Source organism: Chrysemys picta, chromosome 14, assembly GCF_011386835.1.
Source record: "Chrysemys picta bellii isolate R12L10 chromosome 14, ASM1138683v2, whole genome shotgun sequence".
Taxonomy (NCBI): Eukaryota; Metazoa; Chordata; order Testudines; family Emydidae; genus Chrysemys; species Chrysemys picta.
Window position 1 is genome coordinate 1,049,537 of NC_088804.1, and position 121,896 is coordinate 1,171,432.

The 121,896-nt window shown below is 50.0% G+C and overlaps 2 protein-coding genes across 2 annotated transcripts; both read left to right on the forward strand.

Annotated features, from left to right (window-relative positions):
• Positions 1-13,305: 13,305 nt before the first annotated feature.
• LOC135975680 (uncharacterized) lies at positions 13,306-15,464 on the forward strand. The gene is made up of 2 exons (XM_065567628.1): positions 13,306-13,977; positions 14,868-15,464. Exons 1-2 carry the CDS (start codon positions 13,440-13,442, stop codon positions 15,368-15,370), a joined length of 1,041 nt encoding a protein of 346 aa, XP_065423700.1. The 5' UTR covers positions 13,306-13,439; the 3' UTR covers positions 15,371-15,464.
• Positions 15,465-60,626: 45,162 nt separating this feature from the next.
• On the forward strand, positions 60,627-121,610 carry FA2H (fatty acid 2-hydroxylase). The gene is made up of 7 exons (XM_005313504.4): positions 60,627-60,999; positions 91,794-91,886; positions 101,391-101,533; positions 102,643-102,749; positions 108,071-108,243; positions 109,372-109,624; positions 118,046-121,610. Exons 1-7 carry the CDS (start codon positions 60,727-60,729, stop codon positions 118,123-118,125), a joined length of 1,122 nt encoding a protein of 373 aa, XP_005313561.1. The 5' UTR covers positions 60,627-60,726; the 3' UTR covers positions 118,126-121,610.
• Positions 121,611-121,896: the final 286 nt, after the last annotated feature.

The window sequence follows — 121,896 nt, forward strand, 5'->3', positions numbered from 1 at the left end:
TGCTTTTTACAGGTATGGGCTGTAAAGTAACACGCTGGTGGGGCTGTCCTGTCACCATCCCCAGCATGTATAACAGCTTATTCCACAAATCAAATATGTTCCACATCTTTAAAGGGTTTACCACTAGTGTGAATTCTTTTGTTTTATCCCATAGGTGAATTAGCAAAAGACACAAGGTTAACAGCAAATCTACAGTGGACAGGCTTCGTTCACTCAATTTGACTTGTTTAGCACCCATTGCATTTTCCCAGTTCTCTGTGCCCTCTGGTAGACCCTCTGATGCAGATTCCTCTGCCTCTTTGGGGAAGACTTCTAGTTCGGGCATGTGCTTGGGTCTTTGGCCAGGAAAGGGTGTACTACAACCATACTTGTCCTCGGCCCCTACCTCTGGAGTTTCTCTGGGCTGGGCCCCACTCCCTTGTGAAGTTCCTCCCATGAAGAGATTTCCCCCCCCCTGTCTTGGAGAGAGAGTTTTATCTCTTGCAAGTGTAGCAAGAACAGCAGCTTTCCCTGGAGTGCTCTGGACCCCTTTGGGCACCCCACTTTCTGTTTCCAATGGGTCAGCTGGATAGACCCCCTCATCCTGGAGACCTGACCCCCAGGTTTCCCTTAAAACCTGATCCACAGGAGAGGGGGCTGGCATTTCGAATGCAGACTTTTCACCCTCCTCCTGGGAAAGCCCCTCCCCACAAAAGGTGAGTGGACTCTCTGGCCCCCCCTGACCTTCCATCTGGGCTTCCCTCTTTGATCTCCCCTCTGGGTCCGACACTCTTGTGTCCCCTGAAAGGGAAGGTGATCCTGCTCCAGCTGTGGACTCACAGCTACCAGCTACCACAGACCTCTCGCTGGCCAGCAAAATCCCTCCCCTTCCACTCGGGTTGGGCTGGCACTCAGCTATAGAGTCCTTGGGGCCTGTTCCCACCACAGCGGTCCCCAGGACCCCAACTTCCACCTTTGGGACACACGCCTCTGTGCACCCCAGGGCAGGCCCAGCCCCCTGCTGACCTGCAACTTCCTGGCAGTCAGCAGCTGTGGTGGCCTCCTTGCTACAAGGTGGTACATCCCCCTCCCCAGGGGAGATGATTACGGGACAGGAGCTGGCTTCATCCAGCTCCTCCCTCTGGAACTTCCCTTGAGCCCCAGGGCTACAGGAACTGGCCACAACCAGCCCTGCCCCCGAAGCTGCATCCTTTACTGCTGCAGAGGAACCTAAGAGACACTCTCCTATTCCCCCAGCAGTCCGTGTGACTTCACCCCCCCCTCTGGGGCTTTTAGCACAAGATTCCTTCTCACTGCTAACCAACCCTGGGACAGATTCTGCCACACTAAAGAAATCATTCCCCAGTAGAAACGGTGCAAAATTGTTTGCCACCGTTGCAACAGTCAGCTCAGCCTGCAAATCCCGAGTTTGCATGTGTACTTTAGCTAAAGGTGCAAGGACTTTGTAACCCCCTACCAGCTCTAATTCTGCCATTTTACCTGGCAACAGATCCTTCTCCTGGATTAGGTCCCTCCTGACCACAGAAATCTCAGCACCCGTGTCCCTTAATCCAAGAAGCATCTGACCATTCAATTTAACAGCATGCATATGCTCATTGCTGGGTTGTGTGGAAGCAAGCTTTACAAACCCTGTGTGGAAAGAGGCCACAGCCTGGCTCTGAGAAGCCGCAGCTTCACTCAGTAAGGGACACTTATTCCTCAGGTGCGCAGTGGACTTACAATGATAGCACCTCTTGGGCTCCTCTGCTTGCACAGGAAATTTGGGTCGAGTACCAGGGGAATGGGGAGGTGACCGCCCAGCCTCTTTTTTCCCAGACCCAGGGGTAAAACGGTGATTCTGCTTTCCCCCAACCTTATACCCTTCTGCCAGTGGTTTGTGTTTGATTGCAGCTTGGGCTTGTTCATAAGAGTCAGCATACTCAGCTAATTCACCCACTGCATTTACCTTTTTGTCCCACAAATACTGTTTTACCTCATCACTGCACATATTCAGGAAATGTTCCTGAGTAACTAGATCACACATCCCTTCAAAGCTGGTAATGCCTCTCCCCCGCACCCATTTATCTACCAAATCTCTCATTTCATTGGCATAAGCCACATTACTTAATCCAGATCCCCTCTTAAGGCTCCTGAATTTAACCCTGTAGGTTTCAGGTGTAACCTGAAACTGTTTCAAAACCAGTTCTTTAAATTTACCATGGTTTGAAGCATCATCAATAGGCATCTTATTGAATATGTCCAGAGCTCTGCCAGTCAATTTTGCTATCAATGTGGTCATCTTCTGATCTTCAGGGATGGCATGGAGGGTGCACAGTCTCTCAAAGGTGATGAAATATTCGGCAATATCGCTGGACTCATCATACTGTGGACATAGCCGCTCCCATTTATGGATTTTCGGGGAAGTGGAGCCAGCAGGGGGAGGGTTTCGTCTCTTTGACTCCATAACAGCCAGTTCATGCTTCCGGGCCTCCCTCTGGGCCTACATAGCCCTCTCGTGGGCAGCTGCCTCTGCCTCCGCCCTCGCTGCCTCTCTCGCTGCCTCTGCCTCCACTCTCGCTGCCTCTGCCTCCACTCTCGCTGCCTCTGCCTCCATAGCTCTCTTATGGGCAGCCTCTTCCCTTGCATGTTCTGCCTCCATGGCACTAATTTCTAATTGTCTTAGTTCCAGCCGTCTCTTATGTTCACTTTCTCTCTCTTTTGCTTCCAACCTGGCCAGCTTTAGTTTAATAGCAGCGTCACTGGTACTCATTGTCCTGCTTTCTCGTGCTGGGCTACAACCACTCTGCAGTTCACTGGAATTGAGATCACTGGTACTCATTGTCCTGCTTTCTTGTGCTGGGCCACAACCCCTCTGCAGTTCACTGAAACTGAGATGCACTCAGCTCAGGGGATTCTTAGTTAATAGAGAGTTTCCTTTTCTGTCCCTACTTCCCTTGCCCGAAATAAGCAAACAGAAAATAACAAACCAGTAACCACTTTGTCTGTTCTCCAGCCACCACACTTAAAACTCACTTAAAATCACTACCAGTATCTCAAAGCAATCAACTATGCACAGATCCTGCCGACTACGCCACTGTGACGGGTTGGATCACAGAAACCCCCTTGGGAGCTGCCACCCGATGTGCAAAGACTACCCCTGCTCCTGTTTTCCCTGCCAGCTCAGGACTCCAGCACCCTGTCTTGCTGAGCCAGACACTCCTGTTTGGCTCCACACACAGATCCAGGGTCTGAATCTCCTGTCCCAAAGCTGCAAGTTTACCCGAAAACAGCTCGCAGTAGTGCGCTTGTCTTTAGCACTCAGATGCCCAACTCCCAATGGGGTCTAAACCCAGATAAATCCGTTTTGCCCTGTATAAAGCTTATGCAGGGCAAACTCATAAATTGTTCGCCCTCTATAACACTGATAGAGAGATATGCACAGTTGTTTGCTCCCCCAGGTATTAATACATACTCTGAGTGAATTACTAAATAAAAAGTGATTTTATTAAATACAGACAGTAGGATTTAAGTGGTTCAAAGTAGTAACAGACAGAACAAAGTAAGTCACCAAGCAAAATAAAATAAAATGCGCAAATCTATGCCTAATCAAACTGAATACAGATAATTTCCTCACCAGTTCCAGAGTGCTCCCTTTTACAGGCTAATCTCCTTTTAGCCTGGGTCCAGCAATCACTCACCCCCCCTGCAGTTACTGTCCTTTGTTTCAGTCTCCTTCAAGTATCCTGGGGGGGGTGGAGAGGCTCCTTCTTTAGCTAGCTGAAGACAAAATGGAGGGGTCTCCCACAGGTTTAAGTAGACTCTCTCTTGTGGGTGGAGACCTCCCTCCTCTGCAAAGCCCAGCTCCAAGATGGAGTTTTGGAGTCACCTGGGCAAGTCACATGCCCCTGCATGACTCAGTCTTTGCATTGTCCACATGGCATCTTGCATGTCTCCAGGAAGACTTCTCATGTGGATTGGAGCATTCCAAGATGCATTGTTCCCTAAGTGTCTCCTGATCAGGTACTTAACCTGGCAAATTCCTTCCTAAAGAAGCTGACCAAATGCCTCACAAAGCTTACTTAGAAATCAGGCAAGCATACAGCCCATATTCTTAAGCTTGAGTAGAAAATGATATATACGTACAAATAGGATGAATAGATATAGTAGATCACAACCCTTACGGAGATATGTTACATGGCACAGGCAGCATAAAACATATTCCAGTTATGTCATACATACATTTATAAGCACCCCCTCCCCATAAAGCCTTATGGGGTACACTGTCACAACCATTAATGTTGATTTTTAACAAATCTCGGTACACGGGTAAAGTTCCAGAGGACTATAGATCAGTTAGCCTGACATTGGTCCTTGATAAAATTATGGGAAGGTTGATATGGGATGCAATCAGCATAGGAAAAGATGGTAGCATAATTAATGCCAATCAACATGGTTTACGGAAAACGGGTCTTTTCAAGCAAACTTGATTTTTTTAAAAATGAGATTACACATTTGATTGATATCATAGATGCCGACTCCGTGGGTGCTCCGGGGATAGAGCACCCATGGGGAAAAAATGGTGGGTGCTGAGCAACCACCGTCAGCCCTCCATCAGCTTCCCCCAGCATCTTCCGCCCTCCGCAATCAGCTGTTTTGTGGCATGCAGGCAGGAGGCTGGGAGGGAGTGGGGAGGAGGGAGGACGCGACATGCTCAGGGGAGGGGGCGGAACTGGACGGGAAGGGGTGGGAGTGGAGCGGAGGTGGGCAGAGGCGGGGCAGGGTGAGGCCTTGGGGAAGGGGTGGAGTGGGGGCGGGGTCTGGGGCAGAGCCGGGAGTTGAGGACTTTGTGAGTCCACACTAACGGGGCAAGGGTCGACATTGGAAGCGGTGCACTGTGGGCAGCTATCCCACAGTTCCTGCAGTCCCCGCTGCATCCGGGAGGCTTTGAAAGCTAGGTTCCTCAGTGAGCAGGGTAACCTGTGACTATTACGTTTGTTTAAAGAGAAGCTAACTTGCCCCCGTTTCTTTACCCAGTTAATGTTGACTATCCTCTCCAGTTACATACCCCGTTCCCCCCGTTCCCCCCATTCCAACACATGTTTAAAAATAAAATAAATGGAACTTTGTTAATGAACACCATTTTCTTTATTACGGATTTTGCGGTAAAGTGTTGAAACTGGGATGCAGACTGTGGTGGGGAGCGGGTGTAGTGATGGAAAGGATGCTTCTAAACTCGAGGAATGACAGGCTCCTGCTCCTAGAGAGGTCCACAGGACCCTCTGTTACTTCTGGTACTTGAGCAGTCTACAGGGGTGGAGTGACAGTTTTCACGGCCCCTGCTGCCCCTCCTTCTTGGGACTTTGGGTGAGGAGGGTATGGGAGTTTGTGGCGGGGGAGGGCGGTTAGAGATAGACTGCTGCGGGGCTCTGTCCTCCTGCCTCCAGTCCTGCAGAACATCCACAAGGCGCCGGAGCGTGTCCATTTGCTCCCTCATTAGTCCAAGCAGCGTTTGAGTCGCCTGCTGGTCTTCCTGCCGCCACTTCTCCTCCCGTTCGCTGTGTGCTCGCTGGTATTGCGACATGTTCTCCCTCCACTGGGTCTGCTGGGCTGCCTCGGCTCAGGAGCAGCTGTGGGATGGGGAAAAGGGAGTGAATTTCTCACAAAGATACATTTTTGTGAACAATGAACATAGTCTTTCTCTGTGAACAAGACCATGCACAGCACCTATCACATGCGCACTCAGGACAAGGTCGAATTTTCGGCCTTCGCATTCAGTGCCTGGGGTCTTGGAGTACAGATCACACAAGCGGGGCAGGACAGCGGAATTAAGGTAGCACGCTGACTTGGTAAGCCGTAGACTTTTGGCTGCTTAAAACTTAAATTATAGCAGTGCCCTCCTTTCACGTTCAAAGCAATGCTCCTAGCATTGGCCAGTTCCTGCTGCCGGCAATCCGGCCAGCATGAACTCTGCCCCTGTCCCACCCCCTCGCGGCTGTCCCTGGGAAAGATCCCTGAATGCTGCCCCTCTCCCACCTCCACCGCATGGCTGTAAACCGCCGGTTACAGTTATGTAAAGGAACAGGCAAGCAGTCCCAATACTAACATTCCCCTAATTCAAAGCAGGTCACCATGAGCGACATCACTCTGATGAGGATTTCTGACACAGAGAAAGACCGCATGCTGCGTGAAAGCCAGCAAAAACCAGGGCCGTATGCCGCCATGCTCTGCGAGGCAATGATCCCAGAGTACTTGATGATAGCCTGGTGCGGAAAAGTTTCCTACCATGGAGGACGCAATAAGGCCGCTCTCCCCAGGAACCTCATGCAAAGGCTTTCCAATTATCTCCAGGAGAGCTTCCTAGAGATGTCCCATGAGGATTTCAGCTCTATCCCCGGACATATAGACCTTATTTTCCAGTAGCTGCACCGGAAAGGACTAAAAAGTAGAGTGCCTAGGGCAAACTAATCATGATAAACCGGACATTGTTAGATTCTTTTGCAGTAGTTGCACTGCCAAGCACTAAAACGTTAAGCGCCTAGGGGAAACTAATCATGAAAAACCCATTGTTAATATTCCTGTTCTGTTCAAAATAAATGTTTACATGTTTAAAACACTTACCGACTGATCCTTCCCCTGATTCAGGGTCCGGATTAACGCCTGGGGAGGGTTGGTAGGGGATCTCCGTGAGGGTGATGAAGAGATCCTGGCTGTTGGGGAAATCAGCGTTGTAAGTGCTGTCGACTGCCTCGTCCTCCTCATCTCCTTCCTCGTCTTCCCCGTCCGCTAACATCTCCGAGGAAGCGGCCGTCGACAATATCCCATCCTCAGAGTCCACGGTCAGTGGTGGCGGCCGCACCTAGAATGGAATGCAATGCCTCGTAGAAACGGCATGTCTGGGGCTGGGATCCGGAGCGTCCGTTTGACTCTTTGGTCTTCTGGTACCCTTGTCTCAGCTCCTTGATTTTCACGCGGCACTGCGTTGCATCCCAACTGTATCCTCTCTCTGTCTTGGCTTTTGAGATCTTCTCGTAGATCTTCGCATTCTGTTTCTTGGAGCGCAGCTCCAAAAGCACGGACTCATCGCCCCACACAGCGATCAGATCCAAGACTTCCCGATCAGTCCATGCTGGGGCCCTCTTTCTATTCTGCGATTGCATGGTCACCTCTGCTGGAGAGCTCTGCATCGTTGCCAGTGCTGCTGAGCTCGCCACGATGTCCAAACAGGAAATGAGATTCAAACTGCCCAGACAGGAAAAGGAATTCAAATTTTCCCAGGGCTTTTCCTGTGTGGCTGGTCAGAGCATCCAAACTCGGTCTGCTGTCCAGAGCGTCAACAGAGTGGTGCACTGTGGGATAGCTCCCGGAGCTATTAGCGTCGAATTCCATCCACACCTACCCTAATTCGACGTGGCCATGTCGAATTTAGCGCTACTCCCCTCGTCGGGGAGGAGTACAGAAATCGAATTAAAGAGACCTCTATGTCAAACTAAATAGCTTCGTTGTGTGGACGGGTGCAGGGTTAATTCGATTTAACGCTGCTAAATTCGACATAACCTCCTAGTGTAGACCAGGCCTTACTCGCTTTGATGAACCCTTTGCATGTGAACGGTCTATTTGACTTATTCATGTGAGCCAGGCTTTCCCAATCCAGGCCTATCGGAGAGTCTGCTGCAATACGTGGGGTCTAGTGCCCCAATTGTGATGGTTCATAAAATGTCACAATAACCTGTGAACTATGAATGGTGTCCAAAGGGGTATGAACAAGAGACAGCCTGAATTAGTCCACACAAAAAGGTCTCCTGATACCACCCATGGAATGCGTTAAGGTTGTGACTGGTGAGCAAGAGGAGAGGGGAACTGGAAATTAATGGGCCAAAATTTGTATGTCAGAAATTAGGGCTAACTGGTTGACAGTGTAATGAGGCAATGGACTATTGTGCCCATCATCCCTTCATGGGGTCCTTAAGCAGAGACCTTGGGGGATCACCATGCCAGGCTGGAGGGCAGGTGGGCTGGAAGAAGCAAGTTTTACCATCATAGCTATCACCCTCAACATCTGCTGGACCCTGGGATCCACAGTCGCACCATATCCGGGCATCTGACTCACCCGCACCAGGGAACGGCTCTTGCTGCCTTTTCTCTGAGCAGCCACCTCCCCTCTTGTGTTGCCGTTTTTGTTCGGGACCTGTTGAGCCCTCCCCCTCACCTGGTTTCGGATCGAGCCGTCCTGGGCCACGACCAGCTGTGTAGCCACAGAAGTGCCATGCTGCCAATAGACACACTGTACTGACCAGTTCATCCATTGTCCACCATCCCGGCCTATGGAATTTCCTCTCCCCAGTTGCTAACTTGTAAGAGTTTGGGTGGCTACACAGTAAAATTAAGCAACATGCAGGTGTCATTCAGCATCTTCCCATTTACCCAGCTGTTTGATCTATCTACCGCAGCGTCGGCACGCACTCATTATGTGCTACTCAAGCTAGGGGTGAGCTGTTTCTCAGCTTGAGGCACATTTTAATTCCCTTTAGTCATACTCCCACCATTACTACATTCCCTTAATAATCACGGTGTGTAGCTGGGGAAGGGGAAGGGCCTCACGCAAGCTGGAACATAGGAACACTGGGGTTGCCAGACGGGATCAGACCCATGATCCGTCTAGCCCAGTAAGCTGTCTCTGACAGTGGCAAGAGCCAGATGCTTCATAGGAAGGTTCAAAACAAAGAAACAAAAACCTTGCAGTAGCAGATGTGGGATAATTCCCCCTCCCACCCCCCAAAGGCAATAAATACATTAAAAAATGAATTATACTAAGAGATTGGCTTGAGCCCTGAAGTCTGAGGTTTTAACTTCTCAGACTCTGTAGCATTATTTATGATAACTCTGGATAGTCCTATCATCCATATAAACATCAAATCCCTCTTTAAATGTTGCTAAATTCTTGGCCTCAATGACATCATGTGGCCATGAGTTCCACAGTGAAATTGTGCATAGTATGAAGAAGTAATCCCTTTGATCAGTTTTGAATTGGCAGGAAAGGTGTTATTTCCAACTCAGGGGATCCTTCCCACTCATTGCTTAATGTATCATTAGAGACCATCAGAGGAATAATAGCCCTGAAATCACCTCTGGCTAATGGATTATCCCAAATATACAATGAACATGGCTGCTGGGATAGACTGACAACATCCTGAATAAAGTTTTAATGAATTAAGTTAAACTTTATTGAATTAGTTTTAATACCTTTGGGGTCCTGTGACAGAGCATTGGGAACCAACAGCTGAGCCAGCCTCTAATAATTTAAAACACCAATTAATTCCCATCCACCACCCACCCCAGTTGGACCTGACTATGCCTAATTAGTGAATTAGAATGGGCTGGGGAGAAGTAAAGCACTAATTAGCCCACTAATGCAGAGGATAGAAGGCAGCACAGGAAGGACGTGCTGGGTGAAGAGACAGGCTAGCAGAGCCAGAAGGATCTCTGGGTGGAGAGATCTTGTCCCCGTCTCCTCAGCAGAAGGCGGAGGAGGAACTGGGGCTCTGAATGCTGTGGTGCTTGGATCAGGAAGGGGGGAGCCATGTAAATGAACTACATGGTGGTGTTTAACAACTGAGGGCTCTGAACAGTCTGTGTGGACTGAGCAGAAGGCAGGCACTAGACCCTGCCCTGTCGCACATGGGGCTTGTCCAGGGTCAGCCTTTATCTGTGCAGACAAAGGACATCAGGAAGAAGCCAGCGAAGGTTACATGGCCTGGACCACGGAGGAGACTTCTTCCCTCTCCTTGGCAGAGGCTGAGGAGGAACTGGGGCTGTGAATGCTGCGGTGTTTGGAGCAGTGAGGTGGGGGAAAGAGCCATGTAAATGAACTCCATGGTGGTATTTCACAACTGGAGGCTTGTGACCAGAAGACAGGAGCAGGGCCTTGTCCTGTCCCAGGCCCATTGTATTAAAGATGTGTTTGTATATGTGCTTTTGTGATGCTGTGTGAATGTACCTTCCCCGGGAGACTGGTGAATATTATCTCTGGCACAGGGAATGCCAAATGGTTTGGGGAGCAATGCTTGAAGTGAGTTACCTAGGAAGTACCTGAGGGGATGGGGAATGCAAATGATCTGCTTTGAATCCACCCTATTGAAGCTACGCCCTGGGAGGAAAACTCAGTGTCTACTAAACTACCTGCTCTTAGCCCACAGGAAAAATTGGAAAGAGTCCAACAAAAATGATTAGGGGTCTGGAGCATATGACTTATGAGGAGAGGCTGAGAGAACTGGGATTGTTTAGTCTCCAGAAGAGAAGAATGAGGGGGGATTTGATAGCAGCCTTCAACTACCTGAAGGGGGGTTCCAAAGAGGATGGAGCTCGGCTGTTCTCAGTGGTGGCAGATGACAGAACAAGGAGCAATGGTCTCAAGTTGCGGTGGGGGAAGTCCAGGTTGGATATCAGGAAAAACTATTTCACTAGGAGGGTGGTGAAACACTGGAATGCGTTACCTAGGGAGGTGGTGGAGTCTCCTTCCTTGGAGGTTTTTAAGGCCCGGCTTGACAAAGCCCTGGCTGGGATGATTTAGCTGGGAATTGGTCCTGCTTTGAGCAGGGGGTTGGACTAGATGACCTCTTGAGGTCCCTTCCAACTCTGATATTCTATGATTCTATGATTCACACTACAGACCACTGAACTGTATACAGCACAGACTATGCATGTTACGAACGTGCTAGTTCTGAGCTGAGGCTGGGATGGACTTGGGACCACAAACAGAAATCCTTTGGGGGCGGGGGGTGAAGTATTGCTCCTGCCATGGTTGGCGGATTCCCTGGTGAGCTTATTAGCTTGTGTGTAGGGTCTCCATTGTTTTTAATGTGTTTCCTCTGTGGTGGAATCCAATAGGCTTGCTTGAAGAGAGCTGTGTAGTAACTGAAAACTGTTGACAATCACTCTGCTATCAGTCTCTCAGCAGGAAGCAATCAGGTTCTGCTTGGGTAATAACACAGTGAAGGCTGGGAGCTGTACAGCCCAGGAATAACCCGCTCAGAAAGGATTGAGATGCAGGTCTCCATCAGAGGAAAGGAGCTGGAATCCTGTAGCTGCGTGCCCTTGTTGGACCACTGAGGGCAAATACGGGTGCAGTTTCCGTGAACTTTGGCAGTTGCCACCTCCTGTTCAAAATAAATGCAGAGAAGTCATTCTAATCAGATGACAGAAACAAGAGCAGTAGCCCCCACAAGCACATGGAGAAGCTGAATTATGTGGCGGTGGTGTTTCACGTGCAGGGGCTGGACGTTGGATTGGTGGAACTGTGTGTATGCAGCAGAGAGTGACAGAGCACAAGCTATAACCAGGGGTCATCCGATGAAATTAACAGGCAGAAGGTTTTACACAAACACAAGGAAGTGTTTCTTCACACTGCGCACAATCAACTGGTGGAACTCATTGCCAGGGGATGCTGTGAAGGCCAAAAGTATGACTGCATTAAAAAATGAATTAGCTAAGTTCCTGGAGGATAGGTCCCTCGGTGGCTATTAGCCACGATGGTCAGGGACACCCCCACATGCTCTGGATGTCCCTAAACCTCTGGCTGCCAGAAGCTGGGACTGGACGACAGGGGCCGGATCACTCAATAATTGCCCTCTTCTGTTCATTCTCGCTGAAGCATCTGACACAGGCCGCTGTCGGAAGACAGGATACTGGGTTAGATGGACCATTGGTCTGACCCAGAATGGCTGTTCAAGCAGCACAGGGAAGGAGAAGGAAAGCCAAACACAAGCTGACTGACTAAACCTGGTGCCGTGAGCAAGAAAGCTGCCTCCTGTGTTCAGAGAAGCAAGACTTTCTATAAGTTCTTTGAAAATAAACAAGATGGCATGAAAGGAAATAGAGTCCATTGTCAAGTTCTACTCACAACTGGAATATCCCATACGGCCTCTAACTTTGACTAGCCACTGGGGTCAAAATGGGGAAAATTGGTGTTGAGAAGTGGGATCCAGTTTCCAAATAGAGACATGGTTAAACGGGAACACCAGCTCACAAAGGTGGAACAGATAATGGAGGTGCTTGCAGAAATCAAAGATGGCCACAAGGAATTGAAACAAGACCTAAAGGCATTAAAACAAAATCTGAAACGATAGCTAGAGGCTTCACACGAGGAGCTAAAGCAGCGTCTGGCAGTTTCCCAGAATGGGGTGAGGGCTGACTTGCAGGCTGAGGTGAAATCTCTGTTGGAGCAACAACTGCAAAGTCTGCAGATAGGGTGGGCAGCCCCGCTGCAGCACTCCCAGGCAGGCATGGCAAGACAGAAAGAGGTGACCGGCCACCTGACTGCCATAAGCTAGAAGATATTCACTGAAATGGGGGAGACCAAACAAGCTCTGGCCAGTCTGAAACTGGCCAACAGAGATGAGCTGCAGCAAAGGCTTACAGAGCTAAAAAAACAGCTCCAGAAGGAAATCAAAGGGTCACTGACCACACTGGGAGGCAGAAGCCTGGATGAGGAATTGAGCCACACAGAGGACTTGAGGGAAAAACCCATAAAAAGCTTAATTGGATCAATTTAACATTATGGTTCAAATGAATGGCGGGGAACATGGGCAGACAGAGTTACTAGCACCCAGCATGGGTGGCCCAGCTGTGATGGTGCTGCAGAACCTTCCTCTGAGAAAAGAGGCTGACTTATCCATAGAATCATAGAATATCAGGATTGGAAGGGAGCTCAGGAGGTCATCTAGTCCACCCCCTGCTCAAAGCAGGACCAATCCCCATCTAACTCATCCCAGCCAGGGCTTTGTCAAGCCAGGCCTTAAAAACCTCTAAGGAAGAAGATTCCACCACCTCCCTAGGTAACCCATTCCAGTGCTTCACCACCCTCCTAGTGAAATAGAGTTTCCTAATATCCAACCTAAACCTCCCCCACTGCAACTTGAGACCATTGCTCCTTGTTCTGTCATCTGCCACCACTGAGAACAGCCGAGCTCCATCCTCTTTGGAATCTCCCTTCAGGTAGTTGAAGGCTGCTATCAAATCCCGCCTCACTCTTCCCTTCTGCAGACTAAACAAGCCCAGTTCCCTCAGCATCTCCTGCTAAGGCCTGGTCTACACTATGAGTTTAGGTCGACTTTAGCAGCGTTAAATCGAATTAAGCCTGGACACGTTCACACGATGAAGCCCTTTCTTTTGACTTAAAGGGCCCTTTAAACCGGTTTCTTTACACCACCTTCGACGAGGGGATTAGCGATAAAATCGGCCTTAGCGGGTCGGAATTGGGGTAGTGTGGATGGAATTCGACGTTATTGGCCTCTGGGAGCTATCCCACAGTGCTTCATTGTGACCGCTCTGGACAGCACTCTCAACTCAGATGCACTGACCAAGTAGATAGGAAAAGCCCCGCGAACTTTTGAATTTCATTTCCTGTTTGCCCAGCGTGGAGAGCACAGGTGACCACGCAACGCTCATTAGCACAGGTAACCGTGATGGAGTCCCAGGATCACAACAGAGCTCCAGCATGGACCGAACGGGAGGTACGGGATCTGCTCGCCATATGGGGAGATGAATCAGTGCTAGCTGAACTCCGTAGCAGTAAAAGAAATGGCAAAGTATTAGAAAAGGTCTCCAAGGCCATGAAGGACAGAGGCCATAACAGGGACACGCAGCAGTGCTGCATGAAAATTAAGGAGCTACGGCAAGCCTACCACAAAGCCAGAGAAGCAAACGGAAGGTCCGGGGCAGAGCCGCAAACTTGCCGCTTCTACGCGGAGCTGCATGCCATTCTAGGGGGTGCAGCCACCACTACCCCAACCGTGTGCTATGACTCCCTCACTGGAGAAACACACAGGGAAGAGGGTTCGGGGAACGAGGAAGATGAGGATGGAGGTAATGTAGGTAGCTCACAGCAGCAAGGAAGCGGAGAAATCGGTTTTCCCAACAGCCAGGATATGTTTGTCACCCTGGACCTGGAACCAGTAACCCCCAAACTCACCCAAGACCCTGAGGGCACACAGGGGACCTCTGGTGAGTGTACCTTTGTAAATATTACACATGGTTTAAAAGCAAGCGTGTTTAATGATTAATGATTACTTTGCCCTGGCAATTGCGGCCAGTACAGCTACTGGAAAAGTCTGTTAATGTGTATGGGGATGGAGCGGAAATCCTCCACGGACATCTCCAGAAAGCTCTCCTTCATGTACTCCCAAAGCCTTTGCAAAAGGTTTCTGGGGAGGGCTGCCTTATCCCGTCCGCCATGGTAGGACACTTTACCACGCCAGGCCAGTAGCACGTAGTCTGGAATCATTGCATAACAAAGCATTGTAGCGTATGGTCCCGGTGTTTGCTGGCATGCAAACAACATCCATTCCTTATCGCTCTTTGTTATTCTCAGGAGAGTGATATCATTCACGGTCACCTGGTTGAAATGGGGTGATTTTATTAAGGGGACATTCAGAGGTGCCTGTTCCTGCTCTTCTGAACAGAAATGTTCCCCGCTGTTAGCCACGCGGCGGGGGGAGGGGTGAAGTGATCATCCCAGAGAATTGGGTGTGTGGGGGGAAGGGGGTTTAGTTGGGTTTGTGCTGCATGTTAAGCCAGAAACCGCAGCCCCTCCTTTTACACTGAAAACCCATTTTAAATGGCCAACCCAATTAATCCTGGATATGGGAAATGAGGGCGCTGCTGTTTGAAACCATTCCCACATGTTAAGAAGGTTAAAAAAGCCAAAAGACTGTGGCTTACCATGGCTGCCTGCAAGCCGAAATCTGTTGCCTGGCATTGCGTGAGTGATCTCTCACACCAAACCGGCAGGCCCTCACTATAAGAGGAAAAATGCAACCTTGTAACGAAAGAGTGTACCCATTGTTCTCTAAAATGTGTCTTTTTTTAACCACCTCTCCCTTCTCCTCCACCAGCTGCAAATGTTTCTCCTTCACAGAGGCTAGTGAACATTAGAAAGAGAAAACGGAGGACGCGGGACAATATGTTCACGGAGCTCCAGATGTCCTCCCACGCTGATAGAGCACAGCAGAATGCGTGGAGGCAGTCAATGTCAGACATGAGAAAAGCACAATATGAACGAGAGGAGAGGTGGTGGGCTGAATCGCGGGATGAACAGAGCAAGTTGCGGGCTGAAGATGATAGGTGGCGTCAGCTTGCAGACAGAAAGCAAGAGTCGATGCTCCGTCTGCTGGAGCATCAAACTGATATGCTCGAGCGTATGGTTGAGCTGCAGGAAAGGCAGCAGGAGCAGAGACCGCCGCTACAGCCCCTGTGTAACCAACAGCCCTCCTCCCCAAGTTCCATAGCCTCCTCACCCAGACGCCCAAGAACACGGTGGGGGGGCCTCCGGACACCCAGTCATTCCACCCCACATGATTGCCCAAGCATCAGAAGGCTGGCCTTCAATAAGAGTTAAAGTTTTAAAATGCAGTGTGTCCTTTTCCTTCCCTCCTCCCCCACCCATCCCAGGCTACCTTGGCAATTATCCCCTAGTTGTGTGAGGAATTAATAAAGAATGCATGAATGTGAAATAACAATGACTTTATTGCCTCTGCAAGCGGTGCTTGAAGTGGGGAGGGGAGGGTGGGGTGGTTGGTTTACAGGGAAGTAGAGTGAATGGGGTGGGGGGGGTGGAGGGTTCATCAAGGAGAAACAAACAGAAGTTTCACACCGTAGCCTGGCCAGTCACAAAACTCGTTTTCAAAGCTTCTCTGATGCGCACCATGCCCTGCTGTGCTCCTCTAACCGCCCTGGTGTCTGGCTGCGCATAATCATCAGCCAGGCAATTTGTCTCAACCTCCCACCCCGCCATAAATGTCTCCCCCTTACTCTCACAGATATTGTGGAGCGCACAGCAAGCTGCAATAACAATGGGGATATTATTTTCGCTGAGGTCTGAGCGAGTCAGTAAGCTGCGCCAGCGCGCTTTTAAACGTCCAAATGCACATTCCACCACCATTCGGCACTTGCTCAGCCTATAGTTGAACAGGTCCTGACTCCTGTCCAGGCTGCCTGTGTACGGCTTCATGAGCCATGGCATTAAGGGGTAGGCTGGGTCCCCAAGGATCACGATAGGCATTTCAACATTCCCAACGGTTACTTTCTGGTCCGGGAAGAAAGTCCCTTCCTCCAGCTTTCGAAACAGAGCAGAGTGCCTGAAGACGCAAGCATCATGTACCTTTCCTGGCCGTCCCACGTTGATGTTGGTGAAACGTCCCTTCTGATCCACCAGGGCTTGCAGCAGCATTGAAAAGTACCCCTTGCGGTTTATGTACTCGGTGGCTTGGTGCTCCGGTGCCAAGATAGGGATATGGGTTCCGTCTATGGCCCCACCACAGTTTGGGAATCCCATTTCAGCAAAACCATCCACTATTGCCTGCACGTTGCCCAGAGTCACTACCCTTGATATCACCAGGTCTTTCATTGCCCTGGCAACTTGGATCACAGCAGCCCCCACAGTAGATTTGCCCACTCCAAATTGATTTCCGACTGACCGGCGTTGCAAGCTTCCACAGGGCTATCGCCACTCGCTTTTCAACTGTGAGGGCTGCTCTCATCCTGGTATTCTGGCGTTTCAGGGCAGGGGAAAGCAAGTCACAAAGATCCATGAAAGTGCCCTTATGCATGCAAAAGTTTCGCAGCCACTGGGAATCGTCCCACACCTGCAGCATGATGCGGTCCCACCAGTCTGTGCTTGTTTCCCGTGCCCAGAATCGGCGTTCCACGGCATGAACCTGCCCCAGTAACACCATGATTTCCACAGTGCTGGGGCCTGTGCCTTGTGAGAGGTCTATGTCCATGTCAATTTCCTCATCACTCTCGTCGCCGCGCTGCAATTGCCTCCTCGGCTGGTCCGGGTTTCACCGTGGCATGTCCTGGCTCTGCATATACTCCAGGACAATGTGCGTGGTGTTCATAGTGCTCATAATTGCCGCGGTGATCTGAGCGGGCTCTATGATCCCAGTGCTAGGTATGGCGCCTGGTCTGAAAAAAGGCGCGAAACTAGTATCTGACGGACCAGGGGAAGGAGGGAGGGTAGGAGGGAGGGAGGGCCGAGTGACGACATGGCGTACAGGTACAGGGAATTAAAATCAAGAAAGGTGGCTGTGCATCAGGGAGAAACACAAACAACTGTCACACAGAATGGTCCCCCCAAAGATTAAACTCAAAACCCTGGGTTTAGCAGGCCGTTGATTTCATGGAGGGAGGGGAAGCAAATGAATACAGAAAAATCTATTTTTTACATCTTAAGCTGGCAGCCGACGGTGCAGCATGACTGATAGCCACTGCAGTACGACGACGATGGATACCAGTCGTAATATACCATCTTCTACCAAAAGGCAAGGGGCTGCTGCTGTGTAGCAATGCAGCCCCATGTCTGCCAGCCCCACGTCTGCCAGCACCCAGATCGCCCTCGACCTCTTCTGTGTGCTTAGCAGATAATATTGGGCGATTGGCAGAAAATAGCATACTACGACTGATAGCCATCATCATCGAGACAGTAGCATGTCTGCCCAGGTGCCCATGATTGACAGCCACTGCAGTACGACGACGACGGTTACCAGTTGTAATATACCATTTTCTACCAAAAGGCAAGGGGCTGGTGCCATGCAGCCCTACGGCTGCCAGCCCCATGGCTACCAGTCATGCTGCACCGTCTACCGCCAAAAGGCAGTTAGCTGCTGCTGCTGTGTAGCAATGCAGTACCACGTCTGCCGGCACCCAGATGACATATGGTGACGGTGAGCTGATCTGAGCAGGCTCCATGCTTGCCGTGGTATGTTGTCTGCACAGGTAACCCAGGTAAAAAGGCATGAATCTATTGTCTGCCAGTGCTCTGACGGAGGGGGAGGGGCCTGATGACATGTACCCAGAACCCCCCGCGACACTGTTTTGCATCATTCAGGCATTGGGATTTCAACCCAGAATTCCAATGGGCGGCGGAGACTGCGGGAACTGTGGGATAGCTACCCATAGTGCTATGCTCCGGAAGTCGACGCTAGCCTCGGTACTGTGGACGCGGACCGCCAACTAGAGCACTTAGAGCATTTTATGTGGGGACACACACAATTGGCTGTATACAACCGATTTCTATAAAACCGGCTTCTATAAATTCGACCTAATTTTGTAGTGTAGACATACCCTAAGTCATGTGCCCCAGCCCCCTGATCATTTTTGTTGCCCTCCACTGGACTCTCTCCAATTTGTCCGCATCCTTTCTGTAGTGCTGGGCCCAAAACTGGACACAGTACTCCAGATGTGGCCTCACCAGTGCCAAATAGAGGGGAATGATCACTTCCCTCAATCTGCTGGCAATGCTCCTACTAATGCAGCCCAATATGCCGTTAGCCTTCTCGGCAACAAGGGCACACTGCTGACTCATATCCAGCTTCTCGTCCACTGTAATCCCCAGGTATATCTAGACCTGGTATATCTGGTTTGGAATTAGCCCTCAGTCTGAGCTGGCCTGGGCACAACCAAGAGCTAAAAGGAGAAGAAAAGAAGAAACCTTGTGATGGGTTGGACTCCTTGGGGGAGCCACCTAATGTGCTGAGATACCACTGAGTCTACCTGTTCTGCCATCATGGGCCCCCTTTAACTTGTCTTGCTGAGCCAGGCTCTTAAAACCCCTTCTAACACACACAGAGGCAGAGCCACACCCAGCTGCAGATCAGCTCCGGGAAGACTCAGTTTAAGGGACTTGCTCCAGCACTCAGCTGTCCACCTCGCTTGGAGTGCAGACCCAAAGAGATATTATGAAATTCACCCCCTCCCTCAATGTAGAGAGAGCTGTGAACACTTCTTATCCTCCCCCACCCCCCAGTTATAAATTACAGAAACTGGATTTAATAATGAACAAAACAAATGTTATTAACTATAAAAGGCAAATTTTAAGTGGTAAAAGGGGTAACAAACAGAACAAAGCAAATTACTAAGAAAATGAAATCAAACATGCAAACTAAGCTGGTTTTACTAAAGAAATTGGTTACAAATAGTATTTCTCACCCTAGATATTGTTGCAGACAGTTAGCACAACGTCTGGGGTTCAGAGATCCAGTTATATTCCTTTTCAGACTAGACTCCTGTCTCAGGCTGGACTCCCCCCTTGCCTTCAGTTTTTCTTCTTGGGCAGACAGGCCATGGAGAGGAGGAGGAGACCTGTTTGCTTCCTCCCCACCCTTAAATAGGATTTACATAAAGCGGGAATCCTTTGTTTCCCAAACTTGACACACACATCCTTCCCCCTTCCCTTACAGTGGAAAGTTACAAGAAGTTCCAGGTCATGTTTTAGTATCAGGTGACAAGACCACCTGACTCTGTAGGATCACAGCTTCCATGGGTCAGTGGCTGTATGGAGCATCCCCAGGAAGGCCAAGCTTTTCATAGCTCTTGCTGATGGGCCATCCGCCCTGTCTGTCTTTTTCACTGTTATACCTGAAGTGTTAGCAGTGGGCACCACCCAAAGTAGCATAGTTGAAATACAGATACATAGTAAATATTCCTAACTGCAGATACAGACATGATACATGCATACAAATTAGATAATCATATCCAGTAAATCATAACCTTTGCAATGATACCTCACATGAACCATCTGGCATAAAGTACATCTCAGTTATGTCATATTCATATCATAAGCATATTTTCATAAGGAATATGGAATGTAATGTCACAAACCCCACCAGAACTGGCTGCAGAAGACCTGTGAAGACTTGAGTTCCTGGCATATTCAGACTTTCCAGGATAAACTGGGGATGAAACAGTTTGTAGATGATCAGCTGGGACTTGGACTTGCAGGTCAAGATCAATGAAAGGACTCCAGAGACACTCAAAAGCTGTGGAATTTGTCCCTGAATTTGAATCTTTTCCTACAGCAGTGCACCAGAAGAGAGTCTATTTAAGCCCCTGGAAACCCCTCCATTTTGTCTTCAGCTGGCTCAAGAGATAGCCTCTCTGCCCCCAAAGGATAGGAACCATGGGGGTGTGGGTGAGTGCTAGACCCAGACTAGAAGGAGGCTAGTCTGTAAAAGAGGCTTATTGGAACATCTCAGAGGGTGAGATTTTTATCTGTATTGAGTTTCTTACTGTATTAGGCATAGGCCTGCATGTTTTATTTTATTTTGCTTGGTAATTCACTTTGTTCTGTCTGTTATTACTCAGAACCACTTAAATCTTACTTTCTGTATATAATAAAATCACTTTTTACTTATTAATTAACCCAGAGTATGTATTAATACCTGTTGGGGGCAACAGCTGTGCATATCTCTCTATCAGTGTTATAGAGGACTGTAACAAGGTGCTGGCTAGGAGATCCAAGCCAGGCCCCTGTTAGCCCAGCTCCACTTAAAAGGGGGATTAGTTAGGACTGGCCGGGGAGGCAACGCCCTAATCACCTGAGGGGATGCACCTGCGGGCCTGAGTGGCCCGCCTGCTATATAAAGCTGGCTGGGAGGAAGCAGAGGGGGGAGATAGGAAAGGGAGGAGCGCGGAGCGCTAGATCCCTGCTGGCAGGAGATGCTAGCGGTCTGCAAGATATGTAAATAGTAGGTGGTGGGGATAGGCACAAACAATAAAAGAGCACTGGTGCATGTACTTTGGAGTGGTTTCCCACTGAGTTTGTGGTGGGGCCGGGAGAAGGCACCGCTACAAGGACGAACCATTTATGAGTTTATCCTACATAAGCTTTATACAGGTTAAAATGGATTTATTTGGGGGTCTGGACCACATTGGGAGTTGGGCATCTGAGTGTTGAAGACAGGAACACTTCTTAAGCTGTTTTTAGTTAAGCCTGCAGGGTTCAGGGGACGTGGTTCAGACCTGGGTCTGGGTTTGCAGCAGGCTAGTGTGTCTGGCTCAGACCAAGCAGCGTTCTGAAGTCCCAAGCTGGCAGGGGAAACAGGCTCAGGGGTAGTCTCTCAGCCAGGGCCGGCTCTAGGATTTTTGCCGCCTCAAGCAAAAACAATTTTGGCCGCCCCTCTCCCCCCCCTGTTTTTTTCTTACCCCCCTGGCCCTGCCTCAACTCCGCCCCTTCCCTCAACTCCGCCCTGCCTCCTCCCCCCAGGCTTTCAAGCCTGAGAGGGAGAGAGAGAAGCAGTGCGTGCGCTGCGGTCACTCGGGGTCTCCCCCTCCCTCCCAGGCTCTCAAACCCGGGAGGGAGGGGGAGATCCCGAGCGGCCGCGGCACGCGAAACAGCTGATTCACGTGCCGCTGCTCGCCCCCCCCTCCCAGGCTCTCAAACCCGGGAGGGAGGGGAAGATCCCGAGCGGCCGCGGCACGCAAAACAGCTGATTCACGCGCCGCTGCTCGCCCCCCCCCCCAGGCTCTCAAATCCGGGAGGGAGGGGGAGATCCCGAGCGGCCGTAGTGTGCAAATCAGCTGTTTCGCGTGCCGCGGCCACTCGGGATCTCCCCCTCCCTCCCGGGTTTGAGAGCCTGGGAGGGAGGGGGAGCAGCGGTGCGCGAGCAGCAGCAGTGGAGGTGAGTTAGGGCGGCCGGGGCACATTTTTAGGGGCGGCATGGCCCGCGCCAGAATGCCGCCCCTAAAAATGTGCCGCCCCAAGCACCAGCTTGTTTTGCTGGTGCCTAGAGCAGGCCCTGCTCTCAGCACATCAGGGGGCAGTTCCCAAGGGTTTTCTGTGATCCAACCCATCACAGAAGGTTCATTTGAAGGCTTTTTGTTGCCAAACCACTGCATAGGCTGGGTGAGAAAGGGAAGCCATTTCAGTGCTCAGCAGAGGGTGATGGAGCATTTTCAAAGTTGTAAAGGCTCTTGTATCCGCTCCTGTCTTGGCCTCCCCAGGGTTCAAAACCCCGCTCGTATTGGACACACATTCTCGTGCTTGTGGTCTGGGGGCAGTATTGACCCAAGAACACGAGGGACTTGAGAGGCTGGTGGCTTATAATAGCAAAAGTGGAAGATCTCCTGAGATAAACTAGTGCAGCACCCGAAAGGCAGTGGTGCAATCAATAGAACACTTTCATCACTATTTGTATGGGAGGAAGTTTATGGTCAGGACAGATGAGACCAGGCTTCCCGTAATGGCCCTTTAGATTTAGGAATCCCGAGAGACCACTCAACTGGTGTTTGGGGAAACAACAGTGCTATGCTTTCAGTCACACACTGGCCCAGCCATACGCATGGCAATGCTGATGTCAGACGGCCTTGTTGGGGAGCTAATTGCAAACACTGCCATAAGCAGGAGAGCAAGGAATTAATTGCTGGAGGAAAAGGTGTGCGTCTCTCCCTCTAATTCACAGAATGGTCCTGTTTCATCCAGTGGATGAAGACCTCCCAAAGCAGATCCAGTGGGAAAGCTTGGACTTTCAAGATGAAATCATGTATAGGAGCTGCGGGAAACCAGTGGGTGATGGGCACCACCTTCCTGTACTGGATACCGTGGAAAAGGAGTGTCTGAGGTTGTGCTGTGATCTTAAAACTGCTGGATATTTTACAGTTGCAAAAACCTTAGCCAAGCAAAGGGAGAATTTCTGCTGGATTACAATGCAGGCAGGATGTAAAAAGCTGCTGCAGAAAATGGGATGCTTGTGTTGCAAAGAAGGATCGCCCTAAAACTGGGAGAGCTCCTTTGCAGCAGCGTGGTGTGAGGGCACCAGGGGAGTGCATTGCTATTGGTGTTCCTGGGCCCTTGCCTGAGACAGAGACTGCTGGGAGCTATGGACTACTTCACAAAATAGCCTCAAGCTTATCAAGAGGGTGAGACAGTAGCAGGGGGTCTCAGGGAATGAATTTGTCACCAGATCTGGGGTCCCAGGGGAGTTATACCCAGATCAAGGGAGAAACTTTGATTTCAAAGTGATTCAACAGGTTTGTGAGATGTTAGGGATCCATAAAACTCACAGCACACTCAGTTTGATGGGACTGTGGCAAGGTTCCATGGGACTCGGGTTCGGCAGGCTAGCTTTGCAGAACAGCACCAGAGGGACTGGGACCAGTATCTCCTATTTCTCTTGATGGCTATTAGGACAGCAGTAGTCCATGAGAGCACAAAGTGTACCACAGCACTCTTCATGTCTGGGCATGAGCTAATGACCCCAGCAAACCTCTTGTACGGAGTTCCTGGAGAGAGAAAAATTTGGACTATGTGGAAACCCAGCAATCCAAAACTGAAAAAGTTTCCACATTTATTTGGGAAAATTTTGAGGATAGCCTCTGACGAAATGAAAAGACTCTGTGGGCTAAGGATATGTGGAGAAACTTTTAAAAGAGGGGGAGTTTGCTCTGGTTTCACAATCCTAGGAGAAAGGCTAGGAGCCCTAAACTGGATAAACCTTTAAACTGGATAAACTGACCTGAATAAATGAAGTGGTGTACAGGGTACAACTGGGTTACAGAAGTAAACCCAGTTATCCACATGGACCCTCTGAGGAGGCACTGGGGACAGGATTCCAGCTTTGCGGTCCCTGGAGATAGACTGCTGCTGTGGAAGCTGAGGCTGGAAAAGTTGTGACGGAAGTGAACTGCAAGCCCAGAGCGCCCACATGGCTAAGAGAAGATGTGCTTAAATGACCGGAGAGGAGAATGGTGGGGGGGGGAGGGAGGGAGTCAGCAGTGGTCCTGGAGGCCTAGGGCAGATGGGAAGAGATAATGTGCCAGAGAGACCAGGCAGACAGTGCTGCAGCATACCCCGATAAAGGGAAGCTGAAAGCGCACACGTCCAGTGGATTGGGACCCCATACTGCAGCCCGAGGAGTGTCCAGCAGAGGGAGTTTCACCAGGACGGTGTGTGAGACACTTCATTTTACAGGTAGGGAAACTGAGGCACGGTTTAAGCTGAGGATGCACTTGATTGGGGTGAGAAGTCCTGTGCCATCACAGGAGGGACAGACCCCCTTTGCCCTCAGCAGTTCGGCCTCGCCAAAGAGCCTATGAATGTGACCTGCTGATTTTGATTCCTGGAACCAGAGCTACCAACCTAGCAGCTTTCTCAGTAGAGCTGGGCAGGCTCCTTAGTGTAACACAGGGCTTGGGTAGTCAGGGCTAGCTCGGTGATTCTGGCAGCGCAGAGACAGTGAAGTGCTCAGCCTGTGGGACCAGGAATGCTCTGGGGGATGCAAGGAGCAGCACTGGCCCGGTGTGGGTGCAGTGATGTCCTTGCCGCTCTGCAGAGGGCTGGAGCACGGGACAGCCATCGGGAGCTCTGCTGGGGGTGTTTGGCTGATCCAAAGCGGCTCTTGTTCAGCGTGTCCATGTAAAGGTTTGAGCCGTTCTGCACGTGGCTGTTTTACTATTGACATCACCGGAGTAAATTCTAAGCATGCCCTTGCTCTGCCCCGCAGCAGTTACCCCACGTACCCTGGCTGTGGCTGAGTTCTGCTTTCCCCCCCGTTTTGATTGGATCCAAACTCGGATGGGCTGGGTTCTTTCTCCTCTTCTTCTCTCCCGCATTTCATTTTCTCCCCCACACTTCATTATTTCCCCTCTCCTTTTCCTCTTCACCCATCGCTCTCATTCAATCCTCCTGACACCCAACACGCCCCCAACCTATTTCCCAGCACTCCAACTTCCCACCACTATCAATGCTCTCTGGTCCCTCCCGTGTCCCTGCCTTCCCCCCACACCATTTCCATTGCCCTCTACTTCCCCCATTGCGCTGTCCCTCCCACAGTGGGGTTCATCTCAGCCCCTTCCTTCAGGTTCCCCTCTACAGTGTGGGGGAGATGCTAAGACAGAGCTCCTTCTTTATGAACAGGCTGGGCCTGTAGGACAGGGACGGTAGTGGTTGCTGGGCACTGTACACAAGCAGGAAAATGCCTCCCCAAATCTCTTGCTCGAACTACACATTGAACCAAGATTTCGCAGCCCCCACATTGATCCCAGAGACTCTCCCTTTCCTATGGTTTGCACACTGCAGATATCCCTACACTGCACTCAGGAGGTCTGACTGCAGCTTGTGTCGACGTGCCCAAGCCTGCTAGGATCTCCAGGAGCAATAGCTGTCAAGCTGCAGCAGCATGGGTGGCACATGTGCTACCTCAACCCAGGACCCTGGGTATATATATGAGTGCCCCCCCACTGCCAGGATTTCCCATCTATGGTTACTGAGCTAGCTTGGAAACCTAGCTCAAGAATGTCTGCACAAGCTGCAGTCACTCCTCTGGACTGCAAGATAGACGTACCCATAGGAGCTTGCACTGGCTGACAAATGGCAGGCAGGTGGGAAACTCCTCAAGGCTTGGGAGTTAACCTTCAAACTGCTTTTCTCCTTCTCCTTTTAGTGGTGCTACAGTCACCAAACTTCTGTCCGTGGCTGAGAGTCCCAGAAGCGAGTGGAGAAAGCACCCAGCATGTTTGAATTTGGATCTGATCAGCCAAAGTGTGTGTGTGTGTGTGTGTGTGTGTGTGTGTGTGTGTGTGTGTGTGTGTGTGTGTGTGTGTGTGTGTGTGTGTGTGTGTGTGAGAAAAGCAGAGTTCAGCCACGGCCAGGGTATGCATCAATGAGGGGTAACTGCTGTGGGACAGAGTAATCAACTTTACTCATCGGCCCGGCCCCTGTGGGCATCCTTCTTGAATTGTGCACACCATAACTGGACACAGGATTCCAGCAGTGGTTGCATCAGTGTCAAATACAGAGGTAAAATAACCTCTCTGCTCCTCCTTGAGATTCCCCTGTTTAGCCATCCCAGGATCATATTAGGTCTGCTTAGCCACAGCATTGCACTGGGAGCTCATGTTCAGCTGATGTTGTACTTAAAGTACTGCACAGGATCTTTTCAGGGGGAATAAGGCAAAACGCCACATTTATTAGTAATACATGTATTCCTTAACACTGTATCATATGCATATAATATATTACACTTACACTCACACATACACACACAAACACACTCCGTCTTGTTGTTACCAATTAGTTGCTCACCTTAACTTCACTGGCCAGGTGAGTTAGATGGGGGAGGGGGTGGAGCCGGGCTTCTGCCGATCCGGATCGATGCTCCCATGTTGACAAGACGAGACCCGGGGTCCTCTCAAGACACCTTACATTTATAGCAGCTTTTCTTTTATGCAAATTTATACCAGATTCAAACTCTGTGTCTGTGTCCATTGGTCCTTTGTGCTGCTTTCTTTTGAGTGTTGTCCCAATGCTGCAAAGAGGGTGTTTCCAAAAAAGGTGCTTGCTTCTAACCCCCGAGGCCCTCAGTATGTCTGCTTGTCTTTAATGAGCCCACTTGACACATTTTATTGTCCTTGGGTCTGGCTCCCAGCCCCTCTCCAACAGTTGAGGCTGTCTGGAGGTGCTGCCTTCCATGCCTTGCTCATCCACACCTCATTCTTTCAACAGGGCAATTGATTAAGAGTGGGGGGGGGGGAGAGCTCTTGTTCTACTGCTAGCAAAAAAAAATTTTTCTTTTCTTTTCTTTTATCCTTAGGGGCTATAATATTATACCAAGGGCAATGCAAAGTTTCTAAATGAGGCTTTGATACAAAGTCCCATGGAAACAGAGGTCACACGTGGGTAGACCCACCACAAGGTTATATGAAGAGGCACAATGTAAAGTCATATGAAAATTATCAGAGATTTATCTACATTGTCCCCCTTTTGACCTCTCAAGAACAATTCTTGAGTGGTCACCATATAAATCTTTTGTATTTGTTGCAAACAAACCAAACAATTATAACCAGGTGAATACAACTAAAACCATTACAATTGACTAAACACCAGATATAACATAAACACAAATGCAAACAATTATAATTATAATAATTGGAAATACAACAAAACCATTACCATTACAATAATTGGGTACATTGACAAACAAAATGAGGCCCAAGTTTGATGCTGCAATAGCCATCAAACAATAAAAGTTACTGAGGTCAGGACCTTCTTAAGCACACACAACAAATAAGATTTTGTAGGAGTACCACAGTTGTTATGCAAGGTTAAGCTGATTTGGACTTAAACTAACATTCAGTTGCTAAAATGTTGTAGAATTCCCTATTTTTAACAGTTGTTCTCAGAGGTTTCTGTGGACCTGAAAGATGGGGCCATACAATTATGGGCCAAGGTCTTACAGGTTATGGGGGCCCAAGAACTACCCTTCAGGGCTTGGGGAAATAGAACCAGAGTGCATAGAGGAAAGTGTGGAATTAACAATACAAGCAAATGTAACTAACAATACAAATGTATTAATAACAAAGATTAACAACAAAATTACTATTAGAGAACCTAACAAAAAATAAACCTGATGCACTGGGAACCAAAGTTTTTTTTTGAACAAAAGAGGTGATTGATAAATTGGATGGACATGGGGGAAGTAGAGAGAGGAAAAGACATTTGCCCTGTCTAGTGTAGTATCCCCTCTTTTTCTGGACCCAATGCTAGCACAGGCCACCACTAGAGACAGACACAGAACATGCAACACAGAACACTGAACACAGACTTTGTCATGACACTATAACCATGGTATTTTATAACTCTTCAGCTGGTACCAGCTCTCCTGATGTTCAGGGTCAGAGCCTGAAAGATAGAAGCTTGGAAACAAATTAGCACAGTGCTTTCACCCTGGCAGAACCTGCTTGGTCTCTGCCACAGTGTGTTTGGTACTTGGGGCTGCACAAATGCTAATTAAGTGGTGCATTTCTTGTGAGTGTAAATCCTCCCTTTCTCTCAGTAAAAGGGCGTTAACACTCCATTTAGAAAAAAAAAATTTGTTTTAAAATCTCCAGCCATTTTGCCATGGCCTGGAGATCTGAGGCAGAAGCAGGCACTGTTGTTAACTGTTTCAATGGCATTTTGGCCCTGGGAGGAGGAATTTACCCAAATATTTCAAATATCCCCCTTCCCAATCTCCAGAGGGGTCCCAAAGGTTTGCCCCCTTCTGGGGTCTTAAATGTTTCTTCTCCTGATGTTACTGCTGCTGTAAGATTTGAGAGTGCTGTTTTAACTCTCTGTACCCAACCTGTTTTTCAGTTTCTCTATCTGTTGCTTGCCTGGGCCCGATCCTGCTTTTTCCAATAAACAGTTTTTTTCCATGGGCACAAGCCTTGTTCCACTACCAATTTAGCAAGGAGGGTGGGCTTTCCAACTAGCCCCCACCCTTCCTGGTCCCATTCCTTAAACTTTTTCTGCAAAATTGTGAAATTACCACAATATTACTTACAAAAAACAAAACAAACAAACAAACATAAACCACACTACACTGCCCAAACTCCTATATCCTTCAGAGTTTGGTTTAACAGAATAAGATCTGTATCTTATGTTTTTAACCCACTGTGGGCCAGAGGGAGAGACGCTAAGCCTCCCTCTGTATTACTCGGTCTGCTACCACCGAGGGTTCATACACCAATTATACAAATCCTTCCCCGGATCAGAGTGAGAAACACTAAGTTCTCCTCTTTAGCTCAGTCTTGCTACGGCTGAGGGTGTATGTACCTCTATAACACAATTTAAACCTAAACTCCTATATCCTTCAGAGTTTGGTTAATCCTTCCCCGGATCAGAGTGAGAAACACTAAGTTCTCCTCTTTAGCTCAGTTATGAACACAATTTAAACCTAAACTCCTATATCCTTCAGAGTTTGGTTAATTAACTGAAAGTTTACACTCTTTTTCCTCTAGTGCCAGGCTTGCTAAAGCTGGTGGTGTGCACACCAGTTTTATTATAACTGTGGATTCTATGCTTGCTCCCCCTTTCGCATTCTCCACCAAAATGTTGTACTTAAAGTACTGCACAGGATCTTTTCAGGGGGAATAAGGCAAAACGCCACATTTATTAGTAATACATGTATTCCTTAACACTGTATCATATGCATATAATATATTACACTTACACTCACACACACACACAAACACACTCCGTCTTGTTGTTACCAATTAGTTGCTCCGGAAGTAGAGAGAGGAAAAGACATTTGCCCTGTCTAGTGTAGTATCCCCTCTTTTTCTAGACCCAATGCTAGCACAGGACACCACTAGAGACAGACACAGAACATGCAACACAGAACACTGAACACAGACTTTGTGATGACACTATAACCATGATAAATCTCTGATAATTTTCATATGACTTTACATTGTGCCTCTTCATATAACCTTGTGGTGGGTCTACCCACGTGTGACCTCTGTTTTCATAGGACTTTGTATCAAAGCCTCATTTAGAAACTTTGCATTGCCCTTGGTATAATATTATAGCCCCTAAGGATAAAATAAAATAAAAGATTTTTTTTTTTTGCTAGCAGTAGAACAAGAGCTCTCCCCCCACACTCTTAATCAATTGCCCTGTTGAATGAATGAGGTGTGGATGAGCAAGGCATGGAAGGCAGCACCTCCAGACAGCCTTAACTGTTGGAGAGGGGCTGGGAGCCAGACCCAAGGACAATAAAATGTGTCAAGTGGGCTCATTAAAGACAAGCAGACATACTGAGGGCCTCTGGGGTTAGAAGCAAGCACCTTCTTTTGGAAACACCCTCTTTGCAGCATTGGGACAACACTCAAAAGAAAGCAGCACAAAGGACCAATGGACACAGACACAGAGTTTGAATCTGGTATAAATTTGCATAAAAGAAAAGCTGCTATAAATGTAAGGTGTCTTGAGAGGACCCCGGGTCTCGTCTTGTCAACATGGGAGCATCGATCCGGATCGGCAGAAGCCCGGCTCCACCCCCTCCCCCATCTAACTCGCCTGGCCAGTGAAGTTAAGGGGAGCAACTAATTGGTAACAACAAGACGGAGTGTGTTTGTGTGTGTGTGTGAGTGTAAGTGTAATATATTATATGCATATGATACAGTGTTAAGGAATACATGTATTACTAATAAATGTGGCGTTTTGCCTTATTCCCCCTGAAAAGATCCTGTGCAGTACTTTAAGTACAACACTGATTACCCACCATGACCCCCAAATCTTTTCAGAGTCACTGCTTCCCAGGGTAGAGTTGTAAGTATGGCCTGCCTTATGGTCTCTCAAGACCCAGAGTAGCCCCCCTAACCATTGGATTGTCCTCCCTCTCTAGCAAACATCAGTCGAGACCACATTCTGGACTTAAGGGCTGCATGAAGGAAGGCCCAAAGTCACAAGAGGGCAAAAGAGACAAAGGAAGCCATCAGCAGAGAAGCTTGTGAGACAGAGCAGGAAGGGATGAGGCAAGAGAGACACCAAGGCAGAGTCATATCCAAACTTGATGGATGGACTAGCTTGAACTTGACATGGCAGCTAGGTGGAACGGGGAAGCAGGAGAGAAAGATTAGCTGACAAGATGTTTGAAGTTGAAAAGTTCAGTCATCTTTGATTGCACAAAAATGTCACAAGATTTCCCCCACCCTTCCCTTTCCACAGACTCTCTCATCTCACAAACCACTGTAGGAATTTTCCTCACACCCCCATGCATGTGCCCCTTTGGGCTGAGACCAGGCTTGGAAACGTCAGCCCAAAAGAAGGCTGTTTGGGAAAGCTATGAGGCAATGCAAAGTAAGGGCTTAGAATAAGAAACTGTTTTGCAACCTGTTTGAAAACAGGAAACTGCTATAATTTAGACCTCTACAAATCCTACACTAGTTGAGCCACCTGCCTGATTGAACAGTCTTGACCGTGTTCTCTAAAGGCCCAGTGGGGACATGGGTCACTCCATTTGGGGCTGGGAGAACTCATGTGGCCTGATTTTGAACTCATGGGCTCTAGATTCCATCAGCACTCAGAACATTCTAGAGGTTTGAGTTCCCTTTGGTTTCGTCAATGTCTGGAGAGGCCAAGGAGCAGGCTGGGCCCTGTGGAGTGGTGTGTGACCCAGGCTGCAGTTCCTGTTGATGGGAAGGAATGGGCACCTCAGCTAGGAGAGCTGTGTTGGAATCCAACTGTTCTACCTCTCTAGACCCAACTGTTGGCAGTTCCAAGCCTCTTCCCTACACCTCAGTGCATGGAAATGGTGAGATGGGCCTATGAGAGCACTTCATCCTCAATTAGTCCCTCAGGGGTCCATGAAAGATAAGTGCGAAGAACTTCTCTCAGGAAGGAAAAGTCAAATGCACAATTATAAAATGGGGAATAACTGGCTAGGTGGGAATGCTGCTGGAAAGGACCTGGCCGGTATAGTGGATTACAAACTGAAGGAGTCAGCAGTGTGATGCAGTTGTGAAATAATGCTAATATCGTTCTGGGCTGTATTAACAGGAGTTACACATCAGGAGTTTCTGATGGTTTCACAGGAGTTAATACGCAAGACACAGGAGGTAACTGTCCTGCTCTACTTGGCGTTGGTGAGGCCTCAGCTGGAGTCCAGTTCTGGGCACCGCACTTCAGGAACAATGTGGACAAATTGGAGAGTCCAGAATAGAGCAACAAAAATGAGAAAAGGTTTAGAAAACCTGACCTGTGAGGAAAGGGTAAAAATCTGGGCCATGTTTAGTCTTGACAAAAGAAGACTGAGGGGGGATCTGCTAACAGTCTTCAAACATCTTGAGGGCTGTTATAAAAAGGACAAGGATCAATTTTTCTCCATGTCCACTGAAGTTAGGACAAAAAGTGATGGGCTTATTCTGCAGCCAGGAGATGTAGGTAAGATATTAGAAAACCTTTCGAACTCTCAGGGCAGTTCAGCTCTGGAACAGGCTTCCAATGGAGGCTGTGGAATCCCTGTCACTGGAGGTTTAAGAACAGGTTGGACCAACCCCTGTCAAGGCTGGTCTAGGTTTAACGGTCCTGCCTAAGCACAGGGAGTGGACTGGATGACTTCTCAAGGTCCCTTCCACCTGACATTTCCATGATTCTAGGATGACACTCCTTGTCTTGGCTCACCGAGTCTTTATCAGCTTGCCTATACATGTCACACTCGTTAGGGAAGAAATCAGATTTCAGACAGTGAGTCACTGGAACTGATCTTCATAGTACATGAGAAAGGTGTGGGCTTTGCCTTGGGACAGGGCTTCAAAACATATTTAATGCTCAGAGGTTGGGTGTAGTCTTGAGCCCTGAAGCATTCGCTAGCCAAGTTTTTAGAGCAAAAGTCCAGAAATTCAGGGCCGTAGAACCACCCCACTGCTGGCCCTTAGGCACTACTTCCTTGGTCTTATTTAATAGAGCTAAGGAGCCCCCAGCTAATGGTGTCTTGGGGAGCAGTGAGAGGAAAGGGAGAGAGCTCTGTGGCAGGTGTTGCAGACCAGCTCTCCATGTGCTGATGTCTTTTTTTGTTTCACATCCGGAATCCTCACTGGAGGCTATTTGAATAGAAGGACTGGTGCACCCTCGCCTGAAGTACTACAGCTGGGAAAGGCGCTGACACTCCAGTGTGATGCAGCAGAGATAGGATTGGGTATAGCTCTTTTGCAGGAGCGGACACTGATGCCAGCAGAGACTGCATAGGGATAGGCCCAAACAGAAGAAGAGTTTCTGATGGTGGTATTAGGAGTGGGGTGATCCCATCAATACATCTATGGCCATTCAGTGATAGTGCAGTCAGACAATCATGGCCAAGCCCCTTCTTAGTGGTCCAAAGAGACAGCAGCGCATGTTGATGTACCTTTGGTGCTACCGGGTAGATATCAGACATTGTCCAGGACAATCACTGGTGTTGGCTGACCCCTCAAGCAGGCCTATAGATCCACCATCAGCGAGCTGGGGGAAAGGGGTCAGGACATAGTGCAGCATGTCAATGGATTCAATCTCCCAGTTTCAGCAGTGAAGCTGATAGAAATCAAAGAGGCTCTTGAAAAGGCCATCCAACTACAGGCAGGCCAGAGAGCAATCTCGGCAGTGTGGCCAGAAGACACTAGCCAAGTACTGGGAGGAGCAGAACCGTATTTTCAAATTTTAAGATGAGCTGCGTGTGCAGGATGGACTCATTTCCAGGACTGGGAGTTGTTGTCCCCACGTTACATAAGGATGTCCTGCGAAACGTAAGTCTCATGCCTCAGCAATGACCCCTGTCAAGAGCATGTTTACTGGCCAGCAAGGAATAAGCAACTCTGGTCCTTGATAGCAGGGTGTGACACCTGCAGCTCCAGTGATAACTGTCAGCAGAAAGAGCGAGAACAGCTGGGTGAGGCAATATCTTTTATTGGCCCTTCTGTTGGTGAAAGAGACCAGCTTTGGTGGTCCTGAAGAGCTCCTTAAGCCTAGGAAAGGTAATCAAAGGCCTTGGCTACACTGGCGCTGTACAGCGCTGCAACTTGCTGCGCTCAGGGGCGTGAAAACACCCCCCCCGAGCGCAGTGAGTGCAGCGCTGTAAAGTGCCAGTGTAATCAGCGCCTGCAGCACTGCACGCTCACTCGCAGCACTGCAAGCTATTCCCCTCGGACTCCTCCGAGAGAGCTCTCGCAGCGCTGGCAGCGTGACTACACTTGCGCTTCACAGCGCTGCCGCTGGTGATTTCTGTATGGGAAGCTGGACTTGGCCGAAAACAGCATCCCCGCGGTTATATCCGCGTGCTGTGCCCTCCATAATATTTGTGAAGGGAAGGGTGAAAGCTTCACTCAGGCATGGACCTCTGAGGTTCAACACCTGGAGGCTGAATTTGCACAGCCAGAGAGCAGGGCTATTACAGGGGCCCAGCGCGGGGCTGCAAGGATTAGGGATGTCTTGAGGGAGCAATTTGAGGCTGAAAACCAGCAGTGATATCTGGTGCCCTGCACGGGAGTGAAGTGCAGTAGTTCCAATCTTTAGGAATTAGTGTTTGCTAAGCAGACTTGCAGTGCCTGTTTATTTCCTGGGCTAAGGAGACTTTTACTTTATGCAATAATAAAGAATGTTTTCAAAGCCAAAAAATCCATTTATTGAAAAGAAACAAGGGGGTGGAGTGGGGAACGGTACAATCACAGATTCGCGTATGTCCTGTCTGGTGTGCTGCGCACTGAGTGCTGCACTTCAGGATAGCTATACTGCATGGTGTTGGGGGTTGAGGGCAGAGGGTAAGGGTCGTGGTTTTCAGGGCTGGGTGGTGAAGATATTGGTGTTGGAGGCAGCGGGTGGCGTAAAGAACACGGAAGTTGGGGAAAGTGGGTTGGAGGTGACAGTGGGGCACAACAGAGAGTTTTGGGACAAGGGCTGTGGGGGGGGTGGCGTTTGCGTTTGTGGTACTGCTCCTCTTTCTGCATGGCTATGAGCTCCTGGATAGCGTCTGCGTGGTGCTCCAGGATGCTTATGAGCTGATCCGTGCTTTGCTGCCGGTGCTCAGTGCTTTGCCGCCGGTGCGCTGCATTTTCCTGGCGGATCCTGCTTTCTCTCTCCCTCCAGTTCTGTGCTTTTTCATTCTCTTTAATAGATTGCCGCATCACTTCTTGCAGCATGTCTTCTTTGCTTTTTCGCGGTCCCTTCCTGAGTCTTTGCAGTCTCTGAGCAGGCAATAAGAGGGACGGCTGAGGTCTCAAGGTTGATGCAGCTGTATAGGCAAAATGCAACATTTAACAGAGGCAGCATTGTTTATACCAGACAGAGTAATGATCCCCCCACTCCCCCACACTTAAGGAGTAGAAAACACACAGAGTCTACACAATAGCATAATTTTCCAGTCCGAAACAGAGCACACATATCCCATGGGAGCCTCAAAATGGTGAGTAAGGGGGACTGATTGTTTCAGGGCTGCACTGTCCTCTGGGTTTCTGTGCCTTGGGGAGAGCCAACAGCTTCAGGGGGCACCTACACTGAACACTCTCCCAACATTTTCCACAGGAGTTCGTCCTGGATGATATCTCGCTGCTGAGGGTGACCTGGGAAGCAAGGGAGGGTCTTCTACTGCAATGCAGCTTCCGCCCTGGCCCATATGCAGCTTGCCTGTGTGCAGCAATGGTCCCCCCGCCCCTCGTGGCACAGAGGCGCAGACACGTTAGCCTGGCTGGGACAAGGACCACAGTGGCTCTCCCGATAAACCTGCGCAAGCGCATTGCACACATTCTGGATGAGACATTCAAGGAGATTACCGAGGCTGATTACCGCGATGTGATAAACCACATCAATGCACTATTCCGCATCTAGGCATGCATGCCTAACCTTCCTCTCCCAAAGAGTCCCCACCGAAAAAATTCCTTCCCGAAAAAAAACCCACTTACTGGGAACCTGCTCTTCTGTTTGTCCTCCACCAAATACCGGCTGCTGCGACTGGTTACCTTCCTCCTGGCTCGAGAAGAGCTCCTGGCTGCATGGCTCCAGGGATTCCGGGGTGTCTCCATCCGGCCCACCACCCTCACTCCCGTTTTCCTCCTCCTCCTTCTCTTCCTCCCCACACCCCCCCGGCTCTGAAGTGTCCTTGGTGGTGCTCGGAGTGGAGGTGGGGTTAACCCCAAGTATCGCATCCAGTTCTTTGTAGAATCGGCAGGTCGCGGGGGAAGCACCCGAGCGGCCGTTTGCGTCGCGGGCTTTGCGGTAGGCACTCCGCAGCTCCTTCACTTTAATCCTGCACTGCAGGGCGTCCCGGTCATGGCCCCTTTCCATCATGTCCTTTGATACCTTCCCGAAGGTATCGTAATTCCTACGGCTGAAGCGCAGCTGGGACTGGACAGCTTCCTCCCCCCCAAACACTGATGCGGTCCAGCAACTCGCCATTGCTCCATGCTGGGGCTCGCTTGGCGCGTGGCAGCATAGTCACCTGGAAAGATTCGCTGATAGCACTCCACGCCACGCCGGGCTGAGCAAACAGGAAGGGGATTTTTAAAATTCCCAGGGAATGTAAAGGGTGGGTCACATGGTTGGTTACCTGAGGGCAAGGCAATAGAGTTTGAACTGATGACCAGAGTGGCTAGAACAGGCATTGTGGGATACTGCTGAATAATTCTGGAGGCCATTCACAGCGCATTGGGCGGCCACACTGGCGCCGCAGCGGCAGCGCAATACTCGCTATTCCTCTTGGGGAGGTGGAGTACATGCAGCGCTGCAACCATGGAGATACAGCGCTGCAAATGCCTTGCCAGTGTGGACGGGGAGTGAGTTACAGTGCTGGGGGCGGCTTTACAGCGCTGTAACTCGCAAGTTTAGCCAAGGCCAGAGGGCTTGTGTTACAGCGCTGTACTGGGCAGCTGTGCCCCGTAGCACTCATTGAAGACACTGCCTACACTGATGGGGGAGGTACTCCACTCCCTGAGAGGTGGTAGCTATGTCGACAGAGAAGCCCTCCCTTTGACATAGCACTGGCTACACCACAGCTGAGGTGAGTATAACGGGGTCCCTCAGGGGGGTGGATTTCCACCCCTCTGAGCAACGTAGCTATACCCCCATACGTTTAAGTGTAGCCCAAACCAGCTCATTGTAATGAGACATCAAACCAGCATCTCTACTGAGTCCATGATTTTTGGTGTCTAGGAAGTTATGAATTAAAGCTCCCAGGCTCATCTCTCGAAGGTGTAATGCAGGTTCCCTTTGAGGTCAAACAGAGTGATTGTTCAGTGAAAGTTGGTCAGCCACAGGCGAGAGGGTGTTTTTGTTTGTTATCGTCGACAGCTCTGCTCCTCTGGCCCAGTCGAACTCTCTGCACTGAGAGTAAAGCTTGGCTGGGCTGAGAGAGAACTTTCATGAGGGTTTGGTCCCAGACTGTGGAACGAACTCCCTGGAGAACTAAGAGCCATCCCAGACCTCCCCACCATCCACTCCAAGTGCAAGGCACATCTGTTTGACCTGGCCTTCGCTAGCATAAATAACGATCACAACAAGACACTCCACTTCACATGTTTCTTCCCTGGGGAGAGGATGGGAGAACAAACAACATGTGGCAGACATGGAGTCCTGTTGGTGAATGGGTTACTGGCAGGCTCTCAGATATTGCAGTGATGAGCGTGATATAGTTGGGAGCAAGGGAGAGATTGTGGAGATATTGCCATATTGCCCTACCAAGTCTTGTAACATACTGGGATACAACTCCAGCATGCAGCTGTGGGGATGGGAATAGAATGGGGGGGATGGAATGCAAGAACAAAGTAGCTGGCATAGCCCACTTGCTTCCTTGGTCCTTTATACAATTGGCAAGAAAATACCTTTTTGATTAGACCAATGGACTTTTCAGAGCCGTTCCCTCCATCCAGCAGCAAGTGGTACGTTCTGCCATGCTGTTTGAGTGGGACAGCAGAACTACATATGCCGCTGGTATCTTAAAGGAAGGAGCGTTATAAGAGTCTCACTTGTGGGAGCTGAATAAACACATCAAAGCACAGGCCAGTGGTGACTGGCGTGTGGCGACGGGAGCAGGGCAGGGATGACCGGAAGCACCTTGTCATGGGCTGGCGCTCAGACGGCTGCTGCTGGATGGTCAGTTTTGCATTTGGACAGAGGCAGGATTACAACTTGGCAGCTGCAACCGTGACTGAGCAGCCCTTTTTAGGATCCACTCTGCTCACCCCGCATGAGGAGGTGCTGGGACAGGGAGTCTGGGGGGCTGTGGCCCCATCACTTTTAAAAGTGGGAAGAGGTGGTGTGGGGGCGGGATCTTGGGTGAATGGGCAGCATGAGGGCAGGAGCTCGGCGGAGGAAGGAGTGGCACGGGGGGCAGGGTGGGGCCACTGTTCCAGTGCTAGTGGCCCCCATGGATTTTTAGGTAGCTTCTACTTCTCCTGGAGAGAGGGCTAGAAAAGGTACTCTAAACATAAGAATGGCCAGACTGGGTCAGACCAAAGGTCCTTCCAGCCCAGTATCCTGTCTACCGACAGTGGCCAATGTCAGGTGCCCCAGAGGGAGTGAACCTAACAGGTAATGATCAAATGAACAGTCTGTCTCACCTCCCCCCTGACTGGACAACTGTGCCCAGAAGGATCATCTTACTGCAGTCGAAACTGAATTGAACTCCGAGGGACCGGCGTCGAACTCCGAGGGACCGGCGTCAAATGCCAAGGGATTGCTGACTGCAAACTGTGGTGAAGCTGCAAAGTGGAAGCACTCTGTCATAAATATAAAGGGAAGGGTAACAACCCTTATGTATGCAGTAACATAAAATCTCTCCTGGCCAGAGGTACAGAATCACTTACCTGTAAGGGGTTAATCAGTTCAATTAATCTAGTTGGCACCTGGCCAGAAGGACCAATGGGGAAAGAAGATACTTTTAAATCGGTGGGGGGGGGGGTGTTTGGTGCTCTTTTTGTTGGTTCCCTCTCGGGACAAAGAGAGAGACCAAGCAGGTAAATCAGCTCCTAACAAGATCCTGAAATGATACATCTAAAATTACAGAAATTGTAAGTAATAGCAAGGAAATGCGTTAGATCATCTTTTATTTTAGCCTGTAAATTTTTCCTATGCTAAAGAGGTAATTTTATTCCTCTTTTGTAACTGGGAAGCAGAGTCAGAGGGGAATCCTCTGTGTTTTAAATCTTTTTATTTACCCTGTAAAGTTATCTTCCATCCTGATTTTGCAGGTGTGATTCTTTTACTTTTTTTTAAATAAAATTCTTCTTTTAAGAACTGATTTAGTGTCCTAAAAACCAGGGATTTTGTCTGTGCTCACTTTGTTAACCTATTGGTTGGTATATTATTCTCAAGCCCCCCCTCAAAAAAGTGGGTGAAGGGGCTTGGATTGATATTTTGGGGAGGATAGGGCTCCAAGTGGCCCCACCCTGAATGTTTGTTTAAATCACTTGGTGGTGGCAGCAATACTGTCCAAGGACAAGGAAAGGAATTTGTGCCTTGGGGAAGTTTTTAACCTAAGCTGGTGAAATATAAACTTAGGGGGTCTTTCATGCAGGTCTCCACATCTGTACCCCAGAGTTCAGAATGGGGAGGGAACCCTGACCCACTCAAAAAATCAGAAAATGCTGAAGTTAAAGTTGCCCAGATACCCTAAACTCTGCCCCTTTGTGCATATGTGTTATGATACAGTCTCTAATACACAGGTTCATACCCTTATTCCACCTTTATTATAATTACATGGTCACATACTATTATTTCAATTTGCAAACATCTAGACGATAATAAGGTGATAAGTAACAGTCGACACGGATTTGTCAAGAACAAATCATGTCAAACCAACCTCATAGTTTTCTTTGACAGGGTAACAAGCCTTGTTGATGGGGGGGGAAGTGGTAAACGTGGTATATCTTGACTTTAGTAAAGCTTTTGATACTGTCTCGCATGCCTTCTCATAAACAAACTAGGGAAATGCAATGTAGATGGAGTTACTATAAGGTGGGTGCAAAACTGGTTGGAAAATCGTTCCCAGAGAGTAGTTATCACTGGTTCACAGTCAGGCTGGAAGGGCATAATGAGTGGAGTCCTGCAGGGATCGGTTCGGGGTCTGGTTCTGTTCAATATCTTCATCAATTATTTAGATAATGGCATAGAGAATACACTTATGAAGTTTGCGGATGATACCAAGCCAGGAAGGGTTGCAAGTGCTTTGGAGGATAGGATTAACAACATTCAAAATGATCTGGACAAACTGGAGAAATGGCCTGAAGTAAATAGGATGAAATTCAATAAGGACAAATGCAAAGTGCTCCAATTAGGAAGGAACAATCAGTTGCACACATACAAAATGGGAAGTGACTGCCTAGGAAGGAGTACTGCGGAAAGGGATCTGGGGGTCATAGTGGACCACAAGCTAAATATGAGTCAACAGTGTGACACTGTTGCAAAAAAAATGAACATCATTCTGGGATGTATTAGCAGGAGTGTTTGTAAGCAAGATATGAGAAGTAATTCTTTCGCTCTACTCTGCTCTGATTAGGCTTCAACTGGAATATTATGTCCAGTTCCGGGTGCCACATTTCAGGAAAGATGTGGACAAATTGGAGAAAGTCCAGAGAAGAGAAACAAAAATGTTTAAAGGTCTAGAAAACATGATCTATGAGGAAAGATTGAAAAAATTGGGTTTGTTTAGTCTGGAAAAGAGAAAACTGAGAGGGGATATGATAACAGTTTTCAAGTACATGAAAGATTGCTACAAGGAGGAGGGAGAAAAAATGTTCTTAACCTCTGAGGATAGGACAAGAAGCAATGGGGTTAAATTGCAGCAAGGGAGGTTTAGGTTGGACATTAGGAAAAACTTCCTAACTGTCAGGGTGGTTAAGCACTGGAATAAATTGCCTAGGGAGGCTGTGGAATCTCCAATATTGGAGATGTTTAAGACCAGGTTAGACAAACACCTGTCAGGGATGGTCTAGCTCAGAGGTGGGCAAACTATGGCCCACGGGCCACATCCAGCCTGTGGAACCCCCCTGCCCGGCCCCTGAGCTCCTGGCCCAGAAGGCTAGCCCCCAGCCCCTCCCCCCGTTTCCCCTGGCCCCGCAGCCTCAGCACGCTGCACCGCCGGCACAAATGCTCTGGGCAGCAGGGCAGTGCAGCTGCAGAGCCGCGACCTGACCTGGTGCTCTGTGCTGTGCAGTGGTGTGGCTGGTGCCAGCCGGGCGGTGCAGCTGTAGCACCACCAGCCACCAGTGCTCTAGGCAGCGTGGTAAGGGGGCAGGGAGTGGGGGGTTGGATAGAGGGCAGGGGAGTTCAGGGTGGTGGTCAGGTGATGGGGGTGTGGATAGGGGTTGGGACGGTCAGAGGGCGGGGAACGGGGGGGGTTTTGAATGGGTGCAGGAGTCCCGGGGGGCACTCAGGAAGAAGAGGGTTGGATGGGGCAGCGGGAGGCAGTCAGGGGTGGTTGGATGGGGCAAGGGCCCTGGGGGGGTCAGTCAGGAATGAGGGGAGGGGTTGGATGGGGCGGCGGGGGCAGTCAGGGGTGGAGGTTCTGGAGGCAATCAGGGAGCGGGGGGGTGGATTGGGCAGGAGTCCTGGGTGGGGGGGGGGCCTCATACAATTTCCTAAACCTGATGCGGCCCTCAGGCCAAAACGTTTGCCCACCCCTGGTCTAGATAATACTTAGTCCTGCCATGAATGCAGGGGACTGGACTAAATGATCTCTCGAGGTCCCTTCCAGTCCTATGATTCTATGATTTCCACATGGGGTGGAGGAGTGTACTGTCCCTTTAAGGAACAGGCTGGAGCCTTTTTTGTCTTGCAGAAACTTTTGATTTTCATCTCATTGAAAAGTTTTGTTTAGAATCTGATGAAATTGAAAAATAAAGTGGTGGGGAGTTTCCCCCTTTCTCACATGTTTCCCCCTGGAAAAAGGGGATGAATTAAACCCCCAAATGAAAACTAAATATTTTTTTGTTTTGCTGTGAATCCAGATGAATGGAAATTGGGAACCAGATTTTATTTAGATGGTACCTAATCCCAGAGCAATGACACAGTTTAGAGCAGAGTGTCTGAAATCTCCTTTACGCACACTGGTGTGCTGGAGCCTGCCCATAGCACGCTTCTAGGGAAAGATATAGGAAATACTATGGGACAATATTCTCTGTGGTGCTCTCTCTCACAATTTTATCACTTGTTTCGAGATATTTGGTGGGGGGGTTTTCTCAAAGCCCCAGATCCTGGAGTCATGTTATTTTTCTAGCCTGGCTGGTTGCAGAGAAAAGATTGAAAACATGAAGCCCACTCCCAGCTTCTGGCAAACAGAGGCTAGGGACACCATCCCTGCACATCCTGGCTAATAGCCATTGATGGACCTATCCTCCATGAACTTATCTAGTTCTTTTTTTAACCCTGTTTATAGTCTTGGCCTTCACAACATCCTGTGGCAAAGAGTTTCACAGGTTGACTGTGTGAAGAAAAACTTCGTTTTGTTTGCTTTAAACCTGCTGACTGTTAATTTCATTTGGTGAGCCCTAGTTCTTGTGTTATGAGAATGAGTAAATAACACTTTCTTCAAAAAGAAGAACAGGAGGACTTGTGGCACCTTAGAGACTAACAAATTTATTAGAGCATAAGCTTTCGTGGACTATAGCCCACTTCTTCGGATGCATATGCTTATGCTCTAATAAATTTGTTAGTCTCTAAGGTGCCACAAGTCCTCCTGTTCTTCTTTTTGCGGATACAGACTAACACGGCTGCTACTCTAACACTTTCTTATTTACTTTCTCCACACCAGTCATGATTTTATAGACCTCTATCATATCCCCCTTAGTTATAGAATCATAGAATATCAGGGTTGGAAGGGACCTCGGGAGGTCATCTAGTCCAGTGCTTCTCAAAGTCAGGCTTGTGCAGGGAAAGTCCCTGGCGGTCCGGCCCAGTTTGTTTACCTGCTGCATCTGCAGGTTTCGACCGATCGCGGCTCCCACTGGCTGCGGTTTGCCGCTCCAGGCCAATGGGGGCTGCAGGAAGGGCAGCCAGCACATCCCTCGGCCCGCGCCACTTCCCACAGCCCCCATTGGCCTGGGACGGTGAACTGCGGCCAGTGGGGGCCACGATTGGCCGAACCTGCGGACACGGCAAGTAAACAAACTGGCCCAGACCTCCAGGGGCTTTCCCTGAACAAGCGGCGGCCTGATTTTGAGAAGCACTAGTCCAACGCCCTGCTCAAAGCAGGACCAATCACCAACTAAATCATCCCAGCCAGGGCTTTGTCAAGCCTGACCTGAAAAACCTCTAAGGAAGGAGATTCCACCACCTCCCTAGGTAACCCATTCCAGTGCTTCACCACCCTCCTAGTGAAAAAGTTTTTCCTAATATCCAACCTGCTTCTGATGTACTTTAAAAAAAATTTGCTATTACTTTTTGAGTCTTTGTCTAGCTGTTCTTGAAATACTTTTTTGGCCTTCCTAATTATATTTTTACTCTTCATTTCCCAGAGTTTATGCTCCTTTTTGTTTTCCTCACTAGGATTTAACTTCCACTTTTTAAAGGATGTCACTGCTTCTCTTACTTTGTTGTTTAGCCGTGGTGGCTCTTTTTTGGTTCTCTTACTATGTTTTTTAATTTGGGGTATACATTTAAGTTGAGCCTCTATTATGGTGTCTTTAAAAAGTTTCCATGCAGCTTGCAGGGATTTCACTTTTAGCACTGTAACTTTGAATTTCTGGGTCTTTGTCCCAGAGCTTAAGATGGTCTTTTAGATATCCTGGGCCCAGGCCACGGAGCACTTTGAAGATAAGGACCAAGACCTTGAGCTTGATTAGACATTCTTTGGGATGCCAGTGCAGAGAGTGGAGGAGAGGTGCAATGGGCTTACAGAGGCTGTGTTGCTGAGGAGATGCACTGTAGTGTTTTGTACTACTTGGAGTTTCCTAAGCACCGAAAGTTTAATGCATCGCTGTCATTCAGCTCATAGGTGACAAAGGAATGAATAACTGAGGCCAGGTCATTGTCCACCAGGATGGGATTGGCGTCTCCTAGCCAACTGGAGATGGTGGAAGGGCTTACTTGCAGACACTGGTGTGTGAGAGCTCACTGTTAGCAAGGAAACCAAAAGGGCTCCTCAAGTACAGACTGAACTGGCCAAGTGTGAGTGTGAACCTTCACTGTGGCTGTGAGCTCATGTCCCTGGCATACACCAGAGCCGACCAGTGGGTTGCTCTAATTTACAGCCTCTTTACCCAGACTACATATGGGCCTGGTCATCACCCAGAATCTGTTATGCCATGTGCTATGGAGATGTCCCCTCCCATTCCTGCGTGCCTCTTCCTGCCCCCTATGCTGGGGCCTGCAGGAGCTGCAATGCCGGGCTGATCATATCAGCCCTACACTGCTTCTGCACTGGAGGAACTCTCCCCCAGCCCCTTTCAGACCCTGTCTAGGGTGGAGAGAATCCCTTCCCTGCAACCTCTCTCTGGGCCACATTTGGGCTCTCTGCCCTGCCCTGCTGAGGCTCAGAGCTATTTTAAAATCATATTTTTGCTCTCACAGCCCAAACCAGCTGCACTATTTTTGCTCAGAACTTGCAGAAGACATTTTCCCTAGGGCAGGAACCAGCCCTTGGAGAGGTGAGATGGGTGTGGTAACCCACAAGCTGGAAATACGAGTCCAATCACTGTGAATGTAACCTCGCTGAGAAGGGAAACTGGCTTTAACCAGCCAACTACCCTATTGAAAAAGAGAGAAGAAAAATGCAATTGAGCTGCGCCAGGAACTGGCCCAGTGACAATCCTCAGGCTTGGCTGGAAGACACCAGGCCCCATCCCTAGAATACTCCCAGGGGAAGAAACGTGGGTGAAAGAGAGAGGGGAGATTAAAGTCAGTCCACGCCTCAGGGGCCCACATGAATAGAAGTGTCTGGCCTGGGCTACACTTAAAACTTAGGTTAACGCAGCTACAGGGCTCAAGGCTGTGAAAAACCCACACCCCTTAGCCCGGTAGCTCTGTTGTCCTAACACCCAGTGTAGACACAGCTGGGTCGATGGGTGAATGCTTCCGTTGCCCTAGCTGCCATTGCTTGGGGGAGGTGGTGACAAGAATCTTTCCAACACTGTAGTAAGTGAGTACGCTGCAGGGTTTCAGTGGCATAGCTGTGCTGCTGTAGTGTAGTCATGGCTGGAGTCATTCTGGCTTGAAGCCTGGGTACAACACACTGTTTCACAACGAGTGCAGTATCAGCAGATTTCACCCTCCCACGTCTTCGCTCTTTTATATGACTTGGCAACAATTTATGTCTTAGCATCCTGGATCCATTTGATTTCCAGCAGTCTATACGGAAGAGGCAGCTCCCTATCCTTTGCTCCAGGAGTCCTTGACACAACTATAGACACAATGAATCAAGAGAGAGCCCAGCAGCCCATGGAACACCACAAAACACCCTCCTCCATCAAAACTCTTCTGCCTCACAGACAGCAGCCCCCTCCCCAAGGCAGAGCAAACAGAGAGGCCTTGCAGCACTCTCTGAAACGCAACAGACCTGGGCTATGTAGGACCAAGGCGGGGAGCTGGGACACCAGAAGGGGCAGGCTCTGAGTCACTACAGGGAATTCTTTCCCAGCTGTCTGGCTGGTGAGTCTTGCTCACATGCTCAGGGTCTAATTGATCACCATATTTGGGGTCAGGAAGGAATTTCCCCCCGGATCAGATTGGCAGAGATACTGGGGGAGGGGGTTGCCCTCCTCTTCAGCATGGGACAGGGGTCACTTGTGCAGCATTGTATTGTATTGTTAAGTGAGTTGGGTTAAATGTCTTAACTGTTGTGACTTCCACCCCTCATTTAAGATAGCTGTGGGAGACCACTAAACATCTCCACCTAAGACAAAGGTGGAATGCAAGCCCACCAGTAATTTGGACTACCCAGGGCACCATAGTCAGGGAGGAACGCCATCTAAGTGCCGCAAGCTGGTGGGCCTTGTCTGACAGAGGATGAGTACCATGAGATCCACCACCCAGATCTCTGATGCTTGAGTTGATGGAATAACTTTTAGCAGTAGTAGGTTGTTGCCCTCTGTGTGGACCAGCACTAGAGGGGGATGGTGCACACATTTTGCCGGTGGTTTTCACAGGTATTTGCTGACAGCAGAGGAAGGATGAGACTCCAGAATCCTGGGTTCTATTCCAAGTTCTGATGGGACTGTATGCTAGCAGTTACAGACCCTTCTGCCCCTATCCCCCAGAAGCCTGACCCATTTTGTCCCTGCCTCCTCCAACCTGTTCTTGGCCCAGTCTTCTCCTCCCACCCCATATCTCCACATAGCTCTTTGTCCCGGTCTCCCCACACACGCTGGGACTCTTGTCCCAGTCTCCCTTCTTACCATTCCCACAGGCCTGGCTCCTCATTCCTCTGCACTCCAGTCAGAGTGCTTCTTTCTCCTCCTCACAGCCTTGGCACCAGCAGGGGGCAAGGGGGAGTGTGAGCACAGAAGAGACAGTGTCAGCTCTCAGTTCCTGTGCCCAACAGCAGGGAGAAACAATTGCAGAAAAAGTCCTGCTCAGCCCCTGCATCCCAGGGCTGGAGCATGTTCAGAGCAGATGAAATCTTCAGAGAATTTAGGTGCCAAACTCTGACAAGTCTCTACGGAGCATGTGCAAAGTGAGCTTTTCAGAGGCTCATAACTTGGCCAAATTTCATTGAATGTCCTCTTGTTCTTGTGTTATGAGACACTGGGACAAAGTTCTGAGGCCTAGTACTCTGATCATTGTAGCCTCATTTGGTTTCCCCAGAGATGGTTGGTTGAGGAACTAGGGAGGAATTAGCTAATCAGATGGGGAAGCTGGGTGAGGTAAGGAACAAACAGGCCCATCAGCTGACTAGCTTGAAAAAAGGCAGGAAGGAAGTGTTAGAGGGGAGGGGGAAGAGGACAGGACAAGGCAGGGCTAGGCTAGGCTAGGCTAGCTGTGCTCAGACAGAAGGAGATTCCAAGGAAGGGAGATTTCCTCCCAGGGCTTTGATGAACAGGGGCTGAAGACAATAAAAAGGATCACTTGACGATTCCCTGTTCTATTCATTCCCTCTGGGGTACCTGGCCACTGTTGGAATACAGGATACTGGGCTAGATGGACCTTTGGTCTGACCCAGTATGGCCATTCTTATGTTCTAAATAGGGTCATAGATAGTAGAATTGTTGTGTTACACTGTGCAGGTGTTGGTGGAGGGGACATGACTAAATTCTATGTAGTGGACACTAAAAGAAGAGAGTCTGAGCAGTTTCTGTCAACCAATTCTCCTTTATCCACTAATTTACTGCACATTCAAAGAAATCTAAGATAATAGCGCGATGCATTTTACTTGGTAGAAACTACGCTAGTTAGACCATGTCGGATGATGATCTTCCAGGTGGTTTGTTACTCTGTTTTTAATTGTCATCTCAACCAATTTGCCAGTTGTAGATGGAAGGTCTTACTGATTTATAATTCCCCAGATCACATTTTAAAACATAGGGAGACTTGCTACCCTCCAGTCCTCTGAAATGGTGGCTCTTTGTAATAAGAGGTGGTATATTTTTGATAGCAGCTCAGCTACTTCATTCTTGAGCTCCTTCACAGCTGTTGGCTTGACCATCTGGGCCTGGCAACTTATTGGAATTTAAATGATCAGTTTGCTCCAGCACCTCTTCTTCTGTCCCTGCAATCTCTGAGAGTGCATCACCTTTGTTGGCAGAAAAGAGCTGGTCGGGGTGGTGAAGACTGATGTAAAAAAATGATGTAGTTTCTCAGAAGAAAGGGAAATGTGTGGCTTGGTAGGTTGTTACCCACCTAGATAGCTCCTCTGCCTCCCTCTCCTCTTACCATCCATAACACTCCCTTCTAGCTTTGTTCCTCCTGTGATGGATTTGGGCCCTTTGGGGTATCACCTGATGTGCTGAGATACCACTGAGCCTGCCTGTTATGCCAGCTTGGGCACCCTTTTTACCTGTCTTGATCAACTAGGCTATTAAGCCTCTTCCAGCCAAGCACACAGGCAGGGCCACACCCAGGTGCACAAAAAGACAGAGATCCGCTCTGGAAAGATTCAGCCTTAGGGGCTCGCCTCAACACTCTGGTGCCCTCTCCCTTTAAGGGGCACAAACCCAAAGGTTTTATGAAATTTGCCCCCAACCTCAATGTGAAGGGAAATATGCACAACTTCTTGGCCGCCCCAATTAGATATTGCATAAACTGGGTTTCATTATAAACAAGAAACAAGTTTATTAACTACAAAAGGTGACTTTTAAGTGAATATCAGAGATAACAGACAGACCAAAGCAGATTACTGAGCAAATAAAACAAAGTACACAAGCTAAGATCAATATACTTAAGAAACAGGTTACAAAATGTAATTTCTTACCCTAAATGTTATTTTAGGCAGCTTGCAAAGTTTCTGTGATTCAGAGTTCCAGTTATATTTCTTTTCAGACTGGATCCCTGTCTCAGTCTGGACTGCCCTCCCCTCCCCCCGCATTCCCTTCAGGTGGCTTTAGCAGTCTTTCTTCTTGGGCAGACAGGCCGATGGAGAGGAGGAGGAGACCTGTTTGCCTTCCTCCCCACCCTTAAATAGGATTTACATAAGGTGGGAATAATATGTTTCCCAAACTTGACCCCTCTTCCCTTCCAGTGGAAAGTTACAAGAAGTTCCAGGTCATGTTTTAGTATCAGGTGACAAGACCACCTGACTCTGTAGGATCACAGCTTCCATGAGCCAGTGGCTGTATGGAGCATCCCCAGGAAGGCCAAGCTTTTCACAGCTCTTGCTGATGGGCCATCCTCCCTGTCTGGCTTTTCCATTGTTGTACCTGAAGTGTTAGCAGTGGGCATCATCCAAAGTAGCATAGCTGAAATGCAGATACATCGTCAATATTCCTAACTGCAGATACATATATGATACAGGCATGCAAATTGGATAATCACATTCAGTAAATTACAACCTTTCTAATAAGCAACAGAGAGTCCTGTGGCACCTTTGAGACTAACAGAAGTATTGGGAGCATAAGCTTTCATAGGTAAGAACCTCACTTCTTCAGATGCAAGTAATGGAAATCTCCAGAGGCAGATATAAATCAGTGTGGAGATAACGAGGTTAGTTCAATCAGGGAGGGTGAGGGGCATTGCTGGCATATGATGGCACATATAACATTGGTGGACGTGCAGGTGAATGAGCCGGTGATGTTGTAGCTGATCTGGTTAGGTCCTGTGATGGTGTTAACCCACCGACCGCTACGCCTACCTTCATGCCTCCAGCTTCCACCCCGGTCACACCACACGATCCATCGTCTACAGCCAGGCACTGAGGTACAATTGCATCTGCTCCAACCCCTCAGACAGAGACCAACACCTACAAGATCTTCACGAAGCATTCTCAAAACTACGATACCCACACAAGGAAATAAAGAAACAAATCAACAGAGCCAGACGTGTACCCAGAAGCCTCCTGCTACAAGACAGGCCCAGAAGAGAAACCAACAGAACTCCACTGGCCATCACCTACAGTCCTCAGCTTAAACCTCTCCAACGCATCATCAGTGATCTACAACCCATCCTGGACAATGATCCCTCACTTTCACAGACCTTGGGAGGCAGGCCAGTCCTCGCCCACAGACAACCTGCCAACCTTAAGCATATTCTCACCAGCAACCACGCACCACACCATAACAGCTCTAACTCAGGAACCAACCCATGCAACAAACCTTGATGCCAACTCTGCCCACATATCTACACCAGCAACACCATCACAGGACCTAACCAGATCAGCTACAACATCACCAGCTCATTCACCTGCACGTCCACCAATGTTATATATGCCATCATATGCCAGCAATGCCCCTCTGCTATGTACATTGGCCAAACTGGACAGTCACTACGCAAGAGGATAAACGGACACAAGTCAGATATCAGGAATGGCAATATACAAAAACCTGTAGGAGAACACTTCAACCTCCCTGGCCACACAATAGCAGATGTAAAGGTAGCCATCTTACAGCAAAAAAACTTCAGGACCAGACTCCAAAGAGAAACTGCTGAGCTCCAGTTCATTTGCAAATTTGACACCATCAGATCAGGATTAAACAAAGACTGTAAATGGCTATCCAACTACAGAAGCAGTTTCTCCTCCCTTGGTGTTCACACCTCAACTGCTAGCAGAGCACCTCACCCTCCCTGATTGAACTAACCTCGTTATCTCCACACTGATTTATACCTGCCTCTGGAGATTTCCATTACTTGCATCTGAAGAAGTGAGGTTCTTACCCACAAAAGCTTATGCTCCAATACTTCTGTTAGTCTCAAAGGTGCCACAGGACCCTCTGTAACCTTTCTAATGAAACATTACAAGACCCATCTTGAATAAAGTACATCTCAGTTATACCATATTCATATCATAAGCATATTTTCATAAAGAATATGGAGTGAAACGTCAGACCACCCGCTCCACTCAATTAAATGTGCTCTTGCTAAGATCCCCCTTCTAGTCATGTCCAACGGCCTCTCTTCTTGTCTCATCCTCCTTGCATCTCCACTGGCTTGCTGCCCCAAGTACAATCCTATCTAAAACCCTAGGTATGTCCTTGGGCAGCCAGCGCCTCCCACCACTCGCACCACCATGGCGACGCTTCTCTTTGTAGCGCACTAGCTCGATCAATGCTAGCACGTGTACATCAACGGAAGCTGGAAATGACACTCCCAGCTGCAGTGGAGATGCATGCAGAGGTCACATCCTGGATGGCTCACCAGCTGCTCAGTCTCAGCACACTGAAAGCTAAGTTCCCTTTCCTCCCAAGGCTATTTCTCCTTCTCATTGTTGCCAATGGCACCCCTTTCCCTCCTGCCACCCAAGTACGCCACCCCGGTGTCCCATTCATGTTTTCTCTCTTCTCCCCACATATTTCTGGTGTCACCAAATCCTGTTGCTTCTTCCTCCAAGCTCTGCTTTTGTCTCCATTGCTATGGCAATGGCCCTTGTCCCTGTCCCACCTTTGCTCATTGGCTTCCCTGATTCTGACCTCTTCCTCCTCCAGCCCATCCAGGGTGCAACTGCTGAGCTCAGTTTCCTTTCCCACTGCTGCCGCCTCGTCACTCCCCTATTTGAATCACTTTGCTGACTACATTGCCTTCTGCATGCAGTTCAAACTGCCGGTCCGCATGGCCAAGACTCTACACAACTCCATTCGTGACTCTCTGGCCTTGTCACCACAGGTGGAGGCGTGTAGGGTATTCATAGATTCTAGGACTGGAAGGGACCTCGAGAAGTCATCGAGTCCAGTCCCCTGCCCGCATGGCAGGACCAAATACTGTCTAGACCATCCCTGATAGACATTTATCTAACCTACTCTTAAATATCTCCAGAGATGGAGATTCCACAACCTCCCTAGGCAATTTATTCCAATGTTTAACCACCCTGACAGTTAGGAACTTTTTCCTAATGTCCAACCTAGACCTCCCTTGCTGCAGTTTAAGCCCATTGCTTCTTGTTCTATCCTTAGAGGCTAAGGTGAACAAGTTTCCTCCCTCCTCCTTATGACACCCTTTTAGATAGATATGTGTATCTTCATGCATTGCTGCAGTAAAAACTGACTGCAGCCATACTTTGGTGTGTAGCCACATGCTGCAGTGAAAGGCTCTGGCAGCAGGGAGGCAGCAAGACACAACACTGATATGGGAGGCACCCCTTGGGTGTGTGCTGTGTAGTGTATATACCCTAAGGTTCTGGGGTGTCTTTATTCACCTAAGCCATGCCTCTCCATATACACTGGTATTTATATCCATGCGGGGGGGGGGGGGGGCGGGGCATGCAGTGTATGTGTGTATGTTCTCGGCACACGGCCATAAGGCTTTGTCTACACTTGCATGTGTCCCCAGGTACTTGTCCTGTAGTGACACACAGGCACCCCACACCTGAAGTGTCCACGTTTGCTGTGCTGGGCATGGGTACACACTGTGTACACGCATATACCCACGTTTACACTGCCTCTTTTTGGTACACGATGCTAGTGCTACCATTTCCGAGGCAGTATCCCAGAATTCTGTGCAGCACAGGAGACACTCTAGGTACTCATAGACTTAAGGTCAGAAGGGACCATTATGATCATCTAGTCTGACCTCCTGCACAATGCAGGCCACAGAATCTCACCCACCCAAGTCCTCAAATCGTGGTTTAATGACCTCAAGGTGCAGAGAATCCTCCAGCAAGTGACCCGTGCCCCATGCTGCAGAGAAAGGCGTAAAACCTCCAGGGCCTCTGCCAATCTTCCCTGGAGGAAAATTCCTTCCCGACCCCAAATATAGTGGTCAGTTAAACCCTGAGTATGTGGGCAAGACTCACCAGCCAGCACCCAGGAAAGAATTCTCTGTAGCAACTCAGAACCCACCCCATCTAACATCCTATCACAGACCATTGGGCCTAATTACCTGCTAATAATCAAAGATCAATTAATTGCCAAAATTAGGCTATCCCATCATACCATCCCCTCCATAAACTTATCAAGCTTAGTCTTGAAGCCAGATATGTCTTTTGCCCCCACTGCTCCCCTTGTAAGGCTGTTCCAGAACTTCACTCCTCTAATGGTTAGAAACCTTCATCTAATTTCAAGTCTAAACTTCCTAGTGGCCAGTTTATATCCCTTTGTTTTTGTGTCCACATTGGTACTAAGCTTAAATAATTCCTCTCCCTCCTCTGATATATTTATAGAGAGCAATCATATCTCCCCTCAGCCTCCTTTTGGTTAGGCTGAACAAGCCAAGCTCTTTGAGTCTCCTTTCATAAGACAGGTTTTCCATTCCTCAGATCATCCTCGTAGCCCTTCTCTGTACTGCCTTGCTGCGTGTTACTGGTATCATAAGCCACCCTCACACATATAGTGATGACAGCTCCTGCTCATCTCTTTCCTGTGCCAAACTGGACAGTCAGAGGCTTTCCCTTCACCCCCACCCCTGGTTCTTGTCACGCAGACAGAAAGCAGAAGACCAGAAGTCCGAAGTGTGGGGTTAGTTCCAAGCAAACATATCCAGAGGTCTACACGCAGCAGAGTCTGTTTCCCAGTGTTCTGTTCCCAGCTCTCACACCGCAGAGCCTTTACCCCATGTCCCCCTTCCCAGCTCTGACACCGCAGAGCCTTGCCTGTGTCTCCATTCCCCATCCCCCCTTATCTATTCCCACCTCCTCCTCCTTAGCAGGCCCAAATATACCTGCAGTGCATGCCCCCTAGTTACACCCCTTACAACTTATGGTCATGTTCCATTTTGGAGGGTCTTGAGTCTAGGGTCTTCATCCCACCTCATCCCATGGGTGGGGTAAGGAGTGAGGTTGTCTTCTGGCCAAGAACAGGCTTTTCTTTGGCTTTTAGTGTTTCTTATGCCTCCCCCCATCCCCTTGACCTTCCTAACTGGTTGCTTGACCTTGGCTTGAGAAAGGAGCCAGGCAGCCTTTCAGTGTATGCTCATATATTACACTCCCACCATGCCCTGTAACACTTTAACTGCTCTATCCCTTATCTCTTCCCATTTTACTGAAAGTCTCATCTGGTTGTGGGAAATGCAACACACAGTGTCTTTGTTCATTGTTCTTCACACATATTGGTATAAGATACAAGAGTATTAAAAAGTCAAACCCAAAATTGTGTATCAGGTAGACAAACAAGCCTATATACTAACAGGCGGAAGACATGGAGCAAGTTCCTGACAATATGGTTCTGCTCCTGTTCACGGGACAAATGTTCATGGTGCAGTACCGGATACTGGATGGAATATTTGAGACACCGAAGACGGCTGACCGAGAGGGTGAATGAAGATCCAATGGGCTCCCATCGAACAGATGTATTGAATGCCACCGGGATTGCAATGGTATGTCCCTGGTGTTACCGACACACTCTAGGGCACGCCACCTTTCTCTTCTGTGGGCTCAGGGTATATCCTGGTTAATTTCTGCTCTCCCACCTTTACCCAGTTCCTAGGGCTCAGGGTGGAACCTGTTGGTTATTGTAGCAGTGGAGATATGTCTGTAGATTTTGCATCTGTTATTCTGGCAGGGTCTGGTGCAGCTTTGAGTTGGTGTGTCCTGGTCTGTGGGCAGCTTGCTTCTGATGAGGAGCTTGGAGAGGTTGGGGGGTTGTCTGAAGGCCAGAAGAGGGGCTTCAGGAAAGATTTCTTTCCAGATGGAGTTCTGATTATGGGTTGTAGTTTGATGATATGTATAGGTTCCATTGTGGGGTGCTAAGTGACAGATAGAGGTGTGGAAATGTTCTTGTTATATGTTAACAGCTGTCTAAGGTTGCTTTTTGGTGAGCACCAATCATTGGTAAAATATGTGAAAACAGGTCAGTAAGGTTTGGGAGGGGCTTAATACATTCCTTCTTCCCACTCTTTTCTGCCACCAGTGCCCACAGCACTTCCAAGGTTTCAAACAATGAATGTTTGTTGAGGATGGAGGAAGAGAGGCAAGGGTGACAGATTTTCATGGCTTTTACCCTGACCTGGCTCTGGCTTCTGGCCTGGCATGAGGGCGGGGTCTTGGGACCAAAGAGCTGCAATCAGGCCATGGTAAGAACCTCCCAGGCAGCTGTGGGGCGCTGCAGACCTTCCACCTGCCCTAGGCTGGGACCCGGGGGACAGGGACATGGGCAGGGAGCTGCTCTTGGTCCTCCCACCCCAGGCAGGAGGAGGGTCTGTGGCTCCCCACAGCTGCCTGGGCCGGGCTCCAGCTTCTGGCCTGGCCGGGGGGTGGGGCCTCGAGGGGAAGAGGAGGGGCAGGGGGCCAGGCCCATGGCAAAAAGTGGAGATACCAGGCCCATCCACATTCAAAAGTGGAAGAGCCATGGCCCCTTGGCCCCCCTGTTTCAGTGCCCTGATGAGGGGTTGCTAAAGCACAGCTCAGGGTCAGATATCTACATTCTGCACTGTTCATTTTTTAATTTTGTTTCCTTTCTCCATGTTGTCACTTGCATACTTTACAAAGGCATGAAGACGTACATGTACACGTCACTTGTGCTCTGCATTCTGGTGCTGTGGACAACAATCGTTATTTCCAAGCTTAGCTCATTGGCATGAACCATGGTTTTGTTGTTGGATTTTTTTTAAGCTGGGCATGGCTGGGGGAGTGTGAAAAGGAAAAAAGGATGTGGGGGATAGAGAGAATTCATTGCATGTGTATGGCACTGGACAGTTACCAAAATCACTGTCGTGAGCTGGAAATCCTGCTGACCCATTCAAACCATGTGGGAAACATCCCGCTGGTCGCACTCACACTTTAAATGACCAGTAACTTTTATTTCAAGGGAATCATGGGGAACAGAACTAAAACAGTTCAACCGGAACAGGAAATAAACAAAAAATCAGTCAAATACCCTGCGAAATGTACAAACATTCATGTCTGTGGACCCAGCTCCTTGCCCTTGCCCTTCCCCTTGCCCTTCCCCTCCCCTCGCCAGGGGGAATGGATGTGGAATATTGGGGGGGGGGGGGGGCGGGAGGAGACACAAGCGGGAATGTCAGCTGCATGGAGTTTGGGGGCCACACAGGGACTGGCTTGGGTTCATTGTTCCCCCCCTGCATGCTCTGGGGGGTCCCCTGGGAGGGTTTTCAGGTGTTGGCCGAGGATGCTGCACTGGGCGTCTAGCAGGCCCCTTCCCGTCAAGGGAGCTGGGTTGAATCCACTGCCTCAGCAGCAGCGTGGGCAGTGGCTGGCAGCGGAGGAGGAGCAGAAGGAGAAGGTGTGTTCCCAGAGAGGAGCCATGACTATAGCGGCAGGCTGGACCTGAAAGGACTCAGCCACCAGCTGCACACGTGGCTGCCTAAGAGCAGGACTTATTCCGGTCAGTCGCAGCACTGCACCGCAGGAACATTGGTCTCACAAGCAGGAGAAGAGCAACAGCATCATGGACTTTGCCACATCTTCCACCCAGTTTGGCAGATGGGAGAGATGAGCAGGAGCTGCCTTTGTCAAATGTGTGAAGGCAGCATGCAGTTCCTAGAGTGTTTCCTGTGGAAATGGTAGCACTAACCTCATGTACCAAGGAGGGGCAGTGTGGAGGCAGGCATAAGTATGAACACTCCTAGAGTATGGGGTTGTGTCCCTGACCATCTTGGCTAATAGCCATTGATGGCTGTATCCCCATGAACTTAGCTAATTCTTTTTGAACCCAGTCACACTTTTAGCGTTTACAACATCCCCTGGTTACGAGTTCCACAGCCTGACTGTGTGATGTGGAAAGAAGTTCTTCCTTATGTTTGTTTTAAACCTGCTGCCTGTTAATTTCATTGGGTGACCCCTCGTTGGTGTGTGAAGTGAAGGTGTAAACAACAATTCCTTATTCACTTTCTCCTCCTCCTTCATGATTTGATAGACCACTAGCATATCCCCTTTAGTCGTCTCTTTTCCAACCTTAACAGTCCCAGTCTTTTTAATCTCTCCTCATACGGAAGCTGTTCCATACCCCTAATCATTTTGTTGCCCTTCTCTATACTCCCCTCCTCCCCATATATCTTTTTTGAGACAGGGTGACCAGAACTGCACGCAGTATTCAAGGTGTGGACGAACCAGGGTGATGTGATATGTTCTGTCTAATGGCTCCTAACAGTCTGTTAGCTTTTTTGAGTGCCGCTGCACTTTAAGCAGATGTTTTCAGAGAATTATACATGATGACTCCAAGATCTTTTTCTTGAGTGGTAAAAGCTAATTTAGACCCCATAATTTTGTATGAACAGTTGTGCATTACTTTGCATTTATCAACATTGAATTTCATCTGCTATTTTGTTGCTCAGTTGCCCACTTTTGTGAGATCCTTTTGGCATGGCTACACTTGCAGATGTACAGCGCTGTGAGTTAAACCTGACTTCGTGCAGCTAAGTAGGGAGAGCGCTGCAGTCTGTCCACACTGACAGCTGCCCAGCGCACTATCGTGGCCACATTTGCGGCAATTGCAGCGCTATTGGGAGCGGTGCATTATGGGCAGCTATCCCACAGAGTACCTCTTCCCATTCTGACGCCATGGGTTGTGGGAAGGGGGCGAGGGTGCGGGGGATTCTGGGTCCTGTCCCAATGCCCTGTGATGCATTGCTTCGCATCCCAGCAATCCCTTTGTTTCTGTCCACCTTTGGCGCCATCTTTCAACGGTTTCTGTGCAGCGCGATCTGTCTGCGGGAAATGGAGTCCGAACTGCTGAGACGTATGCTGACGAGTCTCACCAGCACGTCACGTTTGGCTATCGAACTATTCCTTAAGATCCAAAGTGACAGTGAGGGTGAGGGTGAGGAGTCCGACGATGCTATCGAGACGCGTAACGCGTACGACACGAAATTGCTTGTGGCATTCATGGACATGCTTAGCACCATGGAACGCCGCTTTTGGGTTCGGGAAACAAGCACCGAGTGGTGGGATCACATCATCATGGAAGTCTGGGATGATGAGCAGTGGCTGCAGAACTTTCGGATGAGAAAAGCCACTTTCATGGGACTGTGTGAGGAGCTTGCCCCCACCCTGCTGCGCAAGGACATGCATCCAGCTCCTTGTAGAATCTGCAGGTCGTGGGGGGAGCACCCGAGCGGCCGTTTGCATCGCGGGCTTTGTGGTAGGCACTCCGCAGTTCCTTGACTTTAATCCTGCACTGCAGAGCGTCCCGGTCATGGCCCCTTTCCATCATGTCCTTTGTTACCTTCCCGAAGGTATCGTAATTCCTACAGCTGGAGCGCAGCTGGGACTGGACAGCTTCCTCCCCCCAAACACTGAGGTCCAGCAACTCGCCATTGCTCCATGCTGGGGCTCGCTTGGCGCATGGAGGCATGGTCACCTGGAAAGATTCACTGATAGCACTCCACGCCACGCCGGGCTGAGCAAACAGGAAGGGGATTTTTAAAATTCCCGGAGAATGTAAAGGGTCGGTCACATGGTTGGTTACCTGAGGCCAGGGCAGTAGAGTTTGAACTGATGACCAGAGTGGCTAGAACAGGCATTGTGGGATACTGTCGAATAATTCTGGAGGCCATTCAGAGTGCATTGGGTGGCCACACTGGCGCCGCAGCGCTGCACTCACTATTCCTCTCGGAGAGGTGGAGTACATGCAGCGCTGCAACCAAGGAGATACAGCACTGCAAATGCCTTGCCAGTGTGGATGGGGAGTGAGTTATAGCGCTGGGGGCGGCTTTACAGTGCTGCAACTCGCAAGTGTAGCCAAGGCCGTAGAGCGCTTTGAGCTAAACCAGCCTTCGTAGAGCACAGTAGGGAAAGTGCTGCAGTCTGTCCACACTGACAGTTGCAAGCGTACTGGCGTGGCCACATTAGCAGCTCTTGCAACAGCCACAGAAAGCTGTGCATTGTGGTAGCTATCCCAGCATGCAAGTGGCTGCAACGTGCTTTTCAAATGGGGGTAGGGTGAGGTGGAGTGTGACAGGGAGTGTGTTGTGTGTATGTGGGGGAGAGAGAGTGGGTTTTTGGGGGGCTGAGAGCATGTCAGCATGCTGTCTTGTAAGTTCAGACAGCAGCAGACTCCCCCTGCCCCCTCACACACAGCATTCCACAGTAACGGTTGCTTTGTCTCGGAGCAGATAAGCAGCCGGCTGTCAAACGGAGCTTTCAAAGGGCATATCCAAAACAATGACAAGAGTGGCCACTTGATTTAAGGGGATTATGGCACTGTAATTGCACGCAGACTCACCCGGCAGTGCCTCCTGCTGGTCTCTCAGGGAATTAGCTCTCCAGCCTCCAGAGCGCCCTGTCAGCCAGTGTCTTGCCTTGTTCTGGGCCTGGTGTCCCTCCCGGACCTCGGTGCCCCTTTCTCTGGGTGCTGCCCCAGGCAGTACCTCCACAGTTTCTCTGGGTCTCCCACCCAGGGGAACCCCCACCCACTAGCCCCGCCTTAGTCATAGGCTACTGCCGGTCACCAACTAGCCCCTGCTCTCTGGGGCAGACGGCAGTATAAGCCACATCACAGGCAAGGTTAGGTTTGGACCTGCTGCCTCTACCTATAGTGGGGCTGCCCCTCTGCAGCCCTAGTACTCTTTAGTGGGCTCTGCTAGGCTGGAGCTCCCCGGCCCTTCCCCAGCACTGCTCCGCTCTCAGTACCTTCCTCAGCTCCCCAGGCAGCCTGGTCCCTCCCTTTCCAAAGGCTAGAAAGAGAGTGAGAGTCTCCTGGCCCATGGCCCACTTATAAGGGCCAGTTGGGCCCTGATTGGGGCATGGCTACAGCTGAGCCTGCCTCCGCAATTAGTCTGGGAGCTCCTTGCTCCAGCCACAGCCCTTTCCTTGGCTGTTTTTAAGCCTCTCAGAGCTGGAGTGGGTAACCACCCCGCTACAGGCACGTTTCCCGAGGCTGATCAGAGTGCAGTAATGTAACACCTCGTTCACACTGATGCTGGGGCTCTCCGGTGGGGATGCATCAAATGTTATTCCTCTCGCCGAGGTGGAGTACCAGGAGCGCTGTAGCCACAGAATCAGAGCGCTCTACATGCCTTGCTAGTGTGCCCGGGGCTGCTTTAATGCGCTGTAACTCGCAAGTGTAGCCAAGTCCTTTGTAACTCTTTTTCACTGCACTGTTGGGTTGTTGCTGTTGGCTTTTTTGGGGTGCCACCTCACCTTTTTCCAGATCATTTATGAATATGTTGAACATCATTGGCCCAATACTGATTGCTGGGGGACCTCGCTATTTACCTTTCTCCCCTGTGAAAACTGACCATTTATTCCTACCATTTGTTTCCTATCTTTTAACCATGAGAGGACTTCCCCTCTTAACCCATGATGGCTTACTTTGCTTAAGAGCCTTTGGTGGAGGACAAACACAACTAGCCATAGCCCCCTATCCCCCTCTCTTCCCCACAAGTTTCCTACCTAACCATTCCTTTCCTCATCATCTCCCCATTCCATTCCTCTGGTCTTCTCCCATGCTGTCCCGTAGGCCTCGGTCGGTCCCCCTCTCCTTGTTCACTGAACAGCCAGTGTTTCCTTATTCTGCACATGCTCATTTTACCAATGTTCATTTTCCAGTGAAAGGTACTTCAGTCACAAAGATATTTATCAGCACAGTAAAGTAGGAAATCTGTGTCACACAGAGTTTTACATTCTTCTGTTTGGGGGAAAGTACAACCCCACCTCACTCGTGTCCCAAGAGCAGTATCCCCTTCCCTCTTTTGATGTGCCTTTGTGCTCCACACCCTTCCTCACACCATTATCATCTGTTATCCATGCTATGGCTCTTCGTGGCGTGTCCCCACCCTATGTATTATCTCTCATATACTGGGGAACGATGACTCCCGCCTCTGGCCGGCCCATGACACCAGCCTTCACTGCCCCCTTGTTACACCCTTGTGCTGTTTCCCATGCTGCCCCTTAGGTGTGGGAGGTGCTCTCTGCAACCATCAGCAAAGCTCCCTCACTGTGCTCCTTCAAATCCCTCCTTAAAACTCTCCTTGGCTGGGATGCTGCTCACAAAAAGCTGGACAAGGGTAAGCCAGCTGGTGTATGGGCTGTGTTTGTTTGTACAGCGCCTAGCACAACAGGGTCATGGTCCCTGACCGGGCTTCTGCATCCTACCACAATACAAACAATTGATAATAATGAAAATGGTGGTCCAGATCTTTGTGCCAAGGGAGGTGAAGGTGGTTTTACACTATCGTTGCTTTCCCCTGATACCCCAGGCCAAGCTTGCTGAGGTTCAGTTCAACTACCATCATAAGCAACCTCAGGGCTGCTCTAATTTATGGCTGTCTGCAACAGTCCCCATTATGGAAGCTGGGGATTGTCGAAGGGCAACCTGTTCTGGCCATGGTCCATCCACAAAACACCCCCTGTGCGGGGGTCCCCTGAGCATCCCCAGCCAGATTCTCTGGCCAGGTTTCATGCTGCGTTGGGCCCCCAAAGCAGTGCAAAGGGGCCAAGGATCCGGCCTCTTGTAGTCTCAGCCCAGCTGTAGCTGACCTGCACTTTGGGGAGGGCCGTTGGTACCTTGCCTGTGTGGTTTCCTGGAAGGTGACACACACAGTTATAATCCTAGCAGCTTTTTGTGGAGTGTATAGTGAATAGGGCTAATTATTAACCAGAATGGGTAATTATTATTACTAATAACAGTCACCTGCTCCCTTTCTAGGTATCCAAAACCTCCGTGAAGTGGCTTCACACCCTCCTCTGGGTGTCCAAACCCCTCGAGGTGGCTCCCCTCTATCCCCTGTGGGTGGGGTGGGGCATCTTGTCTGTAACCCAGGCTGAGGGAGGCAGTGTGTATCTCTGGACTACAGCGCTAGAGTGGACTGGCAGGCAGGAGAGTTGGGCTCTGTGCCCTGTTCCCTGCCGGGTGACCTAGGGCAAGCCACAGTCCCCACTTTGTGACTCAGTTTCCCCTCTGTAAAATGGGGCTGCCACTCCTGCCCACCTGTCTGACGTGCTTTGCCGCTAGAGGAGGGCTGGGCGTTGTTAATAACACTCAGCGGCACCCGGCACCGAAGCAGGGCCCCGCGGCCAGCCCTGCCCGAGTCGCGCGGGATCTCTCCCTTGCTCCGGCTGCCCCCAGGGGAGGTGGGTCTGGCTCAGGGCCCCGCCCTCACCTGGACGCTCTCGCCCTGCCCGCCGCCCCAGCCACCAATCACAGCCACACGCGCCTCGTGAATATTCATGATCACGGGGCGGGGGCGTGGCGCCGCTCATGCCTATGCATGCCATGTAAACGAGCAGGTGCCAGGCTAGCTGCTGAGTGTTTCCTGGCTAGCGGAGCTCGTGCGTCCTGCGCCCGGCCATGGCCCCGCCGCCCCGCGCCTACAGCCCGGCCGAGGTGCGGCAGCGCTGCGCCCAGGGCGCCTGCCTTGTGATGCGGGGCCGCCGCCTCTACGACCTGAGCGGCTTCGTGCGGCTGCACCCGGGCGGCGAGCAGCTGCTCCGGGAGCGGGCGGGCAGCGACGTGAGCGCCGCGCTGGAGGGGCCGCCGCACCGGCACTCGCGCAACGCACGCCTCTGGCTGGAGCAGTACTACCTGGGCGAGGTGCGCCCGGCCCCCGCGCCGGAGCCGCAGGTACCGTCCCGCCCGGCCCCCGCCCTCTGCACACCTCCAGCCACTACCCCCTGCGCCCCGTCCCTGCCCTCTGCGCCCTCTCCCTGCATTGTGCACACCCTCTGCGCCCCGTCCCTATCCCTATCCCTACCCTCTGTGCCTCGACCCCGTCCCTGCATTGTGCACATCTCCAGCCAGTACTCCCTGCACCCCGACCCCGTCCCTGCATTGTGCACACCCTCTGCGCCCCGTCCCTATCCCTATCCTCTGTGCCTCGACCCCGTCCCTGCATTGTGCACATCTCCAGCCAGTACTCCCTGCACCCCGACCCCGTCCCTGCCCTCTGCGCCCTCTCCCTGCATTGTGCACACCCTCTGCGCCCTGTCCCTATCCCTATCCCTACCCTCTGTGCCTCGACCCCGTCCCTGCATTGTGCACATCTCCAGCCAGTACTCCCTGCACCCCGACCCCGTCCCTGCCCTCTGTGCCCTGCATTGCGCACACCTGCAGCCTGCACCCCAGATCCCCCGTCCATCTGTGCCCTATCCCTGTAGTGCACACCCCTAGCCCCTGCATCCATCCCTATACCCTATTTGTGCCCTCTGCACATCAGACCCCCAGGTCCTGGTCCCTGCCCTCTGCAGCCTGGTCCCTCCCTGGGTCCCTTCCCCGCCCTTCTGTGTCCTGTCCCTGCAGTGTGCGTGCCTGTCTCCTGCATCTATCCCTGTACCCTGTCTCTGGGCTCTGTATTCACCTGCCCTGTGCATGGTGTGCCCCTGCACCCCGCCCCCTGTGTCCCCTGCATCACTCCTTTATTCATCCCTTCCTTCTGCTCCCCCTTCACTTGGGCTGGGCTCTTCACCCACCTGCACTGCCACTGCTCTGCCCCACCTGGGCCCACTGCATGGCATCCCACTCTCATGCCCCCTCATCCCATTTACTTGTCTCTCACTTGCCTTACCCCAAACCTACCTTGTGACACCCCAGCCCCTGCATTCCACCTGGCCCCCATCCTGTGTCCTTCCAGCTGCCTGGATTCCTCCTCCTCCTCATACTGTCCCCTGAGTCCTCCTTTCCCTCCTCCACCACCCCTGAACTTCATGTGTTTCCTTGGTCCTGCAATAACCTGCTGTTCCCCCTCCCCCTTCCCCAGTAGTACAGCTGGGAGGGGTGCTTAGGGACAGCTGAGCCTGGTCTGGCAGATATCACCACTATAACTGCCCTGTATCCAGGCACTTGTATTTTGCATCCAGCCACTTGAACCATGTCCCTGCACCTCTCATTTCCTGTCCCTGCCCTTCACCTGCATGCCCCCCCTTCACTTCCATGCTGGCTTATTGCTCATTTTCTGAATTCAGCACTAACCCTCTACCCCCATCCTCTTCCCCACTGTTCTCTCTAGGATGTGGAAATATAAGGGGGGGAGTGTAACAACCCAAGGTTTGTGGTTCGCTAGCCCCGCCTTAGCTCATAGCAAATCCCTTTTGCAATCTCTGCTCAGTTCTAAAATGTTGTGTTGATGGGGAAACTCCCAGAGTTAGAGCAGTTGTTTCTGGATGGCAGGGAGGGGAAGATCGGGGGGGACACACAAATCCCAGCGTCAGGTGCCTAGAGGTGGGTTGTATTGTATACATCCCCCTCAAGACTCCCCCCCTCCGCCCCAGTCCATTCATACGTCAGAGAATTTCACCACCAAGATTAAAATAATTGTCTCCTTTAGGCTAAAATGAGGGTTTAATATTTCAAAATTGTTCCCAGAAGTAGTGGGAAAATGCTTCATTTCTTCATGCAGCCATCCTGGTGCTCAATTCATTAATTCCCCTCTCAAATAGCTTGTATGCTGCTTTGAAAGGCTTCATTTCTGTGCATGGGCGAAAGGGGTGGGAGGGGTAGTTAACAACTGATGCCAGAGCAAACGCCGCACTCCCATCACTGCATGGCACTGCCCCACTGCTCAATCAATATTACACTGTCAGTGATTATACAGAAACAGTGAACTAGTCTTTTGAGCTTGTACCCAGCTTCTGTCATAAAGCTCTGTACTGACGCACCAGTAACTTTAGCAGTAAAAATTGGTTGGGTCTGAAAAATTACCAGATTTTCTCTGAAGGTGAAGAGGAAAGTTTGTGCAAAGTTTGAAGAAAATCCATCTAACCAGTTTTGAGTAACTGGTCTCTTAAATAATTACCCTGATTTTTAAATCTTGATTCCTGTTTAACGTTTCCTGGTCTCTCATAACCTCAGGAAAAAAATGGCTTGTTACTAGTGCTAAATGCAGTTTTTCTTAAAAGTACTTTATTTGCTAAAAAATGCAGTTTCAGTTGACCATAAAGGTCAGTGATAGGGTGCTCACCGGAGGTATGAGACATCCGCTTCAAACCATTGCTCTGGAACAGAGCCAAAACAAAATCTTCTGATTTAATTGAAAACTCTGAATTCTTATTTGGTTTGACCTGGATTGAATTTAAAAAAAAAAAAAAATTCTGTACTGGCACCGGACCAGAACATCAGTTGTTCACCAAGCTCTGTGTGTTATTGTCCCTGCAAACTTTCCCTAAAATTAAATCACCTTCAGCTCATGTGCCATCTGGATTGAAAGAAAAGTTTTGCTTAATCCTCACTATTAGCAATAGTGGAGATAGATTTGGGCCCAACCCAGCTGCTGTTAATGCCAACTCTGTACTATGTGTTGCTCGCTTCCATTAGCAGGCATGTGATGTGCTGGGCGTCTTCCCAACATGGAAGTCACTGCCCAAAAGCTTTACACTTCAAAAAGACAACAGGCAGAGATGGAGGGTAGAGGAGAGCAGGGGACAAGAGACAGGTAAGTTGGCCCGGTGATGACAGGCTACATGTTGATGATGCACAGCTTGAATGTGTAATCATGTTAAACTACGTATTGGAATGTCTAGCAAATGCCAGATTAGCTTAGAGCCTTGCTGTTATCCCTGTAGGGGTCATGGTGGAAATGCATGTTCAGGAGGGGATAGTAGTTGTGCCACCTGACTCAGGAATCATGGGAGGTGGCGTGGTGACCTGGGTTGGATAAGCAGAACAGAGGGTCACACTGAGACTGGCACTATTGGGATTGCAGTGCAGATGGAGGTGCTAAATAGGGAAGATCTTGTCCTGTGGCCCAGGAAGGCAATTTTAGCAGTGTTTTGTATCAAGTGTTGGAGGCAACATATAGTAGAGAGGCCAGAGAAGAGTCTGCAGTAATCACAGCTGGGTCCTAGCTCAGAGTTCCTGCTGTAGGAATAGAGAGAAGGATGGATCTTAGTTGTATGGCTGAAGTGGCAGCAGGGTTCAGATATGTAGGGCAAAAGAGAGGGACGAGTCAAAGCTCACTTGTGGCATATATACCAGGTTGTTGGGAAGGCCTCTGTGCTGCCCTCAGTTACAGTGCAGGTGGTGTTGCAGGCAGAGGGGGGGATAGAAGAGGTTTGGGTAAGAAGGTTAGGAGTTCTGTTGTAGCCAGGGGATGGTTGCATTGGGAGGGAAAGCAGCCACAGGGCATTGAGGTTACAGTGTCTGAGGCGTTTGCTAAGACGGCAGATGTGGTGCCGTTAGAAAGCTTACTTTGATTTTCCCCCTTGTAACTGTGGGGCAGTGATCCTTGTACTTCCATTAGGGTGACCAGATGTCCCGATTTTTATAGGGACAGTTCCAATTTTGGGGCCTTTTTCTTATATAGGCACCTATTATCCCCCACCCCCTGTCCTGATTTTTTACACTTGCTATCTGGTCACCCTAGCTTCCATATTTGTAGGTTTGAGTCTCATCGGCACCTAGACTGTGCTTGAAATGAGGAAGTACTTGGCTTGAGATGAAAAGATCCAAAAATGGCTCCTTGAAATTTCAAATGTTTAATATTACTTGTGTCCCACTGTCTACCCAGTGAAACCATATTGTGCCACAACATTTGTGTGGTAGATAGCTTTGGAGGCTGACTTGGACGCAGGCCAGCTTTCTAGGGCAGGGATAGAAAAATGGTTAAGAAACTCTCATTACTTGAAAACTAGGCTTGGTTCACTCCCTCTGAAGCTGCTGGAGAGAGATCTTGTGGCAACAGATTATTTTCATCATCAACCTCTGAACCCGCTAAAGAAACTTCTCAAATGTACAGTAAATGCCAGCATCTTGTAGAAGTGCTAGTTGTAAATCAGGCTAATCAGAGAAATGTAGGGTTGGAAAGGACCTTGACAGGTACCCAGAAATCACCTACTACAGGACAGGCCCAACAAGGACAATAACAGAACACCACTGGCCATCACATACAGCCCCCAGCTAAAACCTCTCCAGCGCATTATCCATGATCTACAACCTCTCCTGGAAAATGATCCCTCACTCTCACAGACTTGGGAGGCAGGCCAGTCCTCGCTTACAGACAACCCCCAACCTGAAGCAAATACTCACCAGCAACTACACACCACACCACAGAAACACCAACCCAGGAACCAATCCCTGTAGCAAACCTCGTTGCTTACTCTGTCCCCATATCTACTCTAGCGACACCATCAGAGGACCCAGCCACACCATCAAGGGCTCATTAACCTGCACATCCACTAATGTTATATATGCCATCATGTGCCAGCAATGCCGCTCTGCCATGTACATTGGCCAAACCGGACAGTCCCTCTGCAAAAGAATAAATGGACACAAATCAGACATCAGGAATGGTAACATACATAAGCCAGTAAGTGAACACTTCAATCTCCCTGGTCATTCTATTACAGATTTAAAAGTCACTATCATTGAACAAAAAAACTTCAGAAACAGACTTCAAAGAGAAACAGCAGAACTACAATTCATTTGCAAATTCAACACCATTAATCTGGGCTTGAATAGGGACTGGGAGTGGCTGGCTCATTACAGAAGCAGCTTTTCCTCTCCTGGAATTGACACCTCCTCATCTATTATTGGGAGTGGACTACATCCACCCTGATTGAATTGGCCCTGTCAACACTGGTTCTCCACTTGCGAAGTAACTCCCTGCTCTCCATGTGTCAGTATATAATGCCTGCATCTGTAACTTTCACTCTATGCATCTGAAGAACTGAGGTTTTTACCCATGAAAGCTTATGCCCAAATAAATCTGTTAGTCTTTAAGGTGCCACCAGACTCCTTGTTGTTTTTGTAGATACAGACTAACACGGCTACCCCCTGATACTTGACATCTAGTCTGACACACCCCTCCACCCCCAGCTGAGGCAGGATCAAGAATACTTAGTAAACCTAGTAATGATTATTCTCCCTTGTAAATTTGCTTGAATGTTACAGCTGGAGAAGCAGTACGTCGCAGCACGGCTTTGTTAGTCACCCCTTTCAGACAGGCACAAAGAGGGTCTATTTGGCACGGAGACTCTAAAATCAAGAGCCCAGGTTTTTAATCCTAGCTTGCTTTGACTCTTATTTTTATTCTCTTCTCCCCCTCCCCGCACTCCTTTGCCAATGTTGGAATGAAGGCAGGCACTTCTTTGTGTGCATGGTAGCTACACAGCGAAATGGCATGTCTTGTCAGGTGTCCATCCAATCAGGCAGTGCTCTCAAGGAGTCATCATTAGCTTGGCCAGCAGTGCTCACATCTTAAATTTAAAGAGCCAGTGACCCGTTCAATGTTTGTTTAGAACTTAAACCCCAAGCAATATGATCTCAAAAGCTAGTTGTGGGTGAGATGTGAGGGTAGTTACCCAGGCATCTCTCACCAAACTCAAGCACTTGGAAGCAAGGCAGTGGCTCCCTAAGGAGGCTGTAAATAGTGTGTCCATGTAACAGACATGTACAGTATTCTTATCCAGTACAAAGAGCTCCTAGGTCATCACAAGACCCAGGTGGAGAGGGGGCCTTGGGCCTTTAACCTCTGCAATTCCTGAGACTGGGGAGCTGTCTCCTTCCCCTAATGCCCTCACCTCCCCAGTGGGGAAAGCAGCAGCCCAATTCACTTGCCACTGCTGGCAGGGCCGGCTCTACTGTTTTTGCCGCCCCAAGCAGCGCGCCGAATTGCCGCCGGCGGGGGCAGTCCGTGTGCCGTTAGGGCGGTACGCGCGTTTCTGCGGCGGCGGCAACTCGGTGGCAGCTTCTGTCTTCAGCTGGAAGACAGAAGCCGCGGAATTGCTGCCACGGGCGGCTGAACATAGAAGCTGCCGCCGAATTGCTGCCGCCGTGGAAACGTGTGCGCCGCCCTAACGGCACACAGACGGTCCCCGCTGTCCGCGGCGGCAATTCAGCGCGCTGCTTGGGGCAGCAAAAACACACAGACTGCCGCCCCTTGCAGATTGCTGCCCCAAGCACCTGCTTGGAATGCTGCTGCCTGGAGCCAGCCCTGACTGCTGGTCACCTCCGTCCACCTCCCTCCTTGGCTCCTTAACTACTCCCCTGCAGAGAGGGTGCTTGCTGCTGCCATCCAGGGATGCGGAGGTGTAGAAAAGCGCCAGCACAGCAGGCCAGGGCTCTCTCTTCTGCTCCTCCCACAGGTCTCTCAGTAGTGGTTCCACTCACTGCTGGCCTGGGGCTCTGTCCGCTTGCTGGCTGATTTCTGATCTCCTGCCTCCTGCTCTCAGATAAGCAGAGGCCGGGGTTATAATTAAAATAGGTCATTCCAAGGGCCTTCTCTCTGGAATGTGGAGGGGCTCCCTTGTTGAAAGCTGCCCTGTTCAGGGACACTTGCCTGAGACCCCCTTAGCACTCTGCACCCCCTTCACAGCAGCTAATATCAGGTGGACTCTTGCTGCCTACCCCTGGACCATAGCCTCCTCCCTTCCCTTTGGACTGCTTTCCCTTGGGGAGGGTGTCAGAGCCAGCATTGAGTGACATTCAGGGCATGGTGTGCAAGGTTCCTGTTTGGTTAATTTTGTTTTTTGTTTTCTTGGCTTAGCTTAGCCCTTGTGTTTCAGCATGGAGCAGCGAGGGCCGTGCACCAGCTGTCTCTCAGAGATGGCTTTGTAAATCGTAAAAAGAACAGGAGTACTCGTGGCACCTTAGAGACTAACAAATTTATTAGATCATAAGCTTTCGTGGGCTACAGCTCACTTCTTCAGATGTGGGCTGTAGCCCATGAAAGCTTATGCTGTAATAAATGTTAGTCTCTAAGGTGCCACAAGTACTCCTGTTCTTTTTGCGGATACAGACTAACACGGCTGCTACTCTGAAATTTGTAAATCATCTGTATTTTGGTATCCTAGGGCTCCTGTTAGCGTTTTTGAAACAAAATTCTTCTGTCTTTCAAATCCTTGGAATGGCAAACGGTCCCCAGCTCAGAGACTCTTCTCCTTTCTCCCATGCCACTCCCCTTCCAGCCCCCTCCCCCGTACTCCCAGAACAAGTCCAACAAGTTGATGTGAATGAAGCTAGCCGGACAAGCAAGTTCCTACTTTGCAGCCTGTTCTGGAAGGGAATGCCATTCATTGTACAAATGCATCAAGAACCAAGAAAGCAGACAGTGGGGGGAGATCAGACACAACCTGGCACAAGGCAAACTCTCTGTCTGGCATCTGCTGATTTAAGTAATAAGTGGCTTGCTTGCTGCACACGCTGCCCTCTGACTCAGATTTGCTTTGCCTGGACCAGGAAGGATTTAAATCCCATTTTAATGGCACTGCAAACACTTGTCACCCAGAGTTCCTGTTAAGAGGGTGAAAGTACACATTTCCCACTTGCCTTCAGTGACTGCTCGTGTGTAGTGGTGGTGTAGCCATGTCAGTCCCAGGATATTAGCAAAACAAGGTGGCTGAGGTAATAGCTTTTATTGGACCAGGTAATATCTTTTAGTCTCTCTCACTGGCAGAAGTTGGTCCAATAAAAGCTATTACCTCATCCACCTTGTCTCTTATTTTTTCCATATGTAAATTACCCTGTCCTTTGTTCAGACACCGCAGTTGTTCGGGCTTTAGGAGAGACTTATCTCTGTATTTGATGTGCCATGAGGGTTGCACTCAGAGCATTTTTCGTATGTCTACACTACCCACGTTACAGCGCGGCCATGGCAGCACTGTGATGGGGGCAGTGTAGACACCCTTTATTGCTGGGGGAGAGCTCTCCCGGCGATTAAAAAACCCCCACCTCAAACAAGGGGTGGTGGTGCAGCTCCCGGTGAAAAAGCGCTGTCTACGGTGGCGCTTTTCAGCGCTAAAACTTTTGTCACTCAAGGTGTGTTTTTTCACACCCCTGAATGACAAAAGTTTTAGTGCTGAAAGTGGCAGTGTAGACACAGCCTAAGTCTGCCTTTAAGGCCCCCATGACATCATGGCATGTCTTCAATTTGTCCCCAAACAGAGGCAAATCCTTCTCGCACAAGTCTGGATTCTGCAGTAGACTTAGGCACTGATTCTGATCTCCATTTACTACTCTGCTCCGTTCTGTTCTGTGAGAGAGCTTTGCTCTTGTTTCCCACCGGTGGGGAATGCCTGGTGTACTTAAAGGATGCTCAAGCAGCCCACGAGCTCTGTGAAATGAGACAAGCATGATTTCCAATAAGCACTTTTCAAATGGTTCCAGTGGAAGAACAAGCCTGCAGCCTATGGTTATCTCCTATTGTCGCAACCCTGTGCTAAGGACACCTGGTGCAGCTGAAAGAAATTCTCCATGTCTCTGGGTGATTCAGTCTCCCCTGGATCATTGGAATGTAGGCTTTAGGCCAGCTCACTTGCCATCTAGGAGTGTTGGTGTGTATGGCTGAAGACTGGACAGGCAGGAGACACATCCTGGAGAGGGAGGATTTTGAGGAATGCTGCATAGAACTTGGATGAGTCTAATGCTGGTTTCTCCAGTCTCTGTTAATGGCTTGAACCTGTTGGACCACATTCTGGCCCTATGTCTTGTATAAAGATAGTCTTTGACAGTAAAGAGGGTGGAGGACTGGGTGTGCACTTTGAACTGAGGTTTGCTGCCTCTCTCAGCTCTTGGAGGCAGAATTAATTAACAGTAGGTCCAGAGGTGAAAGTAGTTTAAAGGACTTACCGGTACGCTGGAGTCCTGAGCAGGGCGTGGCCTCAACCAGAAGAGGCGGGGCCTTTCAAGATTTAAAGATCCTGGGGCTCCAGCTGTGGCTGGGAGCTCCAGGGCCTTTAAATCACCCTGGAGCTACCAGCTGCAGAGGCGGCTGGGAGCCCCGGAGCTCAGGGGCGAATTAAAGGGCCTGGGGCGCCGACCGCCGGGGAGCTCCGGGCCCTTTAAATCACCGTGGGAGCCCTGCCGCCACTACCCCGGGGTGGCAGGGCTCGGGCTAGGGCTGGGGTAGTGGCGGCAGGGCTCCGGCGGTGATTTAAAGGGCCCGGGGCTCCGGCCGCTGCGGGGAGCCCTGGGCCCTTTAAATCCCCACCGGGGCCCCAGGGCTCCGGCAACTGGGCTTGGGCAGGGATTTAAAGGGCTCCGGCGGTGATTTAAAGGGCCCGGGGCTCCCTGCAGCGGCTGGAGCCCTGGGCCCTTTAAATCACCACTGGAGAAGCTGGTCTGGCACTGAGTACTGGACCAGCACGGCTTACTTTCACCTCTGAGTAGTTCTGAAATACAGGCAGAGGCCCCCTAGAATGTATGCTGATTTGTTCACTTGAACTTGCACAGTGGCTTGCTCTGTGATTGACTCTAATGATCCCAGATAGTCATGTTATCCAGTTCTGCAATTGCCATTATATCACATTGCCTCTTAAACTTCAGTCGTTCAGCTTTTTTTCCACTAGCAAGTCCTTAGAGTGTGTCTTTGAGTTCTGATTGCCAGCTGCACTGTAGGCACTTCTTAGTGAAGTGGTCGATTCTGAGCTAATAGCCTGAACTGTATAGAAAATTCTCTAAAATCCACAGCCTGACTGATGCAGGAACTGGAGTCCAGAGCTATAAAATAGGGCATTATAAACAAGGCATAAAGTTGGGGCCCCCAAAGAAGAAGTCCAAAATCTGCACAGAAATTAAGTGTGGGCATGTTAAATAGTGCTATATTTAATTAACTTTCATCTTCATTGTCTTGGGCATGAATGATGTTGGAAACCACTTACATCAGTCGATTTTAATGGTATTTTCCAAATGGAGGGAGGTGAGTGCCCATATACCATCGAAATGCATTGGGAGTTGGGTGTCTTTGAATCTCCCTGTCAAAAGTGACTAATTTTGTAGGCTTAAGTGGTCTAGTTCTCTCTGCCTTGTATGAGACTCAAGGGTCTCTGAGCAGTGGCCTGAGTGAATGTTGTCGTGTGGCTACTGCATGTTCTAATCAGGGTTCCTGATTCCCTAATTTTTAATTGCCATTTTCAGAGTTGGTGTCCCATGTGTGCCACCCTTTTGGGGTTCAAGCGTCTCACATGTCCTGGCTTCCAGGGAGCACTTCTGGGGCTTGGGCTTCCAGGTCTTTGAGTGCCTCAGGCAGGCACGTCCATGTCTGCTCATGCTTCTGGGGGTCCTCAGTATGTGTCCTCCAGACAACCACTCCCTGGCACGTATCCTAGGATGAATCATTAAACCCAATGATCTGAAATAAAACATTGTTAGTTTTGCAATCAGAGTAGAAAAATCAAAGCTAAGTGGGATAATTGTAATCTAGTCTCTACTCTGGCTAACAGCCTTGCTAGATGGGGGTGGTGGTGGCAGAATCATATAATTTAATCTCTGATTTAAGCAAAATACACTTTGATCAAGGCATCACTAGTGGTCTGCTGCTGTGTCAGTAAAGAGCCCCTGTACTATCACATTCCTTGGCTTGTGGCTTGGCATGGGTAGTGGTGAACTGCCTGCCTTACAAAAGAAGATCTCATGTTCCATTCAGAAGTGCTGTAAATATCGTGATGCTTTTTGTTGCTGAATGAATTTATTCTTCTGCATCTTCTCACAAGTGCACCAAATGTTTAATGATGCTTCTAATTAACATATTACTTTAATGGCCTGTGGCCTGCTGGATGGCTGAAGAGGACAAGAGCTTTGAGGACTCTACTAGACTTCTGTCTTCCTTCTGTCTTGGGGTGCAGGGGAAGAGCCTGTCTGGGGATGGGGGAGCAAGGTTCTGTTAGGGCTGGGGCCTGACATTCTTGGGATTCAAACCTCACTTATACTCCAGTTTGTCCAATCCATGATCTCTCTCAAGCATGTCTAAATAATAAAGGGTGCGTTGTGTTGAGGGTTGGGTAGCAGTGTCACCTTATCTTGAGTTTGGTATTTTACTTCTTGAATCCTGTCCCTCAAGACTAGTTATCTTAAACCATGAGTGTCGCAACTCAGCAGCACCTCAGCTGCCTACAGAACTGGCTCCTTGGCTTGAGGGCAGGGTGGGAAATGGTAGAAGCCAGGAGTGTGAATTTACTCTTGTGGAGACATTAGGAGCTCTACAGGGAAACTCTGCCTCATTAATAATGACTACTTCTTATACACAGTTGTTTTAGCCATGTTGGTCCCAGGATATGAGAGAAGGTGGGTGAGGTAATACCTTTTATTGGACCGACTTCTGTTGTTGAGGGGGTGAGGGCCTGGCCTATGTTACAGGGTCAGGTTGACATAAGCTACCTTGAATCAACCTAGGTGTGGAAATTTCTTCACTTAAATTTCAGAGGGGTAGTCGTGTTAGTCTGGATCTGTAAAAAGCGACAGAGTCCTGTGGCACGGTATAGACTAACAGATGTATTGGAGCATACGTCCAATACGTCTGTTAGTCTACAAGTTGCCACAGGACTCTTTGTCACTTTTCACTTAAATTTGGCTCCCACCAACATAAATGCCTCTCTATGCTGATTTAGTAACACACTTCCCCGAGTGGCATAGTCATGGTCGATATAATTAGGTCAACGCCCCGTCTGTGTAGACACTGCATTGTTCACGTCGACTGTTACTGGCTCTCGGGAGCTGTCCTATAATGCCCCATATTGACAATACAATCGATGAAAGTGCTCCTGGTGACAATGCAGACACAAGGAGCCAAGTGTGCGCGCACAAGCAATTTAACAACTGTGCTGGCTGTATGTCAACGTAATAGCGTAGTGTAGACACAGAGCTCTTCTTCAGGACTGGGAAACTAAGGCCATATCTACACTAGCGAACTCCCAGGGGTATAGCTGTATTGATGCTGTAAGATCACTCATAGCCGCTGTGTGCCAACGGGGGAGAGCTCTCCCATTGACATAGTAAAACCACCTAAATGAGTGGTGATAGCTGTGCACATGAGTGCTTATGCCGGCTGCAGTGTATACCTGCACCATTGCAGCTATGCTGCTGATGGGTTCTCCTGTCGACTTAATTACTCCACCTCCATGGGAGGCAGTAGCTATGTCGGTGAGAGAAGCTCTCGGGCCAACATAGCGCTGTCCCGACCAGTGCTTAGGTCGGTGTAACTTATGTCACTCAGGGGTGTGGATTATTCACATCTGTGACGTTATTGATATAATCTGGGACCATATAGATCATTGTTGCAAACAAGGTCCTGTAGTGGCACCCAAATCTTGTATAAAGGGGGGTCAAATGGGGTGTCTTAGACAAGGTTATGGTTTACTGGTTATGATTATGCTGTCTGTATGTGTGTATCAATTTTGAGTTGAAGTTATGAATATTGGCTCTATACTGTCTGTATTTCAAACTTATGCTATGCTGCTGGGTGACATCCCAGACAAGCTGATGTTAGCTCTGCCTAGCCTGCTTGATGGCCCATTAAGGACCATCAGCTATACAATGGACCCATTGAGAGAAGGCAAATATGCCTTGAGACTCAACAAAGTATGCAGGGACTGGCCCATGTGACTCCAGACTCCATTTTGCTGTAATTTTCCACAGTAAGGACAAAGAGGTGTTCTTACACCTGGAAAAGACTATATAAGGTTGATACCTCATCTCCATCTTGTCTTCAATCCTGCTTCTTACCTCTGGAGGGACTTTGCTACAAACTGAAGCTCTGAACAAAGGACTGATGACCCATCCCAGCTGGGGATGTATTCCAGAGACTTGATTTGAACCTGCAGTTTATTCTATCGCTGCTGCAAGCCTGAACCAAGAACTTTGCCATTACTGTATGTAATTGATTCCATTTAACCAATTCTAACTCTCATCTCTGTCTTTTTCCTTTTATGAATAAACCTTTAGATTTTAGATTCTAAAGGATTGGCAACAGCGTGATTTGTGGGAAAGATCTGAGTTGTATATTGACCTGGGTCTGGGGCTTGGTCCTTTGGGATCGAGAGAACCTTTTTTGTGTATATTGGGATATTGGTTTTCATAACCATTTGTCCCCATAACAAGTGGCACTGGTGGTGATACTGGGAAACTGGAGTGTCTAAAGGTATTGTTTGTATGACTTGTGGTTAGCCAGTGGGGTGAAACCAAAGTCCTCTTTGTCTGGCTGGTTTGGTTTGCCTTAGAGATGGAGAAACCCCAACCTTGGGCTGTAACTGCCCTGTTTTAGCAATTTGTCCTGAATTGGCACTCTCAGTTGGGTCTCACCAGAACTGCATCGTCACAACATCCCATAGTGACGTAAATTATACCGAAGCAAGTGGTGGTGTAGACAAGCCCTGAGTTAGTTTCCCAGACCCGAAGAGCTCTGTGTAAGCTCTAAAGCTTGTCTCTCACCAACAGAAGTTGGTTCAATAGAAGAGATTCTCTCACCCTCCTTGTCTCTTTCTTATGTAGCGCTTTTCATCAGTAGATTCACAATCTTGTAATGCATTTATCCTGTGTTAGGGAAGCAGTGTCATTCCCAATTTAGAGATGGGAAACCGAAGCCCAGAGAGGCTAAGTGACTTGCCCAAGGTCATGTAGGAAGTCCATGGCGGAACAGGAAGCTCAACCTGGGTTTTCCCACATCCTAAACCAGCGCCATAACCATTGGCCCATCTTTCCCTTCTTACGTAAGAGCTGACGACAAAACAGCTATGGCAGGACCTTCCTAACAACTGGCAAACCAGCCAGCAGTTATTGAATAAACCAAATAAAGCAAGGACAATGAATCAGGCTGGTTTATTTTTTGACAGCTGCAATTCAGTTGGCCTGTGTGTTCGTAGGGTGTGTGAGATCAGAGCCTCAATCTTGATCTGGGTGCTGTAAAGTTTTATGCTAGAGCACACCATGCGCTAATATTCCATTCTGGGAAGTTAAACAAGGCTGAGAATAATTTGAGCCCTCACTACCGCACTCTTAGAACTGAGTGGTGGGGAGATGCCCTCGGTTTGCTTAAGTGAGCAGATGGGCCAGTTTCTATGGTATTTGGGTCCTAACTCCACAAGTGCTGAGCACCCACAAATGGATTTGCAGGAGCTCAACTTCTTTGAAAATCAAAGTTATGTCTGTACAGCTGGCTTCCTGAAGCTACTGGCAGAAGGCAGTCTTTTCTACCCCCCAAAGTAGCAGAAGCTTGTCAGGCATTTTGATTTGGGGTATGCTTTGTTTTTTAAAAAGAATTCCAGCTCCTGATATCTCTTCCCTAAACCTTACCCCCCAAAAATTTAAATAAATCAAACCAAACTAACATGGTGTGTATGTAGGTTGACCAGATCACCACACTAAAATATCAGGACACATTGGGGTGCCTTCAGCCGCTCCGCCCCCATTCTGCCCAAGGTCCCATCACTTCCCCGCTTGCCCCCCCCAGTCCGTCGCTGGCTTGCTGTGTCCCTCCTCAGTCCCCCACCCACTGCTCGCCTCCTCACCCCACAGCCCGCTCGCTCACCTCTTCACCCCCCCCCCCGAACGCCACTCACCCCTACAGCGCCAACTTTCCTCTGCTGGGTGGGTGCTCGCCCACCCCCTGCCTCTTCCTGCCTCTGCACTGCCCTTGCCCCACCCCCATTCCACCCTCTTCCCCCAAGTCCCCGCCCCTGCCCTGCCTCTTCTCTATCTCCTCACCTGAGCTTGCCGCGTCCCCGCTCCTCCCCCCTCCCTCCTGGAAAGTGCTAAGCGCCGCCAAACAGCTGTTAGCAGGAAGCGCTGGAGGGGGGGAGGAGTGGGGATGCGACGCGCTGGGAGGAGGGGGAGAGAAGGAGGTGAGGAGGGGGGAGCTTGGTTGCAATTTTTCCCCGTGGCTACTCCAGCCCAGAAGCACCCACAGGGTCAGCACCTCCCTCCCGCTGGCCTCCTTACCCGAATATCTGGACAAATGGCATCCTGATCGTACATTGATCCGGACATGGGTTAAATATCGGGACAGTCCCGATTTTATCAGGACATCTGGTCACCCTATGTGTGTAAACCTTCACTCTGCTTGTGTGTTATCCCTTTCTCCTACTCCATCTGTCTAGTCTATTTAGGTTACATGCTCTTTGGGCCAGTGACTGTCTATTACTGCTTGTGCAGTGCCTAGCCCAATCTTGTTTGGCATTAACATAATAAACAATGATAAATAGTGCATAGTGATCACACTTGCCAGTGGGTGGGACTTTATCTGTGTAGTCCTGCCCTGGTCTTATTGGGACTAACCATAGGCATCATGTGAATGTAATTTATAATCCTTCAGAAAGTACTGTGTTCCAGGTGCAACAGGAAATGGTTCTCTCCTTGCAAGGTCTGGATGAAGACGAGATTGGTTGTGTTTCCTTGTTTCAGTTTTGTGGGGTTTTCTTTTTCTAGGAGTGTGAGACCTCAATTGGCAGCTATGTGCGTTGTCATGACTAGGCTGTAGCAATGTTACCTTCACTCATACTAAGTAGTGTGCGGACTTAGCTAATATGCTGGCTATGCACTCCATGAGCGTGTTTGTTTTGACTTTCGTTACCTAATACTCCCTTGTGGTGGTTGGAGATGATAGTCAGTATGGGGGTGAATCATAAAACTTTCCATCTACCTTAATGACTCAAATTACAGAAGGGCTGCAGTGAGCTCTAGGACAGTGGTTCTCAACCTTTTTTCATTTGCGGACCCTTAAAAATGTTAAATGGCGGTGTGAACCCTTTTGGACATCTATTGTCTGTATATAGAGTCACATTCTGTTCAGTTTTCAGTCTCTCTTTTATGGATCCCTTAGTCATAGTCTGCGGACCGCCAGTGGCTGAGAACCTCGGATAAGGAGAGCAAGTCACAACGTCTGCGGGCCTGATTCTGAGTCACAGCAATAGTCTCTTTGGCCTCGGAGAAGTTGTTATTGATTTGATCAGAGCCAGCTTCCTACATCATTCAAACAAACTCTCCCCGGCTAAGCAGACTCGGAGGGCAGGATGTCTCCCAAACCCCTTCTTGGAGCAGATTACGATGTTGATGACACAGGGCACAATGCTCATGAATCAAACATGCCTCAGACTATTTTGTGTTTTTTCTCTTGTAAAGCTTTACCCATGTTTGTGGAGTACCAGAATAGAAATGGAATACCAGCCCTGAAGAGCTTTCCATTTACATTAATGGAGAGGAGACAATGACACAGATGGGACAGGGTTATTGGAGGCTAATAAGATTGTGGTTATTAGGAAAACTTGGCGGGGAGGGGGGTGTCTTAAGTAACATAGAAGGCATCTGTCTGTTTCTAAACATGTGTTTAAGGAAATTGTAATCGGAGATTCCATGGAGGTATTGGCGACTCATGGAAAACTAGAGTTCTTAAATTAGGAAGTTTTTTCAGTCCGTGGTTCTCTTGTCGTCATTTATTAGGGCAGTGATACTGCAACTGAGACGCGTGTGCCACAAGTGACTCTTTTTAATATGTCTCCTTTGCAGCACATGATATTAAAACACTGATTTAATTTATTAACCAATCAAGATGCTTTTACTATTTTAACCAATTGTAGTTGATAAAAGAATACTTGGTCAGTCATTTTGCTGTAAGAATAGTTACACACATACGCACGCGCACACACACACACCCCTTGTTTGTGTATATAAATAACTAAATATTTCCCCAGTCATACTATTACAATATGAATCCATAGCACTATAGTAAATGAGACTATGAATTCACACTCCTGTGGCTCTTTTGGATAATGTAGGTCGCTAATTCAGCTCCTGAACCACTGGGGTCTGAGCATCACGGCATTATTTCACAGCTCATCCACTCCTGCTGCTCTTTCCATGTGTTGAAAACCACAGTCTTCCACTGAGCTGTGTTCCTGGCTGCCATGGACATAATCATGCAATTGCACCTCTGAGACATGAAGATTCCATCTGAGCCATAGCAGGGTGAGGGATCCCTGCGCTTAGAAGATGTTATATTGCCTCAGAGGCTTTAAGTCACTTGACAGATTACCGCCTCTGTCAAGCTTCGGGCGTCGTCGGAGGGCTGGACGGGTGTTGGAGCCTCTGGGCACAAGTGCCCCAGTTTGCATTGGAGCCCCTTGTGCTAGCTCTGCAAAGACCCATCAGGAGCTTTGAAGAATTTACAATCTAAGGTTAAACTATTGGGTTTAGAAGAATTGACTAGTAGGAAGGTGTCCCAGTTTTGGCTGATATTGAGGAGATTTCTCTGTGTATTGCAATGAGACACAATCTCCCTCATGTAAATAGCTCTCCTGCTTCAGTAAATTGCAGTGACTGTTTCTTCTCACCCCCTCTCTCCTATACAGCAGAGCCAGGGCAGATTTGAACCCCAAAGCTGAATGCTTTGGACACACACATGAACATGTGAAATCACAGCTGCGATGGAAGCTGCCTTGCAACCTTTCCTCAAGTGGGTGCTGCTGTCCTCTGGCTCAGCCGGCGCTCCCGAGTTTTCACTGTCTTCTCCAGTCATCTTTTTCCTGTTCTCTGCCCAGATCTTGCTGATGACTATAGACAGGATCAACACTACCCAGCAGACTCCTGCCTCGCCCCAGCCACTCCATTCAACCACTCCTTCCTTTTTTCCATGCAGTAACTCCCTGACCTTTTCTCTGTTCTAACCCTTCAATCTGTCCCCTCAGGTCCAGTCCCTTCTCATCTCATTCCTTCTCTCAACCTCTGGGTCCTTTCTCCTAAACCCACTCACTCTCACACGTCTCTCTGTCTATCTCTATTCCTGAAGGGAGACTTCCCTGACCCCACCTCCCCACAGGGCCTGCATATGCTCTCTGTTCTTGCTGACTCAGCTTCCTTCTCTCCTTCAGTTACTTCAGTCTGACTTCTGCCATCTTGGCACTGGTAAAACCAGTGACCTTGCCAAGGGCAATGACCAGCAATGCGTGACCAAAGCAAAGGGTCTCCTCAGTCTCTCCTTTGGGGGGCCGCATGCCCTCTTCTAGCTCCGTCTCTTTGGATGTACCTCAGAGTTCAGTCCTTGGTCCCCTGCTCATCAATCTGTGTTCTTTCCTTCAACAGCCTCATCATCTGTCTCCTTCTTAATTCTGCTTTATTTACTGCCCTGCCTCCTATGCTTGGAACAGCCTCCCTCTGGCCAGCCTCCAAGCATCTGCTGTCTTAGCATTCAGGTCATTCCATATTTGCCCAGCCTCCCATGGCCAATAGACCAAGGAGGTCTGCTGCTACCACCCTCCTTTCTCAGCCTCTGAATTATCTGCATTGTGCCTTTCTATCTTTGCCTGGGCAGGTCCCTGGCCTGAGGCACTTAGACTCTTTCGTGAGGCACTGTGCATCCCTATGATGCCAATTTAGTTTAATATTAATGCTGGAGAGTTAATGAACAAACTTAACTCTTGCCTCATATTGGGCATCTCCATGACTAATGTATTCCCCTAGCTTTGGGAGGTACGGACAGACCTTCTTAGCCTCAGACTTCTGTTCCCTTTTATTAGAGTTGGAAAAGGGCAGAGAAGGGTAATAAAAATGATGAGGGGTGTGGAACAGCTTCCACATGAGGAGAGCTTGAGACTGGTCAGCTCAGAAACAACATGACTAAGGGGGGAGATGATAGAGGTCTCTAAAATCATGAACGCTGTGGAAAAACTGAGTAGGGAAGTGTTATTTAGCCCTTCACGTAACACAGGAACTAGGGATCACCTAATAAAATTAGTAGGCAGCAGGTTTAAGACAAAAGGAAGTGCCTCTTCACGCAATGCAACATGTGGAATTTGTTGCCAGGGGATGTTCTGAAGGCCAAAAGTATAACTGGGTTCAAAGAAGTATTAGATGAGTTCATGGAGGATAAGTCTGTCAGGGACCAACCTCGTGCTCTGGGTGTCCCTAAATCTCTGACTGCCAAGAGCTGGGACTGGACGACAGGATGAATCACTGGAAATAGTCCTGTTCTGTTTATTCCCTCTGGCACAGTCCACTATCAGAAGACAGGACACTGGGCTAGATGGACTACAGTACTTGTATGAGGTGAATTGAAAAATGCTATTTTGTTTATCATTTTTACAGTGGAAATATTTGTAATAAAAATAATATAAAGTGAGCACTGTACACTTTATATTCTGTGTTGTAATTGGAATAGATATATTTGAAAATGTAGAAAAACATCAAATATTTAATTACTAAATTTCAATGTGTAGTCTATTGTTTAACAATGCAATTAATTGCGATTAATTTTTTTAAATCATGATTAATTTTTTTGACTTAATTTCATGAGTTAACTGCGATTAATCGACAGCCCTAGTTCCCTCATCTGGAAGGCCTGATAAGGGCCTTTAGCTTCTGGAAGAGGAAACTTAAATCTAATGCAAGGAATTTTCATTCATTCTTTAAGCACAGGGGTTGGGGTTGGGGAGAAAAGGACACGTGGTCTTGCTGATTCTTGTATTGCTCATGTATGGGGTGAATGGGGTTTAATTCTGAAGATATTTTGTATGCTCCTGTTCCTTGTCCCAGCCCTCTGTCTTCTAAATAGCTGCTTCCTGGCTCCCCACGCTCCATACAGCTTGTGCTAACTACTCAAAGTCAGAGGAGTTTCTTTAATTCCACACGTGGCCACTTTTTATTCCAAATGCTGAACAGAGAAAGAGGACAGAGGCAGAATGTTTCCCTTCCTTTAACCACTATAGTATTTCCCCAGGACTTTGCTTTCAAGGCACAGGTGGTTGCATCTGCATGCTCTTTGGAGGTGATGTGGACATAAACTGAATGCGATGGGTGGCAGAAGCCAGACATCTTTGATTTGGCCTGCAGTCTCTAAAACACATGCTCTGAGGAATTCACCATCAACAGGTGCCAGCAGTGAATTTACAACTCTCAGCAAGTAGTTGGCCTGGTCTGAAAAACGTGTCCTGAATACATGCTCCCTAAGGTGAATGCATGACCAGGTAACACAGCTGGTGAAGTGTGTGTGAGAGAGAGGATGTGGCAGCAATTACTGGTGAGGGTATCTTTTGCCATGAGTTCACTAGATGTCCATCACAGGTGGATCCGGCACTGTCGAGCTCATGGTGAACTCTGCTTTGCAAAGCTAGGCTGGATCTGGTGGAAAATCCAAATTGTACAGACTTCGACTGCCCCAAGAGATGCTGTAGTGGCTGGACGAGCAGTCTGCTTCAGCAGTTCCTGGGCTTGATTCACCACTGTTACTTCAGTAACTCCATGGAAATTGATGAAGTTACACCAGCGCAGAACTGGATTAATGTACTGGGGCCTGAGGCCCCTTGTTTGTAACTAGATTTCTAGCTTGTTGACTTCTGGACAATGGACCAACTGAAGGCTGCCTCCTACTTTATTGTTTGTTCCAGCTGAAGGCGTGGGGTTGGCTTCTGGAAATGCAATCTAATCAGTATTTTGACTGGAGCTGCCTTTGTGTTTTTAAGATGGCATGTTTGTGGCTGGGAGGAATTGGTGTGGCCACACGCATTAAATCTGAACATCTGATCTGAAGCAGCGTTTGGCAGCTCTGTGTGGGTGTCCATGTGGGCTTACAAATCTCAGCCATGCAAGCGAGTCAGAGGAGGGAGGAACTGAGACTGCAGCCACAGGGAGGTTGCCAAAGGAGATACTAAATGACTTTCCAGCTTCTTTGTCAGTGTTCCGTATACGAGTTTGGTTGAGGCTACATAGCTACTTACCATCTGCCTTTCACAGTGAGGTCACAGATTGGAGTCCAGCCCATCAGCCATTGTTTGGCTAGTCCATGGCTAAAGTGAAACAAATTAGCTCTCAGTCCAGTTCTTAGTAGGACTTTCAGCTGCTAAGTGCTAAATCCCTCTGAAGATGAGACATGGGCATTTCCAGGCAGCCTCTGTAACACCTACGTACCTGTGAAAATCTGGGCCTGGAGCCTGGATTGTGCCTGCCCCCAAGAGGGAACCTCCCTGTTGTCTGACTCTGAGGGCTTGGCCACACTTGCGAGTTAGAGCGCACAGGGCTGCTTTAATGCGCTCTAACTCATGATCTGTCCACACTGGCAAGGCACGTAGAGCGCTCTGACTCTGCGGCTACAGCGCTTCTGGTACTCCACCTCGGCGAGTGGAATAACGTTTGATGCGTCCCCGCTGGAGTGCCGCAGCGCCAGTGTGAACGCCCTGGTCTGTCAATGCGCTCTGATCGGCCTCCAGAAGTGTCCCACAATGCCTGTTCTAGCCACTCTGGTCATCACTTTGAACTCTACTGCCCTGCCCTCAGGTGACCAACCATCAGACCCGCCCTTTAATTCTAACCTCCTGTTTGCTACTCTGGCTGACTTCTAGGTTGTCTGAAGCTTGCTCGTGGTTTAATTTTATACCAGTGAAACTCCTGGCAGAGGTGACTTGGCCATGGACTGTACACACAGGAGATTTCTGTCTTTGGTCTAGATGGCTGAGGTTTATGGGAGTCCTAGGAGTATTGGAGTGGGGAGCAGCCAGCAGCTCTCCCTTTGGGGACTGATGCCTGCATTGTCCCTGACAGCTGTGCATGGCTGGCTGAGAACTGCTGCTCTCCAGAAGTCATGCACCTGGAAAACTAAACAGCCATTACCCAGTCAGTGCTGTTGATCAAGTGAAATGCGCTTGGATGTGCAGTTACCTGCTGTCTAGTTAATGGGTAACTCAATGTGAAATACCTGGAGGAAGGGCATGCTTAGTCTGCTGCTGTTCAGAGAGCTAGCCTTCAGCTCTGTGCTTCCTTGCTGGGGTGGCTAGCTGTGGGTTTGTGCATGCAGGTTAGATAAGATAGATCAGGATCCTTCACTGCTCTGAATATGGAGGCAGATTTCCTGGCTTTGGAACTCAGCTGGAGGCGAGAGCCAGAGAGCCCAGACCACCTATAGCACTTGGTACCTAGGTGTGGCCATTGCATAGTATCTGTCAGGACCCTGGTCACTGGATATTGGCTGGAGATCCTGCCCATCTTGAAAGCACTTGGCAACTGCTCTGTTGCTCCCATATCTGTCAAGGGGCTCAGACCTGTAGGGCTTATCTCTGCTGTCTTGTTAATGCCTCTGGAGTTGGCCTAGCTCCAGTGAGAGCTCCAAAACACCACTGGAGCTGCACAGTGGTTGGAAGTATCCGAGGGGTAGCCGTGTTAGTCTGTAGCCACAAAAACAATGAGGAGTCTGGTGGCACCTTAAAGACTAACAGATTTATTTGGCAATAAGCTTTCGTGGATAAAAAACCCGCTGCATGCATCTGAAGAAGTGGGCTTTTACCCATGAAAGCTTATGCCTGAATAAATCTGTTAGTCTTTAAGGTGCCACTGGACTCCTCATTGTTACAGTCAGGGCCAGCGCAACCCATTAGGTAGGGTTACCATATTTAACAAATAAAAAAAGAGGACCCTCCACGGGGCCCTGGCCCCGCCCATTTCCCACCCCCAGCCCCGCTCCAACTCCACCCCTTCCCCGCCCTAACTCTGCCCCCTCCTCCCTCCCACTCCCAGCCACGCGAAAAGGGCTGCCCGAGCGCTACCGGCTTCACGGTTTGCCGGGCAGCCCCCAGACCCTGCGCCCCCGGCCGGCGCTTCCCCAGCGCAGCTGGAGCCCGGGAGGGGAAGCGCCCAGCCGGGGGCGCGGGGTCTGGAGGCTGCCCGGCAAACCGTGAAGTCGGTAGCGCTCGGGCTTCGGGCAGCCCCTATGCCTCCGGACCCTGCGCCCCCGGCCAGGCACTTCCCCTCCCGGGCTCCAGCTGTGCAGGGTCCGGAGGCATGGGGGCTGCCCAAAGCCCCTAGCGCTCGGCTCTTAAACAGAGCCGAAGAGTCAGGGGAGGAGCAGAGCCGCCGTGGCCGGAGGCTCTGCTCCTCCCCTGACTCTTTGGCTCTGTTTAAGAGCCGAGCTGCCCGTGAAGTCGGTAGCGCTCGGGCTTCGGGCAGCCCCCATGCCTCCGGACCCTGCGCCGCCGGAGCCTGGGAGGGGAAGTGCCCGGCCGGCAGCTGGGGTCTGGAGGCAAGGGGGCTGCCTGAAGCCCATAGCACTCGGGCAGCTCGGCTCTTAAACAGAGCCAAAGAGTCAGGGGAGGAGCAGAGCAGCCGCGGGAGGGGAAGTAGCTCAGTGGTTTGAGCATTGGCCTGCTAAACCCAGGGTTGTGAGTTCAATCCTTGAGGGGGCCATTTAGGGATCTGGGGCAAAAATCTGTCTGGGGATTGGTCCTGCTTTGAGCAGGGGGTTGGACTAGATGACCTCCTGAGGTCCCTTCCAACCCTGATATTCTATGATTCTAAGTGCCTGGCCGGCATTTTCCCGGACATGTTCGGCTTTTTGGCAATTCCCCCCGAATGGGAGTTTGATTGCCGAAAAGCCGGACGTGTCCGGGAAAAACCAGACGTATGGTAACCCTACATTAGGCGACCTGGGGGGGTGGCATTTCAGGGCGGCACTCCTGGTTACAATGGTTGGATTACTGCAGAGTCTATTAGCATCACAGAACAGCTGAGTCCCCACTGCGTTACTAGCTCCAGTGTTGTCAGCACATGAGTGTCCACCTGGTTGGTCAGCTAGCTCCAGGTTAAAGCACCGTTTAACTCGTGCTAAAGGATTCCATGTGTGGACAGGAGTCAGGGTAGGGGGCCACGCTTGTTATAGCTGAAGGTAATATTACAGCTGTAGCAGCGTAAGCCGCAGAGGTGATGTTTGATCTTGATGCTTCTGGTGGGGGACAGCAATCGCACTGGGGACTTTTAAGCAGACACAAATCTGCTGGGAAGTGACCATCCGCCATCCGATGGCAATGCCTTTGGGCTGAGGTGCGCAAGTGGCCTGGAGGTGATGGCCTCTAAATCCCATTGCCTACCCCAAGCCATCCTGTTCCCAGAGGCAAACAAGCACGTGCAGGTAGTGCTACAGCGAACGACCTGATTGAGGTGTGCCTACAGAGGAGGAGGTGATTATTGTTTACCGAGGTGCTAAACATACAGCTGGGTTTGGATCCTTTATATGAAAAAAAGTGTAGCTATCAACAGTCATCTGCAGATCTGAGAGAGGCTTTCAACTAGCTCTGTAGTACCTGCAGACGCTCACGTAGGAGGTGTCTGCCTCCACGAGTGGTATAATGCAGATCGCCACTGTTCTCCGTACTCTCCCCATGCTTGATATTGAAAACTCCTTCAGCCCTGATGAAAACCTATTGTGGGGGTCAGGCTGTGTCAGAACAGTGACTGTGACCTTGTTTCTCATAGCCACTATGGTGCAGGCAGGGCTATTCCTTGGTCTGCCCTCACTCAGAGAAGCACTAGTACGTTCCTCCATACTTGGGAGTGCGTTGGATCCTGGACATTTAGCCGCAGAGGGTTTTCTGAACCCCTGTTTGAACTCTTTCCCACAAAAGAGACCTTTGCTGCTTGCCATGATGCAGAGATGAGGTGATGTGGCTGGTCACCTATCAGCGCTGGGAACCTCGCCTTGTTCCAGAGTTCCTGTGACCGAGAAGGGTGTTGGCTAGCAAAGAAGGATGTCCAACCTGCTGAAGTGTCCCATGTTAGTGAGCGCTCCGGTGAGATCTCCTTCTATTGGATGGATCCTTTGCACTAGCCCAATAACTATAGGGCTTGTGATCCGTGTATGCCCATGGGATAATCCAGAGTCCATTGAGTTACAGTCTCTCACTGAGAAGAACACGGGAATAAAGGATGATGTATTATTACAGTCAGAGCTGGATGAATAATGCAACAAAATTACTTGAACGCTCATTCACATTTTCAAGCACAGTTGCTTTGGCTGTTTGCTTTCTACAGACACTGGGATGAACAAGTTCACTGGGAATGCTGCCTGAAATGCCAAATTTTCACCAGTTAGTGTAATTCAGTCAACAAACAAACATACCACAGACCAATCAAAACAACCCATAAGTTAAAGCACAGAGCAAAGACTTCACAAGCAGCCCGTGGGCAGAGATTGGCATAAAACAACTGGAATACCTCAAAAAAACCAACCTCTGGAACTTCAGATCTGTTCGTAGGCCTGGAGGGAAGCTGTGGATAGAGTCTCAGTGCTGCAAAGTGTGTGCATACACTAGTAAAATGTGTGTGTCTGAGAGCAGGGGTAGAGGACATGATAGCAATCCCTCTGCACCAGGGTGCACGATGGTTTGCACCATTGAGTCTGGTGCAGCTGTAGCACTGGAGGAAAAACATTTAGACTTTCCTTAGTGTGGGTGAAGCCAAGGAAGCTGACTATGAAGTCTGAGTTGGGGATCTTCCCAGGGCATAACATCCACCTTAGTCTGAGACTGGAAACTTGCAATGTGGGGTCATGGACTCATGGGACTGACAGAAGGGTGAGAATCTTGGACCTTACATTATTCATATTCAGATAGCACACATGCTGCCTTGCAGAAGAGATGGGGAGGAGGTACAGGATGGGGCATTGCGCAGAGATTGCTGGTAGAGGAGCATCTGTAGGGTTTCGATAGATGGGTTGACACCCTGCATGGGAAGACAAACTGCAGCCTCTCTCTCGCGGGGCTGAGGAATATGAATTCATGAAGTGGGCTAGGTGTTTCTCCTTTGACGTCTTGATAACTCGTGCTGTGATAGCACTGCCAGACGGTACCATGGTGTAAACATGCCCTCTGTGCAGTACATGCGATAAAAGAGGCTGCTAATGCGTCTCTCTAACCTTGGCACACGTGTGCCCTTCCAGCACTCTTTAACTTGCTTTCTAATGGTACCTCTTGTGTTTAAAGTTTCTGCTCGTAAAAGGGATGTTTTACTGAATGTTTCTAAACCAGGGCTGATGGGGTATTAAATTCCCACCACCCCCATCAAATCCAACATGCATATGGGTGTCATGCCACCCCTCCACTCTGCCCTCTCTTTCTGAGCAGGCAGGTGACCGTCAAACATCCTGTTTTCTGAGCATTGCTGAGAGCAGCAGCCTGTATGTTCCATCTCCAGCTAGCAGGAACAACACGGAGCATCTGAATCATGGGCAGTGGGTATCGCAGGCCAGGGGAGGCTGAGCCTTCCCATACAGCCCTGCTTGGCCCTGCCCATCCTCCACCCCCAGAGCCTCTCCTGCTTCCTGCTAGTGCTCTTCCCTCATGGCCGGCTTGTGGCCCAGGACTCCCAGGGCTGGGAGGTGCTGGGGGCCGCACTGCCTGCCTGGCGCTCCAGGGCTGTGCCACCCACCCAGTGCTCTGGGTCTGGGGGCATTGGGAGCTGCGCTGCCTGCCTGGCCAGCACTCCGGGCCTGGAGGCGCTGGGGTGGTGGGGCCGGCAGCTGCGGTTGGGGGGCTCTGGGTTACGGCGGGGAAGGGGAGCAGAAGGGGCAGGGCAGGGGCTAGTCTCCCTGAGCTGGCAGTTCATGCACCGCCCATGATCTGCATTTATAATACTTGGCCTTGTGGGGGGTTGTAATGTTGTCACAGGAGTTCAGGAGTGGTGGGCCCTCTAACTTAGGGTGGGGTAGTGTACAATGTTTGATAAGTGTCTTTTTCTCTTTAAATAGTGGCAGCGGAGCTAGTTCAGACTGGTGCCTGCCTGGTTTCCAGCCTGGGGGAAGGTGATTTACTGCAGCTGGGAGCAGGTGGGGAGGGGATTGGGAGTGTCCAGCATCCTGCTTCATGAATTGCCAAGTAGAACAAAAGCACAATTTGCACACTCTTCCCCCTCTCAACCCTTTCCGAAATTGTGAGCAAGAGTTTAGTTGGAGGCTTTCTTCCAAGTGGAAGCATTGGCTTCTGCAGTTAAATGTTTCTTGCTCCTAGCTATGCTAGGCTACAAAGAGGCCTTTCTGGCATTAATGCTTAATGGGTGGGGTGGGAACACTATCGTGTAGATTGTCTGTCAGTGTTTACTTTAACCACCATGTCCTCTAACTGAGCTGGTGGGGTTTAAATAACAGGGCAACTCTCTGGCATCCTCTGTCAGTTTCTCTGGAGTAGTGCTCCCACCATTGGGCCAGTAGCAATGGTGGGAAACTTTAGGAGAAAGGACAGTGAATGTAAGAGGAATTAAATCCTTTAGGTTTAATCAGGTGCAAGGCCTCTCTGCCTTCTCCCTTGTGGAGAATCTTGTAATGGATCTATTCTAGAGCATGACAAAGGTAATGTTTGTTAAACTAATCATGCCTCCACTAGGTCTGTACTAGGAGCTGGACTTTCTCCTTTCATAAATTTATTATATAAACCAATGGAAGAAAGAGGAAGTTGATAGTAATGAATATAAATTAAAAGCTAGGAATTGTAGACTATTGATAAGGGAAGCAAAGGGACACAAGGAGAAATCTATTGCCTGCAGAGTTAAGGATAATGCGGAGGTTTTTCAAGTATATTTAAGAACAAAAATAATCCTAACAATGGTATTGGTATCTTACTAGATGGAAATGGAGGAATTATCAATAATACAGAGAAGGGAGCAATGTTCAATAAATATTTCTATTTCGTATTTGGGAAATAAACAGATGATGTCATACTATATGCTAATACTCTCCATTCCACTAGTATCTCAGGAGGATGTTAAACAGCAGCTACTAAGGCTAGACACTTTTAAATCAGCAGACACAGAAAACTTGCATCCAGGAGTTTTGAAAGAGCTAGCTGAGGAGCTCACTAGACCATTGATATTCATTCTCCCCGCTCTCCCTCCCCCCAAAAACTCTTGAAAACTGGGAATTTCCAAAAGAGTGGAAGAAAACTATTGTGCTAATATTTAAAAAGGATAAACAGGATTACCAGAGTAATTATAGGCCTGTCAGTCTGACACCAATCCCAGACAACATAATAGAGCAACTGATATGGGACTTGATTAATCAAGATTTAAAGGAGGGTAATATAATTAATGCCAATCAACATAAATAGATTAAAAGCTGGTGAACTGAGCGGTCTCAAAATGTAACTTTAAGCAAGGAGTCCTCATCAAAGAGGTGTGTTTCTAGTGAGGTCCTGCGGGGATCAGTTCTCAGCCCTATACTGTTAAAGCTAATTAATAAAAGTTGTTAATCTTCACTGATAAAGTTTGCAGATGACCCCAAAATTGGGGGAGTGGTAAATAATGAAAAGGACAAATCACTGAGAGAGAGTGATCTAGATTGCTTGATAAACTGGGTACAAGCAAACAATATGCATGTTAATACTGCTAAATGTAAACGTATACATCTAGGAATGAAGAATGTAGGCCATACATTCAGGATGTGGGGGACTCTATCCTGGGAAGCAGTGACTCTGAAAAAGATTTGGGGGGTCATGGTGGATGATCAGCTGAACATGAACTTCCAGTGTGATACTGTGGCCAAAAGCACTAATACAATCCTGGGATACATACCCAGGGGAATGTTGAGTAGGAGTAAAGAGGTTATTTTAGCTCTGTATTTGGCATAGGTGAAACCACTGCTGAATACTGCATCCAGTTGTGGTGTCTACCAGTGAGGAAGGATGTTGATAAATTGGAGAGGGTCCAGAGAAGAGCCACCAGAACGATTAAAGGGCTAGAAAACCTGCACGATAGCAGTAGACTCAAATAATTCAATCTATTTAGCTTAACAAAGAGAAGGTTATAAGGGGTGACTTAATTATAGTCCTATTAATACCTACCCAGGGAACAAATATTTAATAATGGGGTCTTCAGTCTAGCAGAGAAAGGTATAATGTGTCCAATGGCTGGAAGCTGAAGCAAATTCAGACTGAAAATAAAGAAGTAATTTGTAACAGTGAGAGTAATTAACCATTGGCACAATCTACCAAGGGTCATGGTGGATTGTCCATTGCTGACCATTTTTAAATCAAGATGGGATGTTTTCTAAAAGCTCTGCTCTAAGAATTACTTTGGGGCATTTCTCTGGCCTGTGCTATACAGGAGGTCAGATGAGATTATCATGGTTGTCCCTTCTGGCCTTGGAATCTATGAATCAATGAAAGTGCTATACACCAAGAAGGCAAGGAGACTGTTAGAATACAGTTGCCAGACTGTCCTGCTGAGTGGGACAGGTTATACCCTCTGTATACTGACAACCTAGAGCATGTCAACAGCTCTGCTGCTTTTTGTTAGTTAATCTGATGACCATGAGCTTTGGATGCTGTCAAACAGATGAGGTACTTACACAAGCAGGAGGAGGATGAAACTAACTGAGAGGGTAGGGAGTGAAATGCAACCGACAATTAAGGGACATGGAGGCACTATAGGGCAATCCTTTCGCTGGCCTTCACTGCTGAATGCAAGGTCATGCCATGTGCATTGCTGTTATCGACCGGTTTTCTTGCATGTGGTAACATTGCACTGGAATTAGATTCCTCCAAAGACAGCATCTCTGGTCTGCAAGGGCAGCACTAGAGGCGTCTTGGCCTCATGTGCCTGGTCTGTGAGGCAGCTGCCTACCATTGCGTTATCGAATTCCGACAGCAGGATCTTCAAGTTCATCACAACAACCTCTACCCTTCTCCTAATGTGTTAAGTAATTCTGGCAAAGTTAATTATACTTCACTGTTTTACCCAGCATAAATAAATATGGTCAGCAAGCTGTGGAAATCGTGCATTGGATAACCTCTTGCCTTGCGCATTCTTGCTGGCAATGTTGACTCTTTGGTTCCAGGTACCACTGTGCCTTTGTTGCCTTGTTTTGTCACAACGGTGCTAGGTGGAGCTCTGGTCCCCGTACCTCCTGCACTCCAATAGGGTTGCAGGCATGTTATATGAGGCAAGATTGGGAGAATAGCAGACATGTCCGCTCTGGTGTTATTTTTGACACACGTAGGTTGGCATAGTAAATACCTGCACATGTTCTGTTGAACTGCTGTCATGCCCATCTGTTAGTTTTGTGGCAGAAGCTCATGCTCATGAAAGCACTGGCTCTAGGCAAGCACAAGAAAAGCTTTTGATGTAGATAGCTGTTAGGGGCTTCTCAAGGATTCTGACAACTATGTCCAGTGGCCTGATTTATGTTTGGATCTGACTTGTTTCCCAAGTTGGGACTCAACTCATGACTATTCCACATGGAGAGGTCATGGCTAAGATTTTTCAAAAGTGACACTAGTGATTTTTGACAGGTTTCAGAGTAGCAGCCGTGTTAGTCTGTATCCGCAAAAAGAACAGGAGTACTTGTGGCACCTTAGAGACTAACAAATTTATTAGAGCATAAACTTTCATGGGCTACAGCCCACTTCTTCGGATGCATATAGAGTAGAACATATGCATCCGAAGAAGTGGGCTGCAGCCCACGAAAGCTTATGCTCTAATAAATTTGTTAGTCTCCAAGGTGCCACAAGTACTCCTTTTTTAGTGATTTTTGGTGAGCCAACATTTGAGAAGCCTTAATGGGATTTATTTTCAGAAAATACAGAGCACCCACTCTCTGAAGATTGGGAAAACCTCTTTAAGGTTTCTCAAGTTAGGTGCCCAAAATCTCTGCCCACGTGAATGCGGCTGCAGGAAAAAGTGCCATCAGAACTCAGTGACTTCTGTGTAAAGCCTGTATGTATGTATGTATGTAACTTACATGATTGTGAGGGGTTAGGGGTGTTTTGCCATTTGTCATGTACCAAAGAACAAAGATTCTAGACTTCTTTGACAGCATAAAACTAGTGCTTCCCTGATACAAACAAAATCTGCTGTGAGAACTTAGTAAAAATCCTGACTAGCCACTTAATATGTGGGTTAGCCATACACCTCAGGTTTATTGCTGACAGACTAAATTCATGTGATCTCTTGTGGATTTAATCATTTCTTGTTCTTGTCTCTAGAGCCTTCTTGAGACAGAGAAACCAGTAAATTCCACAGCTCGGACAACAAACCATAGGATGGATCCTAGGTGTAAAACAGTAGATCCAGATAAGGTAAGGAGCTGGTTGTATAGTATTTGCAGAAGCATGTTGGCTTCTCAAACACCGTTACTTTGCCTAAGCAACACCTCTACCAAAACACTATAAAACCAAACCTCCCCTCCCTCCCTCCCTCTTGCTCTGGAGCAGAGCTCAGACTCCGATCTGCCCTTGGCCATCTCCCGTGTGGAGGGACAGCTTCATGGGAACAGACTTCACGTTTGGAGTGGAGGTGTGTCCAGAGTTGCTCTGACGCATGGAACTGTCCACTGCCTAGGTCAGTGGCTCTCAACCTTTCCAGACTACTGTACCCCTTTCAGGAGTCTGATTTGTCTTGCGTACCCCCAAGTTACACCTCACTTAAAAACTATTTGCTTACAAAATCAGACCTAAACATACAAAAGTGTCGTAGCACACTAGTACTGACAAATTGCTTATTCCCATTTTACCATATAATTCTAAAATAACTATTGTACTTACATTTCAGTGTATAGTCTATACAACAGTATAAATAAGTCATTGTCTGTATGAAATTTTAGTTTGTACTGACTTCGCTAGTGCTTTTATGTAACCTGTTGTAAAACCAGGCAAATATCCAGATGAGTTGATGTACCCAGCTGGATGACCTCTGCGTATCCCCAGGGGTACACGTACCCCTGGTGGAGAACAATTACCTGAGGTCATACGTGTTAGGCAACGCAGGCTCATTTGCATCACATTGAACGCCCACCATAGTCATTATGGAACTTACCAGATCAGCTCAACCCTCAGGCATTAAGCACCACACCCTGGCAAACCCCTGCTCCCCGTGAAGGCCACTCCTTGCAGCACTGTCGGATAAGGCAATAACAATAAAAAGGAAGGACTGAAGAGTGGTGAAGTGAATGATGATTCCAGTCCCCTCCTCCGTGGTCTTGCACAGTCACTCCCGGCCTTATCGGCGTTTCATAGCTGTTCCAACACTGTCATCCTTCAGCATGTACATAAAGAGAGTCAAAGTGCAATCTGACTGCTCTAAACTGAAAACTGATTTAAAAACAACTCCTTTGCTCCGAGATGAAGGTGCTGAATTTATTCATAGGTGCTCCACTCTGCAAACTTGAGGCTATGTGAAAATGAGGGTCACTAGCGTAAGGGTGTGAAATAGAACAGTGCTTTTCTGGAGAACATGCCCATGCCCAGGAGATCAAAGGTAGATAGGCAGGGCCGGCTCCAGGCACCAGCCCACCAAACATGTGCTTGGGACGGCGCCTGGAGGGGGCAGCGCGGCGGGGCCCCGGACAGGCTTGCTGCCCTCCCCCCCCCCCGTGCTCTGGCCGCCGGGGGCTCTCCACCCTCCTCCCAGCGCTCTGGCCGCCCGGGAGAGCGGAGAGCCCCGGCCGGGCTCGGTGCCCTCCCCTGCCGCGCTGATTGGGGAGCGGGGGGGGGGGCGGCGGGTGGCTTTTTTGCCTAGGGCGGCAAAAAAGCCAGAGCTGGCCCTGTAGGTAGGGCTTTGCCTCCCTTGCCCCAAACGGTGTGGAAATGAAAAGCGAAGGTTCCCCTAATACTCAAAGCTGTGTCCGCATCCAATGAGAGTGACCTGGTGTGGAGGGCGGTGTCTAGATATGTTAAATTCTGGGTAATCTACCTTGGCAGTTTGGCCACAAATCCAGCTGGGGAGATACTGGTACCATTTTGTACTGTACAGCCATGATTGGGCAGGCGCACACTTCTAACCAGAGAAATCAATACGACTGTCCAGCATTTAAGACCCTTGCAGATGCAGGGAGTCTCACTAGAGTGTGATTAAACTGGCTGCATAATAACTTGTCAAACATACTTAGGTGTTTGGGCAAGGTGCCCGCTGTGGTTGAGTAGGAGGACAGGGCATGCGTAGGGTGTAGTCCTTTCGGCAGTTGGCTAAAGGGGTGTGTGTGTGTGTGTGTGTGTGTGTGTGTACTCATACAAACTGCTTGGTGTTTGAAGCTCAGCCTCTAGTTCTTTTGGAGAAAGAAAGGAGACGCGTTCTCTCTCTCCGTGTCCAAGAGAACTAAAAATCGACCACAAAGAAATGGTATAACTGACTTGAAAAAGTGTGCCAAGCCTTACAGAGCTGTGCTATATCAATGCAGAGTTGTTGTCTTGTGGTGTGGAGCCATGCAGTCCTGCAGTCAGTGCAGGTACTCTCGGGGAGCAGGCAGTAGGCACTTCATAACGAGAGGTGCCGCAGTGCAATGCATTGTTAGCTAGGTTACTGGACCCTATCCCTTCCTGAGCTATAAGCCCTGGAAATGGATTTCTCCAGTGGCTCGGGAAGTCTGAGTGCTCCAACTTTACAGAAAGGTTGGCAGTAAACAAGAAGCTGATACTGCTCTTGTTTGGAAGAGAACTGGCTGGATGACCCAAAAGCTCCTTTCCAGCACTCCCAGCTAAGAAACTCCTGGCTGCATCCTCCACCATAGGACGCAAGGGTTGTCCTAGGCAGGATCCTGCTACACAGACATCTCTCCAAAGCAGGATCTCCCAGTGTGTCTGGCGCCAAAAGGGGTGAAAGGCTGATATGAGCCCACAGCCTGACATCCGAGATGCTGCTGCCCCAGATAGCTAGTGAGGTGTTCAGGCTCCTTAATGGATAAAGCCCCATTGTCCACACTCCCTTGTAGACTGGTAGCTGTGTTTTTAATGTGTCTGCGGGTATCCAGAATTGCACATATCCCAGTGAGTCCTCTCCTAAACCAATATCTCTTTGCGCCCCCTGCAGAGAGCCGGGAGGCACCTGAGGTCTGGAAAATCAGTCTGGAACGTACTTGCATATTAACTGTTAGTGTAACTCCAGAATCCTGCCCGACCTGCCTCGTTTGTCTCCCCCCTTTACAAGGAGATGCTTGCTCTCCTCCTTTGAGCCTCCCTCACCGTTCCAGACTCCAGTTCCCTGTCGTGTGGCCAGTCTTTCTCCTGCTCAGCCTGCCAACACGCAATGGTCTGTTTCCAGGTAGACACACGCCCTCACCATAACCAGGGCTGGGCAAGTAAATTTTGCTCAATATGCAGGTTACATCCCTCCACGTCCCCTCATGACATATGGCTGTGAAGTGTCCTTATTAACAGAGCTGGGGGAGGACAGGGTTGCATCTCCGCCCCTCACACAAACAGTTTGACCTCACTAGCTGTTAGGGCTCTGAACTGAGAGGGTAACGCAGCTTCCTGGAATGGCTCCTTTGCAGCGATGAAGCAGATACGCTGTGAGGCCGGGTTATATACCTGACCATGGTGGGAGACTCTAGAGGCCTGCAAGTGATTTGGATAGGAAGTGTTGGAAGTGCAAAGTCCAATCACGGTGACCGGCTGTGTTTAAAAGCCAGCTGGGAGTGAATGACTGTGGAGAGGAAATTCCCCTCGCCAGGGAAGGACAGTGGTAAATGAGCAGCGTTCCCTTCTGCCACTTACGCTCGGGCCACAAGCATGGCTGGGAGTGACACTGCAAACATGGAGCTGGTTCTGATTTGCCCGAAGCAGCCAGACTTAAAGCAGCTGATGTGAATTGGCCCTAGTCTGTGGCTACTGCTGGGGCCCATCCTGCGGGCAGAGCTAGCAGCCTTCCCTCTACCCACCCTGGGCCCATTCTCTACGTGGGATGCAATTCGTCCTCTCCTCTTCTGTGCCATTTCTGGCATAGCTCTGTACAACTTCTGACAACTCCTCCCCACCTTTCCCTAGGGAACTTCAGTCTGGAACACACTACTGGCTGGGCCAGCTCTCTCCTTCCCTGGGACCTTCGGGGGAGAGGAGGGAATGGCTGAGGGGAAGCACTTAACCCACCCACACTGCCTGAAGCAAAGCAGCCTGAACAGTGTTAGAAATGTGGCTGAACCAGATTGCGGTTGCAATGTGATTCTGGGGAGGAGCGGATGAGACAGTTAAACACTTCCTGCTGTAGTCACTGCTTTAAGCCCCAAGGAAACGTTGTTGGTCTGGAAGATGAAATGCCTGGGCATCTTAGCACTACGTGTCACTCTGGAGAGTCCCCCTCCCCAGTCTCCCCACCCTCCAGGAGTGGGAGACTGCAGGGAGCAGCCAGGATGGGACAGAAAGGAGCGGGCTCAGCTCTTGTATTTCATGAATGAAGTCATCTACGTTAGGGGGAAGGGTTTGATGACTTTTTGTTCTTAAAAAGTGTGAAAGATTATAAATGATGAAACCTCCCTTACCTAAATAAGGGCAGTATCGGCCAGGTGTGATGACGTCATGTATTAGCTGAGTTCTAATGTTCTGCCCAGTCTGGCCCGTTCTCCCCCGGGTCGGAGTGCCAGGGCCCTGACTGTGTAGACTGGTGTGCTGGCTGCTTTGCTGGTGATTGGTCCCTTCTGGCCTTGGAATCTTTGTGATCTACCCTGATCTCCTGTATAGCACAGGCCAGAGACCCACCCCAAAGTCATTCCTAGTGCAGAGCTGGTAGAAAAACCTCCCATCTTGATTTAACAATTGTCAGTGATGAGAATCCACCATGACCCCCTGGTAAATTGTTCCAGTGGCTAATTGCTCTCCCTTAAAAATGTACACCTTGTTTTCAGTCTGAATTTGTCTAGCCTCCACTGCCAGCCATTGGATCCTGGGGCGGGGGGGAAATCAAAGCTCCGAGGGTTGAGCCTCACAGCCCAGCTCCACAGCTTGTACAGAGAAAGCAACCCACAGCTGGCCCAAACATGCCACTCACCATGTCCCACTGCTTCCAAGCACGGAGTCTGCAGCTTCTCCCTCAAACTCCACTGTTAGCTGCCTTTGGTCATGGCTCCAGAAGGAAATGGTTCCATGGAAACCACTCTCTGGGGTGTGAACTTCCACAGCCTGATAGGAACAGAAACCACCTAAATATTGGGCTCGAGTGACTGGCCAGCCTCTGTCTCACTGCAGGCAAGGGAATGAGTGCATGACTGGAACTGCCTACTGCAATTGCATGACAGACGGCCTTGAGCAGAGACTGCTTGTGGCTGTAGCCGTAGGAAGTCCCCTGCAAGCTTCCCTGGCTCCCAGTATTCCAGATGCTTGTATAATGGCAATAACACTTCCCTGTCTCTATTGGAAAGAGAGGAAGTGAGGCCTGCAAAGTTCTGGAAGGCAGGGCTTGTGCTGCCAGAGGCTGGGGACAAAGCTGTCTCATGCTGAGGGCAGGTGCTGGTGAGGTGCCTCATAACCCTGGGCGGCAGGTGAAGGAGGAGGCTAGCCTCTGGCCTCTTCCCCCCCTCTGCCCAAGGCCCCCGCCCCGTCTGCCCCCCTCCCCTGCTGGAGCCCAGAACAAACAGCAAGCAGGAGGAGGACTGGGGATGGAGTGTGAGCGGGGCCACATCAGGCTGTTTGGGGAGGCACAGACATCCCCAGCCTACAATACCCGCCACCTATGTTCACAACCCAGGGTGCCCCTGGGGAGTGGCACAGGCAGGCACTGTTATGAGCTGGTACGTGACACTACAGTCCATCAGATAAGCCAAATGACTCATAATATGGCCTGGATGCCATGTTGTCATAGCGACACTCTGATTTCCTTGGGCAATGCAGAGCCAAGCAGCTGTGCCGGAGTGGTATCAGTCCTGAGCATGGGAGGGATAAAGGAGGAAACGATTTTTATCTCCCTAGATTGACTCGCCTTTCACACAGTCAGTACCGTGGGACATGGTCAGCAGCCAGGCGGCTTCATTAACCAGTTCTCTTCAGCAGGCAGAAACGGATGCTGCCGGCTCAACTCTCCCTCTCTGAGAGCCCCAAAGTTACCTCTACTCCACACGCTTGGTGGGGCCTCTTTTACTGACAACCAGTGTCTCTCAGAAACGGAGCCTGTCACCCACACTGAGAGGAACTAATCCCACGGCACTTGCTTCTGGCATGTGTAACTTTTTTTGTGTGCCCTTCAGTTTGGGCGATGCAGTTATAGCTACAGCTGGTGGAACAAACCCTGTCCCTTCAGCAAACGTACTAGGAACTCTTCGCAATTGTTAGTCAAGGAACTACAAACTCTAGTGAATGCTGAAAGCTCCTTCTCCTTGGGTAGGGTGACCAGATGTCCCGATTTTATAGGGACAGTCCCGATTTTTGGGTCTTTTTCTTATATAGGCTCCTATTCCCCCCCCGCCCCCCACTGTCCTGATTTTTACTTGCTGTCTGGTCACCCTATCCTTGGGGTCCCTGAAGGCCAATCTAATGGGCACTAGAAGAGGTTCTTTCAAGTCGTGCTGGCTGCTGACTGCTTTAGTGTCTCTAAAATGGAACATCTCAGGCTGCTGTTGGCACCTTTGCTGTCAGTTTGTTTCCTTGCCCTGTCAGGATTCGGACGCCTGGAAACGTGCTCCGGCATATAATGATCCAACAGCTTCACCTTGAGCCTGTGGAAAGCGCCTGAGGCCTTGCTGTGTTTGCACACGAGCACCACAGGTTATCTGGCTCACCCTGTGTTTGTGGGAGATAGGCTTAGCAACTTGGTTGGCTTCATTGATGTGCAGTGGGCCTCCACCACCTGGCACCATAAAGCCACTTGTGCTTCCTTGCCCTGACCCAAATACCACAAAGGATAATAGAATTGGCTACGGTGTGAAACTGCTGCTGGCTTTGGGTGGGACCATGTGCTACTGGGCTGCCATCTAGAAACCCCCTGAAGCTGTGAGATGAATTAGTCCCACAGAAATGACTGCGAGCTTACACTGCCTATGGGCAGCTCAGGGTGACACAGGCAGATCCCTCCAGCCTAGCCAGACATCTGAATCGTGTCTGTGCACAAGGACATTGCTCTGGGCATGCTGCACGCACTTTGTGTCAGTGGAGCAGGATGTGGAGGGGCCACTGTGCCCCCATGGGAGGGACTGGATGGAAGGATTCATTTGGACAGCCCTGGAACCCTGTGTGTAGAGCTGCCAGATGTGCTGTGAGCTAAGCTGTGCCTGCAGCGTGTATGTGCCAGGCTTCCCAGCTCCTAGAGCTGGAAAAGGAGGCTCCGTTGTCAGAGCCACTGGCCCTTGCTGAGGCTGCTGCTCGGGAAGCAAACCTCCAAACTTGACTTGCAGCATCTCTGGGCACATCTATAGTGCAACCCCTCCCTGCCCCCCCAGCTCAGCCAGTCTGAGCCCAGGACAGCTGCTGCGGGCTCCCACTACGGCTCTAAAAATAGCAGTGTAGCCCTTCTCGCTCGGGCTCTGAAACCCAGCGAGGGGGTGGGACTTAGAGCCAAAGTGGGAACAGCTCTGCTGCTATTCTAGCCCCATAGCATGAGCCCCAGGCAGACGACCTGGGATCTGAGACTCACTGCTACTACTGTGGTTTATTTTTTTGGTGTTTTTTTTATTTTTTGCCATGTAGACATGCCCTTTGACAGCACAGATTGCATCTCTGCAACCCTGCTGAGTGTACCAAGGCAGAGCTCTTCAATCTGGATGTGAAGGGGCATTTCCTCGGCTGTACCCAGGCAGGCAGGGGCTGGATGGGCAGCCCCATGGGCCACCTGCCATCGTGAAGCAGCTGCAGTCTTTCAGGGTAGCAGCCGTGTTAGTCTGTATCCTCAAAAAGAACAGGAGTACTTGTGGCACCTTAGAGACTAACAAATTTATTAGAGCATAAGCTTTCGTGGGCTATGCATCCGAAGAAGTGGGTTGTAGCCCACGAAAGCTTATGCTCTAATAAATTTGTTAGTCTCTAAGGTGCCACAAGTACTCCTGTTTTAGCTGCAGTTTTGTTTGTCAGATCTCCTGGAATTCCAATTGCTGGTCTGTATTTGTGCCCAGGGCACGAAGATGCCTCTCTCTGCAGAGGGTCTGGACTGCTTCAAGGGCCGAGGAGTTTCCTTGCCATCTCAGGCTGCTCTGACCATGCCACGTGGACAGAGTTTCTCAAACGCAGTGTGAGATTTTTCTGCCCTAAAGTGTTTCCTTCGCTGCCTCTCAGGGCGGTGGTAGTGCACTCCCAGGGCTGCCTGCATGACTCCACCATGGCTGTTACACACCGTAATCTCCACCCACTGATTAAAAAATCACTACTCCCCTTTCTGCCTGTTGTCCCCGCTGTGCTCCATTCCTCACCCACTGGAGCTCACGCTCCAGCAGTCATTTCAGTAATTGTTCGTCTATAGTCACCAGTTGGTGTAATACCTCCCTAACAGATCCCTCGCCTGCTCTTGGTAAGCACCAGATATCTTTGAGAAGGGGGAATGAAGGCATTGAAGAGTAAGCTGCTGTCATGTGCGCCAGCCTGGAATAGCTGGTCCACCCCATTCCCGCGTGTCTCCTGCTCTCTTCCAGTGCAGCACTAGGACGGCATGATGGACAGCGGGAGGCGGCAGGTGCTGTGGTGTAGCCTCTGAGCGAATGCACAGCAGAGCTCGCTTAGGAGAGCGATGTCAAAGTGACACTGTCAGGTGGCTGAGCCATAAACCAGGATGTAATTGTTCCTGTGAAATCTGGGCAGTGCAGAGGATTGTGGTGTGTGGTACCTCCTGGCACAAAGAACCAGCCAGGGAATCTGAGCAGCCCCAGTGATCTAGCCACAATACCTTGGTCTCTTGTACTCGCTGCCTGTGATAAAGCAAGGGTGGGGACGTTTGTAAGTGCTCTGCCTCCACTGACTTCAGGGAGAGCAACATCAGGCCAGCACTGAGCACTTTTTAATCATCCCTATCCTAAATTGTCTTCCCTGTCCCACACCCAGCTGCCAGACCTCCTGTTCCTCCTGCCCCACTAGCGACTCCTGCAGTGAAGTTCTTAATTGTCTGTAAGCCAGGGGTCACAGCACTGATTGGGGGGAGTCACTTTCATATTCGATTTTAAAAGCTGCCACAGAACCTTCATCCTGCTGCACAAATCCCCAGGGGCTGCAGGGGGCTTTGCTGCATAACTTAGGGGGGCAGCTTGCCACAGGGATCTGTCTATCTGATCACAGTGCGAGGGAGGGCGTGTCTCTCTCACAGTGCAGGTAAACAGTGTCTTACAAAAAACTCTCTGGATGCTTCCATACTTTTAATGCTAGAAAAAAAAATCTGGCCCATAGAGCAGCTCAATAAATAACATGAGTGTTAAACTGAGCAGCACTCAGCATTTCCGATACTGAGAGTTGATTCTAATTCTGTTCTGCCATTGTTTAGCCAGTGGTACGATATCTCTCCTGCACCCTCCGGGCTTACAACACCCCTAGCCTTTTCTCTAAGGGAGAGGTCCTTTCTTACCCACCTGGCTCTAATAGATTCAGCTCAGTCTATGATGGACATACGATGTTATCATTTTTAGTTTTTGCATAACCTGTCAGCTCCCCGGCCTGGAGAAGTGTCCTAGCTCATACTAATGTAGCAATCTTAACCTTGAGTCTGGGTAAAGCCCCTTAGGTGTTGCTTTGTACAGAGGAGAAGTTCTTGGATGCTGGTTGCACAAGCTATCTGGCTCACCCTGATGTTCCATGGGAGATATGCACATCAACGAGTAATACGCTACTGCATTGTGCTAGGTGAGGAATGTAAAATGGCTTAGTGACTTCTTTGTAAAAGATCTCGCTCCCTGTTCTCTGCTCCCCTAGGATCTCGTGGACTGGCACAAACCATTGCTCTGGCAGGTGGGCCATTTGGGGGAGAAATATGACGAGTGGGTGCATCAGCCTGTGGACCGGCCAATTCGCTTGTTCCACTCGGATTTCATAGAGTCCCTCTCTAAAACAGCATGGTAAGTGTTGTCTGAGGGAGGCTTACAGCAGGTCTGGCCTTGTCTGACCCCTCCCCCAGGGCTTGTGCTTCTTGGCATGTCCAAGACTAGAATCTTGAAATAGAGGTTCATTGTGAGACCATGTCCCCAGGGGAAGGGGAAGGAAGCTGGGCCTGTTGGATGGACAGGGAGCTGCTGGGGTCCAGCAGGGAAAGACGGCTCAGTGCAGTGACTCTGAGACGGGCCGAGCTCAGATAACAAGACACATCCCATCTGGGAGCTTCTTGGAGCATCCAGGTGTTTCTGGAGCCCTCAGGCTCTCTGCCTCGTCACCTATCACTCGCCAGTCAATATTGTATCCACAATGACCGTGGTGAGACTTGCTTCCGCATCCCTCAGCGCCCCTCAAGAGATGAGGCAAAGGGGAGCAGCTGCAGAGCAATGTGAGGTGCTTCCTCCACAGCATTCCTATGATGGGAAGCAAGAGACCTGGAAACTGAGCCTGAGTCTTTGCTGTGGTCATGCACAGCCCAAGCCACCGGGCTGACTCCCCTGCAAAGCAGCCTCTGGTACTAGGGCCTGCTCCTCTAGGATGTAGGATTGCTGCTGCTTAAAGCTCTTCTCCCAATAGTTTGTATTGGGTCCCCTCCTCCCTCTCTCTGAGCTTGAGCAGGAAGCGAGGACCCGTGAAGTGTAGAACAGCCAGAACGCTGGCTTTGGGGCCACTGGTACAGCTGCCTCAATATCCCTTGAAGCATGTGCCCTGTTTGGAATAACTAAGGGCCAGTCTGCACTAGACACACCACAGCGGCCCAACTGCATTGATGCAGCATGTCAGGGGAGGACGCTCTATGCCGATGGAAGAGAGCTCTCCCGCTGGCACAAGAACTGCACCTCCAGGAGAGGCAGTAGCTACGTCTGTGGGAGAAGCTCTCCTGCTGACATAGTGCTATCCACACTGGCTCTTAGCTCAGTGTAAATTACGTCACTCGGGTGTGGCTTATTCACACTCCTGAGTGATGTACATTATACCAACACAAGTGGTAGTGTGCACAAGCTCTAAGTTTGCCATAGAGCATGGAGAAAGCTTGTGAATTTGCTCAAATGAATTCCTCTCTTCCATCCTCTAGGTACATCGTTATCATGGTGTGGATCCCTGTGGTGCTGTATCTCAGCTGGTTCTGCTACGCGTCTCTTGCACAGGGAACTACCAGACTCTTCTCGTCATTCACAGCAGGTACTGAACTCCAGCGCAGCTCCACCTGCCCTGTCTAATCCGGGTCCCTTAAGCCCTAGAAAGGCAATTGCACTCACCTGCATCGCAGCAGTCCCGCTTTCCTGAGGGGAGTCACTCGCATGTACATTGGGACAAGCTCTCCCACTAGCATGAAGAGGTCAAATCTGTGTGTGTGTGCGTGTACACATGTGTTGTGCGTAGAGGGCCCAGGGGCTGGCTGGCTTGCTTTCCACCATCCCACCCCACCGGTGCATGTTTGAAGCTACAATTAGTTGCATGGAACAGCAGCAAATTAACTCTTTTTGCCAAGTACAGCTTTTGAAATAACATCCAGTCTCCTTTAAAGCCAGTCATAGCCACAGTTGTCTGCATCCATCCCCATTCTGGGCTAAGTGTTACAGCTTGTGAGCGGCACCAGATCACTGGCTTGCTGCAGAAATCTGGTTGCTGGGGGCTGTGGTCTGGGGCAGCTGTAATCTGTCCATCACGGTGGTGCTTTTGGGCAAGGTGTATCAGAGGAAGAAAATATTGTACCAGTCCAGTGACTTGTGCCAAGTTTGCAACACTTCTCTGTTGTCAGTCCAGCCCCCAAAGCTTTTTACCGAGCACATGCACGTGGGCTGCAGTGCTGGAACCAGATTCAGCTCCTGTGGTGCTTCACTCCAGACACACCTGCGCAGGCCTGCTTTATCCAGCTCCCTACGGCCGGATCCTGAGCAAAGACACAAGCCATTTCCTCTTTGTCCCACTTCACTAGAACACCTTATTTGGCCCTTTTGGGTGTCTCTACACAGTGGCTGGGAGATGTAATTCCAGCTTGGGGAGACGTACACGTGCTAGCTCTGCTGGAGCTACCATGCTAAAAATAGCAGCAGGCACCCAAGTACAATCCTGTCTAACCCTGTAAATGGTGGAGTCTCTGTGACTTGAAGTCTTTAAACCATGATTTGAGGATGACGGTGACTCAGCCAGAGGTTAGGGGTCTATTGCAGGAGTGGGCAGGTGAGGTTCTGTGGCCTGCGATGTACAGGAGGTCAGACTAGATGATCATAGAATCATACAATATCAGAGTTGGAAGGAACCTCAGGAGGTATCTAGTCCAACCCCCTGCTCAAAGCAGGACCAATCCCCAACTAAATCATCCCAGCCAGGGCTTTGTCAAGCCTGACCTTAAAAACCTCTAAGGAAGGAGATTCCACCACCTCCCTAGGTAACCCATTCCAGTGCTTCACCACCCTCCTAGTGAAAAAGTTTTTCCTAATATCCAACCTAAACCTTCCCCACTGCAACTTGAGACCATTACTCCTTGTTCTGTCATCTGCCACCACGAGAACAGCCGAGCTCCATCCTCTTTGGAACCCCCTTTCAGGTAGCTGAAGGCTGCTATCAAATCCCCCCTCATTCTTCTCTTCTGGAGACTAAACAAGCCCAGTTCCCTCAGCCTCTCCTCATAAGTCATATGCTCCAGCCCCCTAATCGTGATGGTCCCTGCTAGCTTTGGAGTCTGAGTCTGGGAATGTATTTGTGTGGCTAGTGTTCCCACTGCCCATGAACTAGCTCCAGCAGTTAGCGTGTGTACAGCTCCCCGAGCTGCGGACTACGCCTCCCAGCTTCAGTATGGAGGTACCGTTAGTGCACTCGCCATCTTTAGCTGTGTTTCTAACTAAATGGGGGTGTCCTCATGACCGTTTCTGCCAGTGGCTTGCTGCTCCCCCATCTCAGATGGCGGGGTCCCCAGAGCAGACCTTGGCTCTTTGCCAGGGTGGCAGATCACTGCTGCTGATGCTTGCTCCCAGTCCAGATAAAGATTAAAAAAAAAAAAAAATCACTGACTCCAGTCTCAGAAACCCTGGCTCTCGTGCCCTCTATTTTTCTGGCCCTCCCTGCATTCATGTCATCCTGGTGTCGGATAGATATTGAGTCTCTCCAGATGTGAAGGGCTATAGGTGTCCAGACATCAAAGCCCAGCCCAGCCCCCCAGAGGGGTCTGTGAATTGCTTGTGATTCCTAGTTAAGGCTAAGGTTTTATCATGGTTATTTTTAGTAAAAGTCATGGACAGATCACAGGCAACGCACAGAAATTCACAGAACCCGTGACCTGTCCATGACTTTACTAAAAAGAACCGGGGGACAGGGCTAGGTAGGGGGAGGAATGGAGCCCTGTAGTGGGGGACTTCCAGCCAAGCACCCCGCCATGGTGAGGGGCACAGCCCCAAGTCCAGTAGGGATCGCACCCACGGTGGAGGGACAGCCACCGCTCTGGAGCTGGCCGCAGCTGCAGGATGGGTGCATGGCTCCGGCTGCAGCCCCCCCCCCCCCCCCAAGCCTGGGGCACTGTGGGGCTGGGGTGTGTGGCCTAGCTGCAGCTTCTGGCGGAAGCCGCGGGGCTGGGGCTGCAGGGTCCTGGTTCCAGCCAGCCCCAGTTGCAAGGCAGGGGTGCACAGTCCCGCCTCCACCTCCTGAAGCCCTGGAAGTCCCAGAGGTTTGGTAAAGTCACAGAATCTGTGGCTGCCATGATCTCCGTGACTAAATCGTAGCCTTATTCCTACTAGGAGGAGTCTACAACAATTCCAGCATGGACACTGTCTAGTTATCTTTACAAAGAAAAAGTCGAGAAATTCAGCTGCATAAAAGCTGAGATTCCACTTTTTTGGGGTTCCCCAAATCAAGGGAACCCACAACCATGGGGCTTTGGGGACTGCAGAGGCCATCTCTGGTGGCCTCTAACCTGTTGTGGGGCATGCTGCTCGCCACTCATCCCTGTCCACTTCTGCAGCTGAATGGAAGCAAAAGAAAAGGCCAGTGCTGTCAGTCTGTAGCCCTGTATGGTTGTTTGACGAGCCCATCCTTCTGTGCTGCTGGTGCTGGGCAGACCTCGCACAGTGTGTGGCTTGTTTGTGTGAAATCCCCCATTGGCCACCCTCCTGCCAGCAACAATTGCAGCCTGAGCACGTTGCCACCTTTGTTTCTAATGTGCTGTTTTCTTCCCCTGAGCTGCATTCCTTTGGAGATGCCATTTGGTATCAGCGTTGGCTGTGTCCAGAGGTGGGTGAATGGTGGGGAGAGGGAGAATCTCCTCCTCCTCTCATGTAGCCGTGTCCCAGCAGAGCCTGCCGTGGTGGCGCGGGTGCAGCTCAATGGGCTGGAGGGGGCACTGTGTTTGGAGCAGTTCACTGGCAAATGCTGTTAGCTGGGGTCTTAAAGGGCCATCTTCAACTTGGAATCTAGGTGGGTTTTTTTGTTTTGTTTTGTTTTTTTTAAACTAGTCGCAAGTAGCTTGAAGTGCTGCCTCTGTGCCCCACCCCCAGCCAGCCTCTGTGCCTTTTTTATGAATCATCACATTTCTGACAGCAGGGCCTAGGGGCCAGCTAAGAACGGGCCCCCACTGTGCCAGGTGCTGTACAAACGCAGTAGCCGACAGTCTCTGCCCTGCAGCGCTTACAACTGAAATAGACCAGGCAGACGCGGGTGGGGGAAGGGCTAGAACAGACGAGCAGGGTGAACAGTGCGATGGCAGCAAAGAGCAGGGTAATGCTGTGATTTTTATTATTTTAGAGGCTGGGGTTGAGTGAGGCAGGGATCAGCTAAATGGAAAGAGCAGGGCTGGATGGGGGGGCAGAGCGTGAGAAGGACAGGTGTGAAATGAAGCTGTGGTGAAAAGACCATGAGGCGGGGAAAAGGTTGGTGCAAACAGCCAGTGATGCAGAGCTCAGGAAGTCCAGTCAAACCTGTAGCTAGATCTCCAACTGTCGAGAGGATCCAAACTCCCTGCATTAGGAGCCAGCCAGGAGGGGCAGAAGCAGCTTTGTGACGCTAGGCAGACTTCCTAACATGTATCTATTGGTGCCCCCCTGCCCACTGCGGTGTTTGCTCTGCTGTGCTCTCAGCTGGGTTAGGGAGAGCGCTTCCCCCTTGCGCCGCTACATGCTTGCAGAGAGTCACCTGTGCAACCAATTTGTTCTGGGGTGAGGCTTTCTCTCCTTCTTCCCCCTACCCCCCAAAAGCTAATTGTGAATCTTCTGTGCTGTTGCCTGAGGCCTGATCCCTGACAGACCGTCAGTCACAGGAGAGGGGGCTTGTCATGCCCATTTTAAAGATCTAAAGTGTCAAACCAGTATTTGTCGGATTCCTGGCCTCAGCTGGTAGCAAATTGAACAGTCTGTAGCTGGGTCGTGTGTGTGTATGTGTGTTACCTTGTTCCTTTTTCAGTAAGCACCTACTGCCTGCAGGAAGCAGGGGCTGAGGGCGGGGGGGCACCGAAGGGGCATACTCCAGGCTGAGACTGAGGGCTGCATGTATCGTGTATCACTAGAAGTACGACCCACAGCAGCGTTTAGTGGGGAAGCGGGTAGGCACCACATGGCCCGAGTTGCTAGGGACTCTCACGCTAGCTGGCTTCCTTCTCCAGTGAACATTCCCCCCACCCCACCCCCAAGAATCTGGCTTTGCTTCTGCAGAGTAAATGACTGGGGATCATACAAAGAAGCATGTTTGAGCCACGCCATGGGAAAACAGCCCTCCCATTGATGTGCTCTACCTAGCTCACGGCGTCCTGATAAAGGCAGATCTGTCTGTGGAACAATGGGAAAGTGCTCCAGCCTGGCAGCAGCCTCCACGCGACCCTCCCTTTAAATACACCGAGAAGACGATGGCAGAAGCATCAGCTGCTCAATTAAAAATCTGGTTTGGGGGCGGGGGTTTAGTCTTAGCTGGGAGACTCCATGGTACAGATAGTGGTTCTGCTGTTGCAAGCAGATTCAGAGGGGCTCTGGCCCTTTCCAGTGCGAGGGATATCAGGAAGTCAGGAGGGGCTGAAGGAGCCAAAGGGTGCAATGGGCGGGGTGCAGGAAGCAGGGGTGTGAGGGAAGAGATGGGGTGAGTTAGGCAGAATCTGGAGAGAGGAAGAGATATGGAAGGAGTGGAGATCACTGAAAGCATCTGAGGGGGACGGGACGGGTGGACATGGTCAGTGTTGCTCCAGAGGAGGAGGAGAATCTTGCCTGTGGCATTTGGAAGGTGGAGAACTGAGAAACTGGAGGTGTTTGTAGTGGCAGAGTCAAGAATTGACAGGCTTTAGCAGTAAGGCTAGCTTGTTGCCAGAACAGAGCCGGGCTGGCAGGGGAGAGGGGAGGAGACTCCTGGCCCTCCTAGAGGGTCTTGGTGGATATGTCTGAAGCTGCTAAAGGGGGAATACAATAAATCTGGGAAGCACAAAGTAAATGTGAAAGAAGCAGTGACACGTGACGTGATCCCCTGTCTTGCTTGCTAGCCATGGTAGTGATGCATGGTTGCTGATAGCTGCATGTCTCCTTGTCGTGTAGAGTATTCCATCCCTGTGCACAAGTACTTCTTCCCATTCATCTTCGTGCTGGGAATGTTCCTGTGGTCCTTAGTAGAGTATCTCATCCATCGCTTTCTCTTCCACATGAAGCCGCCTGCTAGTAACTATTATCTCATCACACTGCATTTCTTGTTGCACGGCCAGCATCACAAGGTGAGTAGTGCTCACCCCTGCTTGCAATGTAGGGAGTAGCACAACAGATCCCTGGAGATAACAATCTCAGGCATGGGAATTGTGGAGCTTAGTTATGCATGTCAGCGTGACTCGTGGTATCTCTCTGATTAGGAAAGGAGCACCACCCAGTGCTATTAGACTTGCCCAGAGCAACAGCCTTGCCACGAAAGTTAAAATTCAAGGTCTGACCGAAGTTGTGGAGGCATGCTTAAACATGCACAGGGCCAGCTCCGGTGGCAGCCTGCCAGTCTCTTGGCACACGGCATCGCAAGCCATATGCAGCAAGACTCCAGATGCAGGGCGTTTGCCTAGAATTTCTCAATGATGACTGGAAATGCTTTAGCACCTGCGAAGGCTGCTGACGCAGGGTTGTGTTTCTCAATGACTCAAAGCAGGGTGAGGTGCTACATCCCTTCTACACCAGTAGATGCTTTAGCACTAGTGATGGGGAAATGCGGAAGCCTTGAGTCTCGTCGGGTAACTAGAAATTGGGTGAGTTGATTTGTGAATTTAATATTCCAAATCCGTGAATGCAGTGCCAGCTTCTTGGCTGGCAGAAATCGACATCACTCGATTGAACTCAAAGGAGCCAGGCCAGTCTGCACCGGGTAGGGGTCTGACCAGGTTGAAACTTAGATGGTTAAAAGTAGCTTTTAACAAACTTACCCTTCTGTGGGCACCTGAGCTGCCTTAGCAACCTCTAGCTTTGTTAGGGTTGGGAACGGTGGCAAAGTAGCTTTAGAAGTGGCTGCTGCTGCAACTAGAAGAACCCTAACCCCCTGAAAGGCTGGCTTCCCTTGGGAGCTGGCCAGCGTAGCCAGCCTAACACCCCTGCGCCTGCAACAGGCGCTTGTAGAGGCTTCCGACGCTGCTCGGGAGCTCCCTCGTGATGCCTCAAACACATCGCCTTTGACCGGTCAGAGGCTCCACCATAGCTGCTTCTAGGCCCCGAGAGCAGAGGCAGACGTGTTTGTAGCTTCTGATCTGATGGTAATTATTCACGTTGCCCCCTCTCTGTCTGGGTCATGTGAACCAGGAGAGTATCACACCTGGGTTCCTTAAACGCGCTAGGAACTCATCCTGTCCATTATCCTTCTCTGCCTCCAGTCTCCATTTGACAGCTCCCGTCTGGTCTTCCCTCCCGTGCCTGCATCGCTGGTGATTGGGTTTTTCTACACCCTCTTGCGCCTGCTCCTGCCTGAAGCAGTTGGCATGTCCATGTTTGTCGGTGGGCTGTTTGGTTATGTTGTCTACGACATGACTCATTACTACCTGCACTACGGCTCGCCAAAGAAAGGCACCTACCTGTACGGGCTGAAGGCTTATCACGTGAAGCACCACTTTGAACACCAAAAATCAGGTACCTGCCCCTTTCTCCTCCTTCCTGCTGCCACCTTGGAACAGACATGTGACCAGGGAACACCGTTGACCCCTGGGGAGCCTGAGACAGCATGGCCGAGCCGAGGTCAGACTGTGCTCATTAGGGCTGCATCATCCATGCCTTGGGGCTTGGGGTGACGTGTCTCTGAACCATCATTCATCTCATAACCCCCCCCCCAGGCTTTGCTCTTCTCCTCTGAGTCAGCTGGAGCTCCGCTCCTGTGTGTGTAACTCTCCTGGAGACAAAACTGGGCCCACGCTTTTAATCACAAGGGCCTGACTTTCGGTGCCCAAGGCCACATTTGGGCAAAGAAAAAAGGGGCCTGATCCTCACAGATGTTGAGCCCTGGCAGCCCCTCCCAAGGTCAAGAAAAGCTGCAAGTTCTCAGCAACCACTTATTGTGGTGCCTAAAGTGGCCTTGGGTACCTAAAGTTAGGCACGTCCAATTAAAAGCATGGGCCCAGTTTTGAGTTTCCAGGAGGTTTACGCAGCTGAGAAGTTCCAGACTGGAGGTAACGACACAGACGCATATGCCACACCCCAACATGGCTTTGTAAACGGTGGTGGTACGTTCTCTTGTCAGTCTGTTTTCCTCCAGTTACTGTCTGACGTTTGAAGAAAGCTTGGGACACTTTGCCCCCTCTTGATTCACTTTCTTCAAACTTGCTGTTAATCAGGGGGGCTGAAATCAAGCTCAGGAAATTCCAGTGCATATGGCTGACTACTGAGCCTTAACTCTGCCCCTGTTTGTATGTGCCTTGATTAAGGCAAGTTGTGTACTTGAGTCAGGAAACTTACTTTGATTTATTAAATGTGCAGATTTGATACTCTACAATTACATACAAACATATACAAAAAATTAATTTGAATCCGTTACAAACAGATGCTTCCTAGCCTACCAAGAATCCTATTTCAGAGCTTTTTACATTTGAAGCAAAACTTAACTACTTCCTTGTGTGTGCAGACATAGGTAACGGGGACTGTGCACAGATGCACATGTGTACCTGAAATTGTAGAAAGTTTCCTTGTGACCAGAACGCTAGTATGTGAGATGAAGTTGAGCTTGTGTGATTCTATTGGTGCAAGAGGGCAGAGTTAAAGTGGTGCATTCAGCTGAATTTGGGAGGATTTTAAGGCTGTAAATAAAGCTATGGTAATATAGAGGCTGGGTGGATTTCAATAATCACAGAATCCTAGAATATCAGGGTTGGAAGGGACCTCAGGAGGTCATCTAGTCCCACCCCCTGCTTAAAGCAGGACCAATCCCCAACTAAATCATCCCAGCCAGGGCTTTGTCAAGCCAGGCCTTAGAGGTTTTTAAGGATGGAGATTCCACCACCTCCCTAGGTAACCCATTCCAGTGCTTCACCACCCTCCTAGTGAAAAAGCTTTTTCCTAATATCCAACCTAAACCTCCCCCACTGCAACTTGAGATTGTTACTCCTTGTTCTGTCATCTGCCACCACTGAGAACAGTCGAGCTCCATCCTCTTTGGAACCCCCCTTCAGGTAGCTGAAGGCTGCAATCAAATCCCCACTCTCTCTTCTCTTCTGCAGACTAAATAACCCCAGTTCCCTCAGCCTCGCCTCATGAGTCATGTGTTCCAGCCCCCTGATCATTTGTGTTGCCCTCCGCTGGACTCTCTCCAATTCGTCCACATCCCTTCTGTAGTGGGGGGACCAAAACTGGACGCAATACTCCAGGTGTGGCCTCACCAGTGTCGAATAGAGGGGAATAATCACTTCCCTCGATCTGCTGGCAGTGCTCCTACAAATACAGCCCAATATGCCATTGGCCTTCTTGGCAATGAGGGTACACTGCTGACTCATATCCAGCTTCTCTTTCACTATAATTCCCAGGTCCTTTTCTGCAGAACTGCTGCTTAGCCAGTTGGTCCCCAGCCTGTAGCGGTGCATGGGATTCTTCCTTCCTAAGTGCAGGACTCTGCACTTGTCCTTGTTGAACCTCATCAGATTTCTTTTGGCCCAATCCTCTAATTTATCTAGGTCCCTCTGGACCCTATCCCTACCCTCCAGCATATCTACCTCTCCCCCCAGCTTAGTGTCATCCACAAACTTGCTGAGGGTGCAATTCATCCCATCATCCAGACTCAGGCGAGCAGTACACTTCTCTTTGTTCCTCTTTATTAGAAACTTAAGCCATCTAGTCAGCTGCAGCTCTGCAATGGCTTGACAGGTATGTGGATGGGAAAATCTAGGTGCTGAGAAGTGGGTCTAAGGTTTTAAGAAGTGGCCGCTGCTTTCTGAATTGGCACTAAAATGCAGCAGTGCGAAGGGCACTGTCTCCCTGGGCTTGTAGCCTTTTGATGGGGTGTAATGCAAGTCCTGACTACTTCTGGTAATTAAAGTGCCTGTTTAAATGTTAGGCAGGGGTCAGGGTGTTGGCCCCAACAACCTGTTAAAATTCCCCTTTGGATGACTAGTCTGTCATGCTAAATTTCCACCTGTAACTTTGCTTGGGTTTTTGTAGAGTTCGCTTCCTGCTAAACTGCTGTGTGCATCAGCTGCTGCACTCTCTTCCTCAGAGGTGGCTGCATTTCAGTGGTGGGAGAAGTAACTGTGGCTTCTGCAATCCTCAACCAATTTTTGTTAAAGCTCTGAGGATATGTCTATTCTGAGCACTCCTTACAATGAAGTGTCGAGTACATACACTGCATGCCCAGCTAGCCCAAGTACAAAGAGCAGTGTAGATGCTGCCAGTGCCGGAGCCTTTCCTCGCTGCCTCCCCCATGCCAGAGCCTTTCCCTGACACATGTAGCTACATACCACAGTGTGGATGTATCTTGTTTTTCACTGCGGTGTATAACTACATATACCCTACGTGCTGCTGCCAGTGGTGTGCACTGTAGATGTACCCTGCCACTGTTTTCATTAGGGTGAAAGGTTCTTATAGAAATTAAAGCTCAGATTTAGCCTGCGGCATGGAGTATGAGGCTTATATCTTTGGGCGTTGCCTAGCCAGCATTATCTGACCGGTCCTGGGCTCTCGGCATCTCCCTCTTCCATTAGCCACTGAGGATGCGCTATCGGAGCTGCCTCCAGGATATGCAGATGGAGAGGCACATCCCAAATGCCTCAGGCTGGGGGAAAGGTCAGGATCCAGGATACCCCTTTCTGCTTCTCAAGTGATCGTTGGCCCATGAGCGCAGTGGTTATCTCCATTTTCCAGACAGGGAAACTGAGGCACACTGGGATTAAGTGACTTTCCCAAGGCTACACTGTCACCAAAGAACAGGCACCCTAAAACCATGCTGATAAGTCTACATCCATACTCTGAGGAGAGGTGAGGTCTCCAGACAGGCATATCTCACTGCATGGTTTCCTAGGAGAAAAGTGCTGTGCGGAGGTAGCTTTTGTTGTCACGAAGGCAGGACAACTTGGCTGTCAAATACTTTCTCCTCCCACAGGCAGGCAGCCTTTGTTCTCTTCTCTTCTCCTATGGGAATGGATTTCTTTGTGCCATGCAACCCTCGCTGTCTGGGACTGTTTCTAGAGGAGACCTGGGTTGTTCAGGCTGGTGAGGGTTGGCTCTGTTAGTGGTGACCCATTTGGGGCCCAGAGGGAGGGAGCTGGTCCCGCCTCTGCTTCTCATTCCATGGTTGCTTTTAGTCTCCGAAGTGCATAAAAACCCTCCGGCTTTCCCCAGGAACTCATGCAATTCCCTGGAAATGCTCTGCCCCTCCTGCCTTCTTGGAAGAGCCTCTAAAGGCCAGTGCTGGGTTTTTAAAAACTCCCTCGCTTCTTACCAGTGTCTTTTTCAACTGGAACGATTCCCTAGAACAAAGGTATTTCTCCCCGGCTGCAAGGCCTTCGTCCCCGTACCGGGAGTGGTGGGAGCATGCAGTCCTAGCACGCTGCATGAGCCCAGTGCAGACTATGTATTGGGTATTGTGGGTCACTGCCACAGAAGGGTTGCTCGCCGGCGTCGGGGTCCGTGCCACTGCATCAAGCACATACCCAGGGTCCCCAGCAGGCTCATTGGCCTGGAGCATGGGAGGGTCTGTGCTAAATTTAATATCTTCAAATGCAAAATGAGCAAATGCTCTGGATGGTGCCCGAGAGCTCTGCTGTGTTCAGCAAAGCAGCAATGACCCTTGGAGCAGCACTCAACAGCGCTCTGACGTGCCTGCTTTTGTGGGGGACACTAGCGCTCGTGCCGCTTGCTGAGCCGTGGCACCTTCTCCCACCACTGAAATGCAGCCACCTCTGAGGGAGAGTGCAGCAGCTGTTTAGGCAGGAAGTGAACACTACAAAACCCAGTTGAATATACGGATGGAAATTTAGCATGACAGACTGGTGCAGAGCGCTTGTTGCCACAGCTTCCCTCGCTGTCCATGCTGAATGTCTAGCTGGGGGGGGGAAGAGTGGGGCGGCACTCGGGAGATGCAGCCGATTCTGTAATGTTCTCCCTCCCTCTGCCAGGAGCCACCGCATACAGTGCCTGTGCTGGGTGACCGTTCTCTGGGAATGCCCAGGGCAGGGCCAGTGCAAGGATATTTTGCACCCTAGGCAAAACTTCCACCTTGCGCCCACCCCACTTCCTCCCCCCCGTAACATTGGTTCATTGAGGGGCAAATCCCAACGAGCCTTTATGGACCCCAGGGACCAGCATGCTCAGGGGCCAGCCAGGCCCAGTAGCTGCTCCCCAGACCAGGTTCCCCCTCCCTGTCCCCTGAACTCCCCTGGAGGGTGCACAGCCCCCCCGTGAGCCCTCCCCACCCCACCCCGGCAGCCCCCGCCCTGAGTCCACTCACTGGCTTTGCTGGTCTTGGGCCGCTGCAGCAGCTCGGCAGGGAGGAGCTGCCTTCTGGAGGCTCCTGCAGCAGATGCATGGGGGCAGAGGCCCTCATGTGCCCCCCCCCCCCCCCCCGGCTCTCCCTCGCCGTGCTCAGGCTCTGCAGCTCCTGGGAGTGTGAGCCGCCGCCGCTGCCCCTCCCGGAGCAGGCTCAGGGCCCCAGGCGGCGGCTCACATGTCCGGGAGCTGCAGAGCCCAAACGTGGCAAGGGGAAAGCTGGGGGGCGCACGGGGGCTATGCCCACATGCATCTGCTGCAGCCTGCAGGAGCCCCCCGGGGGGCGCCAGGCCGCAGCCTGGGCAGGGGGCGCGGCTGCTCCCCGCTAGTGGCACCACCACCTTTGCAGGGCTCCTGCCCCCCAGCGCCGCACCGACTCCTCCATGGCTGGGGCTCACCGCCCCCGCAAGCTGACGCTCTGGCTCTCCAGTGCCTCCGGAAGGCGGCTCCTCCCTGCCAAGCCACGGTACCGCTTTTTGGCACCCCCAAGGTCGCCCTTAGGATTTATTTCAGAGTAGCAGCCGTGTTAGTCTGTATCCGCTAAAAGAACAGGAGTACTTGTGGCACCTTAGAGACTAACATTTATTAGCGCATAAGCTTTCGTGGGCTACAGCATCCGAAGAAGTGGGCTTCTTAGGATTTATGGGGCCCTATGCAGTATTATTAAACTGGTGCCCCTATGCCAGATGGCAGCCTGAGCTTGCAGCCTGGCGGGGGTGGGGGCGGAGGGACAAGGCAGAAGGAATAACAAGATGCCCGGCCCGCCTCATGGTGGCTGAGAGTCACAGTTCCCCAAGGAGAGACCCCTGTACCCTCTCCCTCGCGCAGAATGGACATGCAGAAGGTACCTAATTAAAAGCACTAAACTTGGGAATAAAAAATGTCAGTCACAGGTTTTTTGATATGCCCTGAAGTTTGTCAGACATTTATTTGCAAAAACTTTGTAGTAAGGGCGTGTCAGCTGTCTTGCTGAATACAACATTAAATATTATGGAATCCATGATGCAGCTCTTCTCTGTTTTACATTTTCTTAATCAGTATTTCTAAGCTGATTTTATATTTTAAATTTACTCTTAAACCTTCATAAAGTCATCATTCCAGCTTACTACATCTCACTGAAACAGATATTATTTTAAATTAATCAGTCAGAGGTTTAGTGTGTTCATAACAATGTTCATTGCTTTTAAAAAAAGGGACCACTAATTTACTGTGTGTGATCTCCAGAACAATACACATGTTTATGAAATTTCACCAACTTTAAAAAATATGTTTCCAAAGATTTTAGGCATAACAAAGGATTTTATATCTTACTAAGGTACTGATTTGGCTTAAAACTAGTTAATCAGATAGTCCGAAGTAAAGAAAGGGAAACTTTGTCCAGCTATCTGGAAGCAAAGGGCTGTTGCTTCCTTCAATGGGCGGGGCGGGGGGGGGGGGGGTGAAGGGAGAAATGGTGGACAGAAAGACTTTGGAAGTAAGATTGTTTGTTTGTTTTGGTTTGGTTTGGTTTTTTTCTATAGTAATTAAAATGTGCATTTTAGATAAGGCTGGTCTTTTGAAGAATTTATTTAAAAAACCATATGTCTGAAGATCCAAGCATTTAAGGCTAAAGATGATTGTGCATCTAAAAATCTATGCAAGGATTTTTTAGAGATGTCATTTTATAATCTTCACCAACTCTCTAATGAAATATTTTTAAAGCAAATTTTAAACTAAGACTGATGTGTTCTGAGTAAAAATTTTATTAAAGTGAATGTTTAAAATGAAATGTACACGAGTTAAGAGGCAAGGTACTGTACATCTGGGGTCAGGCTTGGGTTATAGGGGGTTACAGGTTTTGTTTGCAAGGATGTAAAGATACATACATATCGCATAACCTGCATAGACCCAGAATGGGGTGCAAGGGTTTTTAAAGTGTCAGTGGATAAGTGGGCTCGGGTACGCCACCCACGGACTGAATAAGGAGTCTAAGTCAGTATCGGTGTAGCGGATAAGTACATGGGTGGGGTACCCTTGGTCTGTCAGGGAAGGAAGTGGGTTATTTCCCTGGTTGGCAGTCTCTGTTACTCAGTGTGGTATTGACGGTGTCCTGTGATGTGTTCCGTATAAATGTCTCTGGACCACCTGATGGTGTCAGACACCATGAGCTGTCTCATGAGCCGGGCGTAGCGTCGACCAACTCCGCACACTCTCAGAACCGGCTCGTTGGGGGGGTCCCAGGAGCCCAGGGCTCCCACGATCAGGGCGTGTATCTGGACCTCGTAGCCCTGGGCTCTCAGGGTCTCGGCCAGCGGGGTGTACTTCACAACTGTTTTTGTCACAGTACATTCAGAAACTGACAGGAGATACCTGGGGGTTGGCAAATGCCTGTTAAATGTCTTCATTACCCCTTGAATGGCTCTTTAACAGTTTCAGGGTTGTGCTAATGGGTCTGGCAGGCTGGAGACTTTCTCTTTTAACTACTAGATCCCCTTCCCAGGAAGACTCAGAGCCTGCAGGAAGGGTCAGAACAGGGATAAGAAAACCAGTAGGGTGGACACTAAGACCCAGTGGTGCCCCGAATTTTCAGGTGCCCTACGCAGCTGCCTATGCCTGAGGATGGCCCTTGGCGCCCCCAACCACTTGCCGCCCTAGGCAGCTGCCTAGTTCGCCTAGCGGTTGCACCAGCCCTGGCCCAGGAACCTGGCACCAGCTCTCCCCTTGCTCTTGGGACTTGGCAGTGTGAGGGAAATCTCCCAAATCTCCTGCTGTGCAGGGGCGGCTCGATGTTTTTTGCCGCCCCAAGCACGGCAGTCAGGCGGCCTTTGGCAGCACGCCTGTGGGAGGTCCACTGGTCATGCGGATTCGGCGGCGTGTCTGCGGGTGATGTGCCGGTCCCTGCCACCGAATTGCCGCCGAAGCCATGGGACCGTCAGACCTCCCGCAGGCATGCCGCTGAAGGCCGCCTGACTGCCGCCCTCACGGCGACCGGCAGGCTGCCCCCTGCGGCTTGCCGCCCCAGGCATGCACTTGCTGCACTGGTGCCTGGAGCCACCCCTGGCACTGTGTCAGAGAAGTCTCAGGCTGACAGCTGCTCCTGGGCGGCTCCCACTCGGGGGCTGAGGCGTGTAGGCCAGAATCTCCTCCCATCGCCTTGGCAGCCCAGCGCTTCAGTTGTTACTTGCCTCAGAATCCGCTGGTGGCTGAAGTTAGTCTAAATTCACCTCTGGGGAGCAGCAGTGTTCCACCCAGAATGCAGCTGGTGTGGAGTCACAGTACGCTGACCTGGCTGTCTGTGCCCGCTGGGCGTCTCCGCTCTCACTGACTGAGGCAGGAGGAAAGGGGTGGGGGTCTAATGGGCAGCACGCCGGACTGGGCCAATTCCCAGTTCAGCCCCAGTGGGACCTTGGGCAAGTTCCTAACTCTATCTTGTGGCTCCCCGGCTGTAGAATGGGGACCCTTCCCCATTCAGGCTCCATTAATGACGGTGAGGTGCTCAGACAGGAAATGATGAGGGCCATATAAGACAGATCAGGTGACCATTTTTTTTTAATGCCAATTCACACAGTCTTTCTCTCTTCTCTCCCCTCTCCCCCCCACCTTCCCAAGGCTTTGGCATCACCAGCCGATTTTGGGACCGTCCATTTAAAACACTAATCCCAGAGGAAACCTTTGAGAAAGAGGATTAACATCCATGGCTCCCCTGCTTGGCATCTGGCTCCCGTGTCCCTGGTGCGTCACGCTGCCACCTCCCTTTCCACCAGCTGCAGGACGTTGAGGGGGGCGTCCACCTTTGCAGAACTGAATGACTGGGGGTTAAAGCCCCTTGACCACAGAGGGAGAACTCTGCTTTGTGTTGCTGGCTTTTGTCACTCTGACCTCACGGCGCTCTGCCTGGCTCCTGGGAGGCGGCGTCGCCTATGAGTTAAAGGCAGGTATTTCTCCCGAGAGGGATCTGCACAGCATTCTCTAATGATGCTTTAAAGGTTGTCATGCCACTCAGCGTGGAGCAGTAACTTTGCGTGTTTGCAGCGAGTCCGCCAGGAGAAGAGGTGGCTGCTATGTAAATGCTCTGGGTTTCTTTGCTCTGAGCTCATCAGCAAGGAGGGAGGGAGGAGTGGGGACAAGAACTAACGGCCAAGCCATGAGCTGCATCTAAACCATCCTTGCAACCTGCGTTGTAAACACCAGAGCAGACTGCAGCCAGCTCCAGCGGGGAGCTGCAGCTCAGGGAGACTTCAGATCCCATGATGCACTAAATTCTGCATCAGACTGTCCTGGCCCAGTGCTGAACTGGTTGCGCTGGTCAAGAGCAAGCATTGCATGCTGGGACCTGTATTCTCTATGGGCGGCATCTCCCCATTAAAGGTGGGAAAGGGCTGTCTGGGCCTTAGGGGAAGACTTGGCAGGCAGCCACACGCAGCCCAGCTGTTGGCGCTGGAGTGAGGGGATGGATACTTCAGCTCTCCAAATGCCAGGGGCTGGCCCCACCCCCAAGTGCTTGTTAAGTCCATGGCAGTACACTGAGGAGGAGGGGCTGCTGCTCTGTTGGACGCTGGCTTCACGTCCTGCTCGGCAATCAGGACCCTGTGGGAGGTGAGGACCCTGTGCTGCCATTTGTCCCCCAGTGCATTAGCCGTGCAGTCAGAATCCTGCCCACCCAGCGCGCACACGCCGTTGGGTACAAAGCTTTTGGCTTTGGTGCCACATGGCAAAATCGTGCCTGCGACACCGTCCCCCCTTGGAACCAGCCTGTCCATCATGGCCCCTGCTCTGTGTGCTGGAGAAGGTGCATGGGCTGCAGCACCAAAACCCAGCAGATCGCAACCCCTTCCTGGGGGGTTGCCTGCCCTTCGGAGGGCAGAGTATCCCGGCTCGCTGCATTCAGCCTGATGCATCTCCTGCTTTGGTGTCTGAGCGGAGAGGAGGCTGTGGCTGAAGGGAGCTCTCTGGGCTCGGCGGGCAGAGGGAGAGGAATTGCAGCAATGATACTCCGGCTTCTGCCCCTGCTCAGGCCCCTTCCCTCTGTCTAATGGGTTTGTTAGGGGTGGGGGTAGGATGTCTGTTCTCCCTGTCCCAACTCAAATTCTTGTAACAGCCAAAGCGAAGGACACTGCCGGTCCAGGCCAGACGCACTGGAAGCTAGGAGTCCCTGAGCCCAGGGGAGGAGGAGGGTGCTGCAGTGAATGGCCGCCTTAGGGCCTGCTGGGAGCAGAACCCCCTCCTTTCCCGTCTGATCTCCCCAGTTGTGGGGCCATGGGCTTTCCTCTGGGGCTCCAGAATGGCCGTGTCCTTCCTGGCTAGGTGGGGTATTTTGAATATGGATGCCGGTGACTCCAGGAGCCACTGAGGGCCCCTCTGAGCCAGGTTGAGCTCTTGGGCCACGGCACGGCCTGCGGAGCCGGAACTGCCCTTCCAGCTCTGTCGGGGATGGGCAACATCCACTGTCTCCTGCCTCCATTGGCCCTGCCCATTCTGCCCGGCATGTGGCACTGGTGGCTGAGTGCAGACACAGAGAGCGCAACCCATGGGTGGGGCACTGGGACTCCCGGATGGGCGCTCTGTGCTGTGGCACACCTCTGGGCCTGTTGGCTCCCTCGTAGAAGAGGAAAACGGTGCTGCTGTCTTTAATTTTCCTCTCCTTTTTCCCCTTGGCTCTCAGTTCCATGCCTTTACCTGCCCCCTCAGGTAAGGTGGGAGGAGAGGGATGAGGGAAATGAGAAGGGGCTTGTTTGGCTCAGTCATCTGGCCACAAAGCAAGCGATGGAGCAGCAGCCTTTGCCAGGGCTGTCCTGGGTCCTCCTACCCCAAGACCCTTGCTTTGCGACTGCTGCTCAGAATAGTTCCCTGTGCTGCTGACAGGTTCAGAAGCACCTGGCTCACACCCTGCTCCTTGTGGGACCCAGGTGTTACAGTAGCAGAGGTGCCATCTGCTTTCTCTGTGCGTGCCACTCCTGCCCAGTCCCATCCTGGAGAGACACGCCAGCTGGGCAAGTGCTCAGAGTTCCAGGAGAAGTCTCGCTCCCCTTAGAACTAGCTTAACATCTGGTGCTGCTATGCTCTAGGTTTGGGGCCAGTGAGGTAGGGGGCTCTGAGAACTCTGCCCTTCTCAGGGTGGGCCAGATTGTCCACAGATGACTTGCCAAGGTAGGGGATTCTTGGATCCCCAGTCTTTCCTTCCCCTCCCGAGTGGTGGGCCACTGATATACGGGTGGAATCTGCTGCACAGCAGTCCCTGATAGATGAAGTGGCAAACGTGCCCCCACCCCACGCTTCCTGCCCTCCCCTTCCTGGGGCTGCTGCAGGCATTCCCACTCTTTCTGCTCCTCCTCGGCTGGCAGTGTTCTCTAGCTCTCTCTCTCTGCCTTGCCAGCCCAGCAGTCTCCTGCGGCTCTCCGGGTCCCCTTGCCATGTGTCTCCTTCCCAAATTCAGCACCTTGCTCCACAGCTCGGGGAAAGAGCATCCAAAGTGTAGCTAGCTGCCTCCAAAGTGTCCCCACCCCCACGAGACGGCACTGACTGCTCCCTTGAGGAGACAGTGTTCATATGGGGTCCAGTCCCTCCCCTCCCCCCCCAAACGATGGGAGGAATGTGGGCCGTTCTTGTTAAGCATCATGCAGTGTTTATGACATTGATGTTAAATAAGCTCCTAGAGTCTGGAAGCTGCTGCTAACATGCTTGCCACAAACCTTCAGCTGACTAACCCCTGGATATATGACAGCTCCTGTATTGCAAACTAGGCCGTGCCCTGGTACTACCTTCCCCACCCCAAGATCTGAGGCATGTAGCACTTGTAACATTGACCAGATCACTTCAGAGGGAGCTTTTTTCAAGTCACCCCCCCCTAATCTGGGAGCTGGGGCGGGGAGATGTTGCTTGGGGAGCCCAGCTGAGCCAGGGGTAAGGGTCTTGCAGTTTTGTGTCTTGCCTTCTTCTAACCCAGTGTACAATATCTTTTTTGCCAGATTTTTCCTGTTAATGTATTTTGTAGACATTGGCTACTTGAAACTTAAACTCCAATAAACATAATTGCTAAGAGGCCTCTTATTTTTGATGATCCTATGATTTGTTTTTCCCTAATGTCTACTGCTGACATTTAAAGGTTTGAAATAAAGTTATCCATAAAACTGTAGACGTGACATAATTGTAAATAAACTGTATATTTTGAAAAAAATTGTTTAAACAGTGTGTGGATGTTACTTCTTGGGATGCTCTCGGCCCGGAGGGGGGCAACTAGATTGGTTTACCTTAACAAGAGACCACACCCAAGCCTGAAGCCCCATGATGTCCCATCTACCTGTGGTTCCTAGGTCCCAGTGCTGGCGCATGGTTTCAGATGCCTCCAGTCAGGCAGTTCTAGAAGGAATTTCACTGGAATCCTTCTCTGCTTCACCATCTTCCATCTCCACCCCTGAGACAAGGCCGAGCGCTCAGCCATGGCTTTGCCAGAGCAGCAGCTC

Coding starts and splice junctions, on each gene's coding strand:
- LOC135975680 (XM_065567628.1), top strand. CDS start 13,440: ATGGAGTCCCAGGATCACAACAGAGCTCCAGCATGGACCGAACGGGAG. Junction 13,978..14,867: donor GGGCACACAGGGGACCTCTG/GTGAGTGTACCT, acceptor CTCCTCCACCAG/CTGCAAATGTTTCTCCTTCA.
- FA2H (XM_005313504.4), top strand. CDS start 60,727: ATGGCCCCGCCGCCCCGCGCCTACAGCCCGGCCGAGGTGCGGCAGCGC. Junction 91,887..101,390: donor AAACAGTAGATCCAGATAAG/GTAAGGAGCTGG, acceptor CTGCTCCCCTAG/GATCTCGTGGACTGGCACAA. Junction 108,244..109,371: donor TGCACGGCCAGCATCACAAG/GTGAGTAGTGCT, acceptor CTCTGCCTCCAG/TCTCCATTTGACAGCTCCCG.